The 121,896-nt window shown below is 45.3% G+C and overlaps 2 protein-coding genes across 3 annotated transcripts; one reads left to right on the forward strand and one right to left on the reverse strand.

The window, feature by feature from the left end:
• Nucleotides 1-17,694: 17,694 nt before the first annotated feature.
• LAMA5 (laminin subunit alpha 5) lies at nt 17,695-112,937 on the forward strand. The gene is made up of 81 exons (XM_036749893.1): nt 17,695-17,724; nt 45,374-45,491; nt 45,639-45,713; nt 47,682-47,800; nt 48,638-48,808; nt 49,423-49,520; nt 57,349-57,464; nt 58,142-58,260; nt 58,803-58,893; nt 59,212-59,346; nt 60,366-60,428; nt 60,912-61,052; nt 61,308-61,445; nt 62,050-62,184; nt 62,746-62,880; nt 63,126-63,263; nt 64,160-64,212; nt 64,353-64,442; nt 64,835-64,934; nt 67,808-67,860; nt 67,988-68,093; nt 68,964-69,063; nt 69,578-69,734; nt 70,322-70,460; nt 71,021-71,163; nt 71,270-71,376; nt 71,663-71,816; nt 74,513-74,673; nt 75,221-75,329; nt 75,986-76,083; nt 76,418-76,619; nt 77,071-77,197; nt 77,707-77,846; nt 78,829-78,944; nt 79,236-79,447; nt 79,571-79,775; nt 79,900-80,044; nt 80,519-80,659; nt 81,106-81,267; nt 81,483-81,584; nt 81,781-81,864; nt 82,242-82,472; nt 83,129-83,242; nt 84,581-84,711; nt 86,236-86,316; nt 87,458-87,672; nt 87,903-88,003; nt 88,214-88,394; nt 88,639-88,782; nt 89,128-89,279; nt 89,365-89,475; nt 89,754-89,865; nt 90,226-90,396; nt 91,844-92,040; nt 92,334-92,450; nt 93,448-93,602; nt 94,533-94,674; nt 94,887-94,989; nt 96,044-96,157; nt 96,980-97,159; nt 97,940-98,088; nt 98,945-99,121; nt 99,347-99,483; nt 99,857-100,010; nt 100,680-100,813; nt 100,952-101,114; nt 101,467-101,589; nt 101,861-102,012; nt 102,285-102,417; nt 102,812-102,955; nt 103,352-103,482; nt 104,954-105,121; nt 105,290-105,422; nt 105,557-105,702; nt 105,811-106,003; nt 106,427-106,585; nt 106,738-106,897; nt 107,019-107,152; nt 108,412-108,502; nt 109,284-109,403; nt 111,830-112,937. Exons 1-81 carry the CDS (start codon nt 17,695-17,697, stop codon nt 111,976-111,978), a joined length of 10,830 nt encoding a protein of 3,609 aa, XP_036605788.1. The 3' UTR covers nt 111,979-112,937.
• Nucleotides 112,938-113,679: 742 nt separating this feature from the next.
• Nucleotides 113,680-121,675, reverse strand: ADRM1 (adhesion regulating molecule 1). Of its 2 annotated transcripts, none has more exons than XM_036748776.1 (10): nt 121,341-121,675; nt 119,434-119,644; nt 118,891-119,007; nt 118,402-118,525; nt 117,468-117,554; nt 115,893-115,974; nt 115,486-115,607; nt 114,859-115,016; nt 114,296-114,398; nt 113,680-113,917 (listed from the first exon to the last, which is right to left on the reverse strand). In XM_036748776.1, exons 2-10 carry the CDS (start codon nt 119,641-119,643, stop codon nt 113,811-113,813), a joined length of 1,110 nt encoding a protein of 369 aa, XP_036604671.1. In that variant the 5' UTR covers nt 119,644; nt 121,341-121,675; the 3' UTR covers nt 113,680-113,810. The 2 variants fall into 2 exon arrangements, with proteins under 2 accessions (XP_036604671.1, XP_036604670.1); XM_036748775.1 differs by having other exon boundaries at nt 115,375-115,607; nt 121,341-121,649.
• Nucleotides 121,676-121,896: the final 221 nt, after the last annotated feature.

Genomic DNA, 121,896 nt, shown 5'->3' on the forward strand with positions numbered 1-121,896 from the left:
GGGTTCCCCCTACATTGATGGTGGCCCATGAATCCCCCCAACCTTGCCTGTCCTTTGAGGCAAACCTTAAGTTAGTCCCATCTTGCTTGTCTATTGCATTATCTAGTGATCTCTCTTGTTTGCCTGTTGCCTGATAATGTCACACAGTTGGTTTATATGTATGAATTCTGTCTCCCCACATGCATAGGAGAGATTTTATTTTCTTCTAACTGCCAGTAGTCAGTAAAGTTTGAATGATTGATGGGCAATACCTTGAACAATGAGGAAACTGTTTTCCTTCAGTCATCTTTAACACAATGTGGCAGCAATGGTTGGGGATGGGATAGGGAGGGAAGATAGAAGGGATCTTTGCAACATGATCTGGGACTTCTAAGTGCTTGATGGACATGATTTGTTTGATCTGAGTTTCCAGTCCTGCTGGCTGTGGTTCCCTTTGAGTATCTGCCTCCTCTTTTCAGGGGGCTGGTCTCTACAGAGAGGGGAGAGGAGGAATTTGGGCATTTTTTTCCTCTCTTTGGCCTCCATTGCCTAAGCCAGGAGGCAGACACAAGAGCCACGGTTAGCAGCTGGTCCCAGGGCTGGAGTATACCTGTGGATACAGACCGATTTCCTTCTCTTTGTCAAGTTGCTGAAAAGGACATTTAATTTGCACTTTTTGTGGGGCTAGACCAGGCCTAGGTTCCTCTAGAGGTGGTCCTGGCTTCCTGGTCCTGCTCTCAGATGCCTAGCTGGTAAGCTAAGACTGTGCACATACCTTCCTCCCTGGGCTTCGGGGAGGTGCTTCTTGGTTGTCCCTTTTTAGGGAGGACTTGAGTGCCTGGGACATACATGTGGCCCTGAAAATGTGGAGGGCAGATGATGTTTTTGCAGGAAATCCACACATCTGGAGGGCCAGCTAGGCTCCCCAACTGTGAGAGCTAAGTTGTGGACCAATCACACATTGCCCTGTTTTGTTCTCTCACAGCTTCATGTGGATGGGCCTTTCCTTTTCCAGCTAAACCAGGAGTTCTTAACCTATAGTCCCCTTGAATAGGAAAAAAAATTACATCTTTATTTTCATCAACTTCTAACTGAAATTTAGCATTTCCTTCAATTATGAATATAGGCAAAAAATATTATTCTGAGAACAAATCTATAGGCTTCACCAGAATGCTAAAGAGGTACTTGATGCAGGAAAGATGACAACTCCCTGAGCTAGACTGGCAGCCACCAAGCAGCTATTAAATGCCTGCTATGTTCCAAGCATTGTACTAAGTGCTAGGGATACAAAGAAAGGCAGAAATACTGTCCCTGCTTTCAAGGAGCTCTGAGCTTCTTGAGGGAAGAGCCACTTCTTCAGTGAAACTTCATTTCCTCATCTGCAAAATGAACCAAAAGGACTCTTTGGGGGAGGGGGATGTGATAAATATAACCCTCCTTGTTTCCCTACCAGAAAGTCTTCCCTTGTAACAAAGATTAAAAAAAGTTAAGCAAAAGTAAAAGGCAACTGGTGTGTCTGGCAGCATATACAACATTCCACACCCATGACCCCCCACCTCATCACCAAAAGAAGAGAGGTGACTTTTCCCATGTCTTTTCCAGAGGGCCAAGCTTGTTCATTACAATTACATAATGTTCAGTTTCTAGGATTCTTAGGGCCTTTTCCTGCACTAAGTTTTTTCTCTTTTAAGGCCCCTTCCAGCTCTGACAGCTTCATTAGTTTCTCTTTTGCCTTTCTCTTCCTTCTTTTCTTTGGGTAATCCCACAGTAGTACTTAGTAAGTATTGACCAGTTTGTAGATTAGCTTGTAGTTGAAGTCCCCCCCACCCCGCCAGCTGCTTTTCTCTAATCTCTCTGGCTGAGGCCAAGTCATTGGTGGTCTCTCCAAACCCTAACCCCTCTGTTCAGTAAATATTTGGTATAGCATGGGACTCTGAATGGTGGATGTTCTCCCCTAGCTGGGCCCCATACATGTAGATTTTTGCCAGATAAGGGGGAGGTTGTCAGCCACAATCACAGTTCATGGGTGACTGGTGAAGGGAAAATAAGAGATATTCCTTTGGCCTCTTGCAGGAGGTTTTTTTGATTTGTTTGTTTGTTTGTTTGTTTGTTTGAGATGGTAACATCTTAATTCTAGTTTCTCTGGAAACCATAATCCTCACTCCCTTTGCCTTAGGAGAGAGCTCTTTTGCCCCAGACAAAGGGGTGGCTGTGCTCAGCAAGGAAGTTTTAATAGGCAGATTGACGATTAGGTACTTGGTAGATATTAATACTAGTTTTATCCACCCTGAGTAAACAGTATCTTCTAGTTTCCCCCAGGAACCCATTTCCACCTCTTTTAAAGAGTCACTGTCCTTGGGTTGTGAGGATTCAAGCTTAGCTCTTCATGTGTAGAGGTGAGGGAAGTGAGATAGACCCCGAGAAGGTAATTATTTGCCAGTTTCCTGAGTATTGGCATTAACTATCACTGGAGAACATCCAGCGAATGTCCCGTAAAACCAGCTTTTGAATCTTCAGATTCTCAGCACAGGGTCCCTGGCATGGTGTGTGAAGCTAGTCTCCTGGAGGATAAGTTTTTATGAAGTGACCGTGCCTGCACTTTAGTTTCTGGCAAGAATTAATAATTGACTTTTGATATCGCCTGGCCAGTGCATCTAAAACAGGACCAGAATTCCTGTCTTATAGACTCATAGATCATACGATGACAAAGCTAAAAGTGACCATCTAAATAAACCCTTTCATTTTACAGATAGGAGACTGAGAGAGGAAGTGATAATAAGCTCAGGATAACACAGTAAGGCCACACAGAACTGAGGTCTCCACACGCTGATCCTGTATACTTTCCATACAAACCATCACGAGCCCCTTTGTCTCTACACTGTACTTATATGCTGCTATCCCCTTTAGTAGGGATATTTAGAAGCAGTAGAGTCAGTAGCCTTTGGGCTTTTTGTCCCTTGGACCATGAACCAAAAACATTTGTGGAAAACTTTTGCCATCAACATATTAAGTGAAAATTAACTCTAGGGAATTTATTTGGCATTGTGACAAATGTGCAGTCAGTCAACAAGTCCTTCCCAAATTCCATGCACCAGGCTTTGTGCTTAGCTACGTTATGTAGAAGTTAAGAGAAGGTGTCACAGTCCCTGCCCTCAATGATCCCAAAGTCTAATTAGGGCAGGGGTTTTCTTTACCTTGTTGTTGTTAAGGACCTGTCTGGTTAAACCTATGGACCTCTTTGCATGATAATTACAATAGTTAACATTTATATAGTTTTTTAAGGATTGTAAATTGCTGTAAATATGTTATTTCAGCTGATCCTCACAATCACCCTGTGAGGTTATTATCCCCATTTTATAGTTGAGGAAACTGTGATTTTTAGAATTATGTTTTTAAATGCAGTTACCTTCTCTGTACCCTGGGAATCATAATACTTGCTCTATATACCTCTAAGGAGTGTTGTAAGCCTTAGAGCAAGTCATTATTTTTATTGCCTCTCCTGCTTACCTCACAGTTCGTGTGGGGATCATATCAGGTTAAGGTCAGTTCCTAAGGGAATAGTGGACACAGGGACTTGCCTGTGTCTGTGTTGGATACTTGGAGAGACATTCAGATTTTTTTTTGGGAGAAGGGGACTTTGAAGGGAGCTATGTGGTGCTCAGGGATCAGATCCCTTTTTCTGGATTCTGTCTGACCATTTTCCTCACCCTTAGGGCCAATACTGTGATATCTGCACATCAGCCAACATCAACAAGGCTCACCCCATCACCAATGCAGTGGATGGAACAGAACGATGGTGGCAGAGCCCTCCACTCTCCCGGGGTTTGGAGTACAGTGAAGTCAATGTTACCTTAGACCTGGGTCAGGTAAGACCAAGGGCTCATCTCTTCTTATTGGGGCCAGGGCTGATTAGCACAAAACCAACTTTTTCCCAGGGCCAAGATCCCTGCTTGGGCACATGTTTGGGGGTTTGGGAAGTCAGGGAAACAGCTGCAATTCAGTTCTGGCCTGCTGTTTCGTGCTCCATGCCCTCTGAAGGATTCAGCATTGGACTAAGAAGGAATCTGGCATTTCTCTTCCTCCCCCTCCCATTGAATGGACTGCAGCCTGCTGCTTCTGTCCTCTTCTTAGGGGGGGAGGGGGTGTTTGTTCAAACCTTCCATGCCTGGAGAAGAAGTATAGACAACACCCTCCTCCTCTTCCCCAACCTCCTCCTAAATCTCCCTTAACTTCCGTGGGATTTTGTTGACTTGATTAAGGCTTTGCAACCTGGGGGTTGTTTTTTTTTCCTCCTTCTTCCTTAGCAGGATTCTCTCCTCCTGCTCCTATCTCTTTGAAAGCATAGTTTAGCTCCCTGCTTGGTGTGTTGTAGGTGGTCAGCAAACATGGCCAACTTGGCTGACTGAGGTAAAGGACTGTACTGCAGCAGAGTTATCTGTTCTCTGGCATGGGAGGCCTGTCAAAAGGGCAGGTGCTAGCCTCCCCTCCTCCCCTCTTTTGAGGTATGATGGCAGCTGTCCTGAAGCTGTTGTAACTCTGAGTGGGGAGAGCTTGGCCAGAGCTTTGGGTACAGTGCTGCACGTCCCCCCACTACAAGGGGGAAGGGAGGGGTACTGACTTGGAAAGCACTTCTCTCCCGTAAGAAGAGGGAGAACTTGGCTGAAAGCTGTGAGTACAGAGCCTGCTGTCACCACCAAAGAAGTCCCCACCCATTCACCTCCATCAGACCATTGGCCTTTCCCTTATCAGAACTTTAATGGACTCTTCTGGTGCAGACTTGGCCATGGGTTTTCTGAAAACTGGATAAGACCCCAGGGAAATGACAAGGAGCAGCAGATGGAATGTAAGATGGGGAGGGGGAGGGGGACCAGCCTGGGGCAAATTGGCAGGATAGAGGCGGAAATTCCAGAGATACCTGTGTGTGAGGGGCTCAGGTGAGCCTAGTCTGTGAGTAGCTGAGGCACAGGCAACAAACCTGCTGGGGCCTCTGGGAGCCAAGTTTTTTCCTACACACTATGTCTGGGTTTCACTGTCCTGACTGCCTTCTTTGGGCTGTTCTGGTATAATTTGCCAGGATCACCTGGTAAGTAACCTGGGCTTGCCCCAGATACGAGGTCCTCAATGAGGCAACTCTGTCCATCCTGCTTATAACTTTAAGGTACTATGGGTAGGGTTGTTCTTTCTCCAGCTTTTCCTGCACAGGCTGACAGATCGATCTTCCTTAAGTATCCCTCTGAACATGTCTATCCCTTGCTCAAAATATTTGAATGGCTCCCCATTGCCCACAAGATCAAGTCTGGACCTTCATCTTGACATCGAAGTTCTTCACAATCTAGTCCTACATTCTGTATCACTAGCATATGATTGCCCTTTCTCTCACCAAATTGTCAGCTCCTTAACTGTAGGACAAGTCAGGCTAAGTGCTCAGCAGGCACTAACCAGTTGAGAAGTAGCATATTAGAATAGAAAGGTTCCATCTGATGGTAGTTGGGTCAGGAAGGATTGAGAGTCAAAAGAACTAAGTTCTAGTCCCTGTTTTGCCTTTCTCATTCTGTAATCTTGAACAAGCCATCCCTTCTCTGGACTTTGGTTTCTCTGAGTAAGATATCTCTGAACTCTGGCATAGATAGAGACAGAAGGAAATATGGTCCTTACTTTTGGGCCTCCCTTCTCTCCTCTATAAAATAAGAGGTCTTAATTAGATGACCTGTCAGACTCCTTCCAGTCCTGATGTTCCATGAATCAATAGCAAGGAAATATACTTCCCACACCAAGTCTCCTTGCCCCATCCTGTCTGTCTCCTTTCACTAGCTATTCCCTCTACCCATCCAGACTAGGCAGGGTATGTGTCCTTCATCTTGGGTGATTCATTTTTTCCTTCTCCTGGCCTAGATTCTGCTCCTGGCCCAAATTGGTAAGAAGGGGAGAAAATAGTTTCAAGCCTTGACAAGAGAATTGGGATGGAGTGGAGGGTGGAGTTAAGAGCTCCAGCTACTTTGTTTAGAAAAGGGTGGGGGAGAGACAGGAGTGGAATGCAAACTTGGGAAAGAGTTAAGGTCCATACTTGAGTGGCAGGCACTATATGTATGTATGTATACACACACATATATACATATATGTGTATCTATATGTATATATGCATGTGTGTGTTCTGGATGTGGAAGTATGTGGAAGAGATGTGTTATTCTGATGTATGGATCAAAGGATTATATAGATTGAGTGGCAAGGGACCTTCAAGGCCTTCTAATCCAACTGTCTCATTTTTAGATGAGGAAACTGAAGCACAGAGTTTAAGTTACACGGTTACACAGGTAGTAAATAGCAGAGCTGTCTTAGAGTTGTTGTGAGGATCCAATGAATTCATATTTGTAAAGCGCTTTGCAACTTTAAAGCATATGTGAATGTTATATAAATACTAATATTAATACCAATCAAATCAGTATGGATTTATTGAACTTAACCGTGTTCAAGGCACTGTCCTTGGCTCTGGGGATACATGTACAAAAAAAAAGCAGTCATTGCCCTTAAGGGAGTTATAACCTGTAAACAGTTAAGTATATATAAGGTGATTTTAGGAAGAAGAGAAACTGACAGCTAGGGTGGGATCAGCAAAGACCTTGCCTAAGGAGATGGCCCCTTAGCTGAGCCTGTGAGGAAACTAGGAATTCTGTGCATGCATCTGGAGGTGATTTGTACACTTGGGTATGTTTGCTGGGGGGCTTAGTCAGTGTCTGTGTGACCACAGGTCAGATCTTCAGGTTCAAACCCTGAAAGACTTCACAGTGAAGCAGAAAATAACAGGAACTGTTCATACTAGTCATGCATGCTTGCTGACTGATAAGAACCTACTCTTGAGAGGGTCAGCAGTGAGAGAGATGTCAATGCTTTCCTCTTTGTGAGTGTGAGCAGTAAATACAGAAGGGATCTTGTACCCTCTGGTGGCTCCTGTGTTGGTTTGTCATGATGGGCATTTCAATGCCCCCCACCCCAATTTTCATCAAGATTAATATTTGGTGATGGAATAAGTAGTATTATCCATACTCCTTTGTCTAAGGGGATCTGTAGGGATTTGTCTGGGATCTGTAGGGAACCTTGAGCCCCTGGAAACATCCTGATTGAGAGATTAGCACATTGATTGGGTAATGGAAGTATTTATCAAATTCTTACCATGTGACATTCCTGTTTTGGGCTGTGCTCTTGGGAGTTCGGGACAGATGGGTTTCTGCCCTCAGAGAGCTATGGTAGGGAAACAAGTCTAAAACCCAGGGAGCTGAAAATGATATAGGCCAGGATAGAATGTGTGGAAGGCAGGTGCTGTAGGAAATTAGAGAAGGGCGAGCTTTACGTATGCAAGCTGGGTTAGGCAAAGGCTTGGCCTTGATGGTTGACAGCCAGAATCTGCCCTGTTGATTTGGTGAGGGCCGATCCCAGGGTCGTCATGTGTGTGCCCTTGTGTGTACTTAACCAGATTTATGTACTGACATTGCCCCACAGCTTACTTTCTTTCAGATCCTACCTAATGTCTGAGAGACTTTTTATGTCTGAGCTAAAAATTTTTATCTACCTTCTGGCTTTGGGCGGGGCAGGGGGAGTGTCTTGTTTAATTTTTTTTTTTTAAAGAATAGGCTCCTTTGTAGAGGGAAGGGGGCAGAAATCTTACCCTTTGGGAGAGTTTTATGGATCTGTATAGTGGAGAATTTCATAGCCAAATTCTGTCCTAATACACTTGACACACTCCTCTCCCTCCACCTCTCTTGCTCACAGTAGAGGCAGGTATGTATAGTCTGTGTGTTGAGCCTCAAATCAATCTTTTATTCTTCAATGTTTAGAGGAAAGAGATTCTTGTCTGTCTGTGGTTCTATAGGTGTTAGCCTGCTTAAGGACAGATGGCTGGATGATAGGACCTCTGAAGTTATTTTGATCCCAAGCTTCAATCATTAGATTTCAGGGATTTTTAGTGACTTTGCTGCCCCTAAATATAAGTTATGCAAGAATTTTTTTATTGTTGGCTTTGGGGGTCAGGGGATTAGAGGAAAAGGGAGAGGCATTATGGTATGGTAGGCAAGAGACAGGTAGGTGGAACAGTAGATGGAGCACTGGTCATAAAGTCAGGAAAACCAGAGTTCAAATCCTCCCTCAGACACTTACTAGCTTTGACCCTGGGCAAGTCATTTAACTCTGTTCACCTCAGTTTCCCTAACTGTAAAAGGGGATAATCATTACACCTACCTCACAGGGTTGTGAGGAATGAGATAATATTTGTAGGGTACTTAGCACAGTTCCTGGCACATAGCAGGTGCTTCAATAAATGTTTATTTCCTTCTTTCCTAGTAGAAAAGCACTAAATTTAGAGTCCCATTCTCAGTCCTGCTCCCTACTATCTATGTGACTTTGAGCAAGTCACTTCTCATCTTTGGTGCTTCCTCATTTTTTCTACCTGTAAAATTATATTGTTAGATTATAGATGATCCCTAAGGTCCTTTCTAGTGCTAAATCTGTGTTTTTCTTATAAACAGAAATGAGATTGGGCTTGTTTGGAAGACACAGACTGATCTTAGCACCAGGAGACTAGACATAATTCATCTGTCCACTGACAAAAATAATTAAGTACCTACTGTGGGGCCCACAGCCATGTCAGGTGCTTTGGGAGATACAGAAGTATATGTTATAGTCCCTGCCCTGCAATATCCCTTTGTGGGAGACTTGTTTCTCCATTTTAAAAGAGTTAAACATAATACAAGGAATTTTGTTCAATGCCCAGAATGGCCGGGGAAAGCTTCCTGGAACTTAGCTGAATAATGAAGGATGGATAAGATAATGGCTAGAGAAGGGAGGGAAAGAGGGGTTCTCAGACTGGAGGGGGTGGTGGTAATGTTATCAAAGGTATAGAAATATAAATACAAATTCTGTATTTGGGGAAAAAGGGAAGAGCCTGGTTTGGTGGATTGTTGGTTACGTGAAAAAGGTGGGAACACTGTGAAGAGAAGGTTGGGCCTAGGTTGTAGAGGGCCTTGAATGCCAGGCTGATAAGGCTAAGGAGTTGAAACTTTATTCTGTAAGCATTTGGGAACCAGTTGAGATTTGGGGCTAGGAAGTGGATTCCACATTAAAGTGGATTAATCAGGCAGTATTCTGTAGAGTAGCTTAGAGAGGGATATTCTGGAGGCCAGGATATCAGTTTGGTAGGAAAGAGCACTAGATTTAGAATTAGGAGATGAGGGTTCAAATTGAAGCTCTCACTTTCCTCCTGGATGTTGGACTACATGATCTGAAGGCCTTTCCAGCTACCAATCTTTGACCTCTTCCAGCTCTGAGGCCTGAGAAGTCATGATGGGGAGCTGAATTCAGATGCTAGTCATGAATTAGGAATGAAGAGGAGGGGCTGTGAGAGACATGTAGGGGTAGAATGAGTAGGTCTTAGGTGTACTGAAGATGTTTCTCAAAATGCTGCCCTGACAGGCTCTATCCTGGGCTCATTCAGAGGGAACTTTCGCTGAGCTGGTAGGTTATTGCTTCTCAATCATGCTGGGCTGGGTTGACTGGGAAGAGGAGGGAGGGAGGAAGCCTTGGCTGAATGCTTCACAATGGCCTGTCTCCATGGTGATCCCAGGGTGGCTAAAGCAGGTGGGCATGGAGCCACTGGAGTGGGGGAGGGGAGAAGGGAGAAGCTGCTAGGGCTAGACAAGGCCTGTCCCAGCCTTTCCTGACTGAGCCCACCTTATTGGTTGACATTATAGCCCACAGACAAGTCTTTCTTTTCTTTTTTTTGGCAGGGGGGCACACAATAAAGGCTGACAGGATATTGGGAACTGTTAGCTTGAAAGACTGGAGTGATGGCAGGAAGAATCATAAGACTGAAAGAGTCCTGACCTGGGTGATAAGAAACCTGGGATCTAGTCTTGACTCAGCTTCTAATGTGCCATGGGATGTTAGGCAAGTCCCTGAGCCTCCATAACCCATTCATTAAAAAGGAGGGGTTGAATTAGATCAGGAAGTCTTTAATCTTTTTTGTGTCATGGACCCCTGACAGTCTGGTGAAGCCCATGGTTCTTATTTTTCAGAATAATATTTTTAAATGCATAAAGTGAAAATATGTTGGATAACTAAGGAAACTAATTATGTTGAAATATAGTTATCAAAATATTTACAAACAAGTTTGAGGATCCCAGGTCTTACAAAAAAAAACAATCAAACTTGGATTAAGTGACCTCTAAGGTGATTTGCAGTCCTTCCATTCTAGGATCATATCCTTGGTTAAATTTGAGAGTTCAAAGTCTATTTCATACCAGAGTCCTTCCGAGAAGCTTGGCTTCACCTGGGTCTTCACCTCTGTTAATGGGTGGAGCTGCCCTTCCTCTCTGGCTTGGGACAAGGGGAGCTTGCAGCCTCAGATGCTTGAATTTAGTTCAGAAAGTCTGAACTGATGGCTCTTGTGTCCCTGGCCCCTGTGGGGAGCAAGGAGAGGGTAAATTAGAAAGAGACAGCTGTGTAATTAGAGGAACAATACAAAATGGGATATAATCCAGTGCCAGTGTGTGGTTATGGATAGCTAGTGCTGTGGGTGGTCAGGAAACTGGAAGAAAGTACTGGGGAGCTAGGGTGGACAGTGGGGAGGCTTCTTGGAAGAGATAAGACATGAGCCTGGTCTTTAAAGATTGATGGGGTAGGGTTTGGGTAGCTAGATGGGGGAGAGCACCCCAGGTGGTGGTGGGATGGGTATGGCTATGAGCAGACATAGAGACAGAAATGAGCTTGGTACTGGCCAGAGACAATGAATAGCCAAGATGGGAGAACATTAGGAGGCAAATTTAAGCAAGATTTTAGAGGGTTTTGAATGCCAAGCCTTCTGGCTCTGAAACCTCTGACCTGGTTTTGGGGGCTTTGGAGAGGGCAGACCTGGGAGGGAGGTGATTTATAGGTTTGGGGGATGGGCTCAGGGAAGAGTGAGGATGAAAAAGGCTTATGGTGAAGGGGTGAACTATGGCCAGAGAGGGAGGGGTCAAGAAAGCGTAGGACTTGGAGCTTTGCATGAGAAAGAACTGGGTTTTAGGGGCGGGAAGGGCACTGGGGAGCTAGTAGCAGGTAAACAGGAGCCTTCTTGGAAGGGAAATGTCTCTGTGTGCTCTGGGAAGCCAGCTGGAAGCCAGTTTGACAAATTACTCATGCTAAGCAAGTTGTAACTGATTTTTACCTCCTTGGGTCACAAAACTTTTCACTCCTGGGGATGAAGGGGTTTCCTGAGATGGAGATTTCCAAAGGAAATTCCAGCTTTGATCTCCTTTCTTTTTAGGAAAGGCAAACTCTTTCTCCCTTTCCCTTTCTTTCAAAATCAACAAGTCTTTATCAGGTATTTCCTGTACCCAACCCTGGGCTAGGTTCTGTGGGGAAGGTGGGAGAAGAGCTAGAATTTATAGGTTTGCAAAATAATTTTTCAGTTTGATCCTCACAACAATCTTATGTAGTAGATGCTGTTATTATCTCTTATTTTAAAAATGAAGAAACTGAGGCACAAAGAGGTTAACGACTTGCCCAGGGTCACACAGGTAATAAGTGTCTGAGGCATGATTCAAATTCAGATCTTCCTGATTCTACATCTATCACTATCCATTGTGCCACCTAGCTGCCTAAAAAGAGAAGATACTATTCTTGTCCTTAGAGAGTTTAAAGCCTAGTTTGAAAATAGGGCTCCCACATGCAGTGGTTAATAGAGAATGTGGGCATAGCTAACTGTGTGGCAGTGAGTATTAACGCTATGGATATTTGGAACAGGGAAAAACCAAAGTAAGTTGGGCTAGACAGGGAAGACTTCATAAAGTAGGTAGTGAAACTAAAAGTTAGGGTCCCTCTGCCCGGGGGTGTTTCTGGACAGTCTTTTTCAAGGGTAATGGCCCTGAGGAGGGTTCTGACTCTAATTTTTCTTTGCCTTTAGCTATAAATTATGCCTGTGATCCCAGGTTATTCTTGCCCCCCCCACAAAAAAAAAGCCACCTCTTTTCCTAGAGAAGCTTGGGAGCTAGACTTCCCTGACTCGTCTGACACTACCTTCTTTCTCTACCCTGTCCTCCCCCATTGAACCAACTTGCTGGTTTCCCCAGAAGGCAATCTGGTAGGCATCTAGATATCTGGATGGTGCCCTTGAGCCTTCTTTAGGGTGAGTGAGAGGCAGAGTTCCCTGTATTCTGATGGTCCTAAGTACAGCCTTCAATGTCCTTCCTTCCTCACTTGGAGTTATGAGGGAGGGAGAGGTGATGGGGGATGGGAGATTCGAACAGGATGTTGAAGCCCTTGGGTTGGGGAGGGGGAAAGGGAAGGAGTGCCCACCTCAGGTGGCTTGCTGCCAAGGCTCTTTGTTCTGAGAGCCTGAGAAGCGGATACCTGTAATGAAATGGGCACTGGAGCCAGAAGTACTTCCTTGCTGCTTACAGTGACTGAGTGGTGGGTGTGTGAGGAATGAATTGGTGGGGGTTGGAACAGGACGTAGGCAACTGTAGCTAGTATAGAATAGAAGGGAGACAGAGGCAGGAGGAAGTTTAGCCCTACTCTCAAAGACACCCCCCACCCCAGTCTTTGAGGCAGCTGAGGTAGAACATACCCTTAGAAAATGGGCATAGAAAGAAATACCTGCCAAGAAATTGCCTAATGAATCAATATACAAACTGTAACTAAGGGGACATGGTTAAATAAGGCTAAAGGCTAATTATCATGGAAGGCTTCCTGGGAGAGGCAAAGATTGGGAGATGATAAGAATAAATCACATGTTTATAGCTTTACAAAGTGCTTTCTCCATAACATTTTAAAGTAGTAAACAGTACAAGTATTTTCCCATTCAACATCCCAGGAAGCTTTAGTTTCAGGGGTTAAATGACTTGTCCATAGCAATACCTCTAATAAATGTCAGAGCTGCGATACACACCAGTGTATCTTTCACTCTGTAGAATTGCGTCTGATGTTGTATGCTGAGTCTAGGACAGCATGTTTGGGGAGGCTTCATAATCAGACAGGAACAGACCCCAGGATTTTGAATCAGAACACATGAATTTGAGGCATGACCTGTCTAACTTTTGGAACATTTCTGAACTTGATCCTGTAACTAAACACTGGACCAGTAATCTCAAGGCAAATCATCTCTCCCTCCTAGGCAGGACTGAACTTTTATTTGAGATTTTGTTGGGCTGTAGAAATTAGTAGGATCCAAAACTCGAAAGGACCTTAGAGATGATCTATACCAGTGATATCAAATGCAAATAGAAATTAGGGCCACTAATCTGCACATAAGGATACCTTTGGTTCACATAGTGACTTAGTTTTTAGATGTAGTGTTATCTATTTTATTATATTTTAATTTATTTTAGATACTTCCCAGTTACATTTTTCTCTGGTTTGCCCATACTGCGGAGTGTGGTGGGCCCTGTGTGTGACACTTCTGATCTAGTTCAACTAGTTATTTTACAGATAAGAAACTGAGGATAAATGACTTGCCCAAAGAGTAAAAGGCAGAACTAGGATTTGAACTTGGGTCAGCCTAATCCAGTGTTCTTTGTACTGCAATGCTCTGTCACTCTTTAGAGGAAACTGTAATAAAGAACTACTTTTATACAGCGTTCTAAAAGTTTTCAAGTATTTTTTTCTGCCATCCTAATGGTTCTAGAAGGATGGAGAGGGGAAGGATCATCCCCATTTTGCATATGAGGAAATTCAGTCCCAAAGCAGCAAAGTGTGTTTTTCAAAACCTTAGACAAGTTTAGAAGCTCTTATTGATGGTCAGAGGTTGGGAGTGGCAGGAGGTATAGCCACTTCATGCTTCCTCTGGCTTTCTGTTGGTGGGACATCGGGTGGGTTGGGGAGGCAGACCACAGGGGAAGGAGACTTTGTTGGTGATTCAGTGGGTGGTGTTTCCTGAGTCCCAGCATCTAGTATCCTAGAGCTCCTTTCCCATGGAAGTAGGGTTTTTTTTCCCTCCTTACTTTTACCTCATTTTAACTTCCCTTCTTTAGAGGTTTGAAGGGAGGGAAGATCTGCAAGACAGTAGATTTAGAAGAACACACATTTCGTGATTGGATTTCAAAGTTTTGAACACAGAATTAAGGAGTTCTGTACCCCCAAAGGAGGCCTGCTATAACACCCAACCCCATCCCTCTTCCACTTGAACTCCTTCATCATGCTTTTGGACAGCTCTATTATCTCACAGACTGCCTCATACAGAGTGGGTACTTCAGAAATAGAGAACATTTTCCCTTCCTTACACCTGAAATCTTCCTCTCCACTATCTTTTTAAGTAGGACTCCTAGTTCTATTGTTTGAATCTTAGCAGAACAAATACAATCCTTCTTCCGCATTAGAGCACTTCAGGTACTTGAAAACCACCATCATGTCTCCTTAAAATATATTTTTTTTCTTCAAAAAAGCTTTTTATACACACAAATAAGATTTTTGTCATCCTGGCCACCCTCATGGATGTGCTCCCAACTTGCCCAACTTCTTAAATTGTGGTATCCAGAGTTGAGCATAATGTTCTGCTGATATCCTCTGATCAGGACAGAATGTATTGGTGCTATTACATTTCTCATTTTGGCCACTATTTTTCTGTTAATTTGGCTTAGAATTGTATTGGCTCTTTGGGCCACCTTTCCTTCTCCACCCCTACCTCCAACCCAGGGAGGGGGGGTGCCTTAAAGGTAAATGTCAATCTGTTCAGGGAACCTATATAGGGCTTGGAATTGACACGGTCACTAGCTCCAATAAAGGCCCTCTGAGGCCATGTGATTTCTTTCTGGGGAGTGGGCCTGGGCTTGGGAAGGGAGCCACTGGGGAAAGCCCAGTAGTATAGGTTCTACTTTTTCCCCTCCTTCTCTGCCACCCCAAGCAACCAGTACCCTTCCATTTGCCTTTTCTATCTCTGGTGTGGCCGGAAGGGCTTGGCTGTGACTCTCATTTCCTGGGATGATGAATAGACCGGCCTCCCTCTGATTAGCTCAGATCTTCCGCTGCAGGGAAAGTGGTGTTCCGGCCTCCTGGGAGGCTGAGGTGCTGCTGGGAGGGCCAGTTGTTTTTTCCATAGTAAGCTACCTTATAACAATCAGTAACTCTTGTCTTGCTTTATGTAACCCTGTAACCTTTAAAGGAGAAACAATGTGGCATAAAGCATAGAGAACTGGATTCAGACTTGGGAAAACCTGGGTTCAAATTGCACATCTGACATGTCTCTAGCTCTTTGTCTATCTACTTGTAGATCATAGCGTGCAGCATTGGGACACTGATGAAATTACAGGTTTGATTTAGAAACAGACCCCCCCAAAATCCCTCTTTTAAAGACCTCACCTACCTGCAGTCTTGTTAGTTCTTCACAATGACGCTGTAAGATAAGTAGTCACATCTTTAATCCCATCTTGGAAATGCCTTTTTGTTTTTTGTATCCTACCCTGGGCTTGTGTCTATCTTGATGCCAAGATTCTTCTGTGTGGTCCTCAGTTAAGCATTCACCAATGAGATGCTGAAGTCAGGTATTTGGCTCTGCTGTTTATAGCACTAGCAGGTAAATCATATCCAAAACAACCTCAGTGATTGATAGCGGACTTAACTTTTATCCAGATGAAGTGAATGAGTGTTAGGGCTCTTTCCAGACTTTGGTGTGGTGTCTTTAGTCTCTGTGTTCATCTGCCAGTCTCAGCTTCTTAGGATAGTCATCTTATAGGCTATGCTCTCTTATGGAATGTAGTGTTAGGAGAAGCAGCAGTGAGTGAATAGGGACCGGGGGATAGTGGAGAGACCCCTAGAACTATAGCCAGGGGAATCAAATCCTCCTGCCCCGGATCCTTCATAATTGTGTGGCAGTCTTTCTGGGCATCAGTTGCTATATCAGTATATTGAAGGAGTTGGGTCTTTGAGGTTCTAAAATCCTCTAGTTCTAAGGCTATTACTTTAGGATCTCCATTTGACAGATGAGGAGGACACAGAAGCCCAGAGACATGTAGTGGTTTGCCCAAAGTCAGGACTGGAGCCTAGGTCTCATGAGGAGCAGTCCTACCCCTGCCTGACTGCAGGAGCTGAGGGGGATAGGGTTAGAGAGGGGACATGGTGGGAGGAGCAAAGCCATCTGGGGAAGAGAAATAGAAGGTGATGAAGGAAGGTTGGGTTAGGATCTTTGCTTCTTGATGGATTGAGACCTGTTCTTTTGTACTCACTGGCTCAGGCATTTTTGAAATTGTGGCTACATTGAGTGTGACTGTGACAGTGCTCACAAGATCTCACAGGTATATAGTGCTTTGTGGTTTACTAAGCCTTCACTTCACATTGTCTCTGAAAGGGAGATAGTCTGAGTATTTATATCCCTATATCTCCTGACAGAGAGGTGATGGGCACAGAGTGTAGAAAGAGACATATGTTTTGGAACAAAGGTCACTGTATGTATTCATTTCTCCCAACTATACTTGATTATTACAGTGATTTTTTTTTCAGTTGGGGGAGGGGAGATTAGCAACAGTGGTACAAAAAATAAAGGCCATTGAAACATTTTAAAAATGAACAGAAGGGGAACAGAAAAGTTCAGAAAGAAGCACAAACAAGCAAGACAGTTTTGAAAGTGACTTGGGCAATTATATACTTTTAAAAAAGTAAGCACTATGAAAGAGTTTCAGTTTTATATACAATCCACTTTTTGTATTCTATTGTGTCTGTGGAAATATTCTTTCTTTTTTAATGTTTAAGTTCAGAATAAAAATTTTTTAAATTTAGATAAGAAACCCTGTCCACAAAAATGACTTCATGGGAGCATAGATTTAGAGCTAGAAGGGACCTTAGAAGCTATCCAGTCCTCATTTTAAAGACGAGAGAACAGGTTGAAAAAGATTAAATAACTTGCCCAGTTTGAGGCAGGATTTGAACTCAGGTTTTCCTGACTTCAAGCCCAGTATACTATCCACTGTAGAACCCAACTACCTCAGGCTCATACAGCTATAATTTTGAACCAAAATTAAAACTCAAATCTCTTGCATATAAATCAAGGCTGCAGGTCCAATATACTCTCTGGTCTACCAAGCTTTTCCTCAATAGGTGGGGTTTTTTGAGAGTAGGGTACTGTATATGCACTGGTAAATGAAAGATGGGGGTTGGTATGATCAGATAACTGTGACAATAGAGATTCTCTTCCCTCCTGGTGGGCCCACCCATACCTCGTGATGAGGAGCCTCTTTCTAATGAGGGGAAGAAGTTACCTATTAAGTAGAAACAGTCTTCCCCCCACCCCCAGTTTTTATCCTAGTTTGGGTGTTTGCACATTCCTCCAGATTTGGCCTTCAATAAAGAGTTGGATGTCCCTGTTGACTTTGCTTTCCTACCTTCCCTTTCAATAGCTTTTCACATAAAAACCCCTCCTACCTTTCTGTGTTTATTCTTCTTTCTGAGTGGAAAGAGGGATGTTGAAGTGGGATGGGATGGGGAAGCAAGTTGGCTGACCTCCACAGTGCAGCTCCACTAGATCCATCCAGACTTCTCTTTCCTGAGACCTCTGCTCCAAGGCTTCATGCATTCCTGTCCCAGATCCTTTTTATACCTGACATACCCTCCTCATTTCTGCCTTTCCACAGAACAAGTGGCCCCTAGCCAAAAACTAACTTGGTCTTAAGCAGCATTGAGAGAATTACTGTCTGAAGGAAGGATGTTCTTTAGCCTAATATGAAATATTTTGTTCTATTCTGGGCACCATACTTATGGACGGTCATGGATGCATTGGGACATGCCCAGAAACTGGTGAGCAGAATTCTGGGAGGACTGGAAACCATGCTATATGAGGCTCAGACAAAGCAATTGATGTTCAACTTAAAGAAAAGATGTACTGTGAATATGAAAGTTGACTTCCATTATTGGAGAGCATATGGAAGTATGTAGAAACAGCACTAGACTTGTCCTTGTCCCCTGAGGCACCAAGAAGAGATCAAGGAGGTACAGGTTGTAGAGTGACAGATGTTGGCCCTGCTCCTTCTTATGGAGGAACTTTCTACCAATCAAAGATGTCTTAAGGTGGAATGAGCTATCTTCAGAGGCAGTGAGTCGCCCATCTCTGCAGGTCTTAAAACAGAGCAGGATGGCCACTTAGAGATATTGTTGAGTTGATTCCTGACCAGGTAGGGGGGTGTTGGAATTGATTATCCCTGATGTGCTTTCCAAATCTAAGACTGTGACTACCTGGGAAAGCCTTCTCATCCATTCCAGCCTTTCACTGATCTCTTCTTGACCAATATGAGCGCCAACAGTGCTTGTCTGTACTACTCAATTTAGCCTTTAGCTCAGAGGATAAGGCAGTATAGATGCTAACTTTTCATATGGGAGTCTTATTGTCCCAACTGGACCATGAACTGAGGGGCCATCTTTGGAAAAGAGTAAGGGAAAGGCAGGATGGAAAGGTGAGTAGAGTTGATGTGGGACTTGTTCTGAGACATTGGAAAGTGGAAAGAGCATTGGTCCGAGGGTCAGGGTCCCTGGGCTTTGGATCTAACTTTAAAACTATCTTTGTGACCTTACGCATGTCACTTCCATGTCCTGGGCCTTGATGTCCTCAGACAAGGCTGTTCTGTGCTGTAGTGAAGATAGAAGGAGAAGATCTGGTCTTTATTCTTGGAAATTTACAAACTAGCTGGGGTGATAACACTCCTGTGCATGATGTGACTTCAAAATATTAGTGTGGTATGGATCCCCAAGTACTGAGAGGCCACTGAGTGAGGAAGGAATATGAAGGTTCTTTTTTATATACCCACCACCCTTCTGAGCAGCCTAGTGTCTCTGGAGGAGACCAGGCCACAAGGCCAAGTGTCCAGAGATTTGGGCCTTTGTTGCCCTATTCTCTTTATCTAGCTCAAAAGGCTTCCTGGAGGTTGTATCCTTCTTTATCCCTTCAGCCCAAGCTTATTTCACTCTGAGGGCCTGAGAATTTGGATTTGAGTTCCTTCTAGTTGATCCTTGCATTTAGAGAGCTTTGGGTCCCTGAGGGCCTGAGGGGCCAACATTGGCACTTGATGAGTGTGAGGCTGGCATCCTCAGAGAACAGGGTCATCTGAGGGGACAGACAGGAAGTTAGAGGATTTGGGGCTGAGTAGGGCAGGGTTGAGTTACTGAAAGAGAGAGGACTCAACAGGTGTCCAGAGCTGGGGGATGGACACTCATTTCAACTTTTCAGTGGGTCGCTGTGGACATTACAAAGATTAAACAGAAGGTAGGGATAAGAGTGAGGTCTGTAAGCTACCCTGCAGTTTCCTAGGAGGGAGACAGGGTCCTGATTGTGGATGCCTTAGACTGCATTCTCAGTACTGTTGGGGAAGAATGTGCTCACAGTTCCATAGCATCCCTGTAAGAGAAGGCATGTAAGCAGAGGGGTGCTGCTAAATGATTAACAACCAGCTCTCCAGGAAAAAAAAAAAGCCATGTACACTGAAATTTAATCAGCATTATTAACATTTCCTTCATTAAGTAATGAAGTTTAGACTATCAGCAAAACAATAAATCAAGCCCTGTTTTGTAGCATTTGACAATTTCCAAGGGGTAAATGTTCACACTGTAAATTTTAAAATTGGCTCTCAAGGTTCAAGCTGGCTCCAGCATACCTCTGGGTACAAGTCTTAGCCCTATTTTGCAAATGAGAGAATTGAGTCTCAGGAAAGTGAATTGACTTGTCTGTGATCATACAGCTAGTGAGGGTTGGAGCTGAGATTAAAAAAAAAGTTCTCTAGATAGGTGGATAGATGGATAGATAGAAAGAAAGATGGATGGATGAGCAGATGGACCGACAGAAAGATGGATAGACGATGGATGGATAGACTGACAGAACAAGCATTAACTAAGCACTTATGAGTTTTAGGCACTGTGCTAAGAACTAGGCATACAAGGACCAGCAAACAAGCCAGTCCTTGCCCTCAAGGAGTTTACATTATAATAGAGGAAGATAGTATATAAAGGGGAACTAGAAATGAAGTGGAGGGAGATAGGGAAAGAGTATTGTGGCTAGTGAGGAGGTGGAGAAGTCTGGAGAATGAGTTGAATCGGGAATGAATTGGGAATGCCTCATGAAATGGCATTCTTTCTATTATCATAACTTTTATTTATACCCTCCAGACCCTAGCTGTGCCAAGTGAGCTATTTTTTTTTGTGGCCTTAATACATATTTAATAAATTAAATGGCCTACTATGGGTTAGGCACTATGCTAAGTGCAGGGGGTACAAAAAGAGGTAAAAAACAGTCCCTGCCTTCAGGAGACAAGAAGCAAACAAATAGGTACAAACAAGCTACATACAGGAGAAATAGGAACTAATTAAAATAGGGAAGGCACTAGAATTAAGAAGGGTTGGGAAAGACTTCCCATAGAAGATGGATTTCAGCTGAGATTTGCTAGAGAATGAAGAAGGCCTGAAAACCATTAAAATAGTTCAGACCAGTAGGTAGTAATGAGGGTCTATACTAGGGTAAGTGGTAGAAGGAACAGAGAGAAGGGAACAGATGGGAAAATGCTGCAGAAGTAAAATCAACAGGGCTTGGCGTTTCATTGGATATGAGAAGGACAGGAAAGGGTCAAAGATAACCCTAAGATTGCAAATAAATGTTGGAGATTTGTGGAATGGTGGTGCCACAGCAGAAATACTGAAATCAGGAGGAACGGTTTGAGAGAAAGGCAATATTTATCTCACAGGCATTTCATTCAAACCTGAGCTATTCTTCCAAAAAACCCTAGGGAGGATTTTTGAAGAAGGTGAGTAAAAGCTGTCTTTCTTTCTCTGTGACCAACACATTTGCTCTTATATACACTTGCTATTATAATTCATTTTTGCCCAAGCCCTCCCCACTCACCTTCGTGACCATGTATACACATATGAACACATGTGCTGTTACACATCTTATGTACCCTAGGGTAACAGTTGGTTCCCTTCAACATTTCCAAGAACAACTTCTCTGAAAGGGGACAAACAGCCTTCCTTTTTGCAGGGGGAAGGGGGAGTTGGAGGGGGAATCTCTTTCCATGGCTTTCCCCTGGAGTAGGGGGGGACTTTCCTCACAGGCCACTTAAGTCCTTCCTGTTATGAGTTAAAACAACACACAGCATGTATGAAAACAAATTCACACTGCTGTTGTTTTTAGCTGAGTATAGGAGACCGATGTTTAATTCAGGAGAAGAAAATATTTCCTCAGATGTCTAAATGCTTGTGGACCCCACTTGGGCAAGACTATAAACAGTTTGGGTTTCTGGAAATGGCAAACCTCACAGGGATAAATTCAGAAATTCCTGGGGATCCAGGGACTTCCTCAGGTACCTTCCTTGCCCAACCCAGGTTTTGGTGGGAATTTCTGATGGCCTTGGCCTTGGTCTCAAATGTGGCTAAGCTGATTTTGTTTTGCATTATGGGTATTTAAAATTTTTTTCCTTTAGAATTAAAAAATAATTCTGAACTTAAACACAAATAAAATGAGCATTTCTTTGTAAAGAGAAGAAAAAGAAAATATTATGACTCTTCTCAAACATGCCATTGATCTCCGTAGAAACTTAGTTCCTGTTGAGGCCATCTTATCTTGGAGCTCCCCTCCAATCCTCTATCCAAATGAACAGGTGAGGCTCTTTTTTGGGTGGGCCTGACTAACACAGGGCCAGGCCATGGAGAAGAGGTCAGTCATCCTTTCCGCTCTCCCCCCCCTCCCCGTAGGTAACTCAGTCTCGGGTATATTCCATTGCCCTGTAGGAGAGCATCTGCCCACCCTGACCAGAGTCACTGTTCCTCTTAATTTGCAAGTTTTGTTTGAGTAGATGTCTTTGGGAGGTATTACAGGAAACAGGTATCTAGATTTTCTCTTATGCCTCCACTTCATACTTAGAATCTCAGCATTGAATGGACTGGGTTGGAGTAGGAAGTTAGAATCTGAGAGTTGTAAGTAGGGAGGCAGCATGTGAAATAAAAAGTATGGGATTCAGCTGGACTTGGAGATGTGGATTTTAATTCAGCTCTGGCACTAGATAGACGACCTTGAGGCAAGTCACTTAATCTCCCTGGGTCTCAGTTTCCACATCTACAAAATGGGTATAATGTACTACCTATCTTATTGAGGGTGTTATGAAGAAAGTGCCTTGTAAACTTGAGGAAAATGTGGATAATTATTATTACCTTCAGTTGATACTGCATTATCTTCTGCAGCATCCTTGGCATGTGGCCCTCCAGCTTTTGCTTGAACATATCCAGTGGCAAGTAGTTTACTGCCTAATGAGGCAGTGGACTAGACAGGTCTAATTATTCAGAAATTGCCTGCTATATGCCAAGCATTGTGCTAAGCTCTGGGAATACAAAGAAAAGTATTAATACATTTCCTGAGTCAAGGAGCTCACAATCTAATAGGGGAAGGGGAGGCAAAAAAAAAGCTGAAAATATGGTGGTGGGGGATCAGGGAAGGGGATAATAAAGTCCTATAGCTGGGGTTGGAAATAATCTGAGGAGGTAGGAGTTACAGAGTTGATTTCATCTTGCAGAATGATGAGGTTCTGGAGATCAAGAAGTCCAGGAGGTGAGACAGGTGGAAACTGGTGAGCTCCCAGATGTTCATCCTCTCCATTCAGAGGGAAGGAAGGACCCCATGGGTATGGAGGGCTGAGAAGTTTTTGAGTTTCAGAGTTGATTTCATAGTGTAAAATGAAGAGTTACTGGAGATCATTAAATCTGGGAGGTCAGCTGGGTGAAAAATGACATCAAACAGTTGACATCTGGCCTTTCAAACAGTTCTAAGACTACCTAATTGTACTAGCTTCTAGCCCCCAACTTCATTTTTTCCAAAAGAATGATGAAAGAATGCTTTGCTTAAACTATATCTGTAGCTTATCCCTGATCTGCCAGTCTATTGACTGTCACATAAAAGAAACGAGGTTAGTCTGACATGACTGGTTTTTTAAACTAGATTAAATTTCCCTTCAATGAACAAAAATATTTTTCTCCCTTCTCCCTTTCCCCTCTCCCTATTGAGAATGAAAGAATAACAAAAACTTAATAACAAGTATGCATAGCCATGCTGGCTCTTGGTTAAAACTCAGAGAGAAATATCTTTCATTATGAAATATCAATTACAAAATTAATGGGAATCGTTCCTAATTATTGTCATTCTTACATTTATCCAGTGACACTTTATAATTTCAAAGTTAGTGGCATTATTATATAAATTAAATATAAAATTTATTTAAAACTACACGTGATAGCTATGGAAGTTTCATCAGTCAGCAAGTTCCTACTATGTGCTAGACACTATTGAATGCCAGGCTAGGGATATAGTAGAGAAAAGTAAAACAGATCTTGCCCTCAAGGAGCTTACGTCCTATCTGAGGAAACAACATGTACACGTATAAATTGATACAGAGTAGATACAAGGTTATCTGGGGCAGAGTCAGCACCTTGGCGGGACCAGGAAGGACCTTCTATAGGAGAAGGTACTTGAGCTGAATTTTGAAGGCACTAGAGTTTTTTTAAGAGTCAGAGGTCAGAAGGAGTGCAGTGCATTCCAAGACTGTCAGGAGATACTCTGGGCAAAGGCAAAGAGAGAAGAGATAGAAGGTTGTTTGTGAGAAGCAGTAAGAAGGCCAGTTTGGCTGGACAGTAGAGTGCACCTTGCCCATTCCTCCTAATCCCCACTTCCTCCCTCCCCCAGGTTACATAGCTAATACATAATAATCCTTAAAGGGGAGATGTAGATTGTAGATTGACTGTAGGTTAGGTTGTGAAGGCTTTTAAATATCCTATTCTTGTGAAGAATAAAAAAGATTCTTTTAAAATAACATTTAGGGCCTGAGCTGTATAATACTCTCTGAGAGCTTTTCTACTGTTTCAAGCTACTAATGAATAATTCATTGAATCTATTAAAGGTTGTAGTTACTTTAAGAAATCTAAAGATGAGTCTATCACCTGGACCTAAAAATTGAATTTGATCAGTTGTGAGAGGAATAGGTCATATCAAAGTCTAGCTGTCACCTTCCTCACTTGACTGTTTAACAATTTTTGGTCATCTGGCTGGCTGCACCTTCACTCCTGTCAGCCATGCCCAGAGATTCCTTGGGGGTTGAGAAAGCCCAGTGGCAGTCAAATGAGCTCTCCTTTGGGGAGTCTGTCGAGTGGCCACAAACTAGATATGCCTCTGTAGCAGCTGGGCTGCAAAGTGACATACACCTGACTACAGTTTTCATATTATTATTTTAAAGTATTTTTGATGCTTCAAAAACAAAACAAAACACCATGACCATTTCCTGATATGTCTCCCTCCCTGCCATTGAAACCCCTTTTGTAACAAATTAAAACAGCTTTATAAAAGGCAGTTGACCACATCGACTGTGTCTGATTGTGTATGCTGTGTACCACCCCCGTTGTCTTCTACCTCTCTCTGCCTAGAGAAGGAAAGTGAATTTTATCATCTAGTCTCTTAGTCTCTGGGACCAAGATTAGTCATTGTAGTTAATCTGAATCTGGTTGCTTTTCAGCGATGTTTTATTTACATTATTGTAATCATCCTGTATATTGTTCTCCTTCAAACTTTGGCCAGGATTTTGGATCTGTCCTTTGTTCTGATAACACTTTCCTTTGTATTCCCCTCATCCCCACTTCCACCTCCATTAGATTGAAAGTGCCTGAGAGCAGAGCCTGTGTTTTATCTCTCTTTGAATCATTAGTGAGTGAACAGTGCCTTGCATAAGGTAAAGGTAGACGCTCAGTGTATAGTAGATTTCCTGAATCTTCAGCCAAAGTAGATTTCCTGGGCTGTAGGGCTTTCCCAGAGTAGACCTCAGCTTTTGTTTTCCCTATTCTGGTAGAATGGAGGCTAGAAGAAGCCAAGGGATCCTCCCTTCAGCTCATCATCTACTTCTTGACCTCCAGCTCAGTGTCTCCTCTGGGACTGGCCAGGGACCTTCTCCTTAATCACAGCCACAGACATCCTCTGGTTGTCCTTTGAAATGAAAAGGAGGTGACTTGTCTTCAGGGTCAGTGTGAGGGGAGCCAGTATCGGGGAGAATGTTTCCTGGCCCAGGGAAGCCAGGGAACTAAGTCTCACGCACAGCAATTTCTTCACACGAAGCATAGGGCCGGAAGGTCCCATTAGCCAGCTTTTGCCTGCACATTGTGACCACCTTGGACTCAGAGCTCCCCCAGAGTTGTGATTTAGATAGCTCATGCCCTACATTTCCCCTCCTCTTCCACAGTTACCTACATCCTTTGCAGCAAGGTTTAAGGTTTTCAGACCTTCAGAGAGGGCTTCTGAGAGGCTTGGAGAAAGATATGAAAGCAGTCATATTAAACATGGCTTGTCTCATAGTCATCCAGCTTCTGTCTAAAAACTTCTAAGGGCACACAGCCAAGGGCAGATTGTAGGGGGCCTTGTCCCAAGCCAGGGAGTCCAGATTGACTATAGACTATAACTGGGTTCCTGGCTCAACCCACTCTGGGCCCAAACTGGAATGAATGTTTCAGCAACACAGGTGTCCAGAGGTATTTAGAGGTCATGCTTTAAAAACTTCACTCAGTCAAAGGATAGTTTTCCTTGGAGGTAGGGAGATAGGGGAACCTGGGAAACTGTTGTGTTGAGTGTGTGTGTGTGTGTGTGTGTGACACATTTCCTGCTTGTCTCCTCTCTCATGCTGGCTTTTGCCCCAGCTGACTGTCTCGGCTACAGCTTTGCTGGCTCAGTTCTCTCAGACTATTTCAGATCCCCAAGTATTTCTGTTCCCTTGTCCCTGAGACCTGGCATGGTCCTCACTCTTTCTTCCTGCCTGAGGCTCACAGACGTCAGCTCTCCAGGGAACCCAAGTCAAAGGCAATGACTCACCCTGAGAGAGGAGGGAGTTAGTGGGCTGGCATGGGGATCATGCTGATGTCCTGGATACAGATCACTTCCTCCCCTTTCCACATCCAAATCTCCCTCAAGGGGAGCCTGCTCGATGGTCCATGGACCTTCATAAGGCCATTTTGGGCCTAGGAATCACATCATAAAGACTCCCACCTTCTTCCCTGAATTATCAACTTGACTCAAAGGGTCCAGGTTTTTTTTATCCTAGATCCAATCTTAGCAGAGCTGTTATTGAACGGCATTTGCCACTTAAAGGGAGGCTTAAAGGCTTTGCCCTTGACCCTGAACTCTTTAGACACATGGTTGGGGAGAGTGGGATGTCATTGGAAAGAGGGATGAAGCACAGAGCTGGGAGTCAGTTGACCAGAGTTCTACTCCTGGCTTTGTCACTAATCTTGTGTTTGATCTTAGACAAGTAAGTTTCTTCTCTTGACCTCAGTTTTCTCATTTATCAAATAAGAAGAAGAATCCTTGCCTTGACCCTCGCAGGATTGTTGGGGGGAATCTCATGAGTTGCTGTCTAGAGGTGCTTTCTCAAGAATAAAGAAGCAATGTGTATGAACACAGAGTATCTTTGTTATGTAGAGGGCCAGCATGAACCAGGTAGTTTGGGTTGAGCAGCCTTAGAGTCTACTACATTTTAGGGAACATTAGTCTAAGGGAGGTCTCAGCTCTTCCAGTCACTCTGGGAAAGCATTCTGGAGAGAATGGATTTTTACAGTTTCAAAAATGAAACCTAGTAAACTGGGTTAATTCTGGGTCTTCTTGACTTACCGAGATTGGAGTGGTGTGTGTGTGTGTGTGTGTGTGTGTGTGTGTGTGTGTGTGTGTTTGCGTGTGTGTGTGTGTGTGTGTGTGTGTGTGTGTATGCGTGTGTGTGTGTGTGTGTGTGTGTATGCGTGTGTGTGTGTGTGTGTATGCGTGTGTGTGTGTGTGTGTGTGTATGCGTGTGTGTGTGTGTGTGTGTGTGTGTGTGTGTGTGTGTATGCTTGCGAGTGCGCTTGCATACCTACATGCCTTCTTACCCAAAGTGGGACCAGATGGGATGTGACTTCTGTAACTAGTCTTTCCCAGGGTGCCATAGACAACAGATCTCCTTACACCTGTGACCATTGACTCCCACAGGACCCCAGATCACCACTGGGGCAATCTAAGGTATACTGTCTAGACTATTTATAAACAGAATTGCATGACCTACTGTTCCTCCTTCATTTGCAGATTCTGGACTAGCAAGCGCTTTTTGTTTGTTTTACCATCTCTAACCATTGTCCTCCTAACCTTCATCTGTTTTAAAAACTTTAACCTTGCCCCTAGAACTCTTGCCCTGTATTTCTAACACAAACTCTTATCTATTTAATAACCTTCAACTTGTTCTTCTCATCCATCCACACCTTAGCTCCATGCTTGTCCCAATTCTGTTCTCTAACCTTGACCTCAGTGCTTGCTCTACCTATTCATAGTGTAATGGACTTTCACCTCCTTGAAAAGAGAGGTTTGTACTGCGTGCTAGCTTAGGAGTGCGCTCCCTCTCTCTCTCTCTCTCTCTCTCTCTCTCTCTCTCTCTCACTCTCTCTCTCTCTCTCTCTCTCTCTCTTTCTCTCTATCTCTTTCCCCCCTTCTCTCCCTCTCCCTCTCTCCCCCTCCCTCCCTCTCTCTTTATGTTTCTCTCCTTCCTTCCTCCCTCCCTCTTTTTGCTCCCTCCTTCTCTCTGTCCCTCCTTCTCTCTCTCTTACTGCTTCCCTCCCTTCTCTTCCTTTCCCTTCTCTCTCCCCTCCCTGTCTTGAAATAAGAGATTAAACCATCAACAAGCATTTGTTAAGCACCCACTATATTCTAGGCACTGGGGACACAAATACAAAGAAGGAAAGAATCCCTACACTCATAGAACTTTCTTGGAGACAGAAGTAGGGAGGAGGGAGTCCACTCTGTGGTGCTGGTCCTGAAGTCAAGAAGACCTGAGTTCAGATTTAGTCTCAGACACTTACTAGTTATGAGATCCTGGGAAAGTCACTTAACTTCTGTCTCAGCTTCCTCGTTTGTAAAATGGTAGTAATAATAGTGCACTTATCCCTTGCACATTGCAAATATTGGGGCACCATGGTTCCCCCTGCAATCTGGAAAATCCATATAAAATTTTTTTGGCCCTCCCTTTGTACCAGAGAAGAAGTCTGAATTTTTTTCTTTTTCTTTTATGGGGTGTTCACAGTACCTTATTGTAAAATGTGGGGGTCATAAGCTCTGTGTCATCTGCTGGTCTTCACATATTATCTGCTGGCCTTCATGTGTCATCTGCGGCTTCTGCAAAACTCTCCCCAAAACTCCCATTTAATTTCTCATGCAAACCCATGAGATATCAAAACTATGATGGGGAAAGTCACACTGTGGAAGGGATGACTGCTATCTACTTTCCAGGGTTGCTGTGAGAGTAACATGAGGTAATGTTTGCAGAGTACTCCATTAACCTTAAAGCTCTATGTAAATCCGACCTATTCTGATTGCTATTTTCATGATTATTTCAGGTGGGGGGAAGACTGGTGCAAAGGCATAGGAAATCTGAGGCCAGAGAGGAACATGAATGGCTCTTTTCAAATACTTTAAGAGCTGTCATATGTAAGAGAGATAACATCTGGCATTTATATAGTACCTTAAGATTTGAAAAGTGTGCATCATCTCCTGTGATCCTAAAAACAATCCTTTGAGGTATTATTAAGGTATTATTCTTTCCATTTCACAGATGTAAAAAAACTAAGACTTCAGTGAGATTAAATGACATTTCCGTTGTCATGCCACTAAAAAAAAGTGTTGTTGTTCAGTCATTTTAGTTGTGTCTGACTCTTCATGACCCCCTTTGGGGTTTTCTTGGCAAAGATACTGAAGTGGTTTGTTATTTCCTTCTCCAGCTCATTTTCCAGATGAGGAAACTGAGGCAAACAGGGTTAAGTGATTTGCTTAGGGTCACACAGCTAGTAAATATCTGAGGCCAGATTTGAACTCAGGTCTTCCTGACTCCAGGCTTCTTGCTGCCCCTATTAATAAATGTAGGAGGTAGAATTTGAACTTTCTAGGCTCCAAGTCTACTATTCTTTCTACTAAACAATATTGCCTCTAGGGATTAGACTTTACAGCATCAAAGAAATCTTTATGTTACATTTTAAATGAGTTTTTATTGATGTCTCTTGTTTTTACATCACCATAATTTTCTCCAGTATCCTATGCCTTCCCTCACCTAGAGAACCATCCCATATAACAAATGGGATTTTCGAAAAGACAAAAAAGAAGAAAAAGAAGAGGAAAAAAAATCAATGTAACTGATCAGTACATCAAAAAAAATCTGCAAATATGTGCAACGTACAGTGCTTTTGGACCTCGCATGTCAGCAGAAGAATTGGGTGTGGTAGGACTGTCTTCTCATACCTCTTCTTTCCATCCATGTTCGTTCTTTATGACGTTGCAACATTCACTTTTGATTTTTTTTGGTCATTTTTGCTGTTTACATGTTTACATTGCTGTGATTGTGTATATTATTTCCTTAACCTTGGTTATTCCATTCTGCATCAGTTCATGTGGATCTCTCTATGCTTCTCTGTGTTCATCATATTCATCATTTCTTACAGGACTGTAATATTCCATTATATTCATGAACCATGATTTGTCTAGCCATTCTCTACTTGATGGATATCTACTTTGTTTCCAATTCTTAGCCATCACAAAAAGTGCTGCTATAAATATTTTGGTGTATTTGAGGACATTCTTCTTATCAATGGTCTTCTTGGGGTGTAAGCCCAATCTCTGGGTCAAAGAATATGGACATTTTATTTGCATAGTTCGAAATTGCATTCCAAAATGCTTATATTGATTCACAACTCCACCAACAATGCTCTAACTTTTTTTCTATGCTGATCTTTAATATTAAGGTCCTGTATCCATTTAGAATTTAATGTGGAATATGGTGTAAGCCAAATTTCCACGAGATTACTTTCCAATTTTCTCAGCAGTTTTTATCAGAGTTGTTTTTCCCCTAAGTGATTTATAGTTTTTGGTTTATTGAACACTGAATTATTTAATTCCATGGTGTCTGCCTGTTGTTTGTTCCACTGCTCTATTTCTCTATTTTTTTAAAAATCAATTTGAAATGGTTTTGATGATTACTACTTTATAGTGTAGGTTTAAGGTCTAGAAGTGCTATTCCTACTTTGTCTCTGACTCTTCATTGTTTCCCTGAAATTCTAAGTTTTTGTAGCTTTTTATTATTTTATCAAGTTTTATTTGATTCAAGATTCAAGATTTATTTGATTGATTTATTTGATTTATATTGTATTAAAACTACAAATTAATTGTGGTAATACTCTCATTTTGATCATATTTGTATAGCCTATCCATGAGCTAAATAGTCTTCTAGCTATTGGTTATTCTTTATTTCTATGAGGAACATTTCGTAATTGAATCTACACACATATTTTGCATGCTTTGGTAGATTGATTCCCTAGATATTTAATACATTTTATAGTTGTTTGGAATGGGGTTTCTCTTTCTGTTATTGCTTCTTGGGTTTTCTTCTTATTGTCTAGAAATGCTGTTGATTTTTGCTGGTTTATTTTGAAGCTTGGAACTTTGCAAAGATACTGATTTTCTCAATTAGCATATGTGCTTATTCCCTAGTATTTTCTAACCCTATCATGTCAGGGTTAGAAACCATATCATATCATGTCATATCATCAGCAAATAGGAATAATTGTTTTTGTTGTGTTTTTTTTTTTGAGGGGGGAAGGCAAGGCAATTGAGGTTAAGTGACTTGCCCAAGATCACACAGCTAGTAAGTGTGGCAAGTGTCTGAGGCCAAATTTGAACTCAGGTCCTTCTAACTCCAGGGCTGTGCTAAACTCACTGGGCCATCTAGCTGCCCCTAAATAGGGATAATTGTATTGCTTCTTTACCAGTCTTTACACTTTCAGTTTCTTTCTCTTGTCTTCACTTTACTCCTCTGTTTAATGAGAAAGGTTCTAGTGTATCCCTATTGCATAAGATGCTTGCTTTTGTCACTTTTTGTTTTTTGATAAAGGAAAGGTCCCTCTATCCCTGTTTTGTAGGACTTTTAGTGTAGATGATTATTGTACTTTGTTGAAGACTTTTTCTGCATTTGTGTAGATAATGTGGTTGTGACTATTATTGTTCTTAATATGGTAAATAATATTGATTTTCTCATTTTGAACATTCCTTTCATCTTGGTATAATAAATCTACCTTGGTCATAATGAATGATTTCTTAGATGAGTTGCTGAAGCATGTTGGACAAGATTTTATTTAAAGTTTTTGATTTTAGTTTGCTCATGTTGTTGGTCTATAGTTTTCCTGCTGTGCTTTATCCTTCCCTGTTTTAGGTATAAGATATTTGTGTGCTTTGGTAGATTGATTCTCCAGATATTTTATACATTTTGTCATTATTTGGAATGAGATTTGTCTCATAAGAGGAATCTGTGGTAGGGCATGTTCTTTTATCAGTTTTTCAGAACAATTTCTGTAATTGTTCTTTTAAAATTTTCTAGAATTGTCCTGTGAATCTATCAGAATCAGAATTTCCTTCCCCCCACTTCCCTCCAATTTGGTGGTTTCTTTATAGCTAGTTCTTTTTCCTTTTCTGACAGTGGATTATTTAAGATCTCTAGTTGGTTTTCTGTTGATTTGTGCATTTTATATTTTTGAATTCTTTTATTTTGTTCTTGTTTTCTTAGCATAGTAGGTTCTGATGATTTATTTCTTCTGGTCTTATTGTGATTTTACCTTGTTCATTTCCTATTTTGTTGATTTGATTTTTTCTGTCCTCTTTTTAGCCAGAGTGACTAAAGGTTTATCAATTTTGTTATCCTTTTTTAAAAATCAACTTTTAGCTTTATCATTTGTATAGCTTTTTTGTTTCCAGATTATCTATTCTGTAATTTCTGATATTTCTTCTTTTGTGATTCTTTTAGGTTTTTTATTTGTTGGCTTTCTAATATTTTTAATTGCATTGCATCATGGCATCTTGAGAGTTGGAAGGGGCCTCAAAGGTCACCCCATACTTGGAAAAAGAATCCCTCCTACAACGCATTTGATTATCTCTAGGGTTTGCTTGAAGTTCTCCAGTGAGACACAAGTCATTAACTTTCAAGATGGTTCATTTCACTTATAAATGGCTATACTTATTAGGAAATTTTTCCTTATATAAAGTCTAAATCTATCTCTCAGAAACTTCTATTCATTGCTCCAAATTGTTTCCTGTAGGAACAAGATGAACAAGTACAGATATAACTTTATTTTAAAATGTAAAAACATATTCTTGACCATACGAAAACAAGGGGCGGGCATATTTGGCCCACAAGCTATAGTTTGCCATAAATGTTCTACCTAAAATGTGGTGGTCAGAACTGAGTACAGTACACCAAACGTGGTCTTACCCTGGAAGAGAATATTGGGACTGAACATCAGTGTAACAGATGCTCACTAACCATCCTTCTCTAATCCTAGAAACTTTGTTTCTCTTAATGTAGCAAAAAAAAATCACGTTAACTTTTGTTGATATCACACTATTTGAGTTTGTAGTCCAAAAAACTTTCTGGCTCTATTTCAGAAAAACTGCTACTTAATCTTCACTATTGTACATTTTTTTTTTGAGTTGTAAGGATTTACATTTATCCCTATTATATTTCATCTTATTAGATTAGGCTCAACTGTATCTAAACAATTCCCTGTTCTAACAGGAAATGTTGGTGTGGCATGACCTGTTATTGATCAGCTTCTTAGCTCTTTGTGGTCACTACTTCCTTTTCTAGACGTCCACTACCCACCCTTTAATAATACATTCTAGAATCTAGAAAAGAACTACTGTCAAATTTCCTTGTTTTCTAGTTCTCTTTCTTCCTTTTTTGGAAAATCAGGACAACTCTTGCCTTTCTATCCTGTGGATTCTCTCCTATTCTCTATGATCTTTAAAAGATTATTTATCTTTTGTCTTTAGTTCTACTATTTTCTAATAAACAAAAATCATTTTCTCTTCCTCCTACACCTTTTCCCCTCTCTCTTCCCCCACCATTGGAAAAATAAAAACAAAATCATTACAACAGATATGCATTGATATTCTTGCATTGATCACATCCAAAGTATGTATCACATTCTGTTCTCTGAGTCTAACATCTTTTTGTTAGGAGATAGATAGTATGCTTTAGCATCAATATTCTGGAATCAAGATTGGTCGTTGTGTTGATCAGAGCTCTGTAGCTTTCAAGGTTTTGTTTTGTTTTGATTTTGTTCATTTTTTTTTACTGTTTTGTTGTTATTTTATAAATTGTTCTATTGGTTTTGCTCACTTCACTCTGTATCAGTTCATATAAGGCTTCCCAAGTTCTCTGAACCCATCTCTCTAGTCATTTCTTACAGCACAATGGTATTCCATTATATCATAACTTGCTTAGCCATTCCCAGTTGATGGACACCCTCTTAGCTTCCAGGTCTTTGACCCACCCACACACACAAAAAGAACTGCCATAATTTTTTTTTGTATATATGGGACTTTCTCTTTTTTTGATCTCTTTGGGTTATACCGCTGGCTGAGAGGGTATGCACAGGTTAGTGATTTTCTAGCATAGTTTCCTGTTTCTTATGAATAAGTCATAAAGAGTCATTCCCTCTCTATATTAATAATTCGCCTTGCATGTTACTTCTGCTTTGTTCTTTTGTGTATGGACATCTGTGGCCATGTGTTTTCTTGTTGACTTCTTTCTTGAATTTTTGTCCTCTGTGAATTTGTAGATGTCCTTACTGCTATTCTTCTTCCTAAATTGTAGTTACTTTCCATGGTTTTGAATTTGGTAGATATATGTAGGCAGTTTTTTCCATCTCCCTCCCTTTTTGCTTTAAAGTCTTTTCTGATTAGATTTTCAAGACTCCAGACAAATACATTCTTGACAGCTCTTGTTAGGTGCATTTTATCCCTGACCAAGAACCTGTCATTCCTGTATTTTAAGCTGTATTCTAGAAGTCTAATTCTATTCTCAAATGCCATTTTCTGAACCAGCTTTTCACTTTCCAAATCTGGTATACTCTTTTAAAGCCCTTGCCTTTAAGTGGCAGCCATAATGAAAACACCACCTATTCCTCTCTTATCCATGGCTCCAAAATCTTCCTCATTGCTTTCTAGATTCCTGATGTCAGTGCAGTTGTGCACCTACAAATCACCAAAAGTGGGCAGTAGTCATTTGGTTTGACAAGGCTTGAGGAGTTCTCTGTCTGATCTTGGATCCATACCACAGCAAGAGATCAGACCTTTTTCTTCTTGATATCAGGTCTATATATAGTCATTTCCCTATCCTTCAGTGACAACCATAATGACATACCATACTTCCTCCAGTTCTTCCTGGACAATCTCTCTTACCTGAAAGCAGCTATGATTCCATATCTTCATTTCTTGAAGAATAAGCGTCTGCTACCTCCTCACAGAGTTCAGCTTCCTTCTTTTGGGAAAGAACCTCGTAGCTGTTGATTAGTTAAAAGTATTCAGTTTATCTGTCTTCCCTTTTTCCACTGTGTCACATTCATTGCCTCCTCCTATCCCTTTTTTCTTTTTCTTCACATCAAAAGCCCTTCTCCTGGTTTTTAAGGAATGCTTTTTCCTCCCTGAAAACCTGGAGACTTAAGAAGCATTTTTTAAAGCTTTTACAGAGGCATATTTGCTTCAAAGATATAGCAAAAACAAGTATCCAGACCTAGTGGTACACGACTGTCATTTCTACTATTGGGGAGGCTGTGCCTGGTAGATCATTTGAGCTTAGAAGTCCTGAGCTAAGTTGGTCTGGTGTCTGTGCTAAGGCTGTGACCAATATGGGGGATCGCTGGGAGTAGGTGGCTGCCTAAGGAGGGGCAGACTGGTTGTGGGTTGGAATTGGAGCAGGCCAAAGCTTCCATGCTGTTTAGTAGTGGGATTGGGTCAGTGAGTGACTGCTGCACTTCCAGCCTGGGTGAAAGGGGAGATCCAGTCTCAAAAAACAAACAAAAAATTTAAAGCACAGACATTTTCCCCTAACATCTTGAGGACATGCTTTTGGTTCATTTCCCATATCACACTGGCCCCACCAAGTTCATACCCAGATGCACTCTGCTGAATGGTTCTTATCTCATTTACCATTGACCTGGGTCTTGAAGGTCACTCCTTGCTCCTTAGGGTGTCAATGCTATAGTAACTGAAAGGTCGTACTGGAGTGCTGGGATCCCTTCCTGACCTTTTGTTTGGGCTTCACTCCCTTCACGTAGAACAGAAAAGAATAAATTCAGAAGCCAAAGACCAAGGCCCACTTTTCAATGCCACATGGCCCTGAGGGGAGAAGGACCCAAAGCCTTCAAATATGTACAAATAAGACAGGATAAAGAGAGGAAAGGGACAAAGATTTTGGAAGTCTGAAGAAGTCTTCTTGCAAACGATGAGACTTTAGATGAGATTTCAAGGAAGCCAGCGGGGCTAGGATGTGGAGATAAGGAAGGAGAGAGTTCCAGGCATGCAACTGCTCAGAATATGGAAATAGCCAATGAAAATCCTCAGACCCTTATACTGTGATCTCTCACTGGATACAGGACGCAAGAGTCTGAGAATGAACAGAGAAGCAGAAAGGACTGAGGCAAGTAAGAAGCATATGAGCCCTTTTACTTTTTCTTCTTGAAGGGAAAACAGCTTGTATTTTTTCAGCACAAATAGCAGACATATGGTCATGGCAGAAATGCAAAAATCACGCACTGTACAGGTCTCAAAGATCTTCCTGTCCTCGTGTTGAAGTGAGCTCCTCAGTTCTCTGTCAGTTTTACCAGTAGCTGCTCTGAAGCTCTCCTGTGGGTAACTGCTTTTGAAGATCTTTACCTTTCTTTTTGCCAGTACAGCATCTCCTTAGCTCCATACCAGTACCTGGAAAACTACATCCAACTTCCTTTCCGTCTTCTTATTAACATCTTAAACTGTCTTACTTCAGTCAGTCAATGGCATTTATTAATAACTGGGGATACAAAGAAAGACAAAGAACAGCCTCTGCTCTCAAAGAGCTCAGAGTGATGGGGAAGGCAACATGCAAACAACTATGTACACTAAGGCACTAAGATTAAATAGGTCTCTGAAGAAGATGGGGTTTTAGATGTGATTTGAAGGAAGCTGGAGAGGCTAGAAAGTGGAGGTGAGGAAGGAGAGAATTCCAGGCATGGTAAAGAGCCGAAGAAGAGTTGGGAGATGGAGTGATTCACAGAATTACCAAGGTGGAAGAGAACTGAGAGGACATCTAGTCTCATCTGTACCTGAACTAGAACTCACCCCTATAACATATTTCTCGAATTCTTTTCTTCCTCTTCCTCCTCCTCCTCCTTGTCCTTGTCTTCCTCATTCTCCTCCTTGTCCTTGTCCTCATCCTCATCTTCCAGCTTTCCTTCCTTGTTTCTCCTTCCTAGGTTCATCTGCTTGAGTTCCCCTCTTCCTTCTGCTGAAATTCTCTTTCACCTCAATTCCTCCTCCTCCAACAACTTACTCTGGTTGACCCTAGACTTAGATTTTATAGAGAGTCAGACTTGGCTTAATGCAAATTTAAAACTTCCTAACAATTAGAGTTACACAGACTGGAACATGGTGCCTCAGTAGGTTTTGGGTTCCTCAACATCGAAGGTCTTCAAGCAAAGACTGAATGACCACTCATTGGGTATATGAGGATTTTTGTTCATGTATGAACAGTACTTTTGAAGCCTCTTCCAGCTCCAAGATTCTATGATTATATTGAGCCATGGTCTGCCTTAAAAGAAGTTCTGCCCCTTAAGGTGAGAAAAGAGTGACTCAGTGGGCTGAGATGATGCCCTTTCCCTCAAGAAAGGACATGGGACTAGGTTCTCCTGTCTAGCCTCAAGTCTTAGAATTTGAAGTCTTAGCCCTAAGTCCCTAGAATTTTCCTGGGCATCCCCACTTTTTTTCATTATTACTAACCCCTCTTTCATGATGATTGTTAGATGCCTACTCATTCTAGTCTCTGTCTGTCCTCCAGGCCTGAAGCTGAGCCTAGGGGTCACCCTCATCTTTCCCCAGCTGCACGTACTACAAAGTCAAATGCCTGGGGTTTTAGGATGCTGTTGCTCCCTTCAGATGGGAGAGTTCTTCAGCCCCATCTCCCAACCCCATACTCACTTGCCTTTGTGGCTTGGGACAAAACAGGGAGTTGGGCAGAGGGAGGAACTGGGCTGATGAGGCCCCTCTGGCTGTCCAGAACTTAGACCTCCTGGAAATATACTGGACCCAAAAATAGACATAATTTTAAAAATAACTTGGGCTGGGTTTTTGTTTTGATTTTTTTTCTTTTTTCTCCCTGCTCTTTATAAATATGCAGCATTGGGAAAAGGTCAGGGCTGAAGGGGGAAGAGGGGAGGGACTGTGAGTAGAAGCAATAGTTCTAGGCCCCTTAGCTTAGAATTTGGGCAGGGGACATCCTTGGTATTACCTACTATTTTATTCACTAACCTAGTCTCCTTCCCCACCCATGCCCATAAAGCAGAGGAGCCTTGCCCTTGGAAAAGAACCAGTGGTGAACTTTGTATGGGCTTCTCTTAGGGTGTAGTTGGTGTAGCCACAGTCATAGGTTAAATGTTCATATAGGGGTAGGAAATGCAAAGTTGAGGGTATAGGGAATGAAAAGGTTCCAGAAAATAGAGAAATTTCCTATGGGAAAGGTCCCATAGGATAGGGCAATTATTTCTTCTTGTGCTGCCTCCCTAAATTTCCCCATTGAAAGTATTATAAAATGCCCTCCTTCCTCTAACCCACTCCTGTTTAACCATATTAAGGGAGACAGAACTCCAGGGATACCAGAGTCACCCTCCTTTAGACCCATTTCCTGACCCAAGTTGAGTGGTTTGGTCCATGTTGTTAAGAGGGGAATAACCCATCCCAGTGAACAAACCCTTCTTCTCTCTCATCCTTACTCTCCTGCTTCTTGAAGGGGTGAGGGGGGAGAGGTTCTCTTTTCTGGGTATCCTGCCTAATCTGTATCTCTTGGAGTCAGTGTTTGTGTAAATGCTCTAAGCTGGGAAATATGTAGCTAGAGAGGCAAGCCAGGGCCTTTCAGTGGGTGTGGCTAGCATTGCCACAGCCATAGAACCAATGTGGGGATGGGGGAGGCTCCCACAGCTTTGGTGGCTGTCTTTCTGAGGGTAGGAAAGGATTTATTCTGAGCCCTAGATGTCCCATCTGGAAGCAGTTTCATCTTCCTGGCACCCCTTACCCCCTCACCCCAGGAAGCTAAGGATTGAAGAGATAAAGAGGTAACAGAAGGGTGTGTCGGTGGGTCCTATAGTAGGTGCCTCAGGAGTACCTTAGGTAGGACTAGTGCTAGTTTTGTCTTCTCAGTCCCCAGACAAACAAATACTGATAGTCATTTGTACTCCATCTCTAGTCTCCTGGGAGACAGTAGGAGGGTTTCATCAGTGCCCATCTCCATTGCTTCCCCAGGGAGCTTCCCCTCCCTCAGCTGAGTTTGTGCCAGTCTCTGGTGACCTTTCCATGGTGTGTGTTCTGCAAGTTGGATGCAGTGGTTAGAAAACATGTGCATTTGGATTACACCAGGCCTTTTCCCCACAGAATGACCTACCAAGGTCAGGGGCTGGGCAGAGTTTTCAGTCCCCCATGCCTCACCCTTGGACCCCTAGCTGGCCAGGCCCAAATTCAACCCCCTGCCTCCCAAGGGGGCCAGCCTGGGGTGGAGCTGCCAAAGGGGAATGGAAAAAAACACCAGATCAGATCAGACTGGCATGTGAATAGCTTCTCCTCCTTCCCTCCTCCCCTATCCCCATCCCGGCCCAGGCCCTATTGGGAAAAGCTGCTCTGGATTGCACGCAGACCTAACCAGCTCTGCTTGGCTTTGACTTTGTCCCTGAAAGCTCCTGGCTGCCTGGGAAGACAGTCTGTCCATCCCCCACCCCCACCCCCTCCTCCAGGCCTAGGAGCAAGAGGACACCGAGCCCTTTCCCATTAGTGTTCCATGAATGCCCCTTTCAGGCTGTGGAGTTGGAAATAGGCATTTCCTTTTGGGGAAGCATGGTCTTTTTTTCTTAGTAGGTACCTGGTTCTCCTGATCTGGTAGCTCCCGTCTTCAGGGCCATAAACAAAATGTTAATAGCCCAAGAGATTTCAGAGATCATCTACTCTAGCTCCCTCATTTTACAGATGGGGAAGGGAGGGAGATGGACTTGCCATTGGTCACACAGCTAGCTAGTGGCAGAATTGGGGTTCAAATCTAGGCCTTCTGACTCCAAATCATGTTTCTGGCTCTAGGTTTTAGGCCCTGGACCAGATTTTATATAAACTCCTAGAAATCCCTGTTTATAGACTCAGGGAACTTAGAAGCTGGCTAGAGCCAGGTTGGTTAGAGCTGACTAAGAACAGTATCTGCCAATCCCTAAGGCTCTTGGGTTTTCACTGGAGGTAACACTGTCTTATGAAAGGTGGGGGAGAGCCTACCCTTGGGACTGACTCAGAAGTGGTTGAGTGGAAATTTGCTAGATTTGAAGTCGAATTTGGAGCTTTGATTAGACTAGGTCTATGGCACTGGGCAAATCATTTTGGCTCTCTGGACTTGGTTCCCCATCTGTAAAATGTCAACTTCACAGCATGATCTAAGTCCTTCTAGCTCAAAATGCAGTGACAGTAAATTCGATGACAACATATAGCCATCCACTCCATCACCTGCATTTTACAGGTTAGGAAACTGAGGTCCACAGAAGGAACATGATTTGCCCAAGATCACACAACAAATTCAGGGCAGAAATGCAGGAATTTGTTTTTGCTCTACTATACATGCTTATAACAAGGACTTTTGTTTTCTTTCCCAGTGTGGTTTGGTGAGAAGATTTATCTTCTTTTGAAAAAAATATCAGGCAGCTATGTAGTGCAGTGGACACAGCACAGGCCCAGGAGTCTGAAGAACCCAAGTTCAAATGTAGCCTCAGAGACTTACTTGCTATGTGACCCTGGGCAAGTCACTTAACCCTGATTGCCTCCCAGAAAAAAAGAAAGAAAAAGAAAAGAGTATAAAATTTAATTTAAAAAACAAGTTAGGGCAGAGTCAAGACTGGAACCTGTGTGTTTAGAATGTTCAGGGAGGAGAGAGCCTAGCTACTGTGTCAACTAAAGGAAAGGGGTGAAGAGGTCAGGGTTTTGCTGAAGGGTCCTGGAGAAGGATCGAAGGAGGTTTTAATTGCTAGGGCCCTCCTGAGAGATGCTGATGGTAATGGGGGTAAATATAAATATCTGCATCCTTATCTTTACATACCCAGAAAGGTTCTCTGTCTCTTCTTTGAGCCCAACGACTTGATGGGGAAAGGGAGAAGGGAAGAGAATAAACATTTATATGGTACTGAGTCTGTGCCAGGCACAGTGTTAATTTACAAATATTATCTTATTTGATCTTCACAACAACCCTGCCAGCTAGGTCCTGTTATTATCCCCATTTTACAGTTGAGGAAACTGAGGCAAAGAGAGGTTAAGTGACTTGCCCAGGGTCACACAATTGGTGTCTTAAGTGGGATTTGAATTCAGGCATTCCTGACTCCAGGCCCAGTGCTCTATTCACACTGCAGCACCTAGCTGGTAGAGCTGAGGCTTGAACCCTCATCTTCCAATTCACAAGTCCAGTGCTCTTTTGACTATCCCATGTGGCTTGTCTGTTTGAGCAAAGTTTCGGAAGCCCTCCTCTGCTCGTCCCCTCTCTTTGATTTTGTGTTCTCCGGTGGTGTGATTCTGTGTCTCTCGTCTGTGTGTCTGAGCACTCCATCACATGTCTATCCTCATCTTGAGGGCACACTCCCCTTGGCAGAGCAGAGAGACCTCCCCTCCCTTCCCCCACCCCATCTGCTGGTCACTATGGAATCCAAACCCAAACACAATGGCATACAGAGGGAACAAGAATAGCTTTTCTTCTCCCTGTAACTGTTTCTGTCAGTCCTGCTCTCTGGGATCAAGCTCCTTCTTATAGTTCTATAGATTTAGAGTATGGATGGTACTGCTCATGGGGGAGGCTCAAAGGCCCTGACTTGGCAGAGCCATTATAGGGTAGAAGAGAAGCACCCAGACTCCAGGGCTGAGGGAGAGGGAGCGAGAGAGTTGATTTTGAGCAGGACATGGATTTAACCTCTCTTCCCTTTAATCTCCTCATCTACAAAACAAGGGAGTTGGACCAGGTGATCTCTAAGGTCCTTTCTAGCTCTCCATCCCATGATCTTCTTGTGCTGAGATTTGTTTGAATGTATGAATTAATGATTGAAAAAGCAGTCATTAAACATTTACTATGTATAAAGTCCTGTATGTCTTTACTTGAGTCCAAAGAAGCATGAAATGTGTGCATATGCATGTCCATATATGTATGGGACACATGAAGGTGTGTAGCTGTGTTGGGGCATCATGGAAATAGGTGCTATAATAGCCTAAGGCTCTGATCCTGTGGGAATCTCTGTGTCTCCTAGACTAGAAGACTGGACTTCCTCTTGATTTCCTCTGGACCTAATGGATCAGGAGGCAGGCAGCCTACTCACTGCTGCCATCCAGTTCCCAGCCTGAGACCAAGGCTGCCCTCCCCATGGAGGCATGTGTGACACAGGTCCTTGGAGATGTGAGGGATAGGGGAGGCCAACCACCTCCCCACAGCCTGTCCCACTCAGGAAACTGGAGCCCCCACCCCTCTTGGGAAGAATCCTATATCCTGCTTCATTCTTCCCAGAAGGAATTTTGTTGGCATGGCTGTGTAGACAGTTTGGCAAGTATGAACTCAACCACATGCCAGGTGCTCTGGTATGCATAGTAGGGGTGAGATCATTGTGGGCTGGAATAGGATAATAGGATTACAGATTTAGAGCTGCAAGAGACCCTAGGGACCATCTAGTCCAACCCCCACATTTTACAGATGAGGAAGTTGAGAGGCCAAGTGACTTGTCCAGATCATACAGTAAATATGTGAGATAAGATTTGAACTCAGGTCTTCACGAATCCCAGTTCAGCACTCTGCCCACTTACCCACCTACAACCCTCAAATAATTGGGGTAGGTTTTATGGAGGGGGTTGGGAAAATAGGACTGAGAAGTTGTTCTTTTTTAAACATTTTACTTCATAGGGCATCATGCAAAAAAGAAGTCATTTCCCACTCGAAGCTTCAGTTATTCCCATATATGAGGCTCTGGCCCTTCTGCCCATATGTGGGGAGGAGTATGTGAAGAGAGGGTTGTGACTGTGGGAGGTATGAGTGGGGGAGATCTCTGTCTCAGACTAGAAAAAAATCTTCTGGTTAGTTCCCCAGTCAGATTCAGAGCAAACACCAATCCAGCTCTAGGGATTTAGGATAAAGAGATTTGGTTCCAAGGTTTTCCAAGGAGTGACCTCCTTCCATTTTCACCCCAAAGCAACCCCAGCCCTGAGGTCCCTCCAGGAATGAAGGAAGTTGAGGTGGGGCTGGGAACCTCCAGAGAAGCTGGATTCCTCCATAATTTGACCCATGGGGCAGCGAGAGGGAGATAAGAGGGAGCTCACCTTCTCAGGAATGTAACTTTGCTTAGCTTTCCTCAGGGGAAGAATGTAGTGGGAGCCCCCTCATTCTCCACCCCCACCCTGCGCTCTAGAGAGCAGCAGGAATGGGGAATGTGGTGAGGCTGTGTGAAAGTTGTACTGCTAAAGAGATGGGAAGGACCCAAGAAAAGAGCTGCCCCGTTCATCCTCCACCCCATGGGCAATGTCACCTTGCATCCTTCTCCTTCCAGTCACCACAAGAGCTGTTTTCAGTACTCTGACGTCTCTCTGGACACAAAGCCTTAATCAGTCTACCTTCCGAAAGCCCTCTAACTGTAAGGGGACAAGGCTGACATGGAGAGAAATAAGGAGAGGGGAAGAGAGAGAGTCAGAGAGTGCAAGATCCTGGAATGGGGGTTCAGACTTAGAACATCTGATGTGCCTTAGAAATCATCCCATCCAAATCCCTTATTTTAGAGATGAGAAACTTGAGGCTCAGAAAAGGGATGAGGCTTAGCACAAGTCACACGAGGCAGAGTGAGGATTGGAACCCAAGTCCTCTGAGTAATTCTGGTGTTCTTTCTATCACATCACCACTGACTTTCTCTTTGAGGGATCTTGGTTATAGGTTTGGGAAGAAAATAAGTGTACTGGGGTGGTGGGGAGTAGAATAAAGCAAGATAAACCTCTTTTCATCTCCCTGCTCCTCCAACCCCAGTGATGCTTTCCTGAGAATGAAGACCCAAGAGGCTGTTTGTAGGGCTATTTTCTGGGAAGAGATAGGGTCAGAATGAGAAAACTGCCTCCTATGGGCAGAGCAGAATTACTCAGCCTAAGTCTAAGACCTAAGTCTATCCTTTGGCAAGTAGACCCAACCTGGGCCAAAATCCACACTTGTCCAGTGTTGCATGACCTAGGAGGGGATTGTCTTGGGGGGTATTGGGATTAGAGAAGGGCTAGATCCCCCAGGGCAGGCTCTGGGTCTCTGTCCCCCCCCAACTCTTCATCCTAAGTGTGGGGGTGAGGAAATCCATGAACCTAGATGCTCAAGAACAGTCTCCTTGTCAGACATACTTCATCTAATAGATGCTGGAAGCTTTGGGCAGAGTACCATGGTACCTGACTGGAGAAATGTAGCTTTCTCTTTGGAGCAAAAATATTGCTGCAAACATTACTTGGGTAGAAGAAGGAGGATAATGATCAAAATATTATAGGTTTAGAGATGGAAGGGATTCCCTGGCCCAAACGCCTAGGGGAATCAGGAACTGGGTGAAGAATTTATTTTCTAACAATTTATTCTTGTTGACTTTCATTTTGGGGCCAAATAAGTGTATATGCCTAGAAGGGAAGACCCTGAGGGTACTCTAGCCCTTGGGTCTTTTACCTAGAGAGAAAGCAGGAGTCTGTATATTCCCATCCCCCTGGGGTGGGGACCCTGACTGCTCTGAACATGAGAGGTAGTTTTTTTGGTTCAATGGCCAGTGCTTTGGGGAGAGGAGGATGCTGACTAGGCAAGGAGCAAACCTCCTCTCTCTCTCTCTCTCTCTCTCTCTCTCTCTCTCTCTCTCTCCCTCTCCCCCTCTCCCCCTCTCTCCCCCATCCCCCCAACACCAGGCTTTTTTGACAGGATGATGAATGGGGAGGTCCTCTGAATAAGCTAACTGCTTTGAGGGGGAGGGGAAAGACATTCCAGCCAGGGTCCCCCAGGCTTGTAAGATACTAGCTGATAGGCCCTGCTGAGTCTTCCAAAGCTAACGGCTAAATTTCTATGTGAATAATTTGGGCCCCTTTTCAGTCAATTCCAGACTAGGGTAAGGTAGGACCTACTGAGAAATCCCTTCCTTTCCCTTCTTTCCGTGATCCTGAAGTGTTTTCTGTTCCTGCTTTGATGACATCAGCCTCCGGTCTAAGCTATAGACTGAGCCCTAACCACAATCACAAACTAAGATGAACCACCCTACCCCCCTTTATCGATATCACCTGTGTGAGTTGTCCACAAGGGAACCAGGCCAAAGAGTGGCCGTGGTTTGGTGCAGTCGATCTCTGATGCTAAGGGATAAAAGATACACAGAATGTATGTCATAGAATGTCATCCTGGAGAGGAGATTAGAAGGTCATCTCACCCAGAAGTGTCACATGCAGCCCACAACATTTCCAAATGCAGCCAGAACTTGATTAAAATGTAGTTCCTATCTGATCTTAATGTGCTGGTGTATGAATAAAAAAAAGAAAGAAATACATAAAGTGTGTGGTTTTCTAAGCCAACATGCGACCCACCAAGATCCTTAGGTGTGCTTTAGCACCCCCTGTTTCCATTTGAGATTGACACTACCAATCTAGCCCTCTTTTTACAGATGGGGAAATAGAGGCCCAGAGAAAGGGAATGGCTTGCCAAGGTCACCTAACAAATTAGTGCCAGAACCGTTCCCGTTTCCACTGTGCTTCCTCAGAAAAAATTATCTGTTAGAGGGAGAACCCATGTGAACGAGATTACAGGTCCACCAAAGTATAAGAGCGACTGCCTTATTAAACAGTATGGATGCTACACCACAGCATGAGCAAGTCCTTGGCCTAGAGTGTCAGATGGATAGAATGACAAAGCCCGGCAGAGAGATGCAAGTCCTTCAGGGGACACTGACAGTCCAGAGAGTTAGTGAGAGTCATCATATTATGAAATCATAGTTTTAGAGTTTGAAGAGATCTTAGCAGCCATCCAGTGAACCCCTTCATTTTACAGAGGCTCAGAGAGGTAAATGGTGTGCCCGTAGTCACACAGAGAGTGTCAGAAGCAGAATTTAGACCTGAGTCTTCCTCCAGATCATCTCTCTGCCTGCTGCTTCTGCCTCTTAAGTTATGTACACAGTCTTGTCAAGGACTTGTCCAAGCCTTGTCAATCTTTCAGGGAGGAGGCTGATGGGTTTGGGGAAATACTGTAGCCAGGCAGGCACTGGCCCAGGTAGTCTTCATTGAGGAGATACTTCACTCCCCTTACTGTTTTCCTCACCTGTATTTCTTCTGTTGCAGCTTTTTCACGTGGCCTATGTCCTCATCAAATTTGCCAACTCCCCGAGGCCGGACCTCTGGGTACTTGAGAGATCCACAGACTTTGGACTCACCTACCAACCTTGGCAGTACTTTGCCTGTAAGTAGACTGTAAGCTATGACCCTTGACAGGAGGGATGTGATGGTGGAAGCCCAGGAGAAGTGGGACCTATGTCTGCAGGCAATCTGGAGGGTAAACCTGCACTGTCTCCCCTTTGTGAGGGTCTCTGTGGTTTCATGAACACAGCAATGACAAAGCGGGCATGGGAGATGCCAGAGTGCTGCTGCTACACATCTCAGCCCCAGCAGCCCACGATGCCTGGTATTTTGGCTCTCGCTGTTGCCAAGACTGTGTTTATAGAGTAGGGGCCACACTGTCTGCTTCTTAGGTGACTGGGAGAGTGGAGCATCTTTGATGATTCCCACCCTTACACACTTCTCTGAGTTCTCTTCTTTCTTTTCTGAAGTACTCACTTTGCTGTTCAGGCCTTTCTGGCTTACAGGGCTGCCCTTTGGGAGTTCCATGGTCTAGTCTTGACTTTGCCACTGACCTGCAGCAATCATTTCACTTTTCTGGCTCAGTTTCCCTGTTCTTTAAAATGAAGGCTGTAGATTAGAGTGCTTCTAAATTCCCTTTCAGGTCTACCATTCTTTATTCTTAAGTCCCTTCTGCTTCCTAGGTTCCGTGTTGTAATTTTCCTTCCATATCTGACATTTTATGTTCTCTGTTCTAAGGGTTCCTTCCATTTTAGACATTCTTTATTCTAAGATTCCCTCCTGTTCTGACATTCCATATTCTGTGTTGTAAGGCCCCTTATCACTCTGACATCCATGTTCTAAGGTCCCTTTAAGCTATAATATTGTGTGACTTTATCTAAAAAGCCCTATTCCTATGGCTAGCATAATTGTAAACTTGGAGAATATTGCCTCTGGTGACCCATATTTCTCTCCCTCTTCTTTATCTTGATTCCCTCAGTCCCACCTTGAGGCCCTAGGGACCCCTTGTCTAGGAGGAGAATATAAATAAACTTCCTCCCTCTGAAGTATTCAAGGCTAAATAGGTTTTCTCTTTCAGGGGTGTTTCCATTTTAAGAGAAAAACCTGGAGAGCATTACTTACACCTTGAGTTATAGTTCTGGCCTGGACTTGCTTTATCTTCCCACTAGTCTATAAATCTCTGAGGGCCTGGACTATATCATCTTTATCTTGAATCCTCCCCACTCTGAGCCTGATTGCCCTGTGCCTGCGCACTCCTAACACATACATATCTCAAGAAACCAACTTAATTCACCCAAGATTTAGTAAGTACCTACTATGACCAAGGTATTGGGTATGTACAAAAGCAAAAATGAAGCAGTCCCTGCCACGGTAGGGATTTATTCTGCTGATGAGATAAAAAGACAAGAATAATATAGGTTAAATTAAAGAGAGGGGGAACACTATCCACCTCAGGCTACAGGAAAGGCTTTCTGGAGGAGGTACCACTTGACTTACAATTTTTCTCTCCTCCCCAACTTCTGCCCTCATACTACAGACTACAGCATATATATTCACTCTCCCTCAAATACTCTAATGTCTAATTTCCTCAGCCTGCTCCAATGAGTTATGCCTACACCCCCACCTTTGAGTTCAAGAATTCTGAAATCTACCCCTTTATCTGGGCAGCAAGGTGGAGCAATAGATAGAGTACCAGCCCTCAAATTAGGAGGACCTGAGTTCAAATTTGGCCCAGACACTAGCTATTTGTCCCTGGACAAGTCACTTAACCCTGTTTGCCTTGGTCTCCTCATCTGTAAAATGAGCTGGAGAAGGAAATGGCAAGCTACTCCAGTGTCTTTACCAAGAAAACCACAAATGGGATCATAAAGTCAGACATGACTAAACAGTAACATAATGGAAAAATGATGGTCCCTTTAGAGATGCAAAAAGGTTCAGCTTTGGATAGTTGAATCTTAAAATACTAAGTAGATATCCAGCAGATAATTCGTTCAGGAAAAATTAGCATTAAATATATAAATATATAGATTTGGGAATCAGCTGTGTTGAGAGGTTAATTGAATCCAATGGGGGCAGGTGAGTTCACTAGTGGAGAAAGGAAAAAGAGATGAGAATGACCTAAGATGGAAAACAAGTGAGAAAGTCTTTCTTTGGAAAAGGCCAAATTAGGCTCCACCTTTTCGTTGTGGCCATGTTGCTTTCTTGGTTTTTTCTACCTTCCGGTGGAATCTGGAGGGTTCCTAACTCTCCCTGACACACCCAGGCCTGGCTCACACCATCTGTTCTCCTACAGCATCCAAGAGGGACTGCATTGAGAAGTTTGGACTTCAGACACTAGAGCGAATCACCAGGGATGATGATGTCATCTGTACCACTGAATACTCTCGCATTGTACCTCTGGAAAATGGGGAGGTATGGCTGTGGCTGGTGGGCAGAATGGAAGATAAAGGGGTATCTCAGGTGGTGCTAATGGAAGTGTAAAGTATCAGGTGCAGTCACTGGGTAGGGACTTAGGAGAGGGGGAGGGATGAGGCAAAGGCCTCAGAGTGATGGAGTTGAAGAGCTAAATCAGCTGTGGAAAAGGTTTCAGAAAATCAGGTACAAAAATGTCTCAGATCGTAGACTTTAAATGATCCCCAAGCCCTCTCTGAGCTTTCTGCTGAGGCATTAGGAATAGCATCCTGTGTCTGCTGTAAAGATACTTGTAGCCCACACACAGACTCTTTCGAAAGCCCAACCTGTGTGCTTTTGTTTTCATTTGGCTCACTGCCTGAGTTCTTTTAGGCCCTGGCATATGGCTCTCTACTAGAGGTGGAAGGAAGAGGCACAGTCCTCTGTTTGAGGGAACCTCCAGCCTGAGAGAGATTTTAGCACCTGTTCTTGGGGACCCTACTCAATGGGAAATAGTATGAGAGAGGTATATGTCCTTGGGGAATCTGTGACCTGAAGAAAACAGCACCAGCCCTTGGGGTTCCCTTAGTCTGAGAACTCAGTGTCAGCCTTTGGGGTGAGGAGAAAATAGAACCTGTTCTTAGGGGAGCCCTTGTTTTAGTGGGGAAAGGTAACCTTGCCCTTCCTTGACGAGAGACAGAAATCATGCAGATGCCCACCCAGGAGCATACATGCCTACCAGGAGCATACATGCCTACCAGCAGCATTTGGAGCTATGGAGTTGAATGCAGATGGGCATGGTTGGCCACCTCTGCTTCAGGTGCTCTGTTTCCTACAACTTTTGAACTTTCCTTTCAGATTGTGGTATCTCTGGTGAATGGGCGTCCAGGGGCCATGAATTTTTCATACTCCCCACTCCTTCGGAATTTCACCAAGGCCACTAACATCCGCCTTCGTTTTCTACGCACCAATACTCTTCTTGGCCACCTAATGGGGAAGGCGCTACGAGACCCCACTGTCACTCGCCGGGTGAGCCTCCCACCCATAGTCTGGGGACGTTTAGGGAAATTAGGATGCTCATATTATCCCCCAAGGAGGGAGACCACATGCTTGGTCTGCAGTTTCATGCTTGGCTGGGATTCTCTAGGACAATGTGCCAAGCTCAAATTGAAATGGATCCCTGTTGCTGCATGTTGACTTAGAAAATCTCAAATTAACATTATCTATGTTGTATTTTTATTTGTTAAATATTTCCCAATTGCATTTTAATATAGTTTGGGCAGCACTCGGGAGTTCTACAGGCCTTGAGTTCAATACCTCTTCTCTGGGAAGCCTGTTGCCTAGAGGATGAGAAATTTTTACCAAAGTTATATAGCAAGGACAATGGTAAAAGCAGTGTTTAAGCTTAGGGTTCCTACACCCCCACCTAGGACTAATTTTGACAGGCCAGTCAGTGCCCCACACTGAGTACTCCCCTGTACTAGTCTTTGCGGGATTCCTGGTCTGAACAAGAATACTGTAGCCCCACCAAGCCTCGAGAAGTTACTTCTTATAAGCTTGGCCATTCAATTCTGCTAAAGGCCTAAGGTGCTTGGTGAATGGGAGGGCAACAAGGGAGATGCTGACTTGTCCCACTGTTGCAGTATTACTACAGCATCAAGGATATCAGCATTGGGGGTCGCTGTGTCTGCAATGGTCACGCAGATGTCTGTGATGCCAAAGATCCCACAAACCCCTACAGGTAAGAAGACCTTGAGGTCATATTCAGTCTTTTCTCCCACTCCTAGTACATATGTACACAAGTGTGTTTGCAATCAGAAGAACACTGAACTGGGAGTGAAAAAATCTTAGCTCCTTAGCCTGTGACGGTGGGCAAGTCATTTAGCCCCTCATTTTCCCTCATCTGTGTAATGGACTAATTCTGTCTGTTCAACCTAACTAACTTGTCTGTTGGGAGAATCCAATATGAGAATGTATCTAGTGTTTGGTATACTGCAGATCTTCCCTTCCTATGGATGGGGTGATTGTGTTTGCGTCTTATATGTGGGTGTGTGTTTGTCCCTCATTATGCATCTGTATAAATGTTTGTGTGTATGACTGAGTGTCCATATGTGATGGATCAGTCATTTCCTCAGTGCTGGTCTGAACTGTCAGACAATCTCTATTTTTCCCCACCCATTTTGCTTCCTGTTTTGTCCCCACCCTGCCTGTTCTGTCCTTATCAGAGTCTGTTTTCCATGGATTTAGGGTGTTTATGTGTTTGGGGAGATGAGCTTGGAAAACTAATGGAAATCGGAAGGGGGAACAGCAGGCTGGGACCACATCTGGGAATCTGACTCCCTGGAAGCAGGGCGCTCATTCAGACTGAGGTGGCCTCTTCCCACCACAGACTTCCAGAAATCAATCTGAGGAGGCTTGGAGCCAGGACAGATGAAGCCTGCACAAGCTCCCACCCACGCCCATGTCCGGCAAATTAGACCCCTACACAGGCAGCCTCTGTTTCCAGTTACGTCTCAGCAGCTGGAATGTGCCAGTCATGGCCATGGGGGTGGGGGGACTGTTTCTATATCATGGGCACAGATTTATTCTGGGCATCAACTGAAGGACTGCAGAGTTCTTGATATTAAGGCCAAGTCCTAACTGGGCTTTAGGGAGGGGTGAGTGGGTGGGAAAACAACCTATTACTGATATCAGGAACTGATGTCAGGGCTAAGAATGTGAGGTTAGAGGTACTCAGTCTGGATAGAGTCAGGGTTTTCTAATTGGGTCCTATTTAGCCTCCAGTCTCAGTCCAACCCAGACTTTTTCTTCCTCTTAGCTCCCCTAGTCATGGAGGAAGCCAGGTCCCACTGTCTGCCTTTGCCTTTATCCTGGCCAGGCATCCTGAACTATAATAGTCCCCTGGTTTCTCAATCAAAGAAATCTCATAGGATCAAAGAATCTCAAAGTTGGAAGAGGCTTCTAATATAACATCCTGCCCATACAGGATTCTTCCCTATAGCATCCCTTATAAGTACCTGGCTTCTGTTTTGGGTCCTCTAGAGATACGGAGCTCATGGCCTCATAAGGTTAAAACCAGCCTGTCCTTGAGTGCTCCCAGTGCTGATTCTTGGTGCCTGGGGAGCCAACCCAGGGCTGGAGAATTTTCACAATTTCTCAGCTGATTCTTGGTTGTTTATGCATCTGGTAAGTGAGTAGTGCCCATAGATAATCCAAAAACCACTCTGCCTATTTGATCCAGCTACTTCTTACTCTTCCCCAACTGGTGGCAGTGTATAAATATGGAATGGGAGGTGAGGAGTGGAGAAAGGGATACAGCAGATGCCAGATAATCAGGTCCTAGATGATTGAGACAGAGCTCTGGAGAGGGTGTTGGACTTGGAGTTAGTAGAGACCTGGATCCTGTTAACAGATTTTTTTTTTACTGAGCCAGTCTCTAACCTGAGAATGCTCAGAGCTGCACAAAGCAGGCCTAGAGACGGGAGTGCCAGTAATCCAGAAGTTTAATTAACCAATTTCAGAATGAGGAACGTTTTCCTAGCTGAAGTAAAAGCACAGGTTATATACTTAAATCACAAATGGGGAAGGAGAGGGAAAGGTGGATTACAAGCAATCATTTAGTGGTTTCCCATGAGAAACCCACAAATCCCACAACACGATAGTTTTGGAGTCAAGTCTTTGGGAATCGAGACCACTTCCCCTAGAGTATAGAACCAGAGTCCTGTGATGGGAATAGGTTTTACTATCTTTGATTCGCTTCACTTAAGGTCCAGTGATTGTAAGCATTGTCAGAGTTTTGATTAATCAATTTAAGCTGCATTGTGAGCTCTGATTCCCAAACCAGAGAGGCAGCTCTTGAGAAAATTAAATTATTAGTGTATTCATTACACATATCATATCGATTAATATGAAAATTATACTTCCCTTCTCCATCCAAATCATACCTACTCATGACTGTTGTGTGTGTGTGTGTGTGTGTGTGCTTGGGCACAAATTTAAAGTTTTTTGCAACCTAGCCCCTTCCTACCTTTTTACACCCTATAGTCAAGCTACACTGGTTAATTTGCTGTTCCTTGAAATAGGACATTCACACCTCCAGTTTCCATGCTTTTGTGTTCTTTGTCCCGCATGCCTGCAATGCTCTGTCCCTTTACTTTCTTGACTTCCTTCAAAACTTAGCTCAAGTTTTACCTTCTGCAGGAAGGTGACTCCCAGTCATCCCAGATGCTAGTTCCCTTCTCTTTGAGATTATTACCTTCTATGTATTCTTGAACGTCTATAGCTATATCTGTTTTTCTGTCTGTCTGTCTATCTATCTGTCTATCTTGAATGTACCTAGTTATTGACATGTTGTCTTTCCCATCAAAATGTAAGCTCATTGAGGGTAGGGTCTGCTTTTGCCTTTGTGGGTCCCCAGTGCTCAGCGCAGTGCCTGACATATAGTAAGTGTTTAATAAATCCTTGTTGAATGACTTGAGTGTAATCTGACCCTGAGCCTCACTGATTACTGATTACATTCAGTTTTTCTGGAGATGCTTGGCTCCTCTTTGGAACAGATTCGGGGAACCTTGTCCTTGACCCCAGAGCTTTCCTCCTTTATAGATTTCTGGACCTCTGATCACTGGCCCAGGACACTGAATTCCCTTGACCTTCTTGACCCCTGGACATGCTTGAATTCCATGTTTTCAGATCTCTTACCTTATCCCTAGTAACCTTTTCACCTTCTCTTGGCCACTGCCACAAGTCAACTCTGGGACCTCCTCCTCTTCCCCTTATTACATCCTAGCCATCTTTGACTTAAGCAAGTCATTCACAAGGAAAAAGAAAATTGTCAGTTTAGAAACAATATGGCAGCATGAAGTAATTAGAAGTGCATGTGTAAGATTTCTACCTAGCCAGTTGGGTGGGGGCTAACTTCTAAACTGTTCAGTTTAGCTAGATTTCCTAGGCCTAGCTAAGCTCCATATCTTCTCTGCGCCTGGAGCTCATCACATCTTCTACAGGTATAATCAACCATTTCAGCATCTGAGGCAACCATGGCCCAGAGTAAACAGTGTGAAATGATTCCTTAAAGCAATTTTGTAATTCGTGATGTGAAAATGATACAAATAATTAAGACAAATTTATTGGAGTGGAAGGGAGGATTATTACTATAGTGGCTTAGGGGGTTACATTTCAGAATTGGAAGGGACCTTGGAGATTATCTAATCCAAACTTGGATTTGTGGACCCATGCTCTTTCTATATCACCAGAAAGCTGCCAGCTACTGTCTCTCCAATGCAATATGCAGGGAGCTGGATAGTCTCTGGATTGTTACTCTCTTGCTTGAAGCTAACAGGAAGAATAAGCGAGAGGCTGGTCTTTAGGCCAAGGAGGGAGGGAAGGAAAAATCCTGGAGAGGGGATTCTCCAGGTTAAGAGAATGAGCCCAAGGATATTTCTTTATGGGTTGGAGGGGGACATCTGTTGGAGTGCCTGCATGGTGTGCACCATGTCAAAATTTTGTACCCTTTAAATGTCACGGGATATATAAGTAGGCTGAAGCTCTAAGAGCTCCCCTCTGGTAAGGCTTTGAGCTCTTCACGATCCCCCAAGGATGATACAGTCTTATGTTCCAGAACGCCTGTGTACCACTACCACATAACTTTGCTAGGACTCAATCAACAAATATTTACTAAGCACCTACTGTGTGCCAGGTACTATGCTAGGTGCTAGAAATATAAAGACAAGAAAGAAATAGCACACCTCCCAAGGAATTTCCATTCTATCAGTTCACTGCTCTGTAAAAGTAAGATCATAGGATTTAGAACCGAACGGGACCATTGAAAAGCACCTACAACCAGCTTATTTTACAGATTGGAAAACTGAGGTCCAAAGGACACAAATAACTTGAAAATTTTGTGCGAGATGAAGGTTTCCAGTTCCTTTGTCTTCCATACCTAGATCTATGATCCAATGATCTTATGATTCCATCTCAGACCCTGAAGCTCCTCCTTCTTTGTGCTTATGAATTATTGAAGTGATTCCTTCAAACTCTCAGATTCCCCTGAGGCTGCCCTCTGGAGAGGCAGTGTGGTACAGTGGAAAGAGCCCTGGATTTGGAGTCTGAGGATATCTGTTCAAATCCCTACCTGGAGGACCCTGGGAAAGCCCCTTTCCATTTGGGAGCTTCCGTTTCCTTATCTATAAAATGAGGGGGTTGTTCCGTTTTGAGTCTTAGATCTATGAATTTCATAATCCTGTCTCTGTGTTGTCTTGGTTAGGTTACTTCTCTGGGCCTCAGTTTCCTCTTAAATGAAATGAAACAGTTGGACTAGAAGATGTCTGAGGTCCCTTTTAAATCCTGTTCACCTTATGATGATCCTGTTTTCCCCTCCCCATTAGAAATTCACCCCCCAAACTTCATTCATTGATTTACAGTCCTAGATTATTCTCAGCCAATGAGGCAGCCTCCAGATTACTGCCAAGCTTTGGTTGCTCAGTCCGCATTCCTATGTAATCACTTGGCTGACTAGACATCATTCCTTCATTGGACTAAATCAAGGAGGAGAAAAAGAGAACTATTATAGACTCTTGAAGCTGAGAAGTATCATAAAAATCATCTAATCCAACTCTTTCATTTTACAGGTGAGGAAACTGAGGCCTAAAGAGGCTCAGGAATTTGCTTTGGGTCACCTGACTAGTATGTGGGTCAGCTGGGATTATCGGGTCTTCCAGTTGCCTGCTCGCTTCTTTTTTGCTGTACCCTACTTCATGCACAACGTGAAAGTAGTTACTTCAACCAGAACACAAAATAATAATTCAACCAGTTAATTTATCCTGGAGGTTTATAGAAGATAATTCCTCGCATTATAGTGTGGGTGGTGCTTTTTTTAAAATGGATGATTCATTTAACCCTCAGATTTAGTAAAGGTTATAATATCTTCCACTGATACTTCCTCCCCCCACACCCAAATACTTCCCACCCCCAGGCCAGGTAGCATTGGCTCACATTCTGAGTGTCAGTTCCTCATCAACTTGTAGCTGCCCTGTTGAGTGAGTGGGTTTCCCCCTCTAGGGCCAACAGAATTGCTGTCTCTGTATTGGCCTCAATGTTATGGGGCTGTCTTTCCCCAGGACTCTGGCTGCCTGCCATCCCCAGCAGGATGCTTTCAGATTCAAAACTAGGAGATGTAGAAGCTCAGCCCCCTGAAGCTGTTGGCTTTGAAGGAGCAGAATCTAAGCTGAGTGGGGTTAGCCTGTAACAAGAAGGTTCCAAGGGGCTATAACTTTCTGTACACCTTATCTTGTAGCTTAAGGCAGGATCCACCACCTTGGGTCAGGAGCAGTGGGAAGCTTCCTTCTCAGTGTCCAGGATCATCAGCAGTTACCTCTCTGATTAGAGATAATGGGCTGTCCTCTTGGTTTCTGCTTTACAGATGTATAAACCAAGAGCCAAGCTTGGGTTTCATTGCTTGGATCCATAGTAATGGGGGAGGACTCTCTAGGGAGGGGGAGTAGGTGAACATAAACCCTTGAACATTGTGTCTCAGGCTGGTCTTCTAGAAGAGTTCAAGAAGGAGAGGGGTCTGGTCTCACCCTTATCTAGGATGTGGTGTCTAATGACCTTCCTGACTCCTATGGATCAGTCCTAGGGAAGGCTAATGTTGGAGGCATTTGCTTTTCATGTGGCTAGGCACTCTTTTTCTCAAGAATATGTCTTTAAGTTGCAGGGGAAATTGCTATATGTAGGCTGAAGGACAAGTCTTGATCCATCCCTCATGTATGCTAGTTGTGGAGTATATAAGGGATGGATTCTGAGCCCCACTCTCAAGCCTGAGGTCACATTCTTTCACTTGATGTTGATTTTTTAGGCTGACCTGCTGCCTGTTTTTTTTCTGAACTCATTTTTTTTTTCTAAACTAAATTGATTAGAGAGAAATTTAAATTTTTTTATTGATGTCACTTGTTTTTATATAACATTTTCTAATGTATTTACTCCCCTTCCCAAAGAGCCAGCCCATATAACACAGAATACAAAGAAAAAAAATAATTCAGCAAAACTTAAACATTAATCAAGTCTGACATTGTATGAAGTATTCCATACCCATATATAATACTTCATCTCTGTAAAGAAAGGAAGAAGGTGCATTCTTATATATCTTCTTTGGTCATTATAATTTTGACAAGCCTAGTCATTATAAATTTGTAGCGATCAGTTTCGAGAGAGATTCTTTTCTTAAAATCAGTTTTGTATGATTTTCAAGTCTACATTCTCTCCCTTCCACCTCTTCCCCCTGACTCATTGAGAAAGCAAGAAAATTAAAACTCATTACAAGTATGTATAGTCAAGCAAAACAAACTACCACATTGACCATGTCAACAACAAAAATGACCTCTCAATCTGTATCTTTGCGTCTATCACTTCTATGTCTAGAGATGGGCAGCATGTTTCATCATGAGTCATCTGTAATTGGGATTAATCAGAGTGCCTAAGTTTTTCAAAGTTGTCTTCATGGTATTGTTGTCAGTGTATAAATTATTCTCCTGGTTCTGCTGATTTCATTTTGTATCAGTTTGTACAAGCCTTCATAGGTTTTCCTTAAACCATCCCCTTCATCATTTCTTATAGCGCAGTAGTATTCCATCACCTTCATATAGCAGCCATTCCCCAATTGATGGGCACCCCTTCGGTTTCCAGTTCTTTGCCACCACAAAAAGCTGCTAGAAATATTTTTGTCCACATGAGTCCTTTTCTTCTTTCCTTCCTTCTTTCCTAGCAGTACTGCTAGGTCAAGAGTATGTATGCATAGTTCAGTAGTTTATCGGACGTAGTTCCAAACTGCTTTCCAGAATGGCTAGACTACTTTACAGTTCCACTAATAGTTTATTAATGAACCTGTTTTCCCCCAAACCCTGCGGTGTTTGTCATTTTCCTTTTTTGCTAACTTTGCCATCTGATGACCGTATGAAATCATACTCAATGTTGTTTTAATTTGCATTCCTTTATTATTAGTGATTTAGAGCATTTTTTCATATGGCTGTTGATTACTTGGATTTCTTCCTCCAAAAACTGCCTTTTCATACCCTTTGACTATTTTTCAATTTAGGAATTACTGGCTAGAGAGACTATATATTTAGGCATTGCTCATGGGAATGTGCTGTCTCCAGTGACTGCACTTACCCCATCTGCTTAGTCCTCACTCCTTCTGTAAGGAGCTGAGAAGTACCCACCTGGGTCCATAGTGAGTCCAGCTGATTGACAAGTGACTTCTCTCTTTTGACAACACTTTGCTGATTACTGTGCATGCACCACCCTCCTGACTCTCTTAGAATGTTACCAGCATAAATGTTCAGTGTACCCATAGCTCCACATGGCAAAGAATACTGTGCTTTAAACAAAAAAAATTTGGAAACCTTGGACCAGACAATTATTTCCAGTTCTAAGTTTTGTGAACCTGTGAAATAGGAGCTGTTGATATTTCCTGCCACCTGCCTGCTTGCCTGAGCACTGAGCCCCTCATGGTCGTTCGCCGGTGTTTCACCTTTCTTTTGCCCTGAACTCCACCCCCATCCCCTTGTCTTTTCCAGGCTCCAATGTGCCTGTCAGCACAACACCTGTGGTGGTGCCTGTGACCGCTGCTGTCCTGGCTTTAACCAACTGCCCTGGAAACCTGCCACGATGGACAGTGCTAATGAGTGTCAGTGTGAGTATCTCTACCCTGCCCTGCTTATAGACGTGAACCAACCTGTGTGTGTGTACACATGCACTCTGTGCCTTCTCAGTGCAAGCACATACTGACTTATAAATAGGTGTGCTCACACACAGCCCTCAGGAGGTGATTTTGTTACCATCATCCTTAAGTGGCATTCAGACCAGTGTTTTTATCCTACTTGTCAGAGGGGCAGATGAAGGCCTGAAGTAAGGGTGTGATTTGCTTAAAGTAACACAGCCTGGGAGTGGCAAAACCAGGTGTCCTGATTCTTCGTTGTGGTCTCTGTCCTCCACTTTGTGCTGCCGTGTCTAATTCGTGATCAAGTAGTACAGGGCTGTCCAAAGTGTGGCCCGCAGGCTGCATGCAGCCCGCAGCGCAATTTATGCAGCCTGCCTACAAGCATAGAAATTTACATAAATGCTTTAGTAAATGAAGCCAAGCTACCACAGAGCTCTCACTAAAATGGCAAACCAAAATATAGTGTCTGTTGTTTCAATAAAAACCTGAAGTTGGACAGCCCTGAAGTAGTAGATAGAGGTGTACCTCACCTAGAAGGACTGCCCTGGAGCATGACAAGGGAGGCTTCAGAGGTTGATAGGGGACACAGAATGGGAAGAGGCTGGTAGGTTGTGCAGGGTCATAATACAGCCAATTTTTTTTTCCTGTAGCCTGTAACTGTCATGGGCATGCACATGACTGTTACTATGATCCAGAAGTGGATCGGCACAAAGCTAGTAAGAACCGGGACAACGTCTACGAAGGTGGAGGTGTCTGTATTGACTGCCAGGTAAACTGATGCCACCAGCCAAAGTATCCTAACCATACCAGTAATTCATCTTTATAAGCACATTGCCCCTTGTAAGGAGATAAAGTCTTATCTCTGTTTTATAGATGAGGAAACTGAGGTCCCATGAGGGTCGTTGACTTGCCAGTGGTCACACAGCTAGTCATAATAATTCACATTTATACTGTTGTTGAATGTTTACAAGGCTCTTTCCCTCACAGCAGCCTTGTGAGGTTGACAGTGTTAGAATTGAGATTTGAATTCAAGTCTTCTGGTGCCAAGAACAGGGGGCTCTTTCTACTGTTCTATATGTAGGGACCAGTGGATAGCTACACTAGGTCCCCAGGAGGAAAGGGACTGCCTTTTTATTGAGAGTAAGGTATAAGTTGCTAAGTGCTGGAAGGGGGAAGACTTCATTGTTCTAGTTTTGTTCAGAAGTGGGATCATATGTAGTATGACCTCAGGGTCTCAGGCTAGGGCATGATATCTGAACTAAAAAGCATGCTCCAATCTCCCCACTTCCTTCCATCCCTCACCTGCTCCAGCACCACACAACTGGCATCAACTGTGAGCGCTGTATCCCTGGTTATTATCGGTCACCTGAGCATCCCATTGACTCCCCCTATGTCTGCTACCGTAAGTAGGCTCTACACTGGCAGGTGGGAGGGGAGATGGGCCTCTTGCCCCAGAATTCCTATCAAGGTTACTCCTATGTGCGCTGAAGTCCTGAGAAGGTTGGGGGCAGAGGGTATTCTCATTTTCCCAAGATGGAAGACTGAGACCCAGAGTGGTGTTCCCAAGGTCATGCAGTGGTAGATCTGAGGCTATCCTTACTTCTTTTGATAGTCCAACCTGGATCTGTGAAGGGTCTCTCCTTTCCCTAGGCTTCATGGGGGAGAGGGAGGGAGTCTGGGACTCTAGCTACCTCTAAGCTGTCCCATTCCCTGTTTCCAGGTTGCAATTGTGAGTCAGACTTCACAGATGGGACATGTGAGGACCTGACTGGTCGTTGCTACTGCAAACCCAACTACACAGGGGAGCGATGTGATGCATGTGCCAAAGGCTTCACAGATTTCCCCCACTGCTATCGTAAGTATAAGGACCTGGAGGAAGCAGGGGTTAAGTTGGGGGCAAGCCAGTTCCTGAAGTTTCAATTATAAGTGTGCCTTTCTTTACCTAAGAGAAGTAAATCTGAAGTCCTATTTTATGTACTCTGGGGCTGCTATGTAAAGGACCCCTGGACTGAATCCTTTTGATAAAGCAAATAACTGTCCCTTGATTGATAATCTTGTGTATATTTGGAATTTCATCTAGATTGAGCTTATGTGAGAGCTGGACGGGTCTTAAGATCATCTAATCCAGCTTCCTCATTTTATAGAGGAACAAAGCAAGGGCCTGGGAAGTGAAGAGACTTAAGGTCACATCGCTAGGGGGAGAGCTGAAATCTACTCCCAAACCAGCAGCTATTTATAGTCCCAGGGTTTTATAAACTAAAACATGATGGGCTTTCCGAGAACAAAAGTCTGTGTGAAGTCCTCCTCCCATCCCTGAATCTTTGGAGGAAATCAGGAACATTATATTCAGGATATATTATATTCAGTAGCTTTCTTGGTTTTGTTCCCCCCTTATATAACCTCTTACTCACTAAGGCCTCCAGGGGACAGGACTGCCATGTGAATGGGAATCACAAATGCAGCCATTAACCAAACCACCAAAGCACAGCTGACCCACTGGCAAATCTGTGGGCCTGGGGCTATGGTAATAGGTTGGTGTGTAGTCAGAATAAATCCAGGAAGGCTTTCTAGGAGAGGTGGGCTAGAGATGAGCTGGATTTCTGGGAGTAGAAAATTGAGGACTGTGTACCCAAGTTAGAAAAAGTAGGTAGTGTCTGTATATGATTATGAGGCTCTAGGTCTAGATGTGAAATTAGAATGGTTCCAAAGGAAAAAGGGCCAGGGTAGGGGAATGCTTTTTTTTTTTTATGGTGGGAGTGAGGCCTGTTAGGTTGATGGAAGGATATCCAACAGCTTCTAAGAAGTGCGAGATAGAAACCTAGCTGGGGCATCTGTGTGACTTGAGGATGTCTCTTCCCTCCTTCATTCCTTTAGCTGTGCCCTCATTCTCCCACAATGACACTGGGGCACAGGTGCTTCCAGCTGGACAGATTGTGAGTAAGTATCTAATACTTGTGATTCCCCCACTCCCCTTCCTTTTATGAGGCTCAGTTCCCTCTGCCTCTGGGAAAGAGCCCCACAGATAGAACTGGGGCCCAGAGAACGCCATATACCCCTATAATTCCTATGTCCACTTCTGTCCTAGAAGCTCCTGGTCCTTGGGGAGTCCCTAGGCTGAAGGAGTATGGAAATGGCCATGCTGTTGGGGAGCTCCCAGCCTGAGGGGCAAACATAGCCCCTGCCATTGGGGGTCTCCCAGCTTCCACTTAAACTGTACACATGTGGACAGAGGCATGGGCAGAAGTTCTGGGGCCATGCTGGGTGGTGTCCATGTGGGATTTTTCAAGGAAGGCCCGTTGGAGAGGCTGTTAAAGACTGTCAGGGGCAGTGGAGAGCTGGAGCCATGTTGGATTGGGACAGGGAGGGATGAGGGACGGGAGAGGCTATGTGCAAACACTACTCACTGCCTATTGCTCCCAGACTGTGACTGCAGCGCAGCTGGGACCTTGGGAAATGCCTGCCGGAAAGACCCATACATTGGCCAATGCGTGTGCAAACCCAACTTCCAGGGTGTACACTGTGAGCAGTGTGCCCCAGGCTACTATGGGCCAGGCTGCCTGCGTGAGTGTCTAAGCTCAGTGTTCCCTCACTGGGCTCTCCACCCTTGCCCTCAGGACAAGACAAATCTGGGACACTGAGGGAGGCTCTGACTGTTGGGCCCATTGTAGGTTGGGGTTGGAGAAATGTGGCCCTGGGGCCTGGAGAGAGGAATGTCTTCCAGTCATGAGGTCTCCCATCCCCAAGGGAAGGTGCGTGGGTGGATCTTGGGGTCTGGAAGGTTCCTTTATTTACTCAGACTTTCTGCTCCTCCTCCAGCCTGCCAGTGCTCCGGGCCTGGCCAGACTGGTAGCAATTGTGACAATGAGACGGGGCAGTGTGTGTGCCGCACTGGCTTCGAGGGCCCTGCCTGTGACCGCTGTGCCCCTGGCTACTTCAGCTATCCGCTCTGCCAATGTAAGTTGCCCCTCCCAAGACTTCACGTGCACATAGCACACCAGCAGCCACACCCAAACATGCAACATCCACATATAAGCAAACATACATCATGGTCCTCCTGGCTAACATTTCTTTAGCACAGCTTCCCAGTAATAACCTAGGGAGGCAAGAAGTATGAGTATTATTGCATCTATTTTGCAGATTAAAAAAAATGGAGGTACGGGTTGGTCACTGACCTGCTTTGAGTTCACAAGTTTAGTTTTAAAGCTGGCATGTGAGCCTAGGGCTCCTGATTCCAGGTCTATGCTCTTTCCATTATACCTCCCAGTGATTTATAGTTAAGTAGGCGCAGAGAAACACTTATGCCTGTTTCTACCCCTAAGCCACTAACACAACTATGTCAAACACAGCCTTCTTAAATTTAAAGGATATTAGAGGCCATTCCTGGGACTCCCTTTTCTAAGTCTGGGAGGGAGGAAGCAGGAGTTGGGGATCATAGACCAACGGGGCTGAGGTGCCATACTGGGGAGAGGGAAGTAGTTCAAGGCCCAGAGACTAGAGAGAGTTGGGGAGGCCCAGTCTTTCAGGCAGGGCTGTAACCAATTCCCCTCTGCCCCTGTAGTATGTGGCTGTAGCCCTATAGGAACCCTGCCTGAGGGCTGTGATGAGTCTGGGAGATGCTTCTGCCGTCCCGAGTTTGATGGGCTGCACTGTGACCGCTGCCAAGCTGGCTACCACTCCTACCCCCAGTGTCAAGGTTAGCAGGACTGAGGCTCAGTTGGGAGCAGGAGGGTCAAAGATTAGGGGAATCAGGGGGCTTGGGGTGGGGGGATTCAGGGAGCCAGGAAAATATCCTGGGGGGTTGAGGGAATTGTAGGGAGCAACACTCACCTGTGTTGAGAAAGAAATGAAATAGTATCTGGTTAGTAGCAGGAGTGTGTAGCATGTAGAAAGGGGGATTAGAGAGGACTGGAGGAAGTCAGAGGAGGAGGCCATGCCTTGAAGTATGGGCAGTTTAGTGGAGGATTAGAGGTATATGTGTATATGGGAGGTGGGGGGAGATAAGTATGGGATAAATCCAAGAGACAGGGAGACACACAATGTGTTTGGGGAACATCGTGAGGAAGGGCCTGTATTTTTATACTATGAGCATCTATTAAGTGCTTCTTAGATGGAAGGCCCTGTTTGTAGACATAAGGAAGAATGGATGGGGTCAGACTATGAAGGGCCTTGAAAGCCAGAGTGAGGAATTTGGAACAAAATATAGCCATCCACCAGCTCATTGTGTCCGTATCCTATGCTTCATGTCCTCCCTAAGTTTGTTCCTGTGACCCACGAGGCTCGCTGGACCAATTATGCAGTGGGGCTGGAATGTGTCACTGTCGGGCTGGCTATGCCGGGTCTACCTGCCAGGAATGTGCCCCTGGCTATTTTGGATTCCCCAACTGTATCCGTGAGTGGTCCTCCTTCCCTTCACCCTTCTTCCCACTCCCCAAGGACCTCCCTCCTCAGTAACCCAGGGTCCCTTACTCTCCACCCCTAGGGGAAGGGAGAACAGGATCTCATTCTCTACTGTCATCTGTAAAATGGGAACATCTCCCATCTGCCCTACCCTGCTAGTCTCCAGACAGAGAGTATGTGTGAGGGGGCCTTGCACTAAGGTAATGAGACGGATCATGTCCCTTTCTCTGACTGTAGCTTGTCACTGCTCTGAGGCTGGGTCCCTCCACATCAGCTGTGACCCTGAGACTGGGCAGTGCAGCTGCCGACCACGAGTGACCGGTCTGCACTGTGACGCATGTGTGCCCGGGACCTACGGGTTCCCCCGCTGTGAAGGTAGGTCTGCCACTGGGTCCCAGAATTAGCCTAGGTGTCATGTGTTTCTGTGTGTGTGTGTGTGTGTGAGATCATTAGTTTGACCTGGAAATTGTAATATGTTTTGCACATGTTTGTGTGCCTGTATGCTCTCATGTAGGGTTGGTAAAGGATATTCATATAATCTACGTGCGTGTTGTGTGACTCTGATGCTATTTCATGGGTAGGCTAAAGTGAAGCGCACTTGTTTGTATACACACATGTGCTGTCAATTCCTGAAACACCCCATGTCTAGACCAGTGATCTCAAATGAAAACAGGGGCCACTGTTCTATTCATAAGGATCCCTATAGACTGTGTCTTTTAAAAGATATTTTAAGAGAAATATAATTTTATTATTTTCAAAATGAATTAAGCAATGGGTTGCCTAGCAGGTATCCCTCAGGATTCACTATTAACCAATAAATAAGATGTCATGCATTTTTGGAGGCGTGACCAGACGGGCCTCTAATCAGTTTGCTGAGTTCCTCAATCACTTTGATGAGATAACAGGATGTATATTTTTCTTGAAAGAGTAAACCTTCCATGATATGGGCCATGGCCCACCTCCCTACAGGTTGCGTATTGACTTAGTTTTAAAATTTAATATTATCTGTGTTTTACTGTATTTTTATTTTGTTTAACATTTTCCAATTATATTTTAAACTGTTTTGAGCTACACTTGGGAAGGGCCATGTGTTTGACCCCTCAGGTCTAGACAGCCCACTTTGCACCATAGGACTCTGTTGTCATTTGGGTTTCCAGGACAAAGATAGGAATCATTAGTGTTGGAGAGGAAGAAACCCTTCTTCCTTGCAGGGGCCCTGGCATCCCACCTGTGCTTCAGAGAACACTCTTCCTTTGTTTCTCTCCTCACAGTTGGCTCCTGTGATCCAGCTGGCCAGGCCTCAGCCACCTCCTCTCTCTCTGAGGTAAATTTACTGGTGTTCTGACCTCAGCACAGGATGGGGATTTGTATATGGCTGGGGCAGGGTGGGGAGAACCCAGGGCTAGGTATTGGGCAACCTTGATTCCAAGGCCTCTTTATGCTCCTCTTCCTCTGTGTCCACAGTGCAGGATCCTCCCTGGACAGCTGTTTGCCGATTCTTATAATGGAGAAGGGGAGCACTACCTTCTCAATGGTGGTTCATCAGAACTCTGGGTTAGACTTTGAGACTGCCATAATTTGAGAGTCATGTCTCAGAGGCAGCATCTAGGACCTATCTATTCTTCATTATCTGCACATGAATTTTCCAAAGTAAAATATTAATATCAGGATGGTTTTTCCCTCTTCCCATCCCAGTCTTCTTCCCCATCCTTCTTTGATTTTGGTTCAGGAAATAAAAACTTTAATAATTTTAACACAACATAACTAGGAAAGTAAAATATATTGTCTGAATATCAGGTTTAAATAATCGAAACTCAGTGGGATGAAAGCTCCCTACGCTAGCATAAGGATAATTGAGAGGAAGTGGTGATAGTATTTTGGCTTGGTGGTTTTGAGTGGAGCATGCAAGTGCTAACTCTCTATCTCCTCCTTTCTCAAAAACACAGGGTTCCTGTGAGTGCCGGGCTCATGTGGAGGGTCCAAGATGTGATAGGTGCAAGCCTCTCTATTGGAACCTGAGCCCAGCTAATCCCTACGGCTGCAGAAGTAAGTCTCTGTGCCTGCCAAGCAGTTGTTGGGGAGGGAGAGTAGAATCTGCTCTGGAGCCTGGGTTTACCACCTATGTTGTCTGTCTCCCTCCACCTGGCCTCTTTTCCATCCCCCTCACATTGGCCATAGTGACCAATGGTAATGCTGGTCTTCCAGAACTGCTAGTGCGTATAGTACACTCTTCAAGCACACCAGCCTCGTAGCTGAAAGGAACCTTAGAGATTGTCCAGTCTAGCCAGTACTTTGGTAAAATCCACATCCCCACTCTAACATCCTTGTCGCCAGCCAGTCTCCTTTTGAATACTTGTAATAAAAGGAAGCTCATTACTTCATAAGGCAGTCATGAAGTTTCCCTAGTGCTTTTTCAATTATACCTTCCAATGACTTACAGTTCACTTTTGGTTAACTTCAATTGTTAGGAAGTTTTTCTTTATTTAGCCCAACTATGACACAGATCCCACTTACTCCCCCCAGCTCTTTCTCTCCATGGACTGGGACTGACTCTGACTCTCACTTGTACACAGTTTGGCAGCTGTGAGTGGTTCCTCAGAGAGGTGACCAGGCAGCTACTACTTTAACTCTAATTAGTACTAGGGGATGACCCTTGTCAGTGACTATCCCCACTGACACTATCTCATAAGCCCCCACTGGTGCAATTCCCATTAACAAATTAGCCATTAACACTCAATCTTAACCAAAACATTTACTGAAAATGCAAAGCAAGTACCTAATGATTACATAACATCCCTCCCATAAGCCTCATTTACACTCTTCCACCAAAACACACAGTATCTGTGGAGAGACTAGGAACACAGCTAAAGTCCCAGGGCATTAAAGCACGTGCATAGGCAACAGAAATGGCCGAGACATCTCACAACTATGGAACTGGGGACTTAGATGTCCTCTTACTGTCTCATGAACTTTCCAAAAACTTTCCTTGATGAGAATAGCTTCTGTATTGAACAGATGTTTCTGTGGTTAAGTGGAGCTACCCCATGCTATGCTTGACTAACACCTTACTGGACATTATGTTTCAGTTGGATTTGTTGAACCACTAGATTCTCTCCTTTGAAATTGAACCTCTACTCATCTGGGACTCACTCCTCAATAGCAACCGCAATATCCCTAATTTCCAGCTTTAAACTGAGCCAATGACTTCAGCTGCAGTAGAGTTATACTGTCGTAGGAAAAGGCAATAACCTTTATTCTGAATTTGGCAAAAAGCCTCTCCAACTCTGCTTCTTTAGAGGATTCTTTTATTTCTCTGCCTTTCAGGTGGCAGTGCAGAGAAATATCTTCTGTCTTTTCTTCAGTTCTCTTCGTCTTAGCAGCAAAGCATAGTTTCTCTATGTCTTATTCTTCTTAGCGAGTAATTACAGAGAGCAGGTTATCTTCTTTCTAACTCTTCCTATTCTGAGCAGCAGATGGCAGGATAGGATACGCCAGTCTTTCTTTGGCCAACCAATTGGCCCAGCAACAGGGAGACGGACAGGGAGAGGTGGGGGGGGGGGGGGCGGTGTGGAGAGAGAGAGAGAGTGAGTGAGCAACACTATAGTCTCTCTTTAATATAGTTTTGAAGTTTGTGCTTTGACTTCTCTCCCTCTATTTTTTTCTGCTAACCTTTCTTGAGTCAGCAGCTAGGTCCTCTCTATGAATGATCCCATCTTAGCTTATAGTTAGTAACCATATTCTCATCTTGACTATAAACAGGTAAGCTATATTTGTCCCATAATCACAGGACAGTTCTGGTGTCCATATTTCCTAGTCATTAGTCTAAAAATTCTCCAATTCTTCATATGCAAGTTACTGAAATAGACTGTGTTCTCCATTTGCTCCTATATATGCAAATGAGCAGTTGCTATCTTAGAATCCTGAATCAGATTTAAGTCATAGCTTTCCTAGAACTCTAAGACAGACTCCTATACCCCAGACAAAAGAACTGTCAAGACCAACTCAAGTCAAGAACTATATTTTCTTAGAAGCAGTTGTGCCCCCGATAAGAAATTCTCATGGGTCATCCACTTTTGCTTGTATGGAACCTAAATTTGCCTGTGTATTCTATTCATTAGTCCTTGTTCTGTACTCTAGAGTGAAACAAAGTAAGTCTGTCCCCTATTCCACATGGGTTGAGGCAGGTGGTAGTGCAGTGTGTAGAGTGCTCGGCCATTCTAACCTCAGATACTTTCTAGCTGTATGACCTTGGACAAATCACTTAACCTATACCTTCCTCAGTTTCCTGAATTGTAAAATGGGGATAATAATAGCACCAACCTCATGTGGTGGTTGTAAGGATCAAATGAGATAATGTATATAAACTCCTTAGCACAATGCCTAGCACATAGTAGGTGTTTCATAAATGTTCATTTCCACCTGTATCCCCTAAATGGCTGGCACTTCAAATACTTTGAAGACAGGTAAGTCATCTTCTCTTCTTGAGGCCTTAAAGATCTCTAATTCCTTCAAACGCTCCATACGTTGCATAGTTTCCAGTCATCTCATCATCTTGTTCCCTCTCCTCTGGATGGCAAAGGGGAACATCCTTTCCCTTTAAGGATACAGAGGAGGAATTTCAAGGGCAGAAGTGAAAACAGAGAATTTGGGATTGGCTCCATCCTCTATTATTATTCTAGGAACGAAATTCTTTCTTGTCTCCTCTTCCCCTCCAATAATTCAGATCCATTAATCTTGTTTTTTACCCATGGGACTGAGCAGAAATTAGGGCTGGGTTATGTGATTTGCCTCTAGGCTTTCACAGCACTGTGCTGGGAAGATGGGTTGTCTGTGGCCTTCTGTATTTCTCCCCTTATCATCTCCTGGGCTGTGCCTTGGCCTTATTCCCTCTCACCTCAGGCAAACCCTTCTTCCAACAGGCTGTAGCTGTGACCCTCGGGGTACCATCAATGGAGTGGCTGAATGTCAACAGGTGAGTGTCTGGGGCCCTGGAGCATGAGAAGTTTGTGCAGAGAGCAAGAGTTAGGTGGCATCTTCCAGAGAATGTCATGGACCAGCAGATCTTGTGCCTCATTTCACCTTTGGGCTGCCATCCACAGGGCAGCGGACAGTGTTTCTGCAAACCCAACGTCTGTGGGCAGATGTGTACCTCCTGCAAGGATGGCTACTTCAGACTAGACCATGCAGATTACTTCGGCTGTCAGAGTGAGTGTCCCTGAGACCCGATGCTTAGGGCTTTCCAGAGGAAGCTTCAGGGAGGATAAAGACCTGGTTTGAGGACTCCGACTGACCAAGTGGATGCAGCGGAGCCCAAAATAGCCATGCTGCTAGTCCTCTTGCTCTGTATTGCAGTACTCTTACCAGTTACAACTAGAAGGACCATCTAGTCCAACCCCTTCATTTTGTAGAGGATGAAACTGATACTCAGAGGGGAAGTCACTTCCTAAAGGTCACATGGCAAATTAGTGACAGAGCCAGGAACAGGACCCAAGTCTAAGGAGTCCTAGTCCATTGCTCTGTTCATGGTGCCAGACTACAGGACTACCTCTGCAGACAGCAAGCCACTGTTTATTGACTACCCTTCTATGGTGGATGCTGAAGGAGAGAGAGACAGGAGACTACACATTCTTCATCCTCGGGGAGCTCACAGTCTAGATGGGGAGATGAGATTCACACAGACAAGCACAATTAGAGAATATACAGGGCTGGGTGTGATTCAGGGATGAATTCTGTTTTTCAAAGCACAAAGACCATAGGAAATCAGCCTGGGCTAGAGTACTCAGGGCAGGCTTCTTGGAAGAGCCAAGGACTTGAACTGAATCCTGAAGAATGGGTATGATTTGAAGATACAGAGAAGAGAGGGTTGGTTGTACCAGGAATGGGGAATGAAGAGGACAGTCATGGTGGTGGGAATGTGCCCAGTCTCTGCAGAGATCGATCTGACTGGGATGGAGTGGTATGGGTAATCAAATTGGAGCAGTGGAGTGGTCATCCATCTTGTAGTACCTTCTCCTCGCACCACCAGCCTTTTTAGCATCCAAAGAATATCTCATGTGCTTCCCTCCCTTTCCACAGCCTGTCAATGTGATATTGGGGGAGCCCTGGCCCAGGGCTGTGAGCCACAGACGGGGACCTGTCAATGCCGGCCCAACACACAGGGGTCCACGTGCAGTGAGTGAGTGCCATGGCCAACCCCTGGGTATGGAGGCTGCAGGGTAGCAGCCACATGCTTTCCATCAGTTCTTTGTACCTTTGAAAGCTCTGGCCTGTGTATCAAAGGTACAGGGAAAGGGGAGGCATACAGATCAGAAGACTCAGGTTCAAGTCTCTGTTCTCATACTTCCTGACCATGTGACTAGGCAAATCATGACTGCCTCCCACCCTCAGTTTCCTTATTTGTAAAATAAGGATCATAACACTTCCATTCTATTTTGTGGAATTTAAAGTGCTATGTAAATGTGACATTGCTATTCTTCTCCTCATTATTCCTGCAAGCAAATGAGATTCAGTCATTGTTTGTTCTTACCCTTGTTGCTCCAACTAGCATGGATAACTAAGTACTCACAAGCCCCAAACAATCCTTACTTCGACAACCCAAGATGAATCCTTTGTCTTTCCTGGGCAGTTTGGGCAGTGCTTATGTCTGAGAGGTGAACTAGGTAGAACCTGTGTACTCTGTCTTCACCCAGGCCTGCAAGAGACCATTATCTCCCAGACTTGCACCACATCAGGTTTGAGCTAGAGGAGGGATCCACACCTGATGGCCGGCCTGTGCGTTTTGGCTATAACCCCTTGGAGTTTGAGAATTTCAGCTGGAGGGGCTACGCACAGATGACCCCTGTTCAGGTAGGTCACTCACTTCCTTCATTCCCACCTATTTCAATAGAAAAAATTTTTATGGCATTCCCCTCATCTGTGCTTTGAGGGAAATGGTGGGGGGGTGGGGGGAGGGGAGACACTTAGGGATCTCCTAGTCATTTTGGAGAAGCAAGACACACATTTATAAAGGAGGATAATAAAATGTCTCCAAGCATGTGATTCGAGCTATATGTACAATAGACATTTTGAAAAGATGGCATCGTAAGTTGGATTAGCTATGGAAAGCTTTCCGATCGAAGTGGAATGAACCAAGCTTTGTAGATGGTTTGGATTAGAGATGAGGGTATGGCATTCCAAGTAGAGGGAATGGTGTGATTAAAGATATGGAGACAGGGTTAAGTATCTGATAGGTGGTGAGATAAAGACAGTGGTGAGTGAAGCCTAGATGGAACTCAAGCTGCAGGCTGGGGAGAGCTGTGCAAGGATGTGATGGTGAGATCTCAAATGTCAGGAAAAGCAGTACCTGCTCTCTGGGGTCTGGGGTCGGATTACTGGATCAGGTGAGTGACTAAAATATCCCCCACTTTCCTTCCTATTTCTTTCTCTCCTCATAGCCCAAAGTAGTGGTGAAACTCAATGTTACATCACCTGATCTGTTCCATCTTGTTTTCCGCTATGTCAACCGGGGTTCCACGAGTGTGAATGGGAAGGTTTCAGTCCTTGAGGAAGGGAAGTTTAACACCTGCAGCAACTGTAAGTGTGGTAGTTACTTACAACCTCAGAGGTCATTTATTCTAACCCCTTCATTTCACAAAGGAGGAAACTGAAGCCCAAAGAGGTGAAAAACCTCACTCGTGAGCCCCAAAGTAGAGAGCAGAGCCAGGACTAAAGCTTAGGTCTTCTTCACACAGAGGCCAGTGTACTTTCCACTACTCCATGCTGCCTTTCAGGCAACCCCAACTCTCTGTACCATTACCTGCTTTATCCTTCACATCTCTGCCTTCTCCTCTTCCCTATTTTCACCTTCTTCTTCTGGCCCTCCTCACCTTCCCTTTTCTTCCTCATCCCCTGGAATTCAATGCTTATGACCTCATTGGCCATTGGTGGGGCACCTACCCCACGCACACCCTGTCCTGGGCATGCACCAAGAAAGTCTACTTCTGGGGGGCAGGGCACAGACTGGCTAAAGCCAGTGAGACTGCAATGCAAGCTAGGCATGTAACCATAAAGCAAAGAAGCCATCCCAGGGAGATGGGAAAAACAGCTTGGAGGATGTGAATATTCACCGGTGCTCTTCCTCGCATTGATTCTAGGCACAGAGCAGACCCGTCAGGTCATATTTGCACCCAGCACAGAGCCCGTGTTTCTTACTGTGCCCCAGAACAGCTACGGGGAACCCTTTGTCCTGAACCCCAGTATCTGGTCCCTGGTTATTGAGGCTGAAGGTGTCCTACTGGTAAGGACCTGGCATTTTATCCTTTGGGGCACCCATGCCCCTCTGATGCATCCAGTATGATCTGTGACCTTAGCTGTTCTAACATTGACTTCTACATCTTCCCTAGGATTATGTGGTCCTGCTTCCCAGTGCATACTATGAAGCCCCCATACTGCAGGTGAAGGTGACTGAGGCCTGTACCTACAACCCCAAACCTGAGCAAGTCAGGAATAAGTAAGGACCAGACTTACCTGAACTTCAACTTGAAATCTTAACATTTAAAGAAAGGAAAAGAACTACATTATAGTCAACCCACAGTATATGCCCATAGAGGCAGTGGGAGAAAAGCAGGTGAGGTGGGGGCTTTGGGATCTAGGAGTAGGCTGAAGATGCCTACAGCCATTTCTGGCACCAAGAGAGGACCTATCTTGGGCTCTTGGTCTGTCAAGAGAATGAAAAGGGGCTGTGCAAGGAGAGTGGGATGGACTGCCAATGTGTGTGTTCCTTCTCCTTTCCCCAGCTGCCTCTTGTACACCTACCTCCCACTAGATGGCTTCCCCTTTGCAAGCGGGACTGATGCCATATGCCGCCTGGACAATAGTCTACCCAAGGCTTGCCAGATGGAACAGCCTAGTTCCTCTCACCCACCGCTGGCCACTTGCTGGGGCAATGATGTGAGTGCCTGGTTCTCTCTGCTCCTCCCCCTGGGCAGAATGATAGAGAGTAGGGTCTTGGGTGGGTGAGAGATGAGGCTCAGCTGGCTACCCTGACTGGGGCCTCCAGGGTGGAGGGAGCCAAATCTCCCACTGCCTCTGTGAGACCTTGGGCTAGTCATCTTATCTTATCTCTGGGAGGTGCTGTCATATGCCTCTTAGAGGCCAAGTGAGGATGATGAAAATGGCCTTTATGTTCTTTCATGCTTCTCCTAAAAGACAGCATTATACCGTGAATGGAGTGCGAGAGATGGAGTGAGGAGACTTGGGTATGAATCCAGCCTCAGATACTCATTAGCCGTGTGATCGTGGGCAAATCTCTTAACCTCTCTGAGGCTGTTTTTTTTTTCTCTATAAAGGAGAGTAATAAGACTTACTACCTACCTCATAGAGTTGTTATGAGGAAAGTACTTTGTAAAAAGTCTTATATAAATGTGTTGTTTTTGCTATGTGATTTTTTTTCTGAAAAAAACTCAAACTATAAAATGCTTAATCATTTACAGTAGAGCAGCTAGGTGATACAGTGGATAGATTGCTGGGCTTGGAGTCAGGAAGACTCATCTTCCTGAGTTCAGATCTGGCCTCAGACACTTAGTAGCTGTATGACCCTGAACAAGTCACTTAACCCTTTTTGCCTCAGTTTCCTCATCTGCAAAGTGAGCTGGAGGAGCAAATAGCAAACTGCTCCAGTATCTTTGCCAAGAAAACTCCATCAAATGGGGAAACAAAGAGTTGGATGTGACTGAACAACATGTTATAACAACAAATCATTTATAGTATGTGTAAGATGCTTTTATTCTAAAAGAGGTTCTAGATAAAGTTGTGATGTATATATTGGAGCCACTATGCAAAGTGTGGCACCTGGATGGAATGATACTGTAGGGGGAAATTCCTATACAAGCACGTGTCTCAGTACCATTACAGGAGACATGCTGTAAGGCAGGTTATTGGTCTCTAAGAATGGTGATCTCTAAATGAAGGAGTTAGTATTATATAGGTGGGGTGTTCAAATGGCAAGAACTTATGTTTATATATCACATTAAGATTTTTAAAGTACTTTCCTTAGCACACCACTGTGAAGTGGGTAGTACAAATATTATCCTTACTTTACAGAAGAAGAAACAGGCTCAGAGAGATTAAAGCGACTTCTCCATGGTCACACAATTAGGAAACAGATCTTGGATGTGGGCAGGTTGCAGCTCATCCACATCTTCTCATCTTGTCTAATTCTTGCCCAGTGTTTTCACATACATTCCTTCTAAAAGATCTACCCAGTGTGCTCTAGGCCTTCCTCTGGTTCTTTTAATATCTTGGCAGTACACTCGGGCTCCATTGTTGCTGGCAAGGCTAGCCCACCTCTTTCTCTGTTCATCTACCATCTGGTTAATGTTCTTTATGGATCATCTTGGTAATATGCTGCTGCCAATTTACCTTTCCCCCTTTCCCACGTGATACATATATTTTTCTGTAGCTTTTTGAGCTACCTCTCACTTGGATTCTTCTACAATCAGGGTACTGTTCTGTTTGAAAAGTGTTACATAAAAAGATAGATCAACTCCTCCTTCCCTGCTGCTACATTGTGGCGAGGAGGGGACCTTGGGTTCTTGAAGGCTGTGCCATCCACAAATACCAGCAAGCTGGAAAGGCTTCAGGTATGCTCCCAGCAATAGACTTCTTCTGGCCTTCTGAGGACAAGCCTAGAGGCTCATCAACCACAAGCTGGCCACATAATGAAGTTTCTGGCAACAGCAGTTCTCCAAGACCATTTACTAATTCCTGGAGAGCTTGAGATCTGTATCAGTGGAGGGACTATCCCCACACATGAAATCACAGATTCTTGAAGTGTATGCAAGTTCTGAAGTCTAGAAAAGATTGTTATTATATTAGAGAGGTGTTATATAAATTATGAAGGAAAGCTATGATATACAGAGCTTTTGTCTAGAAGAGATGTTCTCTATGGGAGCCAGGGTGATGTAGTGAATACAGAGCTGGGACTTGGAGTGAAGGAGACCTTGGTTCAAATCCTACCTTAGGCGGTTACTAGCCATGTGATGCTGGCACAAGAGCTCCCAGCTATAAGTTTCCTAATCATTATGAGGTTCCAATGAAATAACATAGGGGCAGCTAGGTGGCGCAGTGAGTAGAGCACCGGCCCTGGAGTCAGGAGTACCTGAGTTCAAATCTGACCTCAGACACTTGACACAATTACTAGCCATGTGACCTTGGGCAAGTCACTTAACCCAATTGCCCTGCCCAAAAAAAAACCAACCAAAAAAAATGAAATAACATATAAAGTGCTTTGCAGATGCTAAAATGCCATATAAGCGTTAGCTACTGATATTTATTATATTAGACAATAATGTTACATAGGAGAGATGTAGTAAGGGTGTAGCATTGTAGGAAAGATGTACTAGAAGGGGACAATCATCTAAAAGGAGGGAGACAGGTGATTGCATTTTGAAGTGTGTGAAGGATCACCGATGCATGGGATACTTCCAGGGCCATGGCCTTATAAGATGATTTTGTTTCCTGAGTGGGACCCTGTAAGAAAAGGGAGATGGGAGCAAAGGGGAGTGGGCACAAGCAGGCCCTGTCATTTATAGAGGAGGAAGGCCGGAGGGAGGGCCCTGATATCTCCATCCACTGCCTGCTGCTAGGTGGATGTCCAAGTGCAAATTGTCGTGCCCCAGCCTGGCCAGTATGCACTTGTAGTGGAGTATGCCAATGAGGATGACCTTCAGAGTGTGAGTGTGGCTGTGCACACGCCCCAGTGGACCCCACAGCAAGGACTGCTCACTCTCTACCCCTGCCAGTACAGGTACTTGTTCCCCTGCCCTACCTTGCCCTGTCTCTTACTAGCAGCCAGCCTGTTTTCTGGAAGAAAATGATGATGCTTTGGTGGGGTGGCTGTGGGGCTCTTCTCCAAGCTCACTAATGCTAAGTGTACATGCTGATGGCCCGATTTGACTGAGGTTAGAAAGCAAGAACAAGGCCTCAGGGGATTTGGACCTATCTTCCATCCAGGGTGCCTGGGGACCTGAGAGAGATCAGGGCTTGGGGCGGCTAGGTGGTGCAGCGAGTAGAGCCCTGGCCCTGGAGTCAGGAGGACCTGAGTTCAAATCCAGCCTCAGGCACTTGACCCAATTACTAGCCATGCGACCTTGGGCAAGTCACTTAACCCCAAGTACTCTGCCTTTCCCCCCTCTGAAAAAAAGGAAGAGAAACAAAAAAGAGATCAGGGCTTGTTCAGGCAACATACCCAGTGGGGAAGGGAAGTTGGGATGGATTAGGTATGGGGTTAAGAATCAGGATTCATCTTTCTTCCTCCCTCTGCCCCTTCACTTGCTTCTACCTGACTCTTGCAGCTTCTTGTGCCGAGGTACTGTCTTAGATTCCCAGAATCGCCTCGAAGCTTTTGAGCTCACTGGTGAGGCTAACATTCGGCTCACAGCAGAACAAGCAAGGTTCTTACTGGTAAGGATGCTGGCCCAAGACTTCCCAAGATACTTTGGGAGTCATTGGGCCTCATACACAGGAGACATTCAATAAGTGGTTGCATGGGTGAAAACAAAGACAAGGTATACCAAATCAGACCCCAAGATTAAACATTCTTAGAAACCTAATAAACAGAGAGAGAGAGAAGAGAATTTAATTCTTCACAAAATAGCATTTACTGGGCCCTTGCCATGGGTCGAGCCCTGTCCTAGTTAAGGATGGGAAGACAGTAGGGTGGGATGGGGTTCCTGCTCACAAGACTCAGTGTAATTTGAGAGACATCATTGAATGATTGTATGAGCAGGGCCAGATGGGTAGTATTGAAAGTGCTTTTGAAGCCCAAAAAGAAATGATCGCTGTAGGCTGGCGTGATCAAGGAAGACTTTTTCATCTCTACAATGAGAGGGTTGACCTAGATGATGTCTAAGGTTTGTTCCGGCTTTGGAATTTTGAGCTGGGCTGTGAAGAAAAGGTAGGATTTGGAAAAGCAGAAAGGAAGAGGGTAGGGCAGACAGGCACTAACTATAGAATCAAGCCTATTATCTGCTTTCCCTGGATACACAGTCTGCTTTTTTTTATACCTCCCAGCCAGTTCACAGGCTTGACCTAAATCGTTCTCTTCTCTCCTCCCTCAGTACCGCATCTACCTGGTCCCCATGAGCAAGTTCACCACAGAGTTTGTGGAACCCAGAGTTCATTGCATCAGTAGTCATGGGTCCTTTGGACTGAGCAGGTACTCAGGCCAGAGTTAAGGACTTCTCCGTTCCCTTGGCCTCAGCCCTTTTGGGAGGGGGTAGAGGAAAGGGAGGTGGTACTTTTCCTGTAGGTTACTTTTCCTTTCACAGACCAGGGGAGGGAGCATCAGGGGCCTAAGCTATAGCCTGGTCTCCTGGGATGGGGGAAGAGAGGAAGACTCTGGTGTGTGGCTCCTTTTGGCTCAAGCCCCCACAAGTCAAATAAACAAAGTTCGTTCCCTAGTCCTACCTGTCATCACTGACCTAACCTTTCTGGGAAGTCCTGCCTTGACCTGCTCTGATCCCCTGTATCTGTCCTTGTTCTTATTCTAGTGGTTCCTGCATCCCTTCACGCTTCCAGAAGCTATCCCAGCCCATCGTACTAACAGAGTGTAAGGTCCTGCCTGTGCCCCCCGACTTCCCATTGAGCCACATGCACACTGTCACTCCTGCTGGACCCCCAGTGAGTTCTCAGCCTCGCCCTCCAACAGCTGCAGATCCCACCAGTGATCCCACCCTCCTGCAGTCCCCCCAGGTGAGGATGGAACTCCAGGGGCTGCCTAACACACTGCAGTCAGGTGGTTAATAGGTGCTCCCACTATCCCTAGGTTGATTTCAGAACTCATGAGAGGAGTCGGGGAAAGTAAGCTGTGGGTTTTAGGTGGGTTTCCTAGTGATTAAAGGGGGAAATGAGGAGACATTTCAAGAGAGTCAACAGGGAGGGAATATATATTCTGGTGGAAAGAGCTCAAGGCTGTTTGGTCCAGAGTAAATTTTACTTACTAAAATTTACTTCTAGCTTCATTCCCAACTCACTGTTTGGCCTTGGGCAAGTCACTTCCCTTCTTTTTGACTCATTTGTCCCACCTGTAACAGAGAGTTTGGAACCCTATGGCTCCACTTGGGAAGTCAAGGATAGGTAGAAGGGGAGGTTGAGGGGGAGAGTAGCATTACTGACCACCTCCCCGGGGGGATTTTCTCCACAGAGCACTGTCGTGTTTAGCACTCACATCCAGACACTAGGGAGATATGCCTTCCTGCTCCATGGCTACCAACCCAACCACCCTACTTTCCCTGTGGAGGTAGTCATCAATGGTGGCCGGATCTGGCATGGTGAGTTGGAGCTGGGGGAGGGGGAGGGTACAAAGAAGGGATCTAGAGAAGTTGGGGACTCTCTGGTGTTAAAAAGGGTGAGATGGGCTGAGTGAGATCTACCTTCCTGAGAAGCTGCCCGTGTTCATGTATGGGGTCTCTTACTATGTCGGTTGATTTCCTCCTTTTTTATACAGATCGACAATAATGTACTTAGTACAGGGCCAGTGGTATCTCATGAAGTGGCCAAACAATGTGCTTATTACATGATTTGACAAAGAGCCCTGTGTTATCCAGTCGGAGGTGAGGGGGCTGTCTAAAGGAGGGGGGAAGAGTTCTCCAGGCAAGGAACCTGAGAAAAGCTAGAGATGAGGATGGATTAGGTTATGGGCTAGTTACACTGCCATATGCCAGCACAAGGATGCAGGGTGTTGCTGGTGAGGTGGCTTTGGCCTCAAGCTAAGGAGGCCCCTGCAGTGAACACTGAGCCAAATGCAGGCACCTGAGTTTGACTCTTCTGGTTTTCCTAGGTCAGGCCAATGCCACCTTCTGCCCCCATGCTTATGGTTGCCGCAGCCTGGTCGTGTGCGAGGGTCAGATCGTCCTGGATGTGACAGACAATGAGCTGACTGTGACTGTCCGTGTGCCTGAGGGTCAGCAGCTCTGGCTGGTAAGTGGCCAGGGCAGAAAGTAAGGCCTGCCAACCCTCTCTGTCCTTTGACTCTGGGAGGGAGGGCCTGCTGTATCCAATTCTTTCACTTCCCCTAGAATCTCAGACTTGAGAGTGCAGCCACAGTCCTAGGTTAGTAACAAGTTTGTTATAGAAAGAGCAGCCAGCTACATTCAGGGAGAAGTGCCATGATCTGAATTCCCTATACTTGGCTTTTTCTTTCAGCAGCTGGTGAAAGCTGGGGCTGCATATATATCCTTCTGTCAGCCTTAGCCCAACTGAATTTGGAAGAGAAAAAAAAACAAAACAGCTTCCAGTCTAGTGGAAAGAGCTCTGGATTTTTTTCCTCTGGTGGACTCAGGAGTCTCAGTCTCCAGCCTTCACCCAAAGAGCCTGCTAGAAGCAGGGACAAAGCATTGAGTGGAAAGTGTAAAAAGAGTATTGGGTTTGGACGTAGAGGCTCTCTGGGCTCCAGTACAGGGCTCTGGGTTTGCCACTTAACAGTTGTGGGGCCTTGGGCAAATCATTTTAACTCCAGGCCTAGGTTTCTTCATCTGTCAGATGTTGGGATTGGCTTGGATCATGGTGTCAAAGTCAGAGGATCCCAGAAGTCTTCATATTGCCTTAGGAAGCCACAAATTAACATTATCTCTGTTGTGTTGTATTTTTGTTTATTTTGTTAAACATTTCCCAATTGCATTTTAATCTGGTTGGGGTGCCTGTGAGTTTGACACTTCCTAGACTAGATAATCTCTCAGTCCTCGTATCCTGTGAGCGCTGGTTTGGGAGTTAGAGGCCCAGTGGCTGTTTACTGCCTGTCCAACCTTGGAACCACAAACAAGACCTCTTTTACCAGGGATGATAAGATCTGTGATAGCCCAATCCTCTTCCTCTTCCTCCTCCTCCCACGGATGGGCCCAAGTTGAATCTTTGCCTTCCCCACTGTAGCTAGACATGACCTTTAGAACTTCCCATCCCATAGGACTATGTGCTGGTTGTCCCTGAGGATGGCTATAGTTCCAACTACCTCCGAGAGGAGCCTCTAGACAAATCCTATGACTTCATCAGTCTCTGTGCAGCCAATGGCTTTTACATCAGGTATGACCTAAGGTGAAGTAGTAGTGGTGGAGCAAGACATTCAGGACCTTGAGTGGGGGCAGTGATGGAGGCTGTCGTCCCAAAAAGGCTTGGAGGTGGAAATGGAGTGGTCTAGACATTGGGACTGGGGAGGTGGAGGGAGATTTGGGGACTCAGGGTTGGGGAGGGGATCTTGGGAAGTTAGGGCTAGGGTTAGGAGAATTTTAGGAGTTTCGAGGGTGTTTGTGGGAGGAGGAACACCTAAAGAATCCCATTCGGTGGCTCTAATTACCATCTGTGTCACTCCCTCAGCCCCACCAGCTCACCTCCATTCTGCCAGAATGCTGCCATCTCCCTTTCCCTCTTCTACAACAATGGGGCCCAGCCCTGCCACTGCCACGAAGTGGGAGCCATGAGCCCTACCTGTGAACCCTTTGGGGGCCAGTGCCCCTGCCGAGCCCACGTCATCGGCCGGGACTGCTCCCGCTGTGCCACTGGTTACTGGGGCTTCCCGAATTGCAGACGTGAGTCCTTATTGCCCTTCCCCCCACCTTACCACAAGTCCGGTCCTGGCCAGCGTCTCTTCTTCCTGACTGTAGGGAGGGACCAGTTCCACAGGACACTGACACAGAGCTCTCTCTTTACAGCCTGTGACTGTGGCACCCGCCTCTGTGATGAAGGCACTGGCCAGTGCATCTGCCCACCCCGTACCATCCCACCAGACTGTGTGGTCTGCCAGGCTCAAACATTTGGCTGCCACCCCCTGGTGGGTTGCGAAGATTGTAACTGTTCTCGCCCTGGTGTCAAGGATCTCACAGACCCTGGCTGTGACTTGGACAGCGGGCAGTGCAAGTGAGGACAGAGGGGTTAGGGGGAGGGGGTGGCAGGCGTGGTGCCCTACCCATAGGTGGAATAGGTGGGTGCCTAGTGGGGGAAGCCTCAGGGTTGATGACTGAGCTACTGATCCCTATTAAAGGTGCAAACCCAATATTGTCGGCCGCCGCTGTGACGCTTGTGCTCCTGGCTTCTACGGCTATCCCAGCTGCCGGCAATGCCAGTGCCACGAAGCAGGCACAGTGGCTGGAGTATGTGACCCTGTAACTGGCCAGTGCCATTGTAAGGTGAGTCTAGAGCCTGCGATGGGACCCTTGGTTATGGTGCTTTTTAACAATGCAAAACACTTGTTATGGTTCTGACAACAGCCCCATCAAGAAACCAGGCCCTGCCATTTTACAGATGAATGAACACTGAGGCACAGAGAGGGGAAAGTGATTTGGCCAAAGCCATGCTGTGAGGATGGCAAAACTGGTCCCAGAACCCAGGCGTTCCAGGCCAGGACTTTTCCCACTGCAGCATCCTTCTGAAAGGGACACATTAGGTCAAATGTTATTTGTAATATTTTACTGTATAAATGCAAATGAATCACATAAGTGAACGTCCCCGGGAATTCCTGATGGCCTCCTGGTTCCGAGACCCAGTTGTTCCCTCTAGCTCTCAGGCTGGTAGAAGGGGACTTATCTTCTGGGGAGATCAAATCCTGCTCCTCAGCCTCCTTAAGAAAGCTCACACATCCCCACATCTGGATTCATATGCAGGACAATGTAGAGGGTATGCGCTGTGACCAGTGCCGTCTGGGCACCTTCTCCCTGGATGCTTCAAACCCCAAGGGCTGCACTCGCTGCTTTTGCTTTGGGGCCACTGACCGGTGCCGGAGCTCCCAGCAAGTCCGTGGAGAGGTAAGAACCCCTAGAACGTAGATGTCCCTGGCCTGCCCCCCTCCCAGTAGTGCGCTGCTCAGCCCCGTCTTGTGTCCTGTGGTGTGGGAGCAGGGTCCGCAGTCTGAGGTCCTGGTTCAAACCTGCCTTCATCCTAAACACTTGCCTGTGCAAATGCAGGCTCAGGCACATATATGTATACATACTTATGTATACATACACACATGTATGTATGTGTGTTTGTATGTGTATGTGCACATGCATGTATTTACATATGTACACACATACACATGTGTATGTATGCCTATATACGTGTATCTATGTATTATATATCTGTGTATGCATGTGTGTATACACACATACACAAATGTACATGTGTGCCCACATATTTACATGAAGGTCCACATGTTCATTTAATAAGAAGTAGTACATTTGTATACGTGATTTGCAAACATGCTGTCCTACAGTTCATAGACATGCAAGGGTGGGTGCTGCTGAGTGGTGAGCGTCAGGAGGTGCCGACCTCACTTCGTGTGGATGCTGGGCTGGTCCATGCTGATCTACGGAATGTCCCAGAAGCATTTCAAGACCTTTACTGGCAGGCACCTGCCTCCTACCTGGGGGACCGGGTGAGTGGGGGATGGGAGGTTGAGCCAGGGTTATCTGTTGTAATTGGAGGCTGAGGGCATCTAAGTTAGGGAGGTGTGAGCATGCTCAGGGCTCTTTAGGGTTGGAGTGTGAATCATAAAAGTGCCGTCTTTTTGAAGTGGGGCATGGTAGAGTATCCAGGTCCCAGACAGAGAGTGGCAGGAGAAGAGGAAGATCTGAGTTCACTGTGTTACAGGTGTCATCTTACGGTGGGAGCCTGCACTATGAGCTGCACTCAGAGACCCAGCGTGGGGATGTCTTTGTCCCTACAGAGAGCCGGCCAGATGTGATCCTGAAGGTAATGACAGAGTGCAGGGATGGGGAAATGACGGGAGGGCTGGTAGGGGAATGTAATCTTGGAGACCAATTAATCAGAGAGAGGAAGAGCTATGGAACATAAAGATGGCTGGTAATGGCTTCTCCCAAAGGCAAGGGGTCAGTCTGGGAGTCTCTGGGGCAGTGGAATCATACACCTTCACCTTTGTTCTCTACAGGGAAACCAGATGAGTATCACTTTCCTAGAGAGTTCCTACCCAGCTCCTGGGGACATTCATCAAGGGAAGGTGGATCTGGTGGAGGTCAGTGGGGATCCAGGGAAGCATCTATGGGGGACTCCCTGAGGTTCCCATAGCCCCTTCCTTCTCATAAGCTGACAGCACTCTCAGTGATGGTCTTTCTTCTATGCCCAAAGCTTTCTAGGGAGGGTGCAATGGAAATGGGGAACCCAGAGATACTTCTCTCCATTTCACAGGACAGAAAACTGAGGCACAGAGAGAGACAGGGAGACTCCCTGAAAGTCACATCACAAGTTGGGGTCAGGTTTGGGGACAAAGCTACCTGCTGAACTGAAATGTAAACTAGGAATGTCTCTAAGAAGCAGATTCTCATGAAAGCTAAGCCTTGATGATGCTCCCACCTTCTAGGTGATCTTGAGCATCTCTTTCCTCTCCTGTAGGGCAATTTCCGTCACACAGCAACTCACAACCCAGTCTCCCGGGAGGAGCTAATGATGGTGCTGGCTGGTCTGGAGCAGCTGCAGATTCGTGCCCTCTTCTCCCAGATCTCCTCAGCTGTCTCCCTTCAGAGGGTGGTGCTAGAGGTGGTGACAGATGCCCCTGGGGGAACCCAGGCCAGCAATGTCGAGGTCTGCATGTGTCCTGCCAACTACCGTGGGGACTCGTGCCAGGTAAGAGATCAGGGTGTGTCTCAGAGCCCTCTTGGATTTTGTGGGTGGAGGGTGACTTTACAACAACTGTCCAGAGCTATATCCTGTTACTTGCAGTCAGTGAGACTGACTAATCTATGGGCTTACTGTGAGGAAGAACCCTATCCTCCCCATCATGTAACTGAGCACACAAAGGGGCATACAGTAAGAGTAGTGCATTGGCATGGGAAGCTAATGGATGGACCCAAAAAAAAGCGTCAGGGGAGGATTTACCTTATCCTGAGGGAGCCTCATTTATCAGCGGTGGGGAGGAAGCCCATACAGATTGGTCTCAGACCTCTAGATTCTAGAGGAAGGACCTGTGTTGGAGTCATCACATTGCCTTTTGCTACCTGCATGATTGCTTTTTTCTTTCTGGGCCTTAGTTTCCATTTCTATAAAAATGAGTGGAGTAGAGTCCAAGAAGGCCAAGGTCCTTTCTAACTTGAGGAATTTATGCTTCAGTGACACGACCACATACAGGGTACTAGCCAGATGATCAGAATCATCCATGGCCTTCATTGGTGACCCTCCCTCCATTGCTATATCTCCCTGATGTTTCCTCCCTCCATCCTCACAAATTTTGTTATTTGCTTTCTCTTTGTCTCTTCTCCCCTTCTTCACCTCCCACTCCCTAGGAATGTGCTCCTGGCTATTACCGAGACACCAAGGGCCACTTCCTGGGCAAATGCATTCCATGCCACTGCAATGGGCACTCAGACCAATGCCTCCCAGGCTCAGGCATCTGCGTGGTGAGTCCTAACGTTGGCCAGGCATAGCACTGTGTGTATTTTTATGTTTGGGTGGGGTCTTAGTAATTCTGAGAGTTTCATGAACCCCAACCAAAGGCTTTTAGGGACAGAAAATGGCAAGGGTGGAATGGGGAACAGGGGTTGAGCCAAGGTTAGAGGGGTGGGAATTGTCATGAGTGTTGAAGGGGACTTGGTCCTATCTACAGAGCTAGGAGGGGTTGACATAAGAAATTGCTCTTCATATCCGTAGAGAACTCAGTCAAAAGAAAAAAGCTTAAATAAAATCAAGGGATACCATAATTAATCAATCAGCAATGAGTATTTATTAAACATGTACCAGGTGCCAGGCACTGTGTGAGGCTAGGGATACAAAAACAAATGGCAATGATAATCAGACATGTCTGACCAAGAGTAAAGAGCCCCTTCTCCTCTCTAGGCCTATGATTCATCATGTATTAAATCAGGTGGTTGGGCACTTCATTTTAGGCAGAATGTTGACAAGATACAATACATCCAGAGGAGGATGACCATGAGTAAGAGAAGGCCATAGGTTGAAGAAATGGAGCATATTTAGCCTAGACTCAGGAAGATTTTGCCAGTGATGGGGTGGCCTGTCTTCTTTTATTTGCGTGTCTTTGGAATAGGGGTTCATCTGACCTCTCTGTCCTCTTTGACTATAGGAAGCATAGCTGGGGGCAGTGGGTTGTGTAGAAGTTGCAGTGAAGCAATTTAGTTTGATATATCCAGAACTGTTAAAAAGGGCGATGGGTTGCCTCCTTCAGCAGGTAGTGGGTTCCCTGTCCCTGGGGGTCTTTGTGCAGAGGCTGGATGACCACTTATCAAGGATGTTATAAGGGATTCTTACTCACGTACAGGTTAAGCTAGATGAGCCCTGAGGACCCTTTCAACTCTGAGATCCCATGAGTAGTGTCCACCATCTTCCAGGTCCCTGACCCAAATCACTGCCCTTGGTTCTTGAACCTGAACCAGGGGCAGATTCCTGTCCCACCCTGGGAAAACTCACTTTCTCTGGGAGTTCCCAGAACTCAGGAATACTTGGGAATAGAGTCTGATATCCTGGTTAACCTAGGATAGGTTATGGGGACCAAAGAAGGCAGCATCTACCCTATGCCAAGGAGAGATATAGGGCAGGATTCTGGGTAACTTCTCGCCATGAATAAGAACTTCTAGGACAACCAGAGAAAGAAAGAGTCAGCTCCTTGGAAGTGATCAAGGAAGGGATGACCACTAGAAGAGCACATCTGCTATGGGAGCTAGGCCCAATAACCTCCCAGTATCCAAAAGATGCTATGGTATATGTTTACTCTCCTATTCCAGGGTTGCCAACACAACACTGAGGGTGACCACTGTGAACGATGCAAGGGTGGCTTCGTGAGCAATGCAACCCAAGACCAATCATCTTCCCTCTGCATCAGCTGCCCCTGCCCTCTCTCTGTGCCTTCCAACAAGTAAGTGCTCCTAAGTGGTTCCCTATCCTCTGCCTGAAGCCCTCTAGGAATAGGGGGTCTACTACCTCCACAGGTAGGCAGCCCATTATGCTTTTCTACAGCTCCAGATGTTCCAAGACCTGTCTATCAAGCTAAAATCTGCCTCTGTAATTTCTGCCTTACCCATTACTCCAAGCTCTGCTTTCTGTAGCCAAGCATGACCAGTCAAATTAATCCCTATTCCCCAGATACTTGAATACAGTTAATATGGCTTCTTCTATCTGTCAGAGTCTTGGGCTAAACATCCCAGTTCCATCAGGCCCTTTCCCAAGCCATTTCCACTGTACTCATAATTCCTCTGTTTGACTTCCATTCCTCTTTATTCAACCTCTATTACTCTTCTAAGAAAGAAACCTTCCTCAGTAGGTTCCAATAAAAGGATCTGTTACTGGGTCTCAGACCCCTCATCATCTGAGTCATTTTCCCAGGGTTGATAGCTCTTCCTTGGAACAGATTCAGAGGACCCTAGCCACAGAGCCTTTTTGTTTCATTATTTAGTATGCCTGAATCCCCAAAGGAAAACCATGTCTGCTCATGAGCCTGCTTGGCCATCTGGGTTCAGAGACTGGCAATATCTGAGCCCTAATTATGTTTCTTACTCTGCTGCTGCTACCATAATGGGAGTCCAGTTCTGGAATCCATGACCTCTTGCCATTTTCAGGATACAAGAATATTTTTTCTAGGGTTTATTCAATAAGGAAAAAGAAAGTATAAATTCTAAAATATTACACAAAAGAAGATCACTAAAGAGGCATATGAAAAACTACCCTGGGCCCAAACTTGATGGTACTTGAGCTTTCTGACCTAATATTTAACTAAACTTCCTCAGACCTGGATTGTCTTTTTCTTGAGAGCACACACCATGACACTTGTAGCCTCCAAAAAAGAATGGCAACTTCTGTATCAGAACTCACCCTGTTTTGACATGTGGTTGGTCAATGTGGGCATAATTCAGTTGTCCATTCCGAAATCTCAGACTCATTCACAGCTGGTCAGGAAGGGTAGCATTAGATTTCTCCATTTTCCACTCACAGCAGAGTAGATGATAAGAACCAGGATGTCTAACAACAGTTTTCCCCAGTGCTTCAGTAATAGAATATGACACTTCTGAAAGCACAGAGAGAAGCCTATCCATCGCAGGTGTTACATATCCCTCAGCTGCCCACACAGATGTCCTCTTATAATTAAGAATACTGGTCCTGTGGCTCAGTCCCTTTTCGACTGTGAGTTCCTTTGTGGAGAGGAGACTGGGAACCATGTTACAGAAAGCTCAACTAAAGGAACTGGAGATTGTTTAGCTGGGAATAGAAAAGACTGGAGTGGGGGGCATGGGATGGAGTATGGGGGCAGTATCCGTAACAGTTGGTCCAGCTCCACCCTATTTTAGTCTGTGTGCTCCAGGTTGGTGGGGGGAAGGCCATTTGACAATTGCTGACTCTGATGGGTTCTGAGAAGATCCATCTACATCTTCATCTCCACTTTCAGCTTTGCCGTTGGATGTGTCCATAAAGGTGGGGCCACCCAGTGTCTCTGCCAGCCTGGGTATGCTGGAGCTTCTTGTGAGCGGTAAGTAATGATAATAGCCACTTAACTGGTCCTTAAGGTTTGCAAAGCCCTTTCCTTGTATTGTTTTGTTTGATCCTCACAGCAGCACATTGAGCTAAATACATACACGTGTGTGTGTGTATTCACACACACACACACACACACGTGTATACACACACACCCCACATCCAAACTGCCATCAATTGCTTTTGATTCCACTTCTGTAATATCTTTTGCATCCTTCCTTTCCTATGAATCTCCTGTGCTAATACCCTAGCACAAGCTGTTATTGCCAAATGTCCACATGATTCCAACTGACTCCTAAAAAAGTCTTCTACCTTACTCCTCCAATTCATCTGTATTGCTAGAAGCCATCTTTTTTATGCATACATCTGCTCAGTTTACTCTGTTCAAAAATCTTCAGTGATTCTTTACCACTTACCAAATAAAGTTCAGTTTTCTTTGCCTGGCATTCAAGGTCTTCTGCAGATGGGCACTTCCCTGTATTTTCAGTTTTATCCCATATAATTTTTCTCCATACACTTTATGCTTAAGACAGTAACTATTTTCTGTCCCCTATACTTCTCCACCTCCAAGCCTTTGTTCTTTCTATCTTTTATACCTGGAATGTTCTTTCTCTTCTTTATCTGATAAACCCCTAACCAATCCATTAAAGTCTAAATCAGATGTCTCCTCTCCCAGGAAGGCTTCCATGACTCTCTTTGTCCCTAACCATCCTCCCCCTCAGGCAGCATATACTTTGGCTTGCACTTATGTAATAGTGTGTATTATAGTTGTCTGTATTTGTGTCTTACTGGACTGAAAGCTCTGGGATCACCATGTGTTAGATACTGATCCTTAAGGTGCCTTCTAGCTCTTAAGTCTGACAGTCCTGCTACTAAACACTTCTAGGAATTGGCGGGGTGGGGTTGGGTGGGGAGGGAATGCATATCAGGGGGACATGGAGGACTGTATTCTGGAGGAAGCATAGCTATTTGGAATGTTAAGGCTGCTCTGAATCACACATAGTGACTGAGCAGGACTGGACCATGCTGCCTATGGTTCAAGGTAGCTGTCCATGGTCCTCATCATTCCTCCCTGGCCAGGGTTATGTTGACCCACCTGGATGATTCTTTTCTCTCTCTCACCTGCCTCTCTTCAGGTGTGCTCCTGGATACTATGGCAACCCCCTGGTGATTGGCAGCTCCTGCCAGCCTTGTGACTGCAGTGGGAATGGTGACCCTAACATGCTGTTCAGTCACTGTGATCCACTGACTGGGGCATGCTTGGGCTGCATGTACCATACAGCAGGTCCCCACTGCGAGAGCTGTGCTCCTGGTTACTATGGCAATGCTTTGCTCCCCAGGAACTGTACAAGTATGGTTGGGGCTGCCCCATGCATGGGAAGGGGGGTAAAGGGACCAGGATATCTCTGTGCAGAGCAGCTAGGTCGTTCTACCAGCAATATCCCACACAGAATATACACCATGGCATGGAATGAGCTGGTCAGCTTGCAGTTTGTAGTTTGGACAGAAAGAATGGGAGGGAAGAGTAAAGGTGAGAGCCTAGGACTTACTGTTGTTACTCTCTTGCCCTTGCCCTCTCAGAGTGTGACTGCTCACCCTGTGGGACCGAGGTGTGTGATGCTCGGACTGGGCGGTGTCTGTGCAAAGCTGGGGTGACTGGTCAGCATTGTGATCGCTGTCAGGTAACATCAGTGGCTTGACCCATCTCTCAAAGGCTCCCAGGACTTGGAAGGGAGTGGGGAGAAAGGAGCCTGTTGGGCAAGAGTGTCCTGAGTATCTGACTTTACAGAGTTCACCATCTTGCCTCCAAATGGGCCACCTTCATACAAATGAGGAGCTTCATCATCCTACCCTACTTGCCTCCTCCCTCTTTTCCCTTTCTCTCCCTCCAGGATGGACACTATGGCTTTGACAGTTGTGAAGGCTGCCGGCCCTGTAACTGTGGTCTGGCTGCAATTGGGTCCAGCTGCCACTCTCAGAGTGGACAGTGCCATTGCCAGACAGGGGTCAGTGGAGCACAGTGCCAGCAGTGTGCCCCTGGCTACTGGGGGTTCAGTGAACATGGCTGTACCCGTGAGTCTCCAAGTCATGTGGGGTCCCTGGGGGAAGTAGATCTTGGGGGAGGAAAGGATGCATGGGTGGGAATAAGGGAGAAGAGTTCTGGGAGGAGGGGCAGCAATATTTTGGAAGGGCAAAACTGGGCAACACAGTGGAATTTGAGAATCGGGTTAGGACATTTGTTTGAGAGGTGATCTTAACCCATCACCCACCATGGATCTGAATGGTCAACATCTCAATGGGCTCATCTTCCGAACAGGCTGTCATTGTCAAGGAGGTCACTGTGATCCCCGCACAGGCGAGTGCACCTGCCCCCCTGGATTAAGCGGTAAACAGTGTGATTCCTGCAGCCACCAGCATCAAGTACCTGTGACCCATGGCCCTGGTGGTGTCCACTGTGAAGGTGGGCCCCAACACTAACCCCTCTTTCTTCACCCATCTTCTTTCCGTTTCATTTTTCCTTCTTCATTTACTGCCCCTTTCCCCATCCAGGACCATCTGTGTCTCACGGTACCCTCACCTCTCATTTTCTCCTCCCTTGATCACCTCCTCACACCCAGACCAGTTTGGAGACAGGCTGACTTGGGTTACCAGCCATGCCATGAGAATTGTCTCCCTATGGTGGCTGTGAGAGGGAGGTAACAAGAGAGGTTTAGGATCCTGCACCTGACAACCCAAATGCCCTAGGGGCTGTGATCCTCCATCTCCTTGTCCCTACATTGATCACTGCTCTTCCCTCACCCCAAAGTGTGTGACAGCTGTGTGGTGCTGCTGCTAGATGACCTGGAACGGATAGAGTCACTCTTCCCCACCATCCGCCAGCAGCTCACTAGCCTCAATGCCAGCTCTGTGGCCTGGGCCCGATTGCATGGAATCAACAGCTCCATTGCTGCCCTAGTGGTAGGTCAACCTGCAGCAGGCTCTCCTCCTTACCCCTTCTACAAGGCCTCCAATGCCCTCAATCCTGTCTCCTTTCCCTCCCCAGAATCAGCTTCGAGGTCCACTGGGGTCTCGGGAACCAACAAGACAGAGACTAGACGAGCTGGAACGTCAAAGTGGAGTGCTGGAGGAAGAAGCTAACATGCTTCAGAGCAAGGAAGAGTCCCCACCCAGAGCCCCCACCCCCAAATATATCCTCCACTCCTCATTCTCTGCCTCCCAACCTTCCTCATCCTTTGACATTGCGAGGTTCTTTGGTTTTGTTCTGTTTTTGGCTCAGATCATGTTGTTCAGAGTCTTTTCAAAACCATGTTGTCATGGACAGTTCCTAGGTGCTTTTAGGGTTCCTCAAATTCCTTTTCTCCAACTTGGACCCTCAGTCTCTTCTCCCTGACTTTTTAGAGCTTTAAATTGACTGTGGTCTTGATGCTATAGGTGGCAGATGCTCGAGCCCAGGCAGGTCAGCTACAGGAGAGTTCTGGGGACACCCTACAGCGGGCAGAGACCTTGCTACGGAGCATCCAGAATGTGGAACGTGCTCTAGGGGGTATGCCTGGAATGAGGGAAACAGGGACTTCTGGCCCATCCAGCCAGTATCTTCCCAGTGCCCTAACAAACCCTATCTAGTAACTCGAGTAACAGAAAGAAGGCAGGATTGTTTAAAAGGAGATGAGGTGAGATGAGGTACTGGAGAGGGGGTGGTGGAAGAAGATGCTAACGTCCTTTCAGGTGTCATTTGGATTACCACCTTTCGGGAGATATTCTAGAGAGAATGCAGGTGTGGGCTAGACCAGATAACTGTGACAGAACATTCTCCGTGGGTACAGTTTGTAGAGGGCAGTGGCCCCATGGGGATGCTGGTGACCAGGGTCACTCACCCCTCTACCCCACTTTTCTTTTTCCCTAGAGTTGATATCTCAGATGGACAGACTCTCCCCATCTAATGCCAGCACAGCCTCTGGTGAAGAGTTCCTTCAGACTCTGGGGGAGGTGGAGCGGATGCTACAAGAGATGCGGGCCAGGGATTTCGGAGGGCCACGAGCTGTGGCTGAAGGGGAGCTGGGAGAGGCACAGAGATGTAAGTGGAGGCTTATCCCGATTGACCTATCAAGGCCTCAGGAGCCAGTAGACAAGAAATCCTAAGCAAAGAAATCTATTCTAGTCCTGTATTCATTGCTGGGGTAGGCAGGAAAAGGAAAGGTCACAGTCTCCGCCCTTGGGGAGCTCATAGTCTGAGAAAACAAAACTCAGATATGGGAGTTTCATGACAGAATAAGAATGTGGAGGATGATACTGAGATTCTCTTAAAATATGATCGATGTTATTGCTCATAGTTTTACTGATACTTCCTTTTTCACACCAGTCATTTAACAACAATAATGATAACAAAAATAATAATAGCTAGAATTTATATAGCACCTTAAGGCTAGTAAAGCACTTTATAAATATTCTCATTTGATCCTCAGAACAACCCTGGGAGGTAAGGACTATGATTATCCCCATTTTATGATGAGGAAACTGAGACAGGCAGAGGTTAAGTGACTTGCCCAGGGTCGCATGGCTAGTAAGTGTCTGAGACTGGATTTGAAATCAGATCTTCCTTATCCAGATCTGCGTCCAACACTATCCACTGTGCTACCTAGCAGTCTCAGCATACTTTTCTAGTGTGCTGTCCTCCCATTCACCCATCATTCAAAGAAAAACAGTAAAGCCAGACTGATTGACAGATATGTCAACATACGTAGCCATCCATACCTATGGACCTCCTTGTACTGAGAGAAGTGTGTTGCAGTGACCATTCTCTGGGACCAAGACTAGTTACTGCAGTTACTTGTTATTGCATTAAGCTGAATTCGGCTGCTCTTGAGTGTTATTTCTCATTCACATTAGGGTAGTCATTGTGGATGGTGTTCCTCTGGTTCTATTTTCTTTACTCAGGATCAGCTTATATAAGTTTTTCCATATTTCTCTGAATTCCTCCTATTTCTTATAGTGCATTATATTCCATTGCAACCATATACTATAATTTTCTCAAGCATTTCCCGGGCATGGGGATCCCAGCCAAAATATCTGGGTTCCTGACTTTGTTATTTTGTTATGCTTTGTGACCTTGGTCAAGTCGCTTAACTTCACAGAGCTTTAGTATCTTCAGCTATAAAATGAAGAAGTTAGACTAGATCAGTGATATATGAAGTATGGTCCAGAGGACACCTGGGGGTACCTGAGACCCTCTTAGGGGGTCTCTAAGACTCAGATGGACCACTAAAGCAAAACTGTTCTCCTAACAATACTAATATGTTTTTGCTTTCTAATATCAGTAAATACTGATAGATGTAATCTACATTTTTAAAAGCTTTTTTGGTGGGGTAAGAGTATAAAGGGGTCCTGAAACAAAAAAGTTGGAGAACCACTAGACTAGATAATCTCTAAAAGTCCTTTCTGACTCTAAATCTTATAAGCCTTTGGCCGCAAATGACCACTTCTTTTCCTCTTTCTCTTCCACTGACCTCTTTGTCCTGGGTCAGTACTGAACCAAGTGCAGAGTCAATTAACCAGCCGGTGGGAAGAAAGCCAGACCTTGGCATCGAGTATCCGGGAGCGGTTGGCTCAGCACAGCTCACAACTCATGGACCTCCGAGATGCCTTGAATGAGGCTGTAAATAAGACGCGTCTCACTGAAGAACTCAACAGTCGGAATCAGGAACACCTGGAAGAGAGGCTGGTGAGAGCCCTCCGCAGCCCAGCACTCTATCTGCATTCACTCTGGTCCCTTTACTCTCTCCTCCTTCCTCACCACCCAAATTTTCCTGCCCAAGATGGCTGGGCTTTGGGACCAGTGCTTGTGAGTTCAGCCTCATCCTGCTCCCTTCCCATCCCAGGATGAGATGTTGCCTTGTCTCTCACACTGATCTGACAATTCTGTGCTCCCAAGGGAATTGTGGGCTTCAGGAAGGGGCAGGGGAAGCACAGGGGGTTCTTGATGAATTCAGTGACAATGACTCCTTCTGACTTCAGCAAAAGAAACAGGAGTTGGAGAGGGAGAATGCGACGCTGAGGGATACCCTCCGCATGGCTGAGGATGCCTTAGCTCAAGTCTCTGAACTTTTGGAGACCATGGACAGGGCCAAGGAGGTAAGAGAGGGCAGGGTGGAGGATGGTGGTCATCCAGATGGTGAGTCATCTCCTGGTTTGGGTTAAAAGATGTTTGTTGAATTGAATTGGGCTGGATGAGACCTGGGAGATGAAGGAGGAGGAAACTGAGGTCCAGGGAAGGGAAATGACTTGGCCAAGAACACATATCCAATTAGTGGCAAATCCAGGACCAGAACTCAAGTCTCCTGACTCTCAGTCCAAAGCACTTTCTGTTACATCACATCTGCATTGCTCTCCTGCATACATATGTTCATTGAAAGAGATTTGCGTGGCATGCTTTGAGCTGCAAGTGGGACTTGGGACTAACACAGACTTTTTTGAGCCGGAGGGGACTTGTGATTTTATTACCATAGTGAACTCATGGTGAGAAACTCCTCCTACCAAAGCTGAGCAGCATCTGCTCAGGAGCTTACATTCTTAGAAAACATCGCCTGTGTGAAGTGAAATCGTTTGCCTAGGGTCACATAGCCAATGTATCTGAAGAGTGGGGCTTGAAGCACAGGCGTTCTTGACTCTGAGTCCAACTTTATCCAATGTGTCCCATTGTACTAGCACAAATCATATGAGAAAAAAATGTCTTCCACCACCCCATTTCCATTTCACCTGGGAAGGAGGCCAGAGACTCAAATAGTCCTCAGCCCCTTTCAGAACCACTCATTGTGGAGTAGCGAGGGAGCTCCCCTCTTAGCAAAGAGGCCCTGCCTGAGACATTACAGATAATCCTGAAAATGGTTAGCCTCCTGGTGGCAAATAATAAAACTCTTTCTGAGAATTTCTGTACCATTTCCCATTTATAGACATTTGCATGTTGAGTTCAATGCAAAACACAAGCAACCTTCAACAAGCCACTTTAGTGAAAGGGAAAGGTTGGGCAAGGCAGGGCAGATAATCCCCACAGATGAGATCTGGGAGACTAGCCTTGGGCTGGGCTATGTCTTTAAAGGGAAGCCTTGAACGTGGCTTTGTCTTTCCCCAGGAATATGAGCGTCTGGCAGCCAACTTGGATGGTGCCCGGACCCCACTGACAGAGAAGATGCAGAAATTCTCTCCTGCAAGCAGTAAGATTCCTATTGTAGAGCGGGCTGAGGAACATGCCCGAGAGCTCGACCAGCTTGCCTACAACCTCTCTAGGTGAGTCGGCTGATGCACCCTGGCTGAGCCCCTGAGGTGCCAGGCCTGTTAGGCATGTGGCCTCTGCACTCAGAGGAGCTGAGAGGCTAGCTAGGGAAAGGAGATGGAATAGTGGAAAGTACACTAGGCCTCCCTGGGCATTCTGACCCCAGCACATTCGGTCTTTAGAGCCATATATTGAGGTCAATAATAGAAGCACAAGAGGGGAAGGTGTATGTAGTAAGAAGTATACTGGTGTTATCTGTAATGCTTCCCTCTCCTTCACATTTCATAGCCAAGCTGCCACCAGTCCCTGTCAACTCTGTCTCCATGGCACTATGCTAGGCATTGGAGATACAGACACAAAAATGAAAGAGCCCTTGCCCTCAAGGAGCTTACATTCCATCAGGAGAGACAACATACACACACACACATACATACATATGTACACACACATATACACATTTATGTATATACGTATGTGTGTATATATATATATATATGTACGTACAGATATGTGGATATACATATAAACAAAATTGAAGTTGGGAGACTTGGGTTTGCATCTCAGTTCTGCTACTTAGTGGAAGTAACCTTGGGCAAGTGACTGTACTCTCCTGGGCCTGAATTAGACAATCTTGAAGGCTGCTGTCAGCTTTAAATTCTATGAATGTGAAGTTGGCAGTCCTAGTGGTGTGGAATTAACCATCAGTGACTTCCTGGAAGAAGTGGACATTGGGTCTGGCTTTGAAGGCCGTGAGGGTTGGGGTCAGCACTGCTGGGGACATGCCAAGGTTAGATCAAATTGGCTGGGCTGAAGCAGTTAGGGGTTAGAGAATCATAGTAAGGGGCAGTGTGAGTGGGGCTCTCATTGCTGAGTATGTGAGGGGAGGGTTCTCCCATTCCTCTCCACCCTGAATCCGGATGTCCCATCTGCATCCCTGCTCCCAGTATCATTCGTGGCACAAACCAGGATCGGTTCATTCAGCGAGCAATTGAAGCCTCTAATGCTTATGCCAGCATCCTTCAGGCTGTGGGGAAGGCTGAGGAGGCTGCTGGCCAAGCGCTACACAATGCAACCAACACCTGGGAGGTGAGTGACCTGGCAGCTCTCGCCCCCACTAGCTCCTTTGGGCCTCCTGGACCCCTCTTTCTGACTCAAGGATTAAGGACTGGCAGGAGTGGGGGAGAGAGAAAAGGTAGCGTAGCCTTTAGAGGTTATACTCTTTCTTGCCTCCTATCATCCCCAATGACCCTGGGTCATGTTAGTAGGAGCAAGTCTTTTCTTACCTCCTTTGTACTCAGATGGTGATTCATGGAGGGCTGAGTGCCCGAGCTCGGGAGCTCCGGGAGAATAGCAGTATCCTGGAAGAAGCTGTCCGCAGTCAACAGAGGAAATTGAGTGGAGGTGAGAGCTCAGGGGCCGAGACTACTTGGTATAGGACCAGCTGGGCTGTTTCCCAACTTTGGGTGGGAAGGAACAGGCAGGGAAAGAGACCTTTGTCTGAATGTGGCTGACCTCAAATAGCTGTGCTCATGTCACCTTTGTCTGTCTTTTGTTTGTCTTCATCCTCTTTATAGAATTGGGGGGACGGAGGTGGGGGCACATGCCTTATGGGCTATTATCTCCTGGGATAATCTTTTAGGGCAAGATCAGAACTGCATTTGTTCAAATTCAGGTAAAAAGAAGTTAGGTTTTAGAGGTACTTTATAGTGTGCGTGCGCGTGTGTGTGCATGTTTGTGTTCCGAAGTATGTTACTGCATATAATCACCTGTGTCAGCATTTGTGTGTCCATGTTTTGAGGGAATCCCTGTATCATGATAAGCATGTGTTGCTATCTTTCTGTGTCTATCTCCTTTGAGCCTCATGACACTCCCATGAGGTAGGTACTACCAGATAGATATTATCTCATTTCACAGATGATGAAACTGAGGCTGAAAGAGAGTAAATCATTTGCCCAGAATCACACAGCTAACTAATTATCAGAGGCAGGATTTGACCCTAGATCTCTCCTGACTTCCAGTCCCACACTCTTTTCACTGCATATGCTTTAAACAAAGCTTATGTTTGTGTATATAGCTGAGTATTTATTCCTCTGTGTATGTTTTTGTCTACACATGGGTTCTTGTGTTGCTGTATGTATATCTGTGATCAGTGTGTGTCTTCATCTGTGTCAGTGTGTATTTATATGTTTCTGTATCTGTAGACTCAAGCTCTTTAGGGGCATCCTCAGCACCTAGGACAGTACCCAGCACATAGTAAATTCTCAATAAATTTGTGTTGGATAAAATTGAATTGTGTGTGTGTTGTGTGCATGTGTGTGTGAGCATGTATATGCCTCTTTGTCAATGTGTCTTACAAGGTCCCTTCGCCTCCTTGAGGAGAAGGCTTCAGCCTGCAATGGGGGTTGATTGAACTAAATTTTGTGCTGACAATGATCCCTTGGGCCTTTCCCTCCAGTCATTAGAGAAACTTTGCAAGCCTCTCGGACTCAACTGGAAGAAGCCAAAGCTAAGAAGGATCGGCTAGCAGCCCAGCTGAAGGGTGTGCAGAGCATGCTAGCCATGGACAGAGGTGTGTCTAGCCTAGGCTCCGAAGTGTCCTCATCATTCCCTAGGAGTCTACATTCTCCCCACTCTTGGGGTCCCTGTACTCAGTCACACATATTAAGGGGTTAGAGGAGAGAATAGTGACCAATACTCCCCATTTAGGAGTCTTCCTAGTATATTGACCTAGTGGTAACTGGTGGTGACTGGTAGGTGACTTGGCTTTATTTGCCTTTATTTACCCCCAGAATCCTGGTTCTCAAGTAGCTTCATTGCATAAGTCACCTACTTATTACCTAGGCAGCATGGTGCCTAGAGCACTGAAGTCAGGAATATCTGAGTTCAAATCCTGTCTCCGACACTACTTATATGACCCTAGGCAAATCACTTAACCCCTTTTTGCCTAAGTTTCCTCATTTGTAAAATGAAGAGGTTGTACTTGATTACTGCTAAGATCCCTAGCTCTAAATTTATGTTCTTATGATTGTGTGACTTCCATGACTTCCACCCCTGGCCACATCCCTCTCATTCCTTAGGAAATCTGTGTTGTTTCTTTAGTATAATAGAAGATACTCCAGGTATTTGAGGATTGGTTCATGTGGTCTGTGATTTGCCATCTCCACCCCTAGAAAGCTTGGTGAACTCTGCAGCTCTGGTTTACATACCTTTCTCCTTCCACTCAGGAACTTCCTTGGTATTACAATTACCTCCTCCCCCATTTGAGATAAATGGTCCTTATCCCTTCAGAAGAGATTGTGGGTGTGCCCTTAGCATTAGTCAAGTCTCCATTTCAGGTTGGTTTGGGAAAGGTTGGTCCTTGAGGTGTTGAGCTTATATTTCCCTGCCTTAGATGACACAAGTGAGAAGATTGCCCGTGCCAAGGCAGTGGCCATAGAAGCCAATGACACAGCCACACAGGTCGGGGCCACACTGAGGGACATGCAGAAGAATCTGCATCAATGGCAGGGACAGTATGGGGACCTGAAGAACCAAGACCTGGCCCAGGCTATGGAGGATGCTGGGAAATCAGGTCAGGAGGTGGGGGAGGGGAGTGCCAGGGGCGGGGGGACTGGGAGCAGGGAGACCTATGTTTTTAATGCTTGGTTCTACCTTTAACTCATTATGTCACCTGGAACAGGTTACTTAACATAGACCTCAGTTTCCTCATGTTTAAAATGGAATCAATTAACAAGCATTTATTAAAGGCCTGTAATGTGCCAATCAATATGCTAGGTGCTAGGAGATTATATTCAATTGCAGAGACAACATATATACAAAATAAATAAAAATTAATTTGGAGGGGAGGCCCTGCCAGCTGGGGGTAGATCAGGAAAGGCCTCATGTAAAAGCTAGGGCTTGGGCTGAACTTTGAAGCAAACTGAGAATTCAGAAAGGTAGAGGTGAGAAAGGAATATATTGGTATGGGTAACAGCCCATGAGATGGGAGAATTAATTTTGCAAGTGAGCAACAGTGAGAACTTGGGCACTTTGACCAGATCTTAGAGTACACAGAGATGAGTAATGTTTGGAAGAGCAATAATGAGGGTGGGTTGGATTCGAGATGCCTGTAGGACATTCTGTTTGATGCTAACACCACGTTACTTGCTTATTCCACGGTGGGTAATGTCATCCTCCTGTAGGCAGGAGGATCCTGGCCTTTCTATAGATGGAGAAAGTGAGGCCATTGCTAGTCTACAATTCCCTGTGCCTAGAGCTGATAGGTGAGGGGCAGCTTCTCCTTCTTGTTCCCATTAGCCACAGCTCTTTGAGATGGGGATGTTTTATCTCTCGGTCCTCATCTCCCCTGCAGTATCCAGTCTAGAGAAGACCCTGCCTCAATTGCTGGCCAAACTAAGCCACCTAGAGAACAAGAGAGGCCAGAATGCCAGTCTGGCCCTCTCCAACAGCATCTTACGTGTGCGAGAACTCATTACCCAGGCCCGTAGTGCTGCAAGCAAGGTACCTGCTCGGGGAGGGATGTGGGGACAGGCTGGGGTGAAGGCAAGGGAACAGGGACTTTGCTAAAAGAAGAACCAGGGAGAAGGCTAAGAAAGAAGGGTAGCAGGAGGAGGGGGCAGGGAATGTGTGTTGAAGGAGGCAACATAGATGACATTGTGGATCGAGCCCTGAACTTGGAGTCAGGCAGAGCTAAGTTTGTATCCTGCCTCCCATTTACCTAGCTGGGTGCCTCTGGGCAATTAATTATTTTGGCCCCAGTTCCCTCATCTACAAAGTGAGAATATTAACACCTATCTCACAAAGTTAGTGTGAGGATCAGGTAAGATGATATGTTGAAAACCTCAAAGGGCTATATAAATACTATCATATTATTTTATTGAAGGAGCAGAGATTACTGGCAGGGTAGTGGAGAGAGGTTGGAGAGGAACTAAGAGGGGTCTGAAGGCCGGGGGCCCAGACGAAGTCAGTGACTGTTCAAGCTCTGCCCACGGAGGAGGAGGAGTCGGAGTGTCTTATCGCACATTCTGCATTGTCTGTACCACAGTCTTCTTTCTGTGCCCTCGGCAGGCTGGGGTCTGGGATCAATCTAAAGTGGAGTAGAAAGAGCTGTGGAGGCTTGACAAACCTGGCTGAAGGCCCCCTACACACTGTTGTCTTTTTGGACTTGCTCCGATTAGGGACAGTCAACTGGAATGTTCCTACCCAATTCAGGGCTGCCATTAGGGTTGAATGGAACAGAGAGGCGCCCTTCATCTAAGCATCTCACCAAAGATGATGCCCTCTTTGCCACCAGATCGTTCCCAAACCCCAGAGCCTTGATGAGTTAGTTGGTACTGTATACTCTTCCCCCAACCAGGTGAAAGTGCCCATGAAATTCAATGGCCGCTCAGGGGTGCAGCTGCGGCCCCCCCGGGACCTGCAGGATCTGGCTGCATACACAGCTCTCAAGTTCTACATCCAGAGCTCAGAGCCACCGCAGCAGCGGGGCCAGGATGGCAGCAGCCAATTTGTCCTCTATATGGGCAGTCGTGAGGTAGATGTTTTTGGGGGGGGGGAGCCAACCACACACAGTCTGAGTGTCCACAAGAAGGGGCCCCTGGGACTTGTGTGCTAAAACTCATCATCCTCATGTTAACCGAGAGCTACAAATCTATTTGGCTAGGGGGAGTGGGAGGGGAAAGGGGCGAGAGCCACCAGAAGAGAGAAGGAAGGTGGCCAGCGTCCTGGGTCGAATATCCTCCCCTGTTCTGACCTCCAGGCCTCTGGGGACTACATGGGGGTAATCCTGCATGAGCACAAGGTGCAGTGGGTTTACCGGCTTGGGGAGGCAGCCCACAGGACCCTGACCATTGATGAGGACATCGGGGAGCAGTTTGCTACCGTCAGCATTGACAGGTCTCTGTCCTACCCCCTGCCTTCTAAACAGCCAGCCCTTTGGGCCTTCAGAGGGAAGAGAAGCAAGGGTCTCTCATCCTCAGAAGTCCCTTCAGCGGGGAAGCAGTGGGATGCGATGAAGAGAGTCCCTGACTGGAAGTCAGGAGGCCTAGCCTTTAGCTCTTGCTGCAGCTTGGTCCCCTTTGTGTTATGTGACCTCATTCCCCCCAACTGTGAAATGAGAGAATCAGTCTTCTATGGGAAAGACATGGGAAGAAAAAGACAGGGAGGTGGGGGTGGGGAGAGAGGCTAATGGTGGGGGACACCGGGGCCTGGGGTAGGGGAGCACAGACTGAGATCTTCAGGGCTCCCGTTTTTCCTTCCTCTATTTTAGGATCCTTCAGTATGGTCACATGTCTGTCACGATGGAGAAGCAGACAGTACATGAGACCAAGGGACATAGTGTGTACCCTGGGGACCAGGGTCTACTCAACCTGAGACCCCAAGACTTTGTCTTCTATGTGGGAGGATACCCTTCCAACTTCACGGTAAGCCCAGGAAAGGACCTCATGAGATGAGGAAGGGAGAGGGAGAGGAGGAGAGGGGAGACAAAAATACCATTCTATGACCAGTGATATACGAATGAGCAAATACTTATTAGACTCAAAACAATCAACAAACACAGATTAATTCAGTGTGAGGCCCTGGGAATACAGACCAAAAAACTGACAGTCTATCCTTGATGAGGGAGAGGGATAATATGGCATGTGTACAGATAAGAGAGGATGCGATGCAGCCAAGACAGATCAGACAAAATGCTGTAGAGAATTTGAGTAGGGGATAACATTCTTAGCTTGGTTAGTAGGATTGGAGAGGATATCAGGGAAAGCTTCCCAGAAGAGAGAAGAGGTTGAGCCGGGCTTTTAAGGTAAAGGATTCAGAGAGAAGGAGGGCCACCTTATTCATCACACTGCCTCTTGGCAGACAGTCCTCCAAGAAGGAAGTTCTGAGGCTCCCTCCGTCACCTCTCCTCATAGCAGAAATCCTTCAGTCACTTGGCATCTCACCTACACCCACCCTACTGCAGTCTTTTTTTTTTTTTTCCTGTTCTGCCGTAGGTTGGGGATAGAGCCCAATTGCCAACCCCTCCAGTGTAATCAGGGCATCCTGGTCTTTCACCAACCCCTGATCTCTCATTCTGCCTTGTGTCTCCTCAGCCTCCCAGGCCTCTGCGTTACCCTGGTTACCGGGGCTGCATTGAGATGGACACCCTGAATGAGGAGGTTGTCAGTCTTTACAACTTCCAGAGGACCTTCCATCTGGACACAGCCTTGGACAAACCCTGTGCCAGGTGTGTGCCTTCCCCACCCTCCACCCCCATCCCTTACCTCAGATCCCCTTCTTTGATCCCTGGGAGGGTGTAAGTCAGAGCTGGGAGTAGCTGGGCCGGGAGACAGGAGGGAGATCTCAAGTTTGTCTCCTTGACCAGATCTAAGTCCACGGGGGACCCCTGGCTGACAGATGGTTCCTACCTGGATGGCACAGGCTTTGCACATATCAGCTTTGAGAGTCAGATCAGCACCACCAAGCGCTTTGAGCAGGAACTGAGACTGGTCTCCTATACTGGCATCATCTTCTTCCTTCAGTACCAGGTATGGCCATCATTCTCCCAGCCTCTTCTTTGCTTTGAGGCCCGTTGACCCCATCAATCATAGATCTAGAGTTGGGAGTCCATCAAATCCAACCTCTCCATTTTACATATGAGGAAACTGAGGCACAAAGAGGTTGAATCACACAGATTGCAAGCATGGAAGGTGGGATTTGAACCCAGGTGCTTGACTTTAGAGTCAGTGCATTTTCCACTGCATCTCAGTGCCTCCTCCCAGCTTCCTATCCTCCCTTTCCCTTCCCCTCTCTCTCCCAATCTCTAGACCCTATCCTCTCCTAACTCCCCTCTGCAGTCACCCTGCCAGGCTCCCTTCTCACCTTGTCCCTCTCTCTTAGGACCAGTTCCTATGCCTGGCTGTCCAAGAAGGCCACCTCATCCTCTACTATGATTTCAGCCATGGGCTGCAGATTGCCACGCCCCAACAGGAGCTGACACCCCTTACCTCGTCCAACAAAGCGGTAATTTGGCCCCTCCGTTTTCTCACCCTTCCCATCAGAGCAGCCATATGATCCCTGCGCTGTCTTAGGAAGTGGGGATGAGGACCCAGGAATGGCTCAGGTACCCTAAGTTCCCCCAGGTGTTCTCCTCATGGGGAGACAGGGGCTTTGGCTCCTGAGCCCGGCCATGCTTCCTGTAAGTCTGTGGGCCATGAGGATTTTAAGATGGAATGGGGCTCTGGGACACTGATAGGCCCTGAATGTCTCTTCTTCTGCTTCTCCTTCACCCTAGATCCAGATTTTCATCATGGGTGTGACGGGTCGAAAGCGGGTCCTGGTCCGAGTGGAACGAGTGTCCGTCTTCAGCTTGCTGGAGGAGAATATGCTGGAGAATGCTGACTCCTATTACCTGGGAGGAGTTCCTCTGGCCCAGCTTCCCCCGAGGTGAGACACCTACCACCTTCCTTCCCCTCCTAAGCCAGCTAGGCCCAGTATGTGAGAGGCAAGAGTTCTGAGCTGTAGGAGTTCAGAGATGGGAGACATATTAGTGTGGCCTAGAAGAGACAGTTAAGGCTGCCTGGAAAAGAGAGGGACGAGCTGAGCCTGTAAGGATGGGCAGGTTTTGAAGAGATGGAGGGAATGGGACAATATCCCAAAACTGAGAAGCCACGGAAGGGAGCAGAAATCTCTGTCAATCCTTTGTCTTCTCTTCTCAGCCTAAGATCCTTGTTCCCCACTGGGGGCTCAATTCGAGGCTGTGTGAAGGGTCTGAAAGCCCTTGGTAAATATGTGGACCTGAAGAGACTGAATACAACAGGCATCAGCTCAGGATGTACTTCGGACCTCCTGGTAAGAGATCCGCCATAGATCAGCCTTCTGCTCTTCAATATAGCCCCTTGACAGCTCAGGACTGGGTGTCGGGTGACCTAGGTTTTAGTCCTGTTCCATTTGTCTTCTGGATCTCAGTTTTCTCATCTGAAAAACAGGGATGATGATTCTTGTCCTGCCTTTCTCATGAGGTAGTGAGAATAGATAGGAAAAGGGCCCCATGGGAAGGCCCTTGACCTTTGAGATCCCCTCTGTCTCTCAAGCTAGGGTCCCACAAGCTGTTTGGTACAGTACATATGTCCATTGTCATTGAGATAACTTCTATACTCTGGGTAGCTGTGGAGATGGGGGATGCCCAGGGGCCTGAGAGAATGGGCCCCTGAACCTTTCTTCTGACATACCCCTCTTATTCCAGATTACACGATCCATGACCTTCCATGGGCATGGCTACCTGACGTTGGCCCTCAGAGATGTGCCCCCTATTACTGGAAACTTCTACACTGGTTTTGGCTTCCGTTCCACACAGGACAGTGGTCTCCTCTACTATCATGCCTCACCGGTATACGCCCCTACATCTTGGGTGTCTCTGGCCTAAACCCAGAATCACTTAGTTTCCCCAGGTTCCCACAGTAGCCCCTCCTCTCCTTCTCAGCTCTAAGCTGAATCCTTCCAGCTTCATTCTGTCCATTTCCTTGGCTGGGCAACAAGGAGGCCCTTCCATGCAAGCCCCTCTGTCCCTTCCCTTCAGGAAGCCAAGTCTTTAGTTCTTTTGTGGGTGGGGGATGGGCCCGGTGGCACAAGAGTAACGACTCCTTCCCTTTTCCCTGAATCTGCCAATGTAGCCAGGAGTCCTAGTGTGCTCTTTGCCCTGTTCCTTCCTCCTTATGGCGTCTGTACCAAGATGTCTATGCCTCTTTCCTTTTGCTTACCGTATGGTTTTCTCTCATGCTCCCAGGAGGGTATTTTCCAGGTGTCCCTAAGACAAGGTCGTGTGACGCTCAAGTTCCTTAGGACAGAGGTCATGACAAGAGGTGCTTATGCTGATGGGGTTTCGCACTATGTTGCAGTCTATAGTAATGACACAGGGTGAGCTTTCTGAATTACTCGATCCCCTCCCCTCCCCGCTGCACCTACCATGCTTCCTGGCAATTAGAACTCAGCTCTCGTTATCAACACTGAGGGAGAGAGAATTAGGAGTGGCGGAAAGAGCCCAGAACTGGGAGCCAGAGGTCCTAGTGTTCAAATTCCAGCTCCACCACTGCCTCTCCGTGGCCTTCATTTCCTCATCTGTACAGTGGGGTTAGTAATCCCACCCCGTCTAGATCACGGGTTGTGAGGATCACATAAGGTCATAGATGGAAGAGTGCCTTACAGGTGTTTTCTTGTCATGGTAGGTGGTGTAATGGATAGAGTGCTGGGCCTGGAGTCAGGGAGACCTGATTCCAAATCCAACTTCAAGTGAGATGATATTCATAAAGCACTTAGCACAGTGCCTGGCAAATAGTAGGCGCCTAATGAACCCTTCTCTTTCCTCTCTGTCCTTTCCTTTCCCTCTCTTTCTGTTCCTTCCCCTCCCTTCCCCTTTTCTCTCCTCCCTGATACTGTGATGCCTCATCATGGTGCAGAGGTAAACGCTGATGCTTGAAGGCTTTGCCAGGAGGGCCCAAGCACTGGCTCCTCCCACCAAGTTAGGAAGGGCTTTAAGATTGGTCCTGGTGATGACTTCTGTCTTGTCCAAGAATCCATCCACCTAACTAGAAAGCGGCTCTTCCCTCAACAGTGGGTGGGCTGCCGTGTGATGAATGTTGTGACCCACTGCTCACACACAGAGGGGCCTGTGGACTGAAGAGATCACTTGTGCTAATGAGGACACAGAGCCTTAAAGTATTTTGTATTTATTATTATTGTAAACAGCACACATTTAAACATCACTTTAAGGTTTGCAGAGCCCTTTACAGAGATTATCTCATTTGATGCTCAAACCCCGTGAGGTCTGAGCTGCTGTTACTCCCACTTGACAAAATGAAGAACTGGAGATTGAGAAAGACTAATTACTTAATAGTCACACAGCTGATAAGGAGGAGAGGTGAGATCTGAGCTTAGGTCTTCCTGATTCCAAATCACCATATTGCCTCCTGTGTTATTAAGAGGTACAGTGGTAAGTCTGAGCTATCAGACATTTCTCTTTGAACTTAGTATATGTTGTGTAGATTCTGTGGCAGCAGGTTTGCCTCTTTACCTTTCTCCTGTTAATTACTAATTCATTCAATGCACATTTATTGAGCACCTGTTGTATGCAGGGTCTCATGCTCTGCTACATTCTGGGTGAAATAGATTTAAATAAGAGTGTCCCCATGGGTAGGAGAGTTTACAAGTCTGTTGGAATCATTCACTAAATATTAACTAAACATCTATTTTGTGTGTCAGGTTGGGGGAGGGACCCATCCTCCTTGGTCCTTGTAGATGGAAATTGTACATGTTGTTGAAATGGTATCATGGAGGAAGGACCTTGATGGCTGTGAGAAACCCCTCCTCACAAGAGCTTTTCTCCTCCCAGGCTCTGGCTGTATGTGGACGACCAACTCCAAGGCGTAGAGCACCAAGGGGGCCGGTCTCGTCGTCAGGCTCCAGCCGAGGATCCTCCTCGCTTCCTCCTTGGGGGGCTGCCTGAGTCTGGTGCCTTCCAAAATCTGACTGGCTGTATCAGCAATGTCTTTGTCCGGCGGTGAGTTGTAAAGAGAGAGGGGCAAGGCCAGGGACCCCCACACCTTGAACCCAGGAGATTGCTGGCTTTATCATAGGCCTGGCTGGAGGCTAACCCATCAGGGGAGCAAGGAGGCCGAGTGTCAGTATCCCCAAAGCATTCTGTGACACAGTTGTACTTGGTCTCCAGGGTATTAGAGGCCCAGCAAGTTGTTGACCTGCAGCAGAATATTCAGAATGTCAACGTGACCACAGGCTGCACTCCCCCAGATGAACCACTCCAGCTAAGGGCATCCCCAAGGAAGTTCCGAAGGAAACCCAAGGTTGGAGCTGCTTGCTGATGGGTAGCCCAGAGTAGGGAGGAAGATCTGGGAGCCAGAGAACAGCTGGGTGGAACAGAAGGTACCTGTTTTTCTACTCTCTGCTGCCTCATCACCCCCAATCCTCTGTCCCCTAGGCTGCTCTCCATGACCAAGGGATACCCCCAGACTCTGCTTGCCAGTTCCCCACCCATCCCAAAACCATCAGAAATGCCTACCGATTTGGGGCTTCTCCTGCTAGCCATATGGAGTTTGCTCACATCCCATTCTCTTTCCAGGAACGGTAAGCATCATCTCACTCATGAAGTTCCAGGGTGGGAGACTGGGTATGTCAGGAGTAGCCAAGCATCCCTGAATCTGACACCATGTTTCTGGGCCATATCTCACCCAGGACCCACTTCTCTATGGATGTCCAGCTTCGCTCACCTCGTGGGCTCCTTCTGGCTGTGCCTGCTGTAAAGTCAGGAAGCCCCTTTTTGGTCCTCTACCTCAGTCATGGCCACTTTGTCCTCCAGGCTGGAGGCCATGGAAAACCTTTTCGAGTCCACAGCCATGAGCGATACAAGCCAGGAGGTTGGCATACGGTAAGGTGCACAGAAACCATTCTCCTCCCCACCAAGGAGAACCGAGTCAGATTGGATTGGACTCAGAGTAGCTGAAACAAACATGAGAATTGGGAAAAATGGAGATTCCTTCTGGGAGCCTGGAATGATGGCTGTTTTTTTCATCCTTTCTTTTCTTGGCTAAACTCCTTGAGAAATCCGTCTACATCAGATGCCTCCACTTCCTGTCCCCTCTCTCTTCTGACCCATCTGCAGTGTGGCATCCAATGTCATGAGATTGTCAGATGTAATGTCAGCTCAGGTGACCAGTCTTAGAATTGGGATGAGGATGCATGAGGCCAAAACCTTTATGGCTGTACTGTGTCCGGATCTGGTCTTCTCCTTGGTTTCCCCTGGGATATGAAGAAAGATTTGAGGATAGTCATCTCATACCCTCCTTCTCAGGTCTTTTTCAGCCGAGAGCAGAATCGAATTCAGCTGGTGATTGATGGGCTTCGGGCTCAGAGCAGTAAGGGGCCACGTGCCCGCCAGAGAGCATTGCTGGGCCACGGACCAATCTATGTGGGTGGCATCCCCTCCGGCCACAGCTGGACTCATCTCCCAGTAAGAGAAGGGCCCCATCACCATCTCTGCTTAACCCTTTTCCCCATGAACACCCATCTTCCTTCCACCTCCCTGCTACTGCCCATCCATGCCCCTTTGTGCCCTTGCCCAGCCCCTAAAGCTCTTGTAAGTCACACAAGCTTTTCCTCCAGGAAGCAGCTGGCGCTGCCTTTAAAGGGTGCATGAGGAACCTCAAGCTGAATGGACAGCCTCTGGGGACCCCAACACAGCTCCATGGGGTGATACCTTGTTACACTGGGACCCTGGAGAAGGGACTATTCTTTGCTGCAGAAGGGGGAACTGTAATGTTAGGTCTGTGAACTTTCTTCTTCTCTTTGGCTTTATTTGGGCCCTGGATAGGGTTGGCTGAGATACAGTTGGGACTGGAAGCATCAAGAGAGCTTCCTGACCAGCCTCGCTCCATATCCCACAGATCCCCCTGAGGTTTGGGGGCCGGACCTGGAACTGGTGCTGGAGGCACGTCCCTGGACAGCAGTTGGACTCATCTTTCACCTAGGGTCAAGGCAGGGACCACCCTATGTCAGACTTGAAGCAGATGGGGACAAGGTGAGTGGGGCCAGGATAACTGGGGCGGCCCTGGCCTAGGAGGATGTCTGCCCCTAGGAGGCTGCCTTTACCTTATACTACAAAAATCTCTGCCCTGAGTGAGGGAGGCGGCCTGAAAATCCAATCACCTGTTCTCATGCCACATCATGGCATGGAGGTGACCCTCTGTCTCTATCCTGTGACATACATGAGGGCTATGCCAGCAGCCTACTGACCTGGAAAGTTGACCATCAGGTGAAGACTAGCCTAGCTCAGCCTGCAGAGGCTGTCACTGGATGGTGAACCACTAGGCAGGAAGTGTTTTTGGGCACAGCAAATTCATGAAACCATCTAAATAAGGCAGGGAGATGTTGTGTTCCACACTGGTGGAGGGTACCCAGAGTGAGGCAATCACAGGCCCTGGCACATAGTAAGACTTGATAAATACTTGTTGACTGATTTGAAGCACCAAAGGTATCTGGTCCATTGGTAGACATTGCAACCTTCTCCATGCCTTAATAAATATCTTAGTGGAGGGATGAGGAACCTTCAGCCTCGAGTCCACATGTAGCCTTCTAGGTCCTTGGGTGTGTGTGGTCTTTTGACTGATTCCAAGTTTTACAGAACAAATCCTTTTATTAAGGGGATTTGTTCTATGAAGTTTGGATTTAGTCAAAGGGCCACACTTGAGGACTTAAGAGGGCCATATGTGGCCTTAAGGCTGCAGGTTCCCCACCCATGTGACTTAGTGCATTGCCATAGTCAAAAATAATTATTACCAAGTAACCCCCACCTTCTTGGTAATGAGGTTCTGAATTTTCCTAAGCCGGACGGAAAACAGTCTCTCTCTCTCTCTCTCCTGGAAACTATGCCTAAAACACTTCCATTTCGGTAGAACCTACTAGAGGAACTTTGCAAGTATGGCCTTTTTAGAAGCCTGGGCATGGAAGGGATTTCGTGTAGGATCAATGACCTTGTCAATCCAAGTGATCGGGCAGGCACGTGGTGCTCTGAAGAGTGGGTTCTGTAGTAATGAACATAAAATAGCGAATTATAATCCACCTTTCATTTGATCTTTTTTCCCTAAAGATATTTTCTTTCTCTCTCTCTTTCTCTCTCTCTCTCTCACACACATACACACACACACACACACACTCTCACTCACTATACATTGCTTAATTTTTTTCCTCCCAATAGCTTTGTGACATAGGAAGGTTAAATATTGTCAGCCAAATCTTCCTTTTACAGCTTTCAGTGAATTGTCTCATCTGTTGTCTCAGGTGCTTGTCAGAGCCAACAATGGGGCAGGAGAGTTCACCACATCAGTGACGCGGCCTCCTCTCTGCGATGGACAGTGGCACCGGATTGCAGGTGAGGTGATGATTCCCCCTCCCCCACCCCCAGCCATAGCTTCCTGGCCCAGGGACTCCCTAGGTTACAGATAATCCAAACGTGTTTTTGTTCAGATCTCAGTTATGCAATGTGACTGGGGGCAGTAGACTCAGCTCACATTCCTCATTAGATTGTATGACGCTGCGGGGAGGCTTGTCAAGGATTCGTATAGGGAGAATGTCTTGAGAAATGATTCAAAGACTCCCATGAGCCTGGGGAGTGGGCGGGGGGGAGACATGGAGGTGATTGGCCTAGTCGAACCAGCGTTTGCAGTGGGGTAGAGATAGATCATGGCAGACCTTGAAGTATCAGGATGGGGAATTGGGATCTTTCTTTTGGGAAGCTATGAAAGGTCTTTGAACCAGGGGAGAGACCTGATGAAAGTCTGACAGGCTGAGGAGAGGGAGAGCTAGATTGGGGGTGGGGGTGGAGATGGTTGTAATAGAGAGAAAGGAACAAATTCAGATGGCCAATTACCTCCCCCCACCCCACCCCCCCAAATTTACCAATACATGCATGAGTTGCCTTGTGGATGGGAAAGGTTAGACCATTTTCACTTGGGTAGTATTCCTAGGAAATCCAAGGTCACTCCTAGTACAAGGTTGTCTCCCCACTCAGGCCAGACTAGAAATACCATCTCCTTTCTCTATATCCCTTTCAACGTCCATGGCTCTGCTCAGGGAGTTCTAGGGCAAGCTGAAAGGACAGCCCTCTGGGCAAGCTCTGGGGAGGAGCTAAGCCAGAGGCCTGTCTCTCTCAGTGATCAAAGGAAGAAACGTGCTCCAGCTTGATGTGGATACAGAAGGCAATTACACAGTGGGTCCTGCCGTAGTTCCTTCCATCATCACCAAAGAACCTCTTTACCTTGGAGGTCTACCGGGTAAGTCCCACCTGTAGCTAGTTGGGGGAACTACCTTCCAGAAGGGGGTTAGGGAACACTGACAATCTTTCATTTTCATCTGTTTAAGACATGAGTCTACTGCTCCTTCCATCTTGCAGTGCAAAGAGCACCATTCTAGGAGGAAGGGGAATCAGGATTCTAGTCCTGGCTCTACCAATGACTTGCCTTGTGCCCATGGACGCATCGAGTCATCATTCCAAGCCTCCGTTTCCTCTTAATGTAAAACAAAGACTAACATCATCTTTCCTGTCTAATGAGCATAACAGCCAGCTTTAAGGTTTTATGTAATCTCATTTGATCCTTGCAACACTCTAGTGAGGGAGGTGCTGTTATTCCTGTTTTACAGAAGAAGAAACTGAGGCTGAGAGATTAAGTGACTTGCCTGAATTACAGCCCAGTTTTGTCCCAGATCACAGAACGAGATGATACAACCCTCCTCTAGCCCACTACTCCCCCAGTACCCAGTGGAGGTTCTAGGGGCCCCCAGTACAATGGAAATCTGTGATTGATGGTTTACGTACTCCCTCCACCTAGGCAGATAGCAACCCTTCTATGAATTAGTACAATATTCAGGAGTTATTTTGGTCAACAAAAGCTATCACCTGAGGCTAACATAGTGACAAGCCTCTCCCGACTTAGCCAGCCTGCTCCTTGGGTATTAGACACACAATCAGTTGCCAGGCCTCTAGTCAAACCTTTCCAGCTAGGAAGCCCTACCAGAGGCTGTGCCCTGGATCCTCTGAGCCTGGTAACTTGCATGCAAAGTCTATAGGATACTCTAACAACTCTGAGTTAGGTAGTACAAAATTATCCCCATTTTGCAGATGAGAGAAGAAATTTAGAGAAAGCAGGATTTGTTTGAATTCACTTGGCTAGCGTTTGAGCCAAGAATTGAACCCAGGTCTTCTGAATCCAAGTCTAGCACACGTCTCTCCAGTGATAATTTTAAGCAGTGCAGTACTAGACATATCAACTATTATTTATGTACACCATTTTTAAAAGGCACACACAAACATCCATTCTCTCACTTAAGCCTCATCACCCTTCGAAGTTTGAAAATGCAATATATTAAGTACCTACTGTGTGCAAAGCCTAGAAATAGGCACTAGGGGAGATACAAGGACAGACAAGACAATCCTTGTTCTCTAAAAGCTTAGTGTCTAATAGGAGAACAAGGTTATTTTGTTTATCAATAGACTAAGTGTTATTTAGCAGAGAGACCCCTGAACTTAGAAATCAGGAAGACTAGAATTTGAGTCTATCTGTGTCACCCTGGGCAAGACACTTAATCTCCCAGCCTCAGTTTCCTCATCTGTAAAATAGGAGTGCCTATCTCACAGGAGTGTTGCAAGGATCAAAGGAGATAATGTATATAAAGTGCTTTCCAAACCATGAAGAACATATGAATGTTGGCTGTGTGTACGCTCATTAGACAGGGGTAGATGATCTTAGTGTCTGTTTTCCAGTAGAATGATGATTCAGCTTGTCCATGGGCACAGGGCAAGTCAGTGGTAGAGCAGAGCCAGGACCAGAATCCTGATCCTCTGGCCCTTGGGATGGTGCTCTGTGCAGTGCATGATGGAAGGGGCACTAGACTGACAATGGGAAGACCCCATTTTGAGTACAACCTCTGACACTAATTGTGCAGCTCTGGGCAGGTCATGTGGCCTTGTTGAGCTTCAGGATGTAAAATGAGGCTATCAATACTTATATTAAGGGGTGTCGTGGGTTGAGTGTTTTGTAAAACTTAAAGCACTCTAGAAATTTCAGCTGTTAAAATACAGCAAACCCACTGTCCCTGTTTGGATGTCATCAACGTGTCCATACCATCCTTCACATTCTTCTCTTAGTGCTGAGTTTGACACATGAGATGTTTGGAGTGTCAGCTCTGAACCGGTCAGCTTAACAAGTGGAATAATATGGACAAGAGAGGGCTGTCTGTGTTCCCTATAAAATGATGTTTAATAGGAGAGCAAAGTCCCTCTTAACCTTTCTTCTCCACATCAAAAAAACGAATGATCCCCCTAGTGAAAATGCCTCTTCTCTCACTGCCAGTATTCATGCCAGCTCACCTTAGGAGCAACAGCTGAAAGACTCTTAGTGTTAGGGACCACACTGGCAGTCTGGTGAAGCACATGGCTCCCTTCTCAGAATGTTTTTAAAACACATAGGATTACAAAGGAGACCAATTATATTGAAATAGTTACCTAAAATATCACACAGATACAACATGCCCTAAATCCAGGATAAGAACCCTTGCCTTAATGGAACATGGGTTGGGTGAAGTTGGGAATAAGAGGGAGTATAGATAGGGCTGCTTAATTTACTTCCAGGCTTAACTATTGTTTTCTGTTGACTCCCTTGTCATCATCTCCCCTGCCCTCCTCTCCTCCCCCATCCCACAGAGACTTCGAAGCCCATGGTTCCACCATCATCTCTACCTGGTTACTATGGGTGTATAAGGAATCTTGTGGCAAACCGTCGCCCTATCGACCTGACACGCCCTGGCATTATCCAAGGGTCAGTGGGTGCAAGTGGCTGCCCAGTCATGTAAATAAATGGCCCAGACACACAGATTAAAGTTGCCCTGCTGCATATAGCCCCTCTGGCCCCTCTCTCTGGTTAGTAAGTATTGGCAGACTCTGCACTCCATTATCTTTTCAGTATTTTTCACCCCAAGTGGGGAAATTTGGATAATTGACTTAAGCATTAGACACTTTACAACTTATCATGTATAAGGAAGTAAATTTAACATATCTTCTGTAAACAAAAAACCAAAAGTGGGGCTACGCATTTCTGGGCCTGAGATGGTGCTAAGAAAAGGTGGTACTCCAGTCATGCTGCTGGTTTGCCCACCATCCGTAGAATCTCAAAGCTGGAACGGACCTCTAGAGGGAATCTAGTCCACCCCAGACCAAAACATGAATTCCTTTTCTCCTTCTGCAACATCCCTGAGACCATCCAGCTTCTGTTTAAAGATTCTAGGGATGGAGAACTCACTACCTCTCGTTCCGTTTTTGAATAGCTCTACTCCTGAGGAAGATTTTCCTTACCTTAAGCTTAAATCTCGCTCCCTGCAACTTTTAGCCACTGATCCTAGCTCTGCTCACTTGGGCCAAATTAAAAAAAAAAAATCTAATCTCCCTTCCACATGACAGCCCTTCAGATACTTGAAGATTGTGATCATGTCTCTGCACCACTAAGTCTTCTCCAAGTTAAACACCTCTCATTCTCTTAATTGAGCCCCATAAGTTGCTTTGAGTCCATCTATTTATTCCCATTCTATGCTTCCACCCTCTTCCTTCCTTTCCGGGTCTTAGTCACTGATTCTTATGGTTGTAGTACAGTTCCAATGATAAAACTTTTCTTCTGTCCACCTAGCTCACTTTGTGCACTTACACATTTATATGTTTTTTTAATATACATATGCATATATATATTTGTGTGTATATATCTAGATGTATGGGGGAATGAATCTTATGTCTGGAAATGATTTATAAATTATGTTTTTTATATGATTGGGTAAATATTATAAAATGGGTTAATCTTTTATCTTTCAATAAGTTTCATTATGACCTTTTTCACCCTTTTTCAGTGTAGAATGAAAGCTTTGTAAATCACTGGTACATACTTTTAAAGCAACAATAATAATAAAAAAAAGAAATATGCTTATTTTGAATACTGGTTAGTGAAATGAAATGGAAAAAATCGTGTCTGCTTGGTCAGAGAGGTCTTGATGGCAGCATCAAGCATTGTGATATTAAGCTTGGACAAAAGTCCAAGCACCCAGTCCTGCTTAATTCCATTTCACACACGCCTTGGCTATTTTAAGTTTAAAAATCTGCTCCTTGTTTTAGAGATTTTGAAAAACCTCTTTCGACAGCCAAGTTGTCAGTCTCTAGATGCATCTGAAGCACCCAGAATGAGTTTCTTAAAAAAAAATCAGTATGTTTAGGGAGATTTGCTTCAAATCAAAGTGATGGAGCCACATCTGGAAAAAGTTTATTTGCTCTGGAATGCTGACCCACTTGCAGCTTTCATGTGTGAGATGTAATTTACCAGATGTCACCCAGGGAAAACTTGTCAAGCAAGGTTCCAGCCCTGCCTGCAGACACTAACAGGATGTCCATGACCAACATCCTGGCACTCAGCTCCAGCTCTCCATGAGCTCACAAAGTATTTCCTCACAGGCAATTTGTATCTGAAGACTAGGCAAAGGGCATCCCTCTATTTCTGGCACACACAAAAACTAGAGTTGGCAGATAAAAGAAAAGTCCTTTATTTTGTAGGCTGAATGTAGGCATGAATGTATGCAATAAACTAGTGACACTACTGCAGTCACTTAATTACTAAGAATTTCCAATATCTTAAAAGACAGCAAATAATTTAATCTAAACTCATATCTTCCTCTTCGTCTTTCTTGTCCTTTGCATCTCCTTCCTTTTGGTCTGACTTGGCATTGTTTTGCATGGCTTTGGCAAATGCTTCGACATCTAAAATATCATTAGAAAGATATTATCATCAGTTCTTGCCCCCTAGGAACACTTTAATAATCAGCCAAATTACTTTGATAAAAGGGAATTAAAATGAAAGTGCGGATTTCTTAAAAATATGCAAACACCAGCAAGGCTACAACAATTTTTTAAAAACCCACACAAACTAGGCTGAAGAAAGATTACAATTTGCTCCATTAAGCAAATCAAACTTTGTCAGATGTGCCAAAACGAAGTGTTCTCTGAATGTTCTTACCCAGGAGAAATGTTTCTAAACAAATCATTACATAATTTAGGCTGTAAAAAGTTTTTTTAACTGTTACATAAGAATTCTTCAAATCTTGAAGAAGTATTTAAGGGAAGGAAAAAGGTACTTACCACCCTTATTTGCTGCATCTACAGCTTCAGTTGGTAAACCAAACTGACTCATAAGTGGGCCAAGCTGTCCTGAGGCTAAGGCAGCACTGAACATACTCAATGCCTGTAAATGAAGGGGATTCATGAAAAATGACTAGAACTTTCTGGTTTTTTCTATCAAATTTCAATTTTTTTCCAAGCATGTACCTAAGCCCAGCTCTCCAAGGAAATTAATCAAATATCTATTATGTACAATATACTGAGACTGCGCCAGCTAGCACCGAGCTCTGTCTGACAGTGGAGGGAGCCATTGTTTCTGAACACTTATGTAATGTAACCTAGGAGACAAGAGAGAATGCCTAAAGACCCACAGGAGGCAGGCCTAAGCTAGTGAATCACATGGTGACAGAATCTCCAAATGGGTATGGCATACCATAAAATTTCTTGCGACTTAAAAGAGAAAGAAGAGGAGGAGGAAAGGGAGTTCCACCATCATCTAGGATGATGGCTAGGAAATGTGGCAGGCAGTTTTAAGCTTGGCTAGCTGGCAATCTGAAATCAAAAGTTGATGACCATATTCCTACCTGCTGAAACTGAGGAGAGGTCAATGTGTTCTGAATCTCTTCTGCAGTCTGTGGAAGAGATTCTCCAGAGGGAAGATAAGGTAGCAACCGCTCTTGGACTTCAGCATTGGCCAGAATAGGAGCCATGATCTCTGGAGTTAGTACACTGGCCAAGTCAACTAGGATGTAACAACAAAACTATAAGTTGTTTGGCATTTACTATTTGCTGCTTAATGGGGAATGGAGTGTCAGATTTCAAGACTACAAGCAGCCAAATCGCCCAGTGAGGCTTAATGGGAGAGGAGAGAGCTCTTCACTGGCTCCTGCTTCTTGCCAACAGTTTCATTCTGCTTGGCAGGAAGTCTCGAGCTCAGCATTTATTGGGAACATTAGCCTTTTCCAGGGTGATTTGCAAACCAACAGTGCCATAGAGAACACTTGCACTAAGGGCATGCCTTCCCAATCCCCTTGAAAGAGAACAGGGAAGCAGCAGGCACCTTTACCCCAACAGCTTTCAGTCAACGAAAAAACGTTTACCTTGCTGTCCGCCTCCTGCCCCAGATGGCACATTCATAGTAGCTAAAATGTTCTGAAGGTCACTCAGTTGAATGGGCTGGGTTGGGCTTGTTGCTGTGCTGGTTCCATTACCTGAACTCGGTGCAGGGCTTGGACTAGTTGCAGAGGCAATTGCTTGAGCACTGGGTGCTGGTGTAGCACGAGCGGAAGAAGAAGTGGAAGATGGGGTTACAGAAGCTGACTGGCTTCGGGAGCTGAAAGTATAAATAGCATCGTTGATAAGTAATGTACTTTTCTTGCTTTAAAGTATAACTGAGGAGTAATGTGAAAAATTAATCTCATTTTAAGTACATCAAGGGATAGTCTGTGTATCAAAGTAGCTGTGAAATCTTTTGCAAAACAAACATTCACTCCCTGATCTATGTTTTAAGGTCAGACTTTCAAGTGCCTATGGCACTACACACCTATAGTAATTTTCTAAAATTTAAGTGTACAAGATACAGAAAACCAAAAAGCAAAGATTGCCTGAAAGGCCTCACCTTGATGAAGAGCTGCTCGTCGGAGGCCCTCCACTCCCCAGTAAGCTAGCCAGACCAGGACCTGTCAGTGCACCAAGCCCACCTACAGTAAGGAAACAAGTGTTAACTCAAAAATTTCATGTGCAGTTTCTCCCTTAACATTGGCATTCAATGACAATTTCTGTCAGGACTCATGTGGGGGGAAATCTACAAACAGTAACTGTAGATTTGTGATATCAAAGGCTTCTCAACTGAAGAAAAATGAAGTGGTTTATACAATTTACTCTCCTGAGCTGGTGTCACTTCACAGAATTTTCCCAACATGAATGGTAGAAAATGGATATGCTATCCAAAATAGGCCACAATTCTCAGTGGAAATTAGATTCATATCATCTCTCAATCTTGTTTTCTTGTAATGAGAAATCTGAAGAGCAACTGCCATTTATTCATATGGCAGACCTGCGAGTCAGTCAAGACTTGGTTTTAAGTTCTAGCTCTCTCACTAACCTGTGTGAACTTGGACAAGTCACTTCCTCTGTCTGGGCCTCCGTTTCCTCCTCTGTTAAATGAGAGGGTTAGACTAGATGACATTTAAGGTCCCTTCCTTTTTCTTTTTTTTTGAGGGGGGAAGGCAGGGCAACTGGGGTTAAGTGACTTGCCGAAGGTCACATGGGTAGTACATGTGTCGTGTGTCTGAGGCCAGATTTGAACTCATGTCCTCCTGACTCCAGGACCAGTGCTCTACTCACTGCACCATCTACCTTCCCCTTAAGGTCCCTTCCAATTCTTAATCTATAAGCCTATGAATTCCATTAAATCTAAGAATAAAATCAGTCTGAACTATGGAATATTTTTAGAGACATAAAGGGACTTTGGGTATACACAAAGAAAGTGAAACTAAGAGTAGTGTTCCCAGTTGAGGTCTTAAGGGGGGGGGGGTGCCTCTAAAGAAAAGATGAAAATCAATTATCATTGCAAATTGCACACATGTATACATATACATGGTGTCAAGTGCTTCCTGGTATTTTAAGAATGTAAATAAAACTGAAATGAAAAAGTCTGAAATGTTGTGATGTTTAACAAAAAAGCCAAACTTGATAGAAAAATGACTTTTAGGATACAGACCTCCATCTGGCTAGCTGGACTCAGATTTACTTCTCATTAAATAGAAGTGGTCCCCCATTGGTGGCCACTAGAAAGCACTCAAATTAGTGGCTACTTCATTCTCTAGCAAGCAGGCAGCTTGCAGTATATAAGGGATACATTCTAACCCTCTTCATTCAACATTTTATACCTAACAGGAACTCATGATCTGGTCCAACCCTTTCTTTTCATAAATGAGGAAAACAGGCCCAGTGACATGAAGAGGCGTGCCTAAGATCACATGTGCTATGTGCATAATATGCAAATCTAGGATTCAAATCTAGGTTTTCTGAATCCAGATCCAGTAGTCTTAACTATACCATACCATCTCTTCACTGACAGTGACAAAAACAACATCAAAATGGTTTATACACATTTCAGAAACAATTAGAACTGAAAGCTTAACTAAAATGAAGAACAGCCTCACTTCGGACAGAGAATCTGAAATCTTACCAAGTCCTCCCAAGCCAGTTGGTCCAATAAGTTGCATGAGCTGGTTATGACTCATGTTACCCAGAAGGCTCTGCAAACCACCTTCACCTGAAAAACAAAAACAATTTAGACACGTCACCTAGACTTCTATAAACCAAACCAAACTCAAAGATCAATCTTGATTAAGAACTCGAAACTCAATTTAGTACATTAGGATCTTTAAGTCCTACACAAAGACAGTTTGAGAAATAACTATGCCACACCACCTCCTCACTAACAGGTTTCTATCAACAGCAAAATGAGTCTGGAGTTAAACATTTCCCAGTAAAAAAAAAAACAGTGCTCAAAAACAATTACAACTGAGAGCTTAACTAAAGGGAAGAAGCTTAAGTCGCCATCTTTGAAATCCTACTACATAAGTCCCATGAGATGCCCAGTCTTATTTGGAATTCATCTAGTGTGACTTGGCATTAGCAGTTCACTAGCTAAAACTTTAAAACCCTATTAAACAGAGAAATCAGCTATAATAGCATCTGTAAGCAGGATGTAAATTACATTGAAAAGGGGGATTATAAATCTATGTAGATTCTGAGTACTAGCAATGCCATCGAAAAGTTGACAAATAGCTGACATTTACGTAAGGTTTGTAAAGCACTTTAACTGTACATACATTTTTCCATTTGATGCTCATAATAATCCAGTGAGGAAATTAAGGATGAAAGATGTTAATTGACTTGCCTTTGATTATACAACTATAGAGGGTAAGGAACGAAGCCTAGGCCTCAGATGACTTCAAGTACAGGGTTTAGCCCAATATACCATGTTGCCTATCTCTCAAACTATGTCCATTTTTAACAAACAAACAAATCCAAAAAACCTGCCCCACGGTGCTGAAAGTCTAGGACACTGTAAAAATGTTTCCTGCTGACAATCTGAATGGAAGAGGAGTAACTACCTCCAAGTGCTGAAAGTTCATGGCCTCCACTTCCGCTTGCACCCAAAGCTCCTGGCATAGGTGGATTATTCAAATATTCATTTACTTTCCTGCAATGTTCTTCATCCTTTTCAGTCTTAGGCTCCTGCAGGAGGAGAATTGGAGTCATTAACATAGTATTTCAAAAGGACCAAGATCCAAAATATCTTTGCACTGAACAATTACCATCTCTCTTCTACTCCTCATTTAGCTTTATCTTCGTTTTATGTTACTTCCACAAGGGAAATTCTATCAAACATTTGTGCTGTGTACACAGCAAGGGCCTACAGAATGCTCATGACAAGAAACCAATACAATACCAGGTCTATAACAGACTAAATATCACTTTGTTGAGGAGGAGGGGGAAGAGATGGTATGATCAGTCCATATATATAACCGAACCCATGGTTTAAAGAACTCAAATGAAAACTGGGGATTGGTGAAAAAGGTGAAGTCAAAAATTTTACTAACCTGCATCCAAAAGAAGAGCCGCTTTGATCCTGCCTTGAACTTCAGTACATATACTCTGCCAGTAGTGCACTGAGGTACTCGCTTAAATTCACAGTCATCAGGAAAAATAATTAAGTCCTAGACAAAAGGTAGGTAAACGATTAGTGAAAGATCAGAAGAAATCTATCTTCTAACCCATTCTGAAAGGATGCTGCTGAAAACCACCTCCTAAGAAGTCTCATGACTAAATGTAAAGCAATGAACAGCAATTCATTTTGCTGACTGTTACAGAGCTAAATCTAAATTTATCTTCAGGTATTACAGATCACAGGATCAGAAATTTAGAATTGGAAGAGTTCTTAAAGGTCCTCTAGTACAATCCCCATGGACAGACACAGTGTTTAAGTGATTTGACAATGTTATATAGTTCAAACTACAAACAAGTGCTAGAAATTTTTTTTAAAAGACATTTCAGCATTTAAAAAGATATAATAAAAACATTTTACAGAAAAGTATTAAAACCAAATTTCTTCATTTTGAATTTAAAAATTACTGAATACTCACATCTTCTACATTCCCAGAAGTCCTATCCTTCCAACAGAAATGGATGAGGGAATCATCAGTTTGCTGAATGTATACAAGCCCTTTCCGTTTATCTGGGGTAACTGTAGTTCCTTTCAATGACATTTTTCCTGCCCGAAACTCCACCAAGTATTTGCTGGATGAGCCCCGGGAGCCTGGGACTAGGCTTGGAAACAAAGCACCTGAAGTCATTCTGAAACGGGAAAGACAGAAACATATACCCTATGTTTACTTTTTCTATACCACATTGTCCTAAATGTAAAACTTTCAAGTGTTTAAGAAACACGTAATCCACATATTAAATATTAATAGTAACAGCACTGAAGATTAGCCCTTTGGAACCATATCAGGTAACACCACACTCAGAGTGAAGGTGAGTATGAAATAGCTCATCTTAAACAATTTTGTTGAAAAATAAGCAGCAGTAGGTCTACATCCAAAACATACCCTTTCATCTATCCCAGAAAAGATATAAGAATCACACACTGAAATCAGAAACCCAGGTACATTTGAAAATCTATTTTAAAAAAACAAACACCCAAGTTTCAGTGACCTTCAATACCAATACAAAGACTTGAACATCAGGAGTTCAGAAAGAGACATCTCACCAAGGCTTTTGTATGAGCCCAAACCATATTGAAGAATTCCATTCTCTGATCACGGGATCATGGGATCACAGACATACAGCTATAAATGGGACCTTAAATCAAATCCACTCCCCCCAGCCCACATGTCACCAATTTTACAGATGAAGAAACTAAAGCCTACAGGAAAGTAAGTGGGGCTAGGAATCAAAGTGAGGTTCTCTGACCAAATACAGCACTCTTTCCCATAGTACCATGCTACTCTATGCTTTAAAAATAAAAATTTAAGGAAAAAAAGAAAAAAAAAACTTTGCATCTTGCTGTTTAATTGAAAATTTCAGTAAAACTTAAGTTCCGGAAGGGAGCATTTTTTCTACCCCCAACACCTAGCAGCGATTGGAACACAGATAAATAAATAAATGTTTACTGGGTGAATTATGCTCAACTTTTTTTCTCACAAAGTCTTGAATTTTTTTTTTGGAAAAAGTTGCCCACCAAACATTGCCTTGTTTCTGCAATTGGATGAACTGAGCGGACCCAGTTTCGGGGAAGGCAATAGGTTTGAGAAGGGATTTCTCGAGAGTGGGGAAATTCCTCCTGCCCAAAGTGACCATTCATTTCAAGTGATCTTCCCTCCTTATAAAAGAACGCCTTCACGGGGGCGAGGGCACACATCCTACCCTGCGTCTAGGCTGTCTGAGGAGCTGGCATGAAGATACTGACCATACAGAAAAAAACTGACAGGACAAGATAGTTTTGAAAAGGATTCCTTAGTGCCCGACATGAATGCTGCATTACTGGATGAAAATACAAGCAAAAAGTGGAAGAGGAGGTGCTTTATGGGGGAGGGGGGCCGCTGGGAGATACTATGAGAACTCTGGAACCCGGAGGTCAGTCAGGCGGGGAATTTGAGGTTGCCCGGCTCCGCGGTAAGCCGAGGGGAGCCTTCCTCAGTCCCTCCTCCAAAGCTCCTCCTCCTCCTCCACACAGCCACTCTGCGCCCCCAGCCCAACATCTGGCCTTGACCTGCATCCCAAACCTTTCGCCACCAGAGGCTCAGCCAAGACCACTCCGGCTTCTACGCGTTCCTCCACCCCCTCACCCTTCCCCCCACCCCCGTCCCCAAGCCCGCCCCCTGCCAGGGGAAATCCTCCCCGGCCCCCGCCTCCCCCACTCGGTCGCCGTCAGCGGCCCCCGCCCGCCCAAACCGTCCTCTCCACACCCCCCTCCCCGACCGGCCCGGACCCCGGCTCTAGATATCGTGTTGGGCTGGGCCTCGGGCCTCCGGGAGCCGTCACCTCCTACCTGGGGCCTGGGGTGCGGACCGTGGCTGAAGCAGCGAATACAGCTCGCTCTTCCTCCTCTGCAGCTGCCGGCCCGGCCGGAAATCTCTTATTGCCCCACCTTCCCTCCGTTCTCGGTGCTGATTGGGTTGGTACTGACGCTCTACGGAAGCTTCTCTGAGACCGATTGGCTTGAGCAGCCGCCCATCACTCTTTCCCCTCTCCCGGTCTCTCTCCTCTCTCTCGCCTTTCTCCTCCCCACCCCCGGCTCATTCCGCCGACCCCACCGCGCGAAGAGGAAGCCCCATCACCACGCAGAGTCTGGCGGAGCAGAGCGGTCCCTATTGTTGCTGTGTCATAGGGGAGCGGCGGCGGCCCCTGGCGGAGGCGCCTGGAATTACACAGAGGCCTCTTGAAAGGCCACCTCTGTATAGTGTACCTCGGTTTAAGAAAACCTAGGATCAAATAGGTGACTTTGCAAAGCAGATAACTAGGGAGGGGGTTATATTTGTAACACTCTATGACAATAATTAGCTTGCCTTCAGCACCGTGGGCAATACCTCCCAAGGTCGAGATGG

Source organism: Trichosurus vulpecula, chromosome 3, assembly GCF_011100635.1.
Source record: "Trichosurus vulpecula isolate mTriVul1 chromosome 3, mTriVul1.pri, whole genome shotgun sequence".
Taxonomy (NCBI): domain Eukaryota; kingdom Metazoa; phylum Chordata; class Mammalia; order Diprotodontia; family Phalangeridae; genus Trichosurus; species Trichosurus vulpecula.

Coding starts and splice junctions, on each gene's coding strand:
- LAMA5 (XM_036749893.1), top strand. CDS start 17,695: ATGGATGCATTGGGACATGCCCAGAAACTG. Junction 71,164..71,269: donor AGGCTGAAGGTGTCCTACTG/GTAAGGACCTGG, acceptor CATCTTCCCTAG/GATTATGTGGTCCTGCTTCC. Junction 71,817..74,512: donor CCACTTGCTGGGGCAATGAT/GTGAGTGCCTGG, acceptor GCCTGCTGCTAG/GTGGATGTCCAAGTGCAAAT.
- ADRM1 (XM_036748775.1), bottom strand. CDS start 119,643: ATGACTTCAGGTGCTTTGTTTCCAAGCCTAGTCCCAGGCTCCCGGGGC. Junction 119,008..119,433: donor CTTCTGGGAATGTAGAAGAT/GTGAGTATTCAG, acceptor CCTTTTGTCTAG/GACTTAATTATTTTTCCTGA. Junction 115,608..115,892: donor ACGAGCAGCTCTTCATCAAG/GTGAGGCCTTTC, acceptor TTATACTTTCAG/CTCCCGAAGCCAGTCAGCTT.